The 144,179-nt window shown below is 47.9% G+C and overlaps 1 protein-coding gene across 1 annotated transcript; it reads left to right on the top strand.

The window, feature by feature from the left end:
• Positions 1-4,999: 4,999 nt before the first annotated feature.
• Positions 5,000-118,088, top strand: LOC144506091 (uncharacterized; the record flags this gene model as incomplete). The annotated part of the gene is made up of 61 exons (XM_078231907.1): positions 5,000-5,086; positions 5,948-6,049; positions 6,990-7,068; positions 7,656-7,768; positions 8,843-9,062; positions 13,249-15,684; positions 16,130-16,387; positions 16,977-17,147; positions 24,858-24,970; positions 26,324-26,543; positions 28,714-28,851; positions 32,804-33,061; positions 33,651-33,763; positions 35,117-35,336; positions 39,556-40,899; positions 41,345-41,602; positions 42,192-42,304; positions 48,034-48,253; positions 50,424-50,561; positions 52,293-52,903; positions 53,561-53,647; positions 53,891-53,986; positions 54,476-54,526; positions 54,821-54,920; positions 55,366-55,623; positions 56,213-56,325; positions 57,679-57,898; positions 60,069-60,206; positions 61,938-62,801; positions 63,247-63,504; positions 64,094-64,206; positions 65,560-65,779; positions 67,950-68,087; positions 69,819-71,366; positions 72,887-72,999; positions 74,353-74,572; positions 76,743-76,880; positions 78,612-78,886; positions 78,938-81,292; positions 81,444-81,456; positions 82,279-82,553; positions 83,355-83,820; positions 84,266-84,523; positions 85,113-85,225; positions 86,579-86,798; positions 88,960-89,097; positions 90,795-90,931; positions 92,118-92,373; positions 92,957-93,069; positions 94,144-94,363; positions 96,532-96,669; positions 98,417-99,304; positions 99,750-100,007; positions 100,597-100,709; positions 101,781-102,000; positions 104,190-104,327; positions 104,416-104,550; positions 107,512-107,624; positions 111,206-111,401; positions 113,692-113,865; positions 117,883-118,088. Coding segments are annotated over 61 exons (19,305 nt in total), but the record flags the coding sequence as incomplete, so codon positions are not given.
• Positions 118,089-144,179: the final 26,091 nt, after the last annotated feature.

Here is a 144,179-nt window from a genome sequence, read left to right on the forward strand (position 1 = left end):
TAGAGGGCATAGGTTTAAGGTGAGAGGGGAGAGATACAAAAGTGTCCAGAGGGGCAATTTTTTCACACAGAGGTCTGGAATATTTTATCTGTTAAAAAACATTTAGATAGTTACATGGGTACGATGGGTATAGAGGGATATGGGCCAAATGCGGGCAATTGGGATTAGCTTAGGGGTTTTAAAAAAAAGGGCGGCATGGACAAGTTGGGCCGAAGGGCCTGTTTCCATGCTGTAAACCTCTATGACTCTATGACTCCTGGGGAAACAACGCAAAGGTCTGCAAATTTGCTCAGTTTTTGCCACTCATGAGTGCCATAGGGGTCAGAGTTGAAGTGTCACTGGCAATGTCAGCACATACAGATTTTGAGGGGCAATATCTGATTACACAGATCAATATACATAATCAATGTACTTGACAGAGTTTGGAAGGATGATGAGGGGAATAGAAACATGGAAATATAGAACCTGGAAGCAGGAGGAGGCCATTCAGCCCTTCGAACCTGCTCCACCATTCATTTTGATCATGGCTGATCATCAAATTCAATATCCTGATCCCCCCCATCCTTGATCCCTTTAGCCCCAAGAGCTATACCTAACTTCTTTTTGAAATCAGATGTTATGGCCTCAACTACGTTCGCTGGTCGTGAATTCCACACATTCACCACCCTCTGGGTGAGGACATTTCTCCTCACCTCAGTTCTGAAAGGTTTACCCCTTATCCTCAAACTCTGACTCCTGGTTCTGGACTCCCCCCAGCATTGGGAACATTCTTTCTTAATCTACCCTGTCTAACCCTGTTAGAATTTTATAAGTTTCTATGAGATCGCCCCTCACTTTTCTAAACTCCAGTGAATATAATCTTAACCCACTTAGTTTCTCCTCATATAACAGTCCTGCCATCCCAGGAATCAGCCTGGTAAACCTTCGCTGTACTCCCTCTATAGCAAGGATATCCTTCCTCAGATAAGGAAACCAAAACTGCACACAATACTCCAGGTGTGGCCTCACCAATGCCCTGTACAATTGCAGTAAAATATCCCAAATCCTATACTCAAATACTCTTACTATGGGATGGTTACAATCATTTTTAGGTTTCATACTGCCCGGGTTTCACACTGGTTGTAATATAACCCAGTCCACCATTAGTCAGTGGTGGGATCTTCTGGTTCTGCCACTGTCAGTGGGTTTCCCGTTGCTCACACTCTCCAAGGAACCCACAGAGGGTTGGAGGGGGTTGCAGTTGGCGGGACCAGAAGATCCCGCTGGTGGAAGCGGCCGGAAAATCCTGCCAGTATAATTCTGATGTGTCTTCACATCCATTCTGAAGCAGCCCACCCACCGGAATTAGGGAGGGGGATTGGGCTGAGTTAACTCTTGAGAGCAGGCCAGGGCCATGAGTCTCCGATCTCTGGATGGCTGTAACCCAGAGATAACCTTGCCCTCTAACATACACGGGGGAGCCCTCAGTGGCCCCAGTGCTCTACCAATGCGGGAATTGCCTGGGAAGTTTGGACTTCCATAGGGCTCCTCCACTACCACTGGAACTTTCTGAAACTGATGGTTCTGACTCACTTATCAGAATAATTACCCAGGAAACATTAGAAACATGAAGGCTAACTCCTGGGTAACTATAGTACTGACTCCCTGCCACTCCACTTTGACTACCCCTTCCTAACGCCAAACTCTCCCCCTGATGCCCTTGATCATCTCCCCCAAAACCTGACCAACCCCCGACTATGTGATCATCCCTGCCCCGTGGCTCCGATCACCAACTATACCCTCGCCCCGACTGCACCACTCGACTAACCATGTCTATCCCCGGGCCTGACTACAGCACTCCCTTCCAATTCCCTCCCCCCACTCCACCCCCAGCGCCCCTCCGACCACCAGACTACCCCTGATGAGCTGACTAACGTCCCCCCAACCAAACAACCTCCTGACCTGATGATCGGCCACCCCCGTCCCAATGACCCATCTACCCCCTAACCCGAATGCTCCCCAACCAGACTACCCCCCCTCACCCGGCCCCCCGATCTCCAGATTAGCCCCTGTAATAATTTTGGCCCACCAGCTGGGTAAGAAACAGCAAACGTTTATTTACAACATACTATCTTCCAGAATCTTGCAGCTTCATGGCTGCCGATCAATGTCTGGAATCAATCCAAATCAAAGGCCTCCCCCGGCTTGCTAGGGTGAGCCCCCACTCTTGGTCCCCTGATTGGTTTTCTCAGGTCATGTGACACACTCGGCCGATTGCCCCTTTTGTAGAAATTTGGCTGCGCCAGTTGTCAGTTAACAGCAAACACTTATTAACAATAAGCAACACCGTTCATTGCAGTGTTAATATAAGCCTACTTGTGACACTCATAAACAAACTTTAAACTTTAAAAAGATGTTCACATTTCAGCTTCCAGGATCAATCCGAGGAAAGCCCTGCGCTAGACTAGGAGATGTCAAGCGCTTATTCTCCATTGGTTGAAAAGGTCGCATAACTCTCCAAAAGATCGCCCCTTAAAGGGGCCAGCTAGTACACCTCTTAAAGGGCCCAGACACCACACACCTCCCACCCGTCTACACCCCCTACCCGACTTCTCCCGACTTGAATCCCTTCTGACCCAACTCCCCCTGGCCCGAGTATAAGTCTTAGAGTTCAATGCTTTCTTTTGTGTTCAACTGAATAAACTAAATTAAGTAAACTGAGGAACAAAGCACAAAGATTAACCCCTTAAAGGGGAACCACTTGAAACAAAACAAAGCACAAATGAAATTGAAAACATCAAGCCAGAAGGTGATTAAGAGGGGCTCCGCTCCCAAAGGGCTATGTTGTGGGCACCAATCAGTCGCACACTGATGCATTACAGCACCGACTAAATTGGCCTACTTGACTCATGAAGGAAGTGTTAGGGATTTGATTATGCAACTGGGTTCCCCTTGTGGCAGTCAAAGCACATCTGATTCAGGTTATCGCTGCAAGTTGCTATCAGCTTCATACTTAGATGGCACCCTCATTCCCCCAGCCCTCAGAGGCTGCAGAGCCTCCCAAGTTGAATAGCCAGCCACCCATAATTTAATCCCTGCTAGCCTGGCCTCCCGAAGCTATGCTTCTGCAACTCCAGATAGCTTATGCTGCAAGATGCAACCTGAGGATCAGGGTTTATTTAGGCTGCATGTAACTAATGGGCATGCCTCATCAGAGGCACCACTCTGCCCATGCAGCCTGGCATGTCATGGAACCCCACCCAGGAACCTCAGCCTTGCATCCTGTGGCTATTACCAACTTCCAGATGTCATTCTAGACAGGCAATCCCTCAACAGAGTTGCCGCCACAGGCCTGACAATGTGGACCTGAGAAGCGCCACCTCGGCCCCCGACCCCTTGAGGCAATGAGATGCAGCTAAGGCCTGCATGTGAGTTCACTCCCACACACGCCGCGCACCCACCCCCACTCCACTCTCCAAAGTTCTGAGAATCTACCCATCCCCCCAGCCCCAGGTTTGGGTCACCCACGTCCTCTCCGGTGCTCCCTCTGCAATTGGCACCCTGGAGGGTGATGGCAACCTGAGCAGTGACATCCCCTCCGAGATGATTTTGACAGGATCTTAATTTAATACAGCGGCTATAAATCGTGCTAATGAATATTCAAGGGGGCGGTCCTGGCGGGAGGACTCGCTACTTATATTATATTGTTTTAAAATTGAATTTCCCAAACGTCCTGAGGTAGCGGTTAGTCTGATGTCTGGGGTGGAATCTGGGGGGCTGATTGTGGCTGAGTTTGGGATGGTTGCTAGGGTGATTGTGGGGTGATGGTTGCGATAATGGTTGGAGTCAGGTTCGGGGGCTGATTATTGTTGAGTTTGGAGTGGTTGTTGGGTGGTAATTGTTGGTGTGATCGTCACCCCGGCAAGAATCCAATTTCTGAACTCGTGTGGGATTTTACACCCGTGTCACCATTCTCCCTGAGGGCTAATATGGGCTCACAATTCCACCCACTTATTTCTGAAAACACCTACATTCCACTTGTGTGATATTAATCCACAAACATCCTTTGCACTCCTTGAGTGGCAAACTGGAATGTTGCTGCTATTTAATATCCAATATTTGTGTGGGCAGTATTTTTGATTGGGTTATGTTTAGAAATTGAACTAAAATATTCTTGCAAGTCACCAAAGCTACTGATTGTAATGTTTTGACTTTTATTTTTATTTCAGATTCCACCATTACCTCAGCGAGTACAACTCCGATTACCGATGAAAATCCAAACTCCACTCTCTCCACCAGCACTCCAACAACTAACATTCTGAACACAACACCTGCCACCATAATTCCCAACGCAACCAGTCCACTCACAACCACTGCTAACACCATCACTTCCACCACTAGCTCAAACTCCACTACAATCAGCCCCCCAAACTCACCCCCAAACTCAACACCATCCAATAGCACAATCAGCCCCTCAAACTCACCCCCAAACTCAACCCCAGCCAACAGCACAATCAGACCCCAGAATTCAACACAAACCAATCCATCCTCCATCACTCCATCTAACAGCACAATCAGCTCCCCAAACTCAACACCAACCATCACCCCAAGCATCACCTTCCCAACCTCCGCTCCGACCTCCACCCCGACTGCCATACCGGCAATGAGCCTGACCTCCACTCTCATCTCTACCCCGACCACCACTCTGACTTCCATTCCGACCTCCACACCCACCTCTACCCTGAACTCCACCATGACCTCCACCCCAACCTCCACCCCGACCTCCAATCCGACCTCCACTCCAACCTCCACTCCGACCTCCAGTCTGACCTCCACCCCGACCTCCACCCCGACCTCCACCCCGACCCCCACTCTGACTTCCACACCGACCTCCAATCCGACCTCCACCCCGACCTCCACTCCGACCTCCACCCTGACCTCCAACCCGACCTCCACCCCGACCTCCAGACCGACCTCCACCCCGACCTCCACCCCGACCTCCACTCCAACCTCCACACCGACCTCCACCCTGACCTCCACCCCGACCTCCAGACCGACCTCCACCCCGACCTCCACCCCGACCTCCACTCCGACCTCCACTCCGACCTCCACCCCGACCTCCACCCTGACCTCCACCCCGACCTCCACCCCGACCTCCACCCTGACCTCCACCCCGTCCTCCACCCCGACCTCCACTCCGACCTCCACCCCGACCTCCACCCCGAACTCCACTCCGACCTCCACTCCGACCTCCACCCCGACCTCCACCCCGTCCTCCACCCTGAACTCCACCCCGTCCTCCACCCCGACCTCCACTCCGACCGCCACCCCGACCTCCACCCCGTCCTCCGCCCTGACCTCCACTCCGACCTCCACTCCGACCTCCACCCCGACCTCCACCCTGACCTCCACTCCGACCTCCACTCCGACCTCCACCCCGACCTCCATCCTGCCCTCCACCCTGACCTCCACTCCGACCTCCACCCCGACCTCCACCCCGACCTCCACCCCGACCTCCACCCTGACCTCCACCCCGACCTCCACCCCGACATCCACTCCAATCTCCACTCCGAACTCCACTCCAACCTCTACCCCGACCTCCACTCTGACTTCCACACCGACCTCCAATCCGACCTCCACTCCGACCTCCACTCCGACCTCCACCCCGACCTCCACTCCGACCTCCACCTCGACCTCCACCCCGACCTCCACCCCGACCTCCACCCCGACCTCCACCCCGACTTCCACCCCGACCTCCACCCTGACCTCCACTCCAACCTCCACCCCGACCTCCACTCCGAACTCCACCCCGACCTCCACCCCGACCTCCACCCCGACCTTCACTCCGACCTCCACCACGACCTCCAATCCGACCTCCACCCCGACCTCCACCCCGACCTCCACCCCGACCTCCACCCCGACTTCCACTCCGACCTCCACTCCGACCTCCTCTCCAACCTCCATTCCGACCTCCACCCCGACCTTCACTGTGGCCTCCACCTCAACCTCCACTCCGACCTCCACCCCGACCTCAACCCCGACCTCCACCCCGACCTCCACCCCGACCACCACCTTGACCTCCACCCCGACCTCCTCCCCGACCTCCACCGTGACCACCACCGTGACATCCACTCCGACCTCCACCGTGACCTCCACTCCCACCTCCACGGTGACCTCCACTCCGACCGCCACCCCGACCTCCACCCCGACCACCACCGGGACCTCCACCTCAACCTCCACTCCGACCTCCACCCTGACCTCCACTGTGACCTCCACCGTGACATCCACTCCGACCTCCACAGCGACCTCCACGGTGACCTCCACCCCGACCTCCACACTTAACACCACCACCAGACCAATCTCCACATCATTCACGACAGTCTGTGGTAAGTTGAATATTTTAATCTTTAACCATTCCATTATATAATCATATCCCTCGTCACAGAGGAGACTTTCTATTCAAGAGGTTGGGTGGGATTTTCTGGCCCAATTTGCACAAGGCAAGAATCGTTGCTGACGAGGTTATAAAGGGGGCGGGCCCAGCCGATTGAGCGCCGGGCTCACTAAGCAGGTTTTAAACAACATTTAAATATATTTTAATACATTAACCTGCCTCTCGCCCATTTACCGCGAGGGGCTGTCCGCACCGGAAATCCGGCGCTCGTAAAATGGCGCCAGTCAAGAAAACTGGTGCCAATCGCGCTAAGCACTTTACGCCCCACTTTACCACTGTGTCGCCCCCAAAAATGGACGCAACTCAATGGTGAACTCACCCCCTAGGTGAATGTTTGTTTGTTTCCGATGTTTCACAATAAATAATATTTTTTTCAGAGCCACTGAGGTTCCTTCGTATGAATTTGATATCAGTGGAAAGTGAAGTCATCTCCATTACCTGGGAGACTAACAACGCATTCAAACAGTCTCGTTTCTCTCTCACAATCTCCACGGGGAATGGTGTGGGGAGGCAAATTCAAACGGAGCAAAAAGCAGCAGGATTTAACGGATTGCAGCCCGGCGTTGAATATCAGATAAAACTTTCTATCACAACATGCGGTCAGCAGCAGACTATTACAAGGAAGGTCAGGACAGGTATGTTTGAGAACCCAGATTTTGTTTCCCCTTCTCATAACACATCCCTCCTGAACATAAGCTGTGGAGATGGAGGCTCCCATGGGAGTCACGGTGCCTGTTTGCAGGGGATAGTGAGAAATGGAAAGTGTGAAGTTTCCCTGAGAGACCCGAAGAAGCGCTCTTGCTCATGGAGACCTCCAACATAATAAGAAACTCTTACATTGCTGGGCCTCTTCTTGCCTTATATCTGTTTACCATTGAGTAGCACTGGCATCAGATCCCTGTGTAATTCTGTGATCCTGAGTTCAAATCGCACAGGGGTCCTGACAGGGATCCGGATCCCCAACTTTAATCTAAAATAACCCCTGTGGCTGACTGTGGCAGGGCCTCTGATTGTTTTCAAATGCTGCCAGTTAAAATGGTGGTGAGCAGGTGACATGTTGAGAAGAGAGCGGTAAATACTTCACCGTTGTTTCAACTCCTCACTGGCTCTCATCTGATTGGGTCTGAGAGGTTAATGTCCCAAATTCGACAATTGTAAAATTAGCTCCAAGTTGAGTATTCAGGTTTTACTCATAAAGAATTTTTTTCTTCACTTCTTGTAGATGCCGCGGTCGTGGAGGTGTCAACAAGAATTACAAATGTGCCGTTCACAGCAGATTTGAAAAATAAAAACAGCCAGGAATACAAAGATTTTGTGAAGAATTTCACTGATGAAGTAAGTCATGCAAGTGTCGCAGTGTTGGGCGAGCCTGGTTCGGATCCGAGTCTGGATGGTGCTGGAAACAATTCCTGGGGCTCAGGAGGGGGAAAAATCATGTAAAGTTGACAGTTTATTTATTAGTGTCACAAGTAGGCTGACATTAACACTGTAATGAAGTAACTGTGAAAATCCCCCAGTCATCACACTCTGGTGCCTGTTCGGGTACACTGAGGTAGAATTTAGCACGGCCAATGCACCTAACCAGTACGTCTTTCAGACTGTGGGAAGAAACCGGAGCCCCCCGTGGAAACCAACGCAGACACGGGTTTTCTTTGCCTAAAGTTATAAAATATCTCCTTCAATCTCTGCAAATGCATCTCAACTCGTCTAACCTTCAATGAATTTCCCAGTTAACTTCACACAATGAATGATGATAACACTTGGTCCTAAGGCACCCGCATCAACTGACACCCTGTGCATAGCAGGATCTAATCGAGACAATGAGGAGATTAAGCACTTTTCATTTTTTTAAAATCAATACGTGGGACATGGGCGTCTCTGGCTGAGCAGCATTTATTGTCTATCCCTCGATGCCCGAGGGTAGTTGAGACTCAACCGCAGAGCTGTGACTCTGGAATCAGATGTAGGTCAGGCCAGGTGAGAACAGTCGATTTCCTTCACCAAAGTATATTAGTGAACCAGATGGGTGTTTCTGATAATGGTTTCATGATTGACAGTGAATTCATAGTTCCATGTATTGTTTATTGAATTCAAATTCCACCGTCTCAAATGGTGGGATTCGAACCGGGGTCCCAAGAGCATTACCTAAGTTTCTGGATTGATAGTCTAGCGATAATATCACTAGGCCATCGCCTCCCTTGCCTTTGCTTTCTGTGGGAAGTAGAACTTGTGCCAAGTGTTCCCCATTGACTATGAAGAGAACTTCCTTACTCATATGTATATACAATTGAGGGATGGATTGGGAAGCCTTGCCTTTTTGGAAAAGTACAAAAGAGCCTTTGATTCAGACTCATACTCTGTGACAAAAACAGTTATTTCTGAAATAGATTCTTGTTTGCTTCATTTCAGTTGAAGGAAGGCTTGAGTCCAGCGATCCAGGTTTTAGCCAGGAATGGAAAACTGACAATCACTGTCGTATCTATTGAAGAAGGCAGTGTGGTCGTTAACTTTGAGATGGCGTCATCAACAAACGTGACTGTCCCTGTCTCTGACATCAAACAATCAGTCGCTGATTCTTTAACCAACAGTTCAGTGTTTGCCGTAGACCTTCAAAACACATCCATTTCAGGTAAGGAATTCCTCAGCGAGCATTTCAATCACTTACTTCAGAGACCTTGGGAAAGTTCTGGAAGAATGAGGAAAGGCGGGAGGTGTGCCTCCTGGTGATGGCAGAAATGTAAAAGAACAGAAGGGAGAGAAATTTGAATCATAAAGTGGATGGATGATTCCAAACTTGGCTTTTCAAATCCAGAAATGTTCAGGAAGAAGGGTAAAATGAGGATTGGGGAGAGTTCCACAGTTTTGGGATTCCTGGCAAGGTGTGTATTATAGTGGGTGATGATCTGACAAAATTTGATACCTGCACTTGAATTCAGAACAAAGAGAAAGAGCATGTCAGTCCGGAATAATTTTCAGTTCGGTGGCAATGCTGATATTTCATTGGTATAACTGATATTGTGTCAGAGGTGGTTCCATTGCTGACATTCTCACCCTGTGCCATATGGATAAATGCAAAGTTATCCACTTTGATAACAAAAACAGGAAAACAGATTATTATCTGAATGGCTATAAATTACGAGAGGGGAATGTGCAACAAAACCTGGGTGTCCTCGTATACCAGTCACTGAAGATAAGCATGCAGTGCAGCAGGGGATAAAGAAGGCAAATGCTATGTTGGCCTTCACAGTGAGAGAATTTGAGTACTGGAGCAGGGATATCTTAATGCAATTATACACGGCCATGGTGAGACCACACCTGGAATATTGTGTGCAGTTTTGGTCTCCTGATCTGATGATGGGTGTTCTTGCTCTCGAGGGAGTGCAGTGAAGACATCTGAGGAGATGTTGAGCCGGGTAGGATTATATTCACTGGAGTTTAGAAGAATGAGGGGAGATCACATAGAATCCTCTAAAATTCTAACAGAACTAGGCAGGGTAGATGCAGGAAGGATGTTCCCGGTGGTGGGGGTACCCAGAACCAGGGGTCACAGTGCAAGGATATGAGGTAAACCTTCCAGAACTGAGATGAGGAGAAATGTTTTCATCTCGTGAGTGCAGAGTCTGTGGAATTCACTCCCTCAGAAAGCAGTTGAGGTCTGTTATGATGACCACAGAGTCCACAAGGGATCATCAAAAGATTTACCCATGGTCCTCGTGGAGTGGAAGCTGCCATGTTGAGTGAGTGGAGGCTCGCCCAATAAAAGCAGCGAGTTGGGGTTTGGAAGCCTGTAACTTTACCCTTACCAGAGTTGTGAGTTCTGAGGTGAAGACAACTGATTGTAAGCAGCGGCTTCGGCCTTTTATTTTGTTGAACAATAAAGGGTTTTGGTGACAGTAAACTGGTGTTTGGTTGAATTACTACCAGGCCAAAACATTGTATGGTTTCAAGAAGGAGTGAGATTTCGCTCCTGGGGTGAAGGGAATTAATGGAGATGGTGGGGGCGGTGGGGGAAGGCAGGATTGGGCTATTGAGTTGGATGACCAGCCATGATCATAATGAATGGTGGAGCAGGCTCGCAGGGCCAAATGGCCTCCTCCTGCTCCTTTTATCTCTGTTTCTTTGTAAGATCAAGATCAAGTGCCGCTCAATGGCTTGAACAGAAAATCAGTGCTGACACTCCAGTGCAGTACTGCAGCGCGACATTGTCAGAGGTACCGTGTTTCAGTTGAGATATTCACATTTGCTTCTATTGTGGATGATAGGATTCCATGGTACTAGCAAACAAAGGATATCTTCCTCCAATCAACCTTAACCCAGATTCAGACAGTGTGAACTTCTCCATTTCCTGCACCATCCATCCTTATGCCAACTCTCAATGTGATTCCCAATTCAATGCCTGTTTGTGTCACATTACCAGTAGTTTCGTGCTTTAGGTTTGTATCTTTTGGAAGCTGGGATTAAAGTCCTCACAGTTATTTCACTCAGGACTTCTGTCACCAAAAGAGAATGTCGACCTTCATTCTTTCTGACTGGTTTAAAACTGACAGCGTTATCCAGTTCATGTCACATTCTCCATCTCTCCGTGCTGTTTGAGGATGTTTCTGATGAATTGTTCCCCACCATTAGGAGATGACATTTCAAATCGAGTAAAGTGAGAAATGAGGAGTCACATGAAACTCCATAATTATCAATTCTTCAGATACTCCCAGCTGGTTAAATTCAGACTGAAGCAGTGTTCTAACACAGATCTTTCCTCTTCATTACAGACAAAGACAGCTGCCAGTCAGGGCAGAATGACTGTTCAGTTAATGCAACTTGTATCAGACTGCACGCAACGTACACTTGTCAGTGTAATGATGGGTTCAACGACACAAGCCCCAGTGTACCTGGAAGGACATGTGAAGGTAGGACATTGCCTGAGTTTAACTTGACTGCCAGTTGTTGGCTAAAGTACCCTGCGCTCAGAGTGACAGTTTTGGTCTAATCCTTGTTTCCGATATTGTTGAGTGTCAGAATGGTCTTTGAAAATGTGGTCTGGAAGTTGAAATTTTCACTCTGGGAGAGTGGGATGAAAGGCGATTCGGTCTCATCTCCCGGAATGAGAGTAGAGGCCGCTGGCTATGGAGATGGGTTGGCTGCAAGGCATGACCTCGTGTAAAAACAATGAAACAAAGGGCACCCCTTCAACCTCCAGCCCTCACCCCACACACATCATTCCCATGCTCCATCCATGCCAACATATGTGACCAGATTATCCCCGCATCCACCCTGTCAACCCATGCGCTTCAGGTCTACTCATGTTATCATCGAGCCTTCTACTAATGGCAGGCTACATTTTTTATATCACTCCGTGTGGTAATCAAAATAGTTTAAAGGGCCGGACTTGCGAAAACACAACGGAAGGGAGGCCATGGCCTCGTGCTGTTATCATTAGACTCTTAACCCAGCAAGTTAGTGAATGATCTCGGGACCTGGGTTTGAACCCTGCCACGGCAGATGGTGGAATTTGAATTCAATTAAAAATATCTGGAATTAAGAATGTCCTGATGACCATGAAATCATTGTCAATTGTCAGAAAAGCCCATCTGGTTCACTAATGTCCTTTAGGCAGGGAAATCTGCCGTCCTTACCCGGTCTGGCCTACGTGTAACTCCAGAGCCAAAGCAATGTGATCGACACTCAAGTGCCCTCCAAGGGGAACGAAGGCTGGGCCCCCAGCAACTCCTGAACAAAAGGTTTTCTTCATAGTAATTCATGAATGCTTGAGATGTTTATGGTACATTCATCTCGCTTTTTAATGCTCTTTCCACATTGTAAGGAAACAGATTCATGAGTTGTATCATGAGCTGTAATCAACCCGGGTTCTATTCAAACCTCGGGTGAATGTCTGTGTGGAGTTTGCACATTCTCCCCGCTTGTGCGTGGGTTTCCTCCGGGTGCTCCGGTTTCCTCCCACACTCCAAAGGTGTGCAGGTTCGGTGGATTGGCCATGATAAGTTGTCCATTAGCACAGGTTAGGGGCATTAATGGGGTAAATAAGCTGGATGGAGAGGGTGGCGCTGGTCGGATGTTCTGCTGGAGATTCAGTGCAGAGTCGGTGGGTCGAATGGCCTCCTTCTGCACTGTACGTAGTCTGTGATCCAATGACACCTGTTTTCATGGCCATACCAATGTGGTGAATGATTTACTTCAGACTCCGAGTTTGATGCAGACACCAGCCACTGTATTGGATGCTGTGCAGCACATTTTACTGAGGCTGAACGTCTAGACGGATATATTTTGCTTTTGCTGCTGTCAACTTTCCTGAACCAATTTCTAAGCGAGAGTAGCGATTGCTGCTTTTCTGGTGTTGATCCTGAGTGTTTGCAAGCAGCAAGAGATTCAATCGAGAATTATTCCCCTTGCTTTTCATTCTCTTTGTCATTCTGAGTTGATGTAGTTCTCCACATTTTGTGATTCTCTCTAAAAAAAATGAATCAATGATGACGTTGGTTAATTGTGACGATTTAATTGAATTGCCTGCTGCTGTCTGGAATGGTTCTGCTGCCCATTTTGTGCCCGTGAGAAGGAAAGCTTTCTGAGCAATGTCACCGAGTTCACTGTTTAACATTTCTTATCTTTGATTTATATTGCAGCTTTCCCAGTGACTCCCACCTCAATTTCCACAACCAGTGAAAATCCAAATCACGTCAGTTCCTCAACTCCAACAATTGAAACATCGAGCAGCACAACTTCCAGCACAACCAATCCAAACACTTCTCCTGTTACCACTGTCAACCCAACCTCCACCCCGACCCCCACTGCGACCTCCACAGTGACCTCCAACCCGACCTCGACGGCGACCTCCACCCTGACATCCACCCCAACTTACACCGTGACCTCCACCGTGACACCCACTCCGACCTCCACGGTGACCTCTACCCTGGCCTCCACCCCGACATCCACTGTGACCTCCACCTCAACCTCCACTCCGACCTCCAACCCGACCTCGACCCAGACCTCCACCCCGACCACCACCGTGACCTCCACCTCAACCTCCAACCCGACCTCCAACCTGACCTCCACCCCGACCTCCACCCCGACGACCACCGTGACCCCCACCTCAACCTCCACTCCGAACACGACCCCGACCTCCACCCCGACCTCGACCCAGACCTCCACCGCGACATCCACAGTGGCCTCCACCTCAACCTCCAACCCGACCTCCAACCTGACCTCCACCCCGACCTCCACCCCGACGACCACCGTGACCTCCACCTCAACCTCCACTCCGAACACGACCCCGACCTCCACCCCGACCACCACCGTGACCTCCACCTCAACCTCCACTCCGACCTTCAACCTGACCTCCACCCCGACCTCGAACCCGACCTCCACTGTGACCTCCACCGTGACCTCCACTCCGACCTCAACGGTGACCTCTACCCTGACCTCCACCCCGACCTCCACCCCGACCTCCACCACAACCTCCACCTCACCCTCCACTCCGACCTCCACCTTGACCTCCACCCCGACTTCCACTCCGACCTCCACCCCGACCTCCACCCCGACCTCCACCCCGACCTCCACCACAACCTCCATCTCAACCTCCACCCCGACCTCCACTGTGAACTCCACTGCAACCTCCACCTCAACCTCCACTCCGACCTCCACCTTGACCTCCACCCCGACTTCCACTCCGACCTCCACCCCGACCTCCACCCCGACCTCCACACCGACCTCCACCACAACCTCCATCTCAACCTCCACCCCGACCTCCACCCCGACCTCCACTGTGAACTCCACTGCAACCTCCACCTCAACCTCCACTCCGACCTCCACCTTGACCTCCACCCCGACTTCCACTCCGACCTCCACCCCGACCACCACCGCGACCTCCACCCCGACCTCCACCGTAACCTCCACTCCGACCTCCACCTTGACCTCCACCGTGACCTCCGCCTCAACCTCCACCCCGACCTCCACCCCGACCTCCACCCCGACCTCCACCACAACCTCCACCTCACCCTCCACTCCGACCTCCACCTTGACCTCCACCCCGACTTCCACTCCGACCTCCACCCCGACCTCCACCCCGACCTCCACTGTGACCTCCACCACAACCTCCATCTCAACCTCCACCCCGACCTCCACTGTGAACTCCACTGCAACCTCCACCTCAACCTCCACTCCGACCTCCAACTTGACCTCCACCCCGACTTCCACTCCGACCTCCACCCCGACCTCCACCCCGACCTCCACCCCGACCTCCACCACAACCTCCATCTCAACCTCCACCCCGACCTCCACCCCGACCGCCACTGTGAACTCCACTGCAACCTCCACCTCAACCTCCACTCCAACCTCCAACCCGACTTCCACCCCGACCTCCACCCCGACCTCCACCCCGACCACCACCGTGACCTCCACCTCAACCTCCACTCCGACCACCACCCCGACCACCACCCCGAACTCCACTCCGACCACCCCCCCGACCACCACCCCGAACTCCACTCCGACCACCTCCCCGACCTCCACCTCAACCTCCACCCCAATCTCCACTCCGACCACCACCCCGACCTCCACCTCAACCTCCATCTCAACCTCCACCCCGACCTCCACTGTGAACTCCACTGCAACCTCCACCACAACCTCCAACTCAACCTCAACTCCGACCTCCACCCCGACCTCCACCCCGAACTCCACCCCGACTTCCACTCCGACCTCCACCCCGACCTCCATCTCAACCTCCACCCCGACCCCCACCCCGACCTCCACTGTGAACTCCACTGCAACCTCCACCTCAACCTCCACTCCGACCTCCAACCCGACCTCCACCCCGACCTCCACCCCGACCTCCACCCCGACCACCACCGTGACCTCCACCTCAACCTCCACTCCGACCACCACCCCGACCACCACCGCGACCACCACCCCGAACTCCACTCCGACCACCACCCCGACCTCCACCTCAACCTCCACCCCAATCTCCACTCCGACCTCCACCCTGACCTCCACTGTGACCTCCACTGTGACCTCCACTCCGACCTCCACCCGAACCTCCACCCCAACCTCCACCCCGACCTCCACCCCGACCTCCACCCCGACCTCCACGGCGACCTCCACCCTGACCTCGAACCCGACCTCCACTGTGACCTCCACCGTGACATCCACTCCGACCTCCACGGCGACCTCCACGGTGACCTCCACCCCGACCTCCACACTTAACACCACCACCAGACCAATCTCCACATCATTCACGACAGTCTGTGGTAAGTTGAATATTTTAATCTTTAACCATTCCATTATATAATCATATCCCTCGTCACAGAGGAGACTTTCTATTCAAGAGGTTGGGTGGGATTTTCTGGCCCAATTTGCACAAGGCAAGAATCGTTGCTGACGAGGTTATAAAGGGGGCGGGCCCAGCCGATTGAGCGCCGGGCTCACTAAGCAGGTTTTAAACAACATTTAAATATATTTTAATACATTAACCTGCCTCTCGCCCATTCACCGCGAGGGGCTGTCCGCACCGGAAATCCGGCGCTCGTAAAATGGCGCCAGACGAGAAAACTGGTGCCAATCGCGCTAAGCACTTTACGCCCCACTTTACCACTGTGTCGCACCCAAAAACGGAAGCAACCCAATGGTGAAATCGCCCCCTGTGTGAATGTTTGTTTGTTTCCGATGTTTCACAATAAATAATATTTTTTTCAGAGCCACTGAGATTCCTTCGTATGAATTTGATATCAGTGGAAAGTGAAGTCATCTCCATTACCTGGGATACTAACAACGCATTCAAACAGCCTCGTTTCTCTCTCACAATCTCCACGGGGAATGGTGTGGGGAGGCAAATTCAAACGGAGCAAAAAGCAGCAGGATTTAACAGATTGCAGCCCGGCGTTGAATATCAGATAAAAATATCCATCACAACATGCGGTCAGCAGCAGACAATTACAAGGAAAGTCAGGACAGGTATGTTTTCTGAAGCAGATTTTGTTTCCCCTTCTCATAACACATCCCTCCTTAACATGAGGTGTGGAGATGGAGGCACCCATGGGAGTCACGGTGGCTGTTTGCAGGGGATGGTGAGAAATGGAAAGTGTGAAGTTTCCCTGAGAGACCCGAAGGAGTGCTCTTGCTCATGGAGACCTCCAACATAATAAGAAACTCTTACATTGCGGGGCCTCTTCTTGCCTTATATCTGTTTACCATTGAGTAGCACTGGCATCAGATCCCTGTGTAATTCTGTGATCCTGAGTTCAAATCGCACAGGGGTCCTGACAGGGATCCGGATCCCCAACTTTAATCTCGAATAACCACTGTGGCTGACTGTGGCAGGGCCTCTGACTGCTTTCAAATGCTGCCAGTTAAAATGGTGGTGAGCAGGTGACATGTTGAGAAGAGAGCGGTAAATACTTCACCGTTGTTTCAACTCCTCACTGGCTCTCATCTGATTGGGTGTGAGAGGTTAATGTCCCAAATTCGACAATTGTAAAATTAGCTCTAAGTTGAGTATTTAGGTTTTACTCATAAATAAATTTATTTTTTTCACTTTTTGTAGTTGCTGCGATCGTGGAGGTGTCAACAAGAATTACAAATGTGCCGTTCACAGCAGATTTGAAAAATAAAAGCAGCCAGGAGTACAAAGATTTTGTGAAGAATTTCACTGATGAAGTAAGTCATACAAGTGTCGCAGTCTTGGGCGAGCCTGGTTCGGATCCGAGTCTGGATGGTGCTGGAAACAATTCCTGGGGCTCAGGAGGGGGAAAAATCATGTAAAGTTGACAGTTTATTTATTAGAGTCACAAGTAGGCTGACATTAACACTGCAGCGAAGTGACTGTGAAAATCCCCTATTCGTCTCACTCTGTTGTCTGTTCGGAAGAATTTAACACGGCCAATGCACCGAACCAACACGTCTTTCAGACTGTGAGAGGAAACCGGAGCCCCCGGTGGAAACCCACGCAGACACGGGGTTTCTTTGCCTAAAGTTATAAAATATCTCCTTCAATCTCTGCAAATGCATCTCAACTCGTCTAACCTTCAATAAATTTCCCAGTTAACTTCACACAAAGAATCATGATAACACTTGGTCCTAAGGCACCCGCATCAACAGACACCCTGTGCATAGCAGGATCTAATTGAGACAATGAGGAGTTTAAGCACTTTTCATGTTTAAAAAATTAATACGTGGGACATGGGCATCTCTAGCTGGCCAGTATTTATTGTCTATCCCTCGATGCCCGAGGGCAGTTGAGAGTCAACCTCAGAGCTGTGACTCTGGAATCAGATGTAGGTCAGGCCAGGTAAGAACAGTAGATTTCCTTCACTAAAGTACATTAGTGAACCAGATGGGTGTTTCTGATAATGTTTTCATGGTTGACAGTGAATTCATAGTTCCGTGTATTGTTTATTGAATTCAAATTCCACCGTCTCCCATGGCGGGATTCGAACCGGGGTCCCCAGAGCATTAGCTAAGTTTCTGGATTGATAGTTGTGGTGAACCATCGTTGCTTCCCACTGTGGGATTGTTCTAATGTTGTTGTTGGGTTGTTCTAATGTTGTTGTTGGGCTAGGGTGGGATTGATACACCTGTGGTTGTTACTGTTGTGGCATATCCCAGTCGGGCTCCGCCTCCTGGGAGAGGTATAAGACCCCCTGCTCGGGCGGGACCTCTTCAGTCTGGGATAGTGTGTTAAAGTTCTGTTAGTTCCATTGTTAGTTAATAAAAGCCTTCTTTTACCGAAGCTTTGTGCCTCGTGTCCAATTGATGCGCATCAATAGTCCAGCGATAATATCACTAGGCCATCGCCTCCCTTGCCTTTGCTTTCTGTGGGAAGTAGAACTTTTGCCAAGTGTTCCCCGTTGACTATGAAGAGAACTTCCTTACTCATATGTACATACAATTGAGGGATGGATTGGGAAGCCTTGCCTTTTTGGAAAAGTATAAAAGAGCCTTTGATTCAGACTCATATTCTGTGGCAAAAACAGTTATTTCTGAAATAGATTCTTGTTTGCTTCATTTCAGTTGAAGGAAGGCCTGAGTCCAGCGATCCAGGTTTTAGCCAGGAATGGAAAACTGACAATCACTGTCGTATCTATTGAAGAAGGCAGTGTGGTCGTTAACTTTGAGATGGCATCATCAACAAACGTGACTGTCCCTGTCTCTGACATCAAACAATCAGTCGCTGATTCTTTACAAAACAGTTCAGCGTTCGCTGTAGACCTTCAAAACACAACCATTTCAGGTAAGGAATTCCCCAGCGAGCATTTCAATCACTTACTTCAGAGACCTTGGGAAAGTTCTGGAAGAATGAGGAAAGGCGGGAGGTGTGCCTCCTGGTGATGGCAGAAATGTAAAAGAACAGAAGGGAGAGAAATTTGAATCATAAAGTGGATGGATGATTCCAAACTTGGCTTTTCAAATCCTGAAATGTTCAGGAAGAAGGGAAAAATGAGGATTGGGTAGAGTTCCACAGTTTTGGGATTCCTGGCAAGGTGTGTATTATAGTGGGTGATGATCTGACAAAATTTGATACCAGCACTTGAATTCAGAACAAAGAGAAAGAGCATGTCAGTCCGGAATAATTTTCAGTTCGGTGGCAATGCTGATATTTCATTGGTATAACTGATATTGTGTCAGAGGTGGTTCCATTGCTGACATTCTCACCCTGTGCCATATGGATAAATGCAAAGTTATCCACTTTGATAACAAAAACAGGAAAGCAGATTATTATCTGAATGGCTATAAATTACAAGAGGGGAATGTGCAACAAAACCTGGGTGTCCTCGTATACCAGTCACTGAAGATAAGCATGCAGTGCAGCAGGGGATAAAGAAGGCAAATGCTATGTTGGCCTTCACAGTGAGAGAATTTGAGTACAGGAGCAGGGATATCTTAATGCAATTATACACGGCCATGGTGAGACCACACCTGGAATATTGTGTGCAGCTTTGGTCTCCTGATCTGATGAAGGGTGTTCTTGCTCTAGAGGGAGTGCAGTGAAGATTTATTAGACTATTTCCTGGGATGGTAGGACTGACATCTGAGGAGATGTTGAGCCGGGTAGGATTATATTCACTGGAGTTTAGAAGAATGAGGGGAGATCACATAGAATCCTCTAAAATTCTAACAGAACTAGGCAGGGTAGATGCAGGAAGGATGTTCCCGGTGGTGGGGGTACCCAGAACCAGGGGTCACAGTGCAAGGATATGAGGTAAACCTTCAAGAACTGAGATGAGGAGAAATGTCTTCATCTCGTGAGTGCAGAGCCTGTGGAATTCACTCCCTCAGAAAGCAGTTGAGGTCTGTTATGATGACCACAGAGTCCACAAGGGATCATCAAAAGATTTACCCATGGTCCTCGTGGAGTGGAAGCTGCCATGTTGAGTGAGTGGAGGCTCGCCCAATAAAAGCAGCGAGTTGGGGTTTGGAAGCCTGTAACTTTACCCTTACCAGAGTTGTGAGTTCTGAGGTGAAGACAACTGATTGTAAGCAGCGGCTTCGGCCTTTTATTTTGTTGAACAATAAAGGGTTTTGGTGACAGTAAACTGGTGTTTGGTTGAATTACTACCAGGCCAAAACATTGTATGGTTTCAAGAAGGAGTGAGATTTCGCTCCTGGGGTGAAGGGAATTAATGGAGATGGTGGGGGGGTGGGGGAAGGCAGGATTGGGCTATTGAGTTGGATGACCAGCCATGATCATAATGAATGGTGGAGCAGGCTCGCAGGGCCAAATGGCCTCCTCCTGCTCCTTTTACCTCTGTTTCTTTGTAAGATCAAGATCAAGTGCCGCTCAATGGCTTGAACAGAAAATCAGTGCTGACACTCCAGTGCAGTACTGCAGCGCGACATTGTCAGAGGTACCGTGTTTCAGTTGAGATATTCACATTTGCTTCTATTGTGGATGATAGGATTCCATGGTACTAGCAAACAAAGGATATCTTCCTCCAATCAACCTTAACCCAGATTCAGTCAGTGTGAACTTCTCCATTTCCTGCACCATCCATCCTTATGCCAACTCTCAATGTGATTCCCAATTCAATCCCTGTTTGTGTCACATTACCAGTAGTTTCGTGCTTTAGGTTTGTATCTTTTGGAAGCTGGGATTAAAGTCCTCACAGTTATTTCACTCAGGACTTCTGTCACCAAAAGAGAATGTCGACCTTCATTCTTTCTGACTGGTTTAAAACTGACAGCGTTATCCAGTTCATGTCACATTCTCCATCTCTCCGTGCTGTTTGGGGATGTTTCTGATGAATTGTTCCCCACCATTAGGAGATGACATTTCAAATCGAGTAAAGTGAGAAATGAGGAGTCACATGAAACTCCATAATTATCAATTCTTCGGATACTCCCAGCTGGTTAAATTCAGACTGAAGCAGTGTTCTAACACAGATCTTTCCCCTTCATTACAGACAAAGACAGCTGCCAGTCAGGGCAGAATGACTGTTCAGTTAATGCAACTTGTATCAGTTTGAACGCAACGTACACCTGTCAGTGTAATGATGGGTTCAACGACACAAGCCCCAGTGTACCTGGAAGGACATGTGAAGGTAGGACATTGCCTGAGTTTAACTTGACTGCCAGTTGTTGGCTAAAGTACCCCGCGCTCAGAGTGACAGTTTTGGTCTAATCCTTGTTTCCGATATTGTTGAGTGTCAGAATGGTCTTTGAAAATGTGGTCTGGAAGTTGAAATTTTCACTCTGGGAGAGTGGGATGAAAGGCGATTTGGTCTCATCTCCCGGAATGAGAGTAGAGGCCGCTGGCTATGGAGATGGGTTGGCTGCAAGGCATGACCTTGTGTAAAAACAATGAAACAAAGGGCACCCCTTCAACCTCCAGCCCTCACCCCACACACATCATTGCCATGCTCCATCAATGCCAATATATGTGACCAGATTATCCCCCCATCCACCCTGTCAACCCATGCGCTTCAGGTCTACTCATGTTATCATCTAGCCTTCTACTAATGGCAGGCTATATTTTTTATATCACTCTGTGTGGTTATCAAAATAGTTGAAAGGGCCGGACTTGCGAAAACACGACGGAAGGGAGGCCATGGTCTCGTGCTGTTATCATTAGACTCTTAACCCAGCAAGTTAGCGAATGTTCTGGGGACCTGGGTTTGAATCCTGCCACGGCAGATGGTGGAATTTGAATTCAATTAAAAATATCTGGAATTAAGAATGTCCTGATGACCATGAAATCATTGTCGATTGTCAGAAAAGCCCATCTGGTTCACTAATGTCCTTTAGGCAGGGAATTCTGCCGTCCTTCCCCGGTCTGGCCTACATGTAACTCCAGAGCCAAAGCAATGTGATTGACACTCAAGTGCCCTCCAAGGGGAACGAAGGCTGGGCCCCCAGCAACTCCTGAACAAAAGGTTTTCTTCATAGTAATTCATGAATGCTTGAGACGTTTATAGTACGTTCATCTCGCTTTTTAAAGCTCTTTCCACATTGTAAGGAAACAGATTCATGAGTTGTATCATGAGCTGTAATCAACCCGGGTTCTATTCAAACCTCGGGTGACTGTCTGTGTGGAGTTTGCACATTCTCCCCGCTTGTGCGTGGGTTTCCTCCGGGTGCTCCGGTTTCCTCCCACACTCCAAAGGTGTGCAGGTTCGGTGGATTGGCCATGATAAGTTGTCCATTAGCACAGGTTAGGGGGATTAATGGGGTAAATAAGCTGGATGGAGGGGGTGGCGCTGGTCGGATGTTCTGCTGGAGATTCAGTGCGGAGTCGGTGGGTCGAATGGCCTCCTTCTGCACTGTACGTAGTCTGTGATCCAATGACACCTGTTTTCATGGCCATACCAATGTGGTGAGTGATTTACTTCAGACTCCGAGTTTGATGCAGACACCAGCCACTGTATTGGATGCTGTGCAGCACATTTTACTGAGGCTGAACGTCTAGACGGATATATTTTGCTTTTGCTGCTGTCAACATTCCTGAACCAATTTCTAAACGAGAGTAGCGATTGCTGCTTTTCTGGTGTTGATCCTGAGTGTTTGCAAGCAGCAAGAGATTCAATCGAGAATTATTCCCCTTGCTTTTCATTCTCTTTGTCATTCTGAGTTGATGTATTTCTCCACATTTTGTGATTCTCTCTAAAAAAAATGAATCAATGATGATGATGGTTAATTGTGACGATTTAATTGAATTGCCTGCTGCTGTCTGGAATGGTTCTGCTGCCCATTTTGTGCCCGTGAGAAGGACAGCTTTCTGAGCAATGTCACCGAGTTCACTGTTTAACATTTCTTATCTTTGATTTATATTGCAGCTTTCCCAGTGACTCCCACCTCAATTTCAACAACCAGTGAAAATCCAAATCACGTCAGTTCCTCAACTCCAACAATTGAAACATCGAACAGCACAACTTCCAGCACAACCAATCCAAACACTTCTCCTGTTACCACTGTCAACCCAACCTCCACCCCGACCCCCACTGCGACCTCCACAGTGACCTCCAGCCCGACCTCGACGGCGACCTCCACCCTGACATCCACCCCAACTTCCACCGTGACCTCCACCGTGACACCCACTCCGACCTCCACGGTGACCTCTACCCTGGCCTCCACCCCGACCTCCACTGTGACCTCCACCTCAACCTCCACTCCGACCTCCACCCCAACCTCGACCCAGACCTCCACCCCGACCACCACCGTGACCTCCACCTCAACCTCCACTCCGACCTCCAACCCGACCTCCACCCCAACCTCCACCCCGACCACCACCCCGACCACCACCGTGACCTCCACCTCAACCTCCACTCCGACCACCACCCCGACCACCACCCCGAACTCCACTCCGACCACCACCCCGACCTCCACCTCAACCTCCACCCCAATCTCCACTCCGACCTCCACCCTGACCTCCACTGTGACCTCCACTGTGACCTCCACTCCGACCTCCACCCGAACCTCCACCCCAACCTCCACCCCGACCTCCACCCCGACCTCCACCCCGACCTCCACCCCGACCTCCACGGCGACCTCCACCCTGACCTCGAACCCGACCTCCACTGTGACCTCCACCGTGACATCCACTCCGACCTCCACGGCGACCTCCACGGTGACCTCCACCCCGACCTCCACACTTAACACCACCACCAGACCAATCTCCACATCATTCACGACAGTCTGTGGTAAGTTGAATATTTTAATCTTTAACCATTCCATTATATAATCATATCCCTCGTCACAGAGGAGACTTTCTATTCAAGAGGTTGGGTGGGATTTTCTGGCCCAATTTGCACAAGGCAAGAATCGTTGCTGACGAGGTTATAAAGGGGGCGGGCCCAGCCGATTGAGCGCCGGGCTCACTAAGCAGGTTTTAAACAACATTTAAATATATTTTAATACATTAACCTGCCTCTCGCCCATTTACCGCGAGGGGCTGTCCGCACCGGAAATCCGGCGCTCGTAAAATGGCGCCAGACGAGAAAACTGGTGCCAATCGCGCTAAGCACTTTACGCCCCACTTTACCACTGTGTCGCACCCAAAAACGGAAGCAACTCAATGGTGAAATCGCCCCCTGTGTGAATGTTTGTTTGTTTCCGATGTTTCACAATAAATAATATTTTTTTCAGAGCCACTGAGATTCCTTCGTATGAATTTGATATCAGTGGAAAGTGAAGTCATCTCCATTACCTGGGATACTAACAACGCATTCAAACAGCCTCGTTTCTCTCTCACAATCTCCACGGGGAATGGTGTGGGGAGGCAAATTCAAACGGAGCAAAAAGCAGCAGGATTTAACGGATTGCAGCCCGGCGTTGAATATCAGATAAAAATATCCATCACAACATGCGGTCAGCAGCAGACAATTACAAGGAAAGTCAGGACAGGTGTGTTTTCTGAAGCAGATTTTGTTTCCCCTTCTCATAACACATCCCTCCTGAACATGAGGTGTGGAGATGGAGGCACCCATGGGAGTCACGGTGGCTGTTTGCAGGGGATGGTGAGAAATGGAAAGTGTGAAGTTTCCCTGAGAGACCCGAAGGAGTGCTCTTGCTCATGGAGACCTCCAACATAATAAGAAACTCTTACATTGCGGGGCCTCTTCTTGCCTTATATCTGTTTACCATTGAGTAGCACTGGCATCAGATCCCTGTGTAATTCTGTGATCCTGAGTTCAAACCGCACAGGGGTCCTGACAGGGATCCGGATCCCCAACTTTAATCTCGAATAACCCCTGTGGCTGACTGTGGCAGGGCCTCTGACTGCTTTCAAATGCTGCCAGTTAAAATGGTGGTGAGCAGGTGACATGTTGAGAAGAGAGTGGTAAATACTTCACCGTTGTTTCAACTCCTCACTGGCTCTCATCTGATTGGGTGTGAGAGGTTAATGTCCCAAATTCGACAATTGTAAAATTAGCTCTAAGTTGAGTATTTAGGTTTTACTCATAAATAAATTTATTTTTTTCACTTTTTGTAGTTGCTGCGATCGTGGAGGTGTCAACAAGAATTACAAATGTGCCGTTCACAGCAGATTTGAAAAATAAAAGCAGCCAGGAGTACAAAGATTTTGTGAAGAATTTCACTGATGAAGTAAGTCATACAAGTGTCGCAGTCTTGGGCGAGCCTGGTTCGGATCCGAGTCTGGATGGTGCTGGAAACAATTCCTGGGGCTCAGGAGGGGGAAAAATCATGTAAAGTTGACAGTTTATTTATTAGAGTCACAAGTAGGCTGACATTAACACTGCAGCGAAGTGACTGTGAAAATCCCCTATTCGTCTCACTCTGTTGTCTGTTCGGAAGAATTTAACACGGCCAATGCACCGAACCAACACGTCTTTCAGACTGTGAGAGGAAACCGGAGCCCCCGGTGGAAACCCACGCAGACACGGGGTTTCTTTGCCTAAAGTTATAAAATATCTCCTTCAATCTCTGCAAATGCATCTCAACTCGTCTAACCTTCAATAAATTTCCCAGTTAACTTCACACAATGAATCATGATAACACTTGGTCCTAAGGCACCCGCATCAACAGACACCCTGTGCATAGCAGGATCTAATTGAGACAATGAGGAGTTTAAGCACTTTTCATGTTTAAAAAATTAATACGTGGGACATGGGCATCTCTAGCTGGCCAGTATTTATTGTCTATCCCTCGATGCCCGAGGGCAGTTGAGAGTCAACCTCAGAGCTGTGACTCTGGAATCAGATGTAGGTCAGGCCAGGTAAGAACAGTAGATTTCCTTCACTAAAGTACATTAGTGAACCAGATGGGTGTTTCTGATAATGTTTTCATGGTTGACAGTGAATTCATAGTTCCGTGTATTGTTTATTGAATTCAAATTCCACCGTCTCCCATGGCGGGATTCGAACCGGGGTCCCCAGAGCATTAGCTAAGTTTCTGGATTGATAGTTGTGGTGAACCATCGTTGCTTCCCACTGTGGGATTGTTCTAATGTTGTTGTTGGGTTGTTCTAATGTTGTTGTTGGGCTAGGGTGGGATTGATACACCTGTGGTTGTTACTGTTGTGGCATATCCCAGTCGGGCTCCACCTCCTGGGAGAGGTATAAGACCCCCTGCTCGGGTGGGACCTCTTCAGTCTGGGATAGTGTGTTAAAGTTCTGTTAGTTCCATTGTTAGTTAATAAAAGCCTTCTTTTACCGAAGCTTTGTGCCTCGTGTCCAATTGATGCGCATCAATAGTCCAGCGATAATATCACTAGGCCATCGCCTCCCTTGCCTTTGCTTTCTGTGGGAAGTAGAACTTTTGCCAAGTGTTCCCCGTTGACTATGAAGAGAACTTCCTTACTCATATGTACATACAATTGAGGGATGGATTGGGAAGCCTTGCCTTTTTGGAAAAGTATAAAAGAGCCTTTGATTCAGACTCATATTCTGTGGCAAAAACAGTTATTTCTGAAATAGATTCTTGTTTGCTTCATTTCAGTTGAAGGAAGGCCTGAGTCCAGCGATCCAGGTTTTAGCCAGGAATGGAAAACTGACAATCACTGTCGTATCTATTGAAGAAGGCAGTGTGGTCGTTAACTTTGAGATGGCATCATCAACAAACGTGACTGTCCCTGTCTCTGACATCAAACAATCAGTCGCTGATTCTTTACAAAACAGTTCAGCGTTCGCTGTAGACCTTCAAAACACAACCATTTCAGGTAAGGAATTCCACAGCGAGCATTTCAATCACTTACTTCAGAGACCTTGGGAAAGTTCTGGAAGAATGAGGAAAGGCGGGAGGTGTGCCTCCTGGTGGTGGCAGAAATGTAAAAGAACAGAAGGGAGAGAAATTTGAATCATAAAGTGGATGGATGATTCCAAACTTGGCTTTTCAAATCCTGAAATGTTCAGGAAGAAGGGAAAAATGAGGATTGGGTAGAGTTCCACAGTTTTGGGATTCCTGGCAAGGTGTGTATTATAGTGGGTGATGATCTGACAAAATTTGATACCAGCACTTGAATTCAGAACAAAGAGAAAGAGCATGTCAGTCCGGAATAATTTTCAGTTTGGTGGCAATGCTGATATTTCATTGGTATAACTGATATTGTGTCAGAGGTGGTTCCATTGCTGACATTCTCACCCTGTGCCATATGGATAAATGCAAAGTTATCCACTTTGATAACAAAAACAGGAAAGCAGATTATTATCTGAATGGCTATAAATTACAAGAGGGGAATGTGCAACAAAACCTGGGTGTCCTCGTATACCAGTCACTGAAGATAAGCATGCAGTGCAGCAGGGGATAAAGAAGGCAAATGCTATGTTGGCCTTCACAGTGAGAGAATTTGAGTACAGGAGCAGGGATATCTTAATGCAATTATACACGGCCATGGTGAGACCACACCTGGAATATTGTGTGCAGCTTTGGTCTCCTGATCTGATGAAGGGTGTTCTTGCTCTAGAGGGAGTGCAGTGAAGATTTATTAGACTATTTCCTGGGATGGTAGGACTGACATCTGAGGAGATGTTGAGCCGGGTAGGATTATATTCACTGGAGTTTAGAAGAATGAGGGGAGATCACATAGAATCCTCTAAAATTCTAACAGAACTAGGCAGGGTAGATGCAGGAAGGATGTTCCCGGTGGTGGGGGTACCCAGAACCAGGGGTCACAGTGCAAGGATATGAGGTAAACCTTCAAGAACTGAGATGAGGAGAAATGTCTTCATCTCGTGAGTGCAGAGCCTGTGGAATTCACTCCCTCAGAAAGCAGTTGAGGTCTGTTATGATGACCACAGAGTCCACAAGGGATCATCAAAAGATTTACCCATGGTCCTCGTGGAGTGGAAGCTGCCATGTTGAGTGAGTGGAGGCTCGCCCAATAAAAGCAGCGAGTTGGGGTTTGGAAGCCTGTAACTTTACCCTTACCAGAGTTGTGAGTTCTGAGGTGAAGACAACTGATTGTAAGCAGCGGCTTCGGCCTTTTATTTTGTTGAACAATAAAGGGTTTTGGTGACAGTAAACTGGTGTTTGGTTGAATTACTACCAGGCCAAAACATTGTATGGTTTCAAGAAGGAGTGAGATTTCGCTCCTGGGGTGAAGGGAATTAATGGAGATGGTGGGGGGGTGGGGTAAGGCAGGATTGGGCTATTGAGTTGGATGATCAGCCATGATCATAATGAATGGTGGATCAGGCTCGCAGGGCCAAATGGCCTCCTCCTGCTCCTTTTATCTCTGTTTCTTTGTAAGATCAAGATCAAGTGCCGCTCAATGGCTTGAACAGAAAATCAGTGCTGACACTCCAGTGCAGTACTGCAGCGCGACATTGTCAGAGGTACCGTGTTTCAGTTGAGATATTCACATTTGCTTCTATTGTGGATGATAGGATTCCATGGTACTAGCAAACAAAGGATATCTTCCTCCAATCAACCTTAACCCAGATTCAGACAGTGTGAACTTCTCCATTTCCTGCACCATCCATCCTTATGCCAACTCTCAATCTGATTCCCAATTCAATGCCTGTTTGTGTCACATTACCAGTAGTTTCGTGCTTTAGGTTTGTATCTTTTGGAAGCTGGGATTAAGGTCCTCACAGTTATTTCACTCAGGACTTCTGTCACCAAAAGAGAATGTCAACCTTCATTCTTTCTGACTGGTTTAAAACTGACAGCGTTATCCAGTTCATGTCACATTCTCCATCTCTCCGTGCTGTTTGGGGATGTTTCTGATGAATTGTTCCCCACCATTAGGAGATGACATTTCAAATCGAGTAAAGTGAGAAATGAGGAGTCACATGAAACTCCATAATTATCAATTCTTCGGATACTCCCAGCTGGTTAAATTCAGACTGAAGCAGTGTTCTAACACAGATCTTTCCCCTTCATTACAGACAAAGACAGCTGCCAGTCAGGGCAGAATGACTGTTCAGTTAATGCAACTTGTATCAGTTTGAACGCAACGTACACCTGTCAGTGTAATGATGGGTTCAACGACACAAGCCCCAGTGTACCTGGAAGGACATGTGAAGGTAGGACATTGCCTGAGTTTAACTTGACTGCCAGTTGTTGGCTAAAGTACCCTGCGCTCAGAGTGACAGTTTTGATCTAATTCTTGTTTCCGATATTGTTGAGTGTCAGAATGGTCTTTGAAAATGTGGTCTGGAAGTTGAAATTTTCACTCTGGGAGAGTGGGATGAAAGGCGATTTGGTCTCATCTCCCGGAATGAGAGTAGAGGCCGCTGGCTATGGAGATGGGTTGGCTGCAAGGCATGACCTTGTGTAAAAACAATGAAACAAAGGGCACCCCTTCAACCTCCAGCCCTCACCCCACACACATCATTGCCATGCTCCATCAATGCCAATATATGTGACCAGATTATCCCCCCATCCACCCTGTCAACCCATGCGCTTCAGGTCTACTCATGTTATCATCTAGCCTTCTACTAATGGCAGGCTACATTTTTTATATCACTCTGTGTGGTTATCAAAATAGTTAAAAGGGCCGGACTTGCGAAAACACGACGGAAGGGAGGCCATGGCCTCGTGCTGTTATCATTAGACTCTTAACCCAGCAAGTTAGCGAATGTTCTGGGGACCTGGGTTTGAATCCTGCCACGGCAGATGGTGGAATTTGAATTCAATTAAAAATATCTGGAATTAAGAATGTCCTGATGACCATGAAATCATTGTCGATTGTCAGAAAAGCCCATCTGGTTCACTAATGTCCTTTAGGCAGGGAAATCTGCCGTCCTTCCCCGGTCTGGCCTACATGTAACTCCAGAGCCAAAGCAATGTGATTGACACTCAAGTGCCCTCCAAGGGGAACGAAGGCTGGGCCCCCAGCAACTCCTGAACAAAAGGTTTTCTTCATAGTAATTCATGAATGCTTGAGACGTTTATAGTACATTCATCTCGCTTTTTAAAGCTCTTTCCACATTGTAAGGAAACAGATTCATGAGTTGTATCATGAGCTGTAATCAACCCGGGTTCTATTCAAACCTCGGGTGACTGTCTGTGTGGAGTTTGCACATTCTCCCCGCTTGTGCGTGGGTTTCCTCCGGGTGCTCCGGTTTCCTCCCACACTCCAAAGGTGTGCAGGTTCGGTGGATTGGCCATGATAAGTTGTCCATTAGCACAGGTTAGGGGCATTAATGGGGTAAATAAGCTGGATGGAGGGGGTGGCGCTGGTCGGATGTTCTGCTGGAGATTCAGTGCGGAGTCGGTGGGTCGAATGGCCTCCTTCTGCACTGTACGTAGTCTGTGATCCAATGACACCTGTTTTCATGGCCATACCAATGTGGTGAGTGATTTACTTCAGACTCCGAGTTTGATGCAGACACCAGCCACTGTATTGGATGCTGTGCAGCACATTTTACTGAGGCTGAACGTCTAGACGGATATATTTTGCTTTTGCTGCTGTCAACTTTCCTGAACCAATTTCTAAGCGAGAGTAGCGATTGGTGCTTTTCTGGTGTTGATCCTGAGTGTTTGCAAGCAGCAAGAGATTCAATCGAGAATTATTCCCCTTGCTTTTCATTCTCTTTGTCATTCTGAGTTGATGTATTTTTCCACATTTTGTGATTCTTTGTAAAAAAAATGAATCAATGATGATGATGGTCAATTGTGACGATTTAATTGAATTGCCTGCTGCTGTCTGGAATGGTTCTGCTGCCCATTTTGTGCCCGTGAGAAGGAAAGCTTTCTGAGCAATGTCACCGAGTTCACTGTTTAACATTTCTTATCTTTGATTTATATTGCAGCTTTCCCAGTGACTCCCACCTCAATTTCCACAACCAGTGAAAATCCAAATCACGTCAGTTCCTCAACTCCAACAATTGAAACATCGAGCAGCACAACTTCCAGCACAACCAATCCAAACACTTCTCCTGTTACCACCGTCAACCCAACCTCCACCCCGACCCCCACCCCGACCTCCACAGTGACCTCCAGCCCGACCTCGACGGCGACCTCCACCCTGACATCCACCCCAACTTCCACCGTGACCTCCACCGTGACACCCACTCCGACCTCCACGGTGACCTCTACCCTGGCCTCCACCCCGACCTCCACTGTGACCTCCACCTCAACCTCCACTCCGACCTCCACCCCGACCTCGACACAGACCTCCACCCCGACCACCACCGCGACCTCCACCTCAACCTTCACTCCGACCTCCACCCCGACCTCGACCCAGACCTCCACCCCGACCACCACCGTGACCTCCACCTCAACCTCCACTCCGACCTCCAACCCGACCTCGACCCAGACCTCCACCCCGACCACCACCGTGACCTCCACCTCAACCTCCAACCCGACCTCCAACCTGACCTCCACCCCGACCTCCACCCCGACGACCACCGTGACCCCCACCTCAACCTCCACTCCGAACACGACCCCGACCTCCACCCCGACCACCACCGTGACCTCCACCTCAACCTCCACTCCGACCTTCAACCTGACCTCCACACCGACCTCGAACCCGACCTCCACTGTGACCTCCACCGTGACCTCCACTCCGACCTCAACGGTGACCTCTACCCTGACCTCCACCCCGACCACCACCGTGCCCTCCACCTCAATCTCCACTCCGACCTCCACCCCGAACTCGACCCTGACCTCCACTCCGACCTCCACCCCGACCACCACCGCGACCTCCACCCCGTCCTCCACCGTAACCTCCACTCCGACCTCCACCCCGACCTCCACCTTGACCACCACCGTGACCTCCGCCTCAACCTCCACCCCGACCTCCACCCCGACCTCCACCACAACCTCCACCACAACATCCACCTCACCCTCCACTCCGACCTCCACCTTGACCTCCACCCCGACTTCCACTCCGACCTCCACCCCGACCTCCACCCCGACCTCCACCCCGACCTCCACCACAACCTCCATCTCAACCTCCACCCCGACCTCCACCCCGACCTCCACTGTGAACTCCACTGCAACCTCCACCTCAACCTCCACTCCGACCTCCAACCCGACCTCCACCCCGACCTCCACCCCGACCTCCACCCCAACGTCCACCCCGACCTCCACTCCGAACTCCAACCCGACCTCCAGCCCGACCTCCACCCCGACCTCCACCCAGACCACCACCGTGACCTCCACCTCAACCTCCACTCCGACCACCACCCCGACCACCACCCCGAACTCCACTCCGACCACCACCCCGACCTCCACCCCGAACTCCACTCCGACCACCACCCCGACCTCCACCTCAACCTCCACCCCAATCTCCACTCCGACCTCCACCCTGACCTCCACTGTGACCTCCACTGTGACCTCCACTCCGACCTCCACCCGAACCTCCACCCCAACCTCCACCCCGACCTCCACCCCGACCTCCACCCCGACCTCCACCCCGACCTCCACGGCGACCTCCACCCTGACCTCGAACCCGACCTCCACTGTGACCTCCACCGTGACATCCACTCCGACCTCCACGGCGACCTCCACGGTGACCTCCACCCCGACCTCCACACTTAACACCACCACCAGACCAATCTCCACATCATTCACGACAGTCTGTGGTAAGTTGAATATTTTAATCTTTAACCATTCCATTATATAATCATATCCCTCGTCACAGAGGAGACTTTCTATTCAAGAGGTTGGGTGGGATTTTCTGGCCCAATTTGCACAAGGCAAGAATCGTTGCTGACGAGGTTATAAAGGGGGCGGGCCCAGCCGATTGAGCGCCGGGCTCACTAAGCAGGTTTTAAACAACATTTAAATATATTTTAATACATTAACCTGCCTCTCGCCCATTTACCGCGAGGGGCTGTCCGCACCGGAAATCCGGCGCTCGTAAAATGGCGCCAGACGAGAAAACTGGTGCCAATCGCGCTAAGCACTTTACGCCCCACTTTACCACTGTGTCGCCCCCAAAAACGGAAGCAACTCAATGGTGAAATCGCCCCCTGTGTGAATGTTTGTTTGTTTCCGATGTTTCACAATAAATAATATTTTTTTCAGAGCCACTGAGATTCCTTCGTATGAATTTGATATCAGTGGAAAGTGAAGTCATCTCCATTACCTGGGATACTAACAACGCATTCAAACAGCCTCGTTTCTCTCTCACAATCTCCACGGGGAATGGTGTGGGGAGGCAAATTCAAACGGAGCAAAAAGCAGCAGGATTTAACGGATTGCAGCCCGGCGTTGAATATCAGATAAAAATATCCATCACAACATGCGGTCAGCAGCAGACAATTACAAGGAAAGTCAGGACAGGTATGTTTTCTGAAGCAGATTTTGTTTCCCCTTCTCATAACACATCCCTCCTGAACATGAGGTGTGGAGATGGAGGCACCCATGGGAGTCACGGTGGCTGTTTGCAGGGGATGGTGAGAAATGGAAAGTGTGAAGTTTCCCTGAGAGACCCGAAGGAGTGCTCTTGCTCATGGAGACCTCCAACATAATAAGAAACTCTTACATTGCGGGGCCTCTTCTTGCCTTATATCTGTTTACCATTGAGTAGCACTGGCATCAGATCCCTGTGTAATTCTGTGATCCTGAGTTCAAACCGCACAGGGGTCCTGACAGGGATCCGGATCCCCAACTTTAATCTCGAATAACCCCTGTGGCTGACTGTGGCAGGGCCTCTGACTGCTTTCAAATGCTGCCAGTTAAAATGGTGGTGAGCAGGTGACATGTTGAGAAGAGAGCGGTAAATACTTCACCGTTGTTTCAACTCCTCACTGGCTCTCATCTGATTGGGTGTGAGAGGTTAATGTCCCAAATTCGACAATTGTAAAATTAGCTCTAAGTTGAGTATTTAGGTTTTACTCATGAATAAATTTATTTTTTTCACTTTTTGTAGTTGCTGCGATCGTGGAGGTGTCAACAAGAATTACAAATGTGCCGTTCACAGCAGATTTGAAAAATAAAAGCAGCCAGGAGTACAAAGATTTTGTGAAGAATTTCACTGATGAAGTAAGTCATACAAGTGTCGCAGTCTTGGGCGAGCCTGGTTCGGATCCGAGTCTGGATGGTGCTGGAAACAATTCCTGGGGCTCAGGAGGGGGAAAAATCATGTAAAGTTGACAGTTTATTTATTAGAGTCACAAGTAGGCTGACATTAACACTGCAGCGAAGTGACTGTGAAAATCCCCTATTCGTCTCACTCTGTTGTCTGTTCGGAAGAATTTAACACGGCCAATGCACCGAACCAACACGTCTTTCAGACTGTGAGAGGAAACCGGAGCCCCCGGTGGAAACCCACGCAGACACGAGGTTTCTTTGCCTAAAGTTATAAAATATCTCCTTCAATCTCTGCAAATGCATCTCAACTCGTCTAACCTTCAATAAATTTCCCAGTTAACTTCACACAATGAATCATGATAACACTTGGTCCTAAGGCACCCGCATCAACAGACACCCTGTGCATAGCAGGATCTAATTGAGACAATGAGGAGTTTAAGCACTTTTCATGTTTAAAAAATTAATACTTGGGACATGGGCATCTCTAGCTGGCCAGTATTTATTGTCTATCCCTCGATGCCCGAGGGCAGTTGAGCGTCAACCTCAGAGCTGTGACTCTGGAATCAGATGTAGGTCAGGCCAGGTAAGAACAGTAGATTTCCTTCACTAAAGTACATTAGTGAACCAGATGGGTGTTTCTGATAATGTTTTCATGGTTGACAGTGAATTCATAGTTCCGTGTATTGTTTATTGAATTCAAATTCCACCGTCTCCCATGGCGGGATTCGAACCGGGGTCCCCAGAGCATTAGCTCAGTTTCTGGATTGATAGTTGTGGTGAACCATCGTTGGTTCCCACTGTGGGATTGTTCTAATGTTGTTGTTGGGTTGTTCTAATGTTGTTGTTGGGCTAGGGTGGGATTGATACACCTGTGGTTGTTACTGTTGTGGCATATCCCAGTCGGGCTCCGCCTCCTGGGAGAGGTATAAGACCCCCTGCTCGGGCGGGACCTCTTCAGTCTGGGATAGTGTGTTAAAGTTCTGTTAGTTTCATTGTTAGTTAATAAAAGCCTTCTTTTACCGAAGCTTTGTGCCTCGTGTCCAATTGATGCGCATCAATAGTCCAGCGATAATATCACTAGGCCATCGCCTCCCTTGCCTTTGCTTTCTGTGGGAAGTAGAACTTTTGCCAAGTGTTCCCCGTTGACTATGAAGAGAACTTCCTTACTCATATGTACATACAATTGAGGGATGGATTGGGAAGCCTTGCCTTTTTGGAAAAGTATAAAAGAGCCTTTGATTCAGACTCATATTCTGTGGCAAAAACAGTTATTTCTGAAATAGATTCTTGTTTGCTTCATTTCAGTTGAAGGAAGGCCTGAGTCCAGCGATCCAGGTTTTAGCCAGGAATGGAAAACTGACAATCACTGTCGTATCTATTGAAGAAGGCAGTGTGGTCGTTAACTTTGAGATGGCATCATCAACAAACGTGACTGTCCCTGTCTCTGACATCAAACAATCAGTCGCTGATTCTTTACAAAACAGTTCAGCGTTCGCTGTAGACCTTCAAAACACAACCATTTCAGGTAAGGAATTCCCCAGCGAGCATTTCAATCACTTACTTCAGAGACCTTGGGAAAGTTCTGGAAGAATGAGGAAAGGTGGGAGGTGTGCCTCCTGGTGATGGCAGAAATGTAAAAGAACAGAAGGGAGAGAAATTTGAATCATAAAGTGGATGGATGATTCCAAACTTGGCTTTTCAAATCCTGAAATGTTCAGGAAGAAGGGAAAAATGAGGATTGGGTAGAGTTCCACAGTTTTGGGATTCCTGGCAAGGTGTGTATTATAGTGGGTGATGATCTGACAAAATTTGATACCAGCACTTGAATTCAGAACAAAGAGAAAGAGCATGTCAGTCCGGAATAATTTTCAGTTCGGTGGCAATGCTGATATTTCATTGGTATAACTGATATTGTGTCAGAGGTGGTTCCATTGCTGACATTCTCACCCTGTGCCATATGGATAAATGCAAAGTTATCCACTTTGATAACAAAAACAGGAAAGCAGATTATTATCTGAATGGCTATAAATTACAAGAGGGGAATGTGCAACAAAACCTGGGTGTCCTCGTATACCAGTCACTGAAGATAAGCATGCAGTGCAGCAGGGGATAAAGAAGGCAAATGCTATGTTGGCCTTCACAGTGAGAGAATTCGAGTACAGGAGCAGGGATATCTTAATGCAATTATACACAGCCATGGTGAGACCACACCTGGAATATTGTGTGCAGCTTTGGTCTCCTGATCTGATGAAGGGTGTTCTTGCTCTAGAGGGAGTGCAGTGAAGATTTATTAGACTATTTCCTGGGATGGTAGGACTGACATCTGAGGAGATGTTGAGCCGGGTAGGATTATATTCACTGGAGTTTAGAAGAATGAGGGGAGATCACATAGAATCCTCTAAAATTCTAACAGAACTAGGCAGGGTAGATGCAGGAAGGATGTTCCCGGTGGTGGGGGTACCCAGAACCAGGGGTCACAGTGCAAGGATATGAGGTAAACCTTCAAGAACTGAGATGAGGAGAAATGTCTTCATCTCGTGAGTGCAGAGCCTGTGGAATTCACTCCCTCAGAAAGCAGTTGAGGTCTGTTATGATGACCACAGAGTCCACAAGGGATCATCAAAAGATTTACCCATGGTCCTCGTGGAGTGGAAGCTGCCATGTTGAGTGAGTGGAGGCTCGCCCAATAAAAGCAGCGAGTTGGGGTTTGGAAGCCTGTAACTTTACCCTTACCAGAGTTGTGAGTTCTGAGGTGAAGACAACTGATTGTAAGCAGCGGCTTCGGCCTTTTATTTTGTTGAACAATAAAGGGTTTTGGTGACAGTAAACTGGTGTTTGGTTGAATTACTACCAGGCCAAAACATTGTATGGTTTCAAGAAGGAGTGAGATTTCGCTCCTGGGGTGAAGGGAATTAATGGAGATGGTGGGGGGGTGGGGGAAGGCAGGATTGGGCTATTGAGTTGGATGACCAGCCATGATCATAATGAATGGTGGAGCAGGCTCGCAGGGCCAAATGGCCTCCTCCTGCTCCTTTTATCTCTGTTTCTTTGTAAGATCAAGATCAAGTGCCGCTCAATGGCTTGAACAGAAAATCAGTGCTGACACTCCAGTGCAGTACTGCAGCGCGACATTGTCAGAGGTACCGTGTTTCAGTTGAGATATTCACATTTGCTTCTATTGTGGATGATAGGATTCCATGGTACTAGCAAACAAAGGATATCTTCCTCCAATCAACCTTAACCCAGATTCAGACAGTGTGAACTTCTCCATTTCCTGCACCATCCATCCTTATGCCAACTCTCAATCTGATTCCCAATTCAATGCCTGTTTGTGTCACATTACCAGTAGTTTCGTGCTTTAGGTTTGTATCGTTTGGAAGCTGGGATTAAAGTCCTCACAGTTATTTCACTCAGGACTTCTGTCACCAGAAGAGAATGTCGACCTTCATTCTTTCTGACTGGTTTAAAACTGACAGCGTTATCCAGTTCATGTCACATTCTCCATCTCTCCGTGCTGTTTGGGGATGTTTCTGATGAATTGTTCCCCACCATTAGGAGATGACATTTCAAATCGAGTAAAGTGAGAAATGAGGAGTCACATGAAACTCCATAATTATCAATTCTTCGGATACTCCCAGCTGGTTAAATTCAGACTGAAGCAGTGTTCTAACACAGATCTTTCCTCTTCATTACAGACAAAGACAGCTGCCAGTCAGGGCAGAATGACTGTTCAGTGAATGCAACTTGTATCAGTTTGAACGCAACGTACACCTGTCAGTGTAATGATGGGTTCAACGACACAAGCCCCAGTGTACCTGGAAGGACATGTGAAGGTAGGACATTGCCTGAGTTTAACTTGACTGCCAGTTGTTGGCTAAAGTACCCTGCGCTCAGAGTGACAGTTTTGATCTAATTCTTGTTTCCGATATTGTTGAGTGTCAGAATGGTCTTTGAAAATGTGGTCTGGAAGTTGAAATTTTCACTCTGGGAGAGTGGGATGAAAGGCGATTTGGTCTCATCTCCCGGAATGAGAGTAGAGGCCGCTGGCTATGGAGATGCGTTGGCTGCAAGGCATGACCTTGTGTAAAAACAATGAAACAAAGGGCACCCCTTCAACCTCCAGCCCTCACCCCACACACATCATTGCCATGCTCCATCAATGCCAATATATGTGACCAGATTATCCCCCCATCCACCCTGTCAACCCATGCGCTTCAGGTCTACTCATGTTATCATCTAGCCTTCTACTAATGGCAGGCTACATTTTTTATATCACTCTGTGTGGTTATCAAAATAGTTAAAAGGGCCGGACTTGCGAAAACACGACGGAAGGGAGGCCATGGTCTCGTGCTGTTATCATTAGACTCTTAACCCAGCAAGTTAGCGAATGTTCTGGGGACCTGGGTTTGAATCCTGCCACGGCAGATGGTGGAATTTGAATTCAATTAAAAATATCTGGAATTAAGAATGTCCTGATGACCATGAAATCATTGTCGATTGTCAGAAAAGCCCATCTGGTTCACTAATGTCCTTTAGGCAGGGAAATCTGCCGTCCTTCCCCGGTCTGGCCTACATGTAACTCCAGAGCCAAAGCAATGTGATTGACACTCAAGTGCCCTCCAAGGGGAACGAAGGCTGGGCCCCCAGCAACTCCTGAACAAAAGGTTTTCTTCATAGTAATTCATGAATGCTTGAGACGTTTATAGTACGTTCATTTCGCTTTTCAAAGCTCTTTCCTCATTGTAAGGAAACAGATTCATGAGTTGTATCATGAGCTGTAATCAACCCGGGTTCTATTCAAACCTTGGGTGACTGTCTGTGTGGAGTTTGCACATTCTCCCCGCTTGTGCGTGGGTTTCCTCCGGGTGCTCCGGTTTCCTCCCACACTCCAAAGGTGTGCAGGTTCGGTGGATTGGCCATGATAAGTTGTCCATTAGCACAGGTGAGGGGCATTAATGGGGTAAATAAGCTGGATGGAGGGGGTGGCGCTGGTCGGATGTTCTGCTGGAGATTCAGTGCGGAGTCGGTGGGTCGAATGGCCTCCTTCTGCACTGTACGTAGTCTGTGATCCAATGACACCTGTTTTCATGGCCATACCAATGTGGTGAGTGATTTACTTCAGACTCCGAGTTTGATGCAGACACCAGCCACTGTATTGGATGCTGTGCAGCACATTTTACTGAGGCTGAACGTCTAGACGGATATATTTTGCTTTTGCTGCTGTCAACTTGCCTGAACCAATTTCTAAACGAGAGTAGCGATTGCTGCTTTTCTGGTGTTGATCCTGAGTGTTTGCAAGCAGCAAGAGATTCAATCGAGAATTATTCCCCTTGCTTTTCATTCTCTTTGTCATTCTGAGTTGATGTATTTCTCCACATTTTGTGATTCTTTGTAAAAAAAATGAATCAATGATGATGATGGTTAATTGTGACGATTTAATTGAATTGCCTGCTGCTGTCTGGAATGGTTCTGCTGCCCATTTTGTGCCCGTGAGAAGGAAAGCTTTCTGAGCAATGTCACCGAGTTCACTGTTTAACATTTCTTATCTTTGATTTATATTGCAGCTTTCCCAGTGACTCCCACCTCAATTTCCACAACCAGTGAAAATCCAAATCACGTCAGTTCCTCAACTCCAACAATTGAAACATCGAGCAGCACAACTTCCAGCACAACCAATCCAAACACTTCTCCTGTTACCACCGTCAACCCAACCTCCACCCCGACCCCCACCCCGACCTCCACAGTGACCTCCAGCCCGACCTCGACCCAGACCTCCACCCCGACCACCACCGTGACCTCCACCTCAACCTCCAACCCGACCTCCAACCTGACCTCCACCCCGACCTCCACCCCGACCACCACCGTGACCCCCACCTCAACCTCCACTCCGAACACGACCCCGACCTCCACCCCGACCACCACCGTGACCTCCACCTCAACCTCCACTCCGACCTTCAACCTGACCTCCACCCCGACCTCGAACCCGACCTCCACTGTGACCTCCACCGTGACCTCCACTCCGACCTCAACGGTGACCTCTACCCTGACCTCCACCCCGACCTCCACCGTGCCCTCCACCTCAATCTCCACTCCGACCTCCACCCCGAACTCGACCCTGACCTCCACCCCGACCTCCACTGTGGCCTCCACCTCAACCTCCACTCCGACCTCCATCCCGACCACCACCGCGACCTCCACCCCGACCTCCACCGTAACCTCCACTCCGACCTCCACCTTGACCACTACCGTGACCTCCGCCTCAACCTCCACCCCGACCTCCACCCCGACCTCCACCCCGACCTCCACCACAACCTCCACCTCACCCTCCACTCCGACCTCCACCTTGACCTCCACCCCGACTTCCACTCCGACCACCACCCCGACCTCCACCCCGACCTCCACCCCGACCTCCACCACAACCTCCATCTCAACCTCCACCCCGACCTCCACTGTGAACTCCACTGCAACCTCCACCACAACCTCCACCTTTACCTCCACTCCGACCTCCACCCCAACCTCCACCCCGACCTCCACCCCGACTTCCACTCCGACCTCCACCCCGACCTCCATCTCAACCTCCACCCCGACCCCCACCCCGACCTCCACTGTGAACTCCACTGCAACCTCCACCTCAACCTCCACTCCGACCTCCAACCCGACCTCCACCCCGACCTCCACCCCGACCACCACCGTGACCTCCACCTCAACCTCCACTCCGACCACCACCCCGACCACCACCTCGAACACCACCCCGAACTCCACTCCGACCACCACCCCGACCTCCACCTCAACCTCCACCCCAATCTCCACTCCGACCTCCACCCTGACCTCCACTGTGACCTCCACTCCGACCTCCACCCGAACCTCCACCCCAACCTCCACCCCGACCTCCACCCCGACCTCCACCCCGACCTCCACCCCGACCTCCACGGCGACCTCCACCCTGACCTCGAACCCGACCTCCACTGTGACCTCCACCGTGACATCCACTCCGACCTCCACGGCGACCTCCACGGTGACCTCCACCCCGACCTCCACACTTAACACCACCACCAGACCAATCTCCACATCATTCACGACAGTCTGTGGTAAGTTGAATATTTTAATCTTTAACCATTCCATTATATAATCATATCCCTCGTCACAGAGGAGACTTTCTATTCAAGAGGTTGGGTGGGATTTTCTGGCCCAATTTGCACAAGGCAAGAATCGTTGCTGATGAGGTTATAAAGGGGGCGGGCCCAGCCGATTGAGCGCCGGGCTCACTAAGCAGGTTTTAAACAACATTTAAATATATTTTAATACATTAACCTGCCTCTCGCCCATTCACCGCGAGGGGCTGTCCGCACCGGAAATCCGGCGCTCGTAAAATGGCGCCAGACGAGAAAACTGGTGCCAATCGCGCTAAGCACTTTACGCCCCACTTTACCACTGTGTCGCACCCAAAAACGGAAGCAACTCAATGGTGAAATCGCCCCCTGTGTGAATGTTTGTTTGTTTCCGATGTTTCACAATAAATAATATTTTTTTCAGAGCCACTGAGATTCCTTCGTATGAATTTGATATCAGTGGAAAGTGAAGTCATCTCCATTACCTGGGATACTAACAACGCATTCAAACAGCCTCGTTTCTCTCTCACAATCTCCACGGGGAATGGTGTGGGGAGGCAAATTCAAACGGAGCAAAAAGCAGCAGGATTTAACGGATTGCAGCCCGGCGTTGAATATCAGATAAAAATATCCATCACAACATGCGGTCAGCAGCAGACAATTACAAGGAAAGTCAGGACAGGTATGTTTTCTGAAGCAGATTTTGTTTCCCCTTCTCATAACACATCGCTCCTGAACATGAGGTGTGGAGATGGAGGCACCCATGGGACTCACGGTGGCTGTTTGCAGGGGATGGTGAGAAATGGAAAGTGTGAAGTTTCCCTGAGAGACCCGAAGGAGTGCTCTTGCTCATGGAGACCTCCAACATAATAAGAAACTCTTACATTGCGGGGCCTCTTCTTGCCTTATATCTGTTTACCATTGAGTAGCACTGGCATCAGATCCCTGTGTAATTCTGTGATCCTGAGTTCAAACCGCATCGGGGTCCTGACAGGGATCGGGATCCCCAACTTTAATCTCGAATAACCCCTGTGGCTGACTGTGGCAGGGCCTCTGACTGCTTTCAAATGCTGCCAGTTAAAATGGTGGTGAGCAGGTGACATGTTGAGAAGAGAGCGGTAAATACTTCACCGTTGTTTCAACTCCTCACTGGCTCTCATCTGATTGGGTGTGAGAGGTTAATGTCCCAAATTCGCCAATTGTAAAATTAGCTCTAAGTTGAGTATTTAGGTTTTACTCATAAATAAATTTATTTTTTTCACTTTTTGTAGTTGCTGCGATCGTGGAGGTGTCAACAAGAATTACAAATGTGCCGTTCACAGCAGATTTGAAAAATAAAAGCAGCCAGGAGTACAAAGATTTTGTGAAGAATTTCACTGATGAAGTAAGTCATACAAGTGTCGCAGTCTTGGGCGAGCCTGGTTCGGATCCGAGTCTGGATGGTGCTGGAAACAATTCCTGGGGCTCAGGAGGGGGAAAAATCATGTAAAGTTGACAGTTTATTTATTAGAGTCACAAGTAGGCTGACATTAACACTGCAGCGAAGTGACTGTGAAAATCCCTTATTCGTCTCACTCTGTTGTCTGTTCGGAAGAATTTAACACGGCCAATGCACCGAACCAACACGTCTTTCAGACTGTGAACATAGAACATAGAACATTACAGCGCAGAACAGGCCCTTCGGCCCACGATGTTGCACCGACCAGTTACAAACAAAAAAAAAAAAAGTGACCCTCCAACCTAAACCAATTTCTTATCGTCCATGAATCTATCTACGGCTCTCTTAAACGCCCCCAAACTAGGCGCATTTACAACTGATGCTGGTAGGGCATTCCAATCCCTCACCACTCTCTGGGTAAAGAACCTACCCCTGACATCGGTCCTGTAACTACCCCCCCTCAATTTAAAGCCATGCCCCCTCGTGCTGGATTTCTCCATCAGAGGAAAAAGGCTATCACTATCCACCCTATCTAATCCTCTAATCATCTTATATGTTTCAATAAGATCCCCTCTTAGCCGCCGCCTTTCCAGCGAAAACAATCCCAACTCACTCAGCCTCTCCTCATAGGATCTCCCCTCCATACCAGGCAACATCCTGGTAAACCTCCTCTGCACCTTCTCCAAAGCCTCCACATCCTTCCTGTAATGTGGGGACCAGAACTGCACACAGTACTCCAAGTGCGGCCGCACCAGAGTTGTGTACAGTAGCAACATAACGCTACGACTCCTAAATTCAATCCCCCTACCAATAAACGCCAAGACACCATATGCCTTCTTAACAACCTTATCTACTTGATTCCCAACTTTCAGGGATCTATGTACACATACACCTAGATCCCTCTGCTCCTCCACACTATTCAAAGTCCTCCCGTTAGCCCTATACTCAACACATCTGTTATTCCTACCAAAGTGAATTACCTCACACTTCTCCGCATTAAACTCCATCCGCCACCTCTCGGCCCAACATTGCAACCTGTCTAAGTCTTCCTGCAAACTACGACACCCTGCCTCACTGTCTACCACACCACCGACTTTGGTGTCATCAGCAAATTTGCTAATCCACCCAATTATACCCTCATCCAGGTCATTAATAAATATTACAAACAGCAGTGGCCCCAAAACAGATCCCTGAGGTACACCACTTGTAACCGCACTCCATGATGAATATTTACTATCAACCACCACCCTCTGTTTCCTATCCGCTAGCCAATTCCTGATCCAATTTCCTAGATCACCCCCAATCCCATACATCTGCATTTTCTGCAGAAGCCTACCATGGTGAACCTTATCAAACGCCTTACTAAAATCCATATATATCACGTCCACTGCCTTGCCCCCATCCACCTCCTTGGTCACTTTCTCAAAAAACTCAATAAGGTTAGTAAGGCACGACCTACCTGCCACAAAACCATGCTGACTATCACCTATCAATTCATTACTCTCCAAATAACTATAAATCCTATCCCTTATAATTTTTTCCAACATCTTGCCGACAACAGAAGTGAGACTCACCGGTCTATAATTCCCGGGGAAGTCTCTGTTCCCCTTCTTAAATAATGGGACAACATTCGCTAACCTCCAATCTTCTGGTACTATACCAGAGGCCAACGACGACCTGAAGATCAGAGCCAGAGGCTCTGCAATCACTTCTCTTGCCTCCCAGAGAATCCTTGGATAAATCCCATCCGGACCAGGGGATTTATCTATTTTCAGACCCTCCAGAATATCATGCACATCCTCCTTATCAACTGTAATACTGTTAATTCTACTCCCCTGCAACCCAGTGTCTTCCTCAGCTATATTCATGTCCCCTTGCGTGAACACCGAAGAGAAATATTGGTTCAATGCTTCACCAATCTCCTCCGGTTCCACACATAACTTCCCTCTGCCATCTATAACTGGCCCTAAACTTGCCCGAACCAGCCTTCTGTTCTTGACATACCTATAGAACGCCTTAGGATTCTCTTTAACCCTATCCGCCAAAGTCTTCTCATGTCCCCTTTTAGCCCTTCTAAGCTCGCTCTTCAACTCCCTCCTAGCCAATCTAAAGCTTTCTAGTGCACTACCCGAGTGCTCACGTCTCATCCAAACATAAGCCTCCTTTTTCTTTTTAACCAACAAAGAAACTTTTTTGGTGCACCACGGTTCCCTAGCCCTATCAATTCCTCCTTGCCTGACAGGGACATACCTATCACAGACTCGCAGTAGCTGCTCCTTGAAAAAACTCCACATGTCGGACGTTCCCAGTCCCTGTAATCTCCTAGTCCAACCTATGTTTCCTAATTCTCTCCTAATAGCCTCATAATTACCCTTACCCCAGCTAAAACCACTGGCCCGAGGTTCATGCCTATCCCTTTCCATCACTAAGGTGAACGTAACCGAATTGTGGTCACTATCACCAAAATGCACACCAACTTCCAAGTCTAGCACTTGGTCCGGCTCATTTCCCAGCACCAGATCCAATATAGCCTCACCTCTAGTTGGCCTGTCTACATACTGAGTCAAAAAACCTTCCTGCACGCTTTGAACAAAAACTGACCCCTCTAACGAGCTAGAGCTATAACAATTCCAGTCAATATTCGTAAAGTTAAAATCCCCCATAGCAATTGCCCTATTACTTTCACTCCTAAGCAGGATTGACTCAGCAATCCTTTCCTCAACCTCTCTAGAACTTTTAGGAGGTCTATAAAAGACTCCCAACAGGTTGACCTCTCCTCTCCTATTTCTAATCTCCGCCCATACTACCTCAACAGATAAGTCCTCATCAAACCTCCTCTCTGACACTGTGATACAATCTCTGACCAATAATGCTACCCCTCCCCCTCTTCTACCTCCTTCCCTACTTCGACTAAAACATTTGAACCCCGGGACCTGCAGCATCCATTCCTGCCCCTGCTCTATCCATGTCTCTGAAATAGCCACAACATCGAAGTCCCAGGTACTGATCCACGCTGCAAGTTCACCCACTTTATTGCGAATACTCCTGGCATTGAAGTATACACATTTCAAACCCTGCTCCACCTCACCTCTGCAATGCCGTGTATTGCAGTCCCCATCCATGCATCCCTCACTTTCAGCCCCACTACTCAGGATCCCTCCCCCCCCCCGAATCAGTTTAAACCTCCCTGCATGGCCTTAGCAAATTTACCCCCCAGGATATTGGTCCCCTTCCGATTCAGGTGTAGACCATCCTTCTCATAGAGGTCACACCTTCCCCAGTACGAGCTCCAATTGCTTAAGTACCTGAACCCCTCCCTCCTGCACCATCCCCTCAGCCATGAATTCAAACCCTCCCTCTCCCTATTCCTCTCTAAACTATCCCGTGGCACAGGCAAGAGACCAGAGATAACCACTCTGTCAGTCTTGGCCTTTAGTTTCCACCCCAACTCCATAAATCCCTGCCTGATATCCCCTTCCCCTATCCTCCCTATGTCATGTGTCCCCACATGTACAATAACTTGTGGTTTATCTCCCTCCCCCCTAAGAGTTCTGAATACCCTGTCAGACACATCCCGGACCCTAGCCCCTGGTAGGCAACACACCAACCCTGAGTCCCTACCTTTAGTTCCGACCCTCCTATCTGTCCCCTTAATTGTGGAGTCCCCAATCACAAGGCCCAGTCTTTTACAGCCCCTAACCACCTGAGCTTTCTCACTCGGCTCACCCCCAGAGATCTGCTCTCTATGCTCAGTTGATTCCTCATCAACTGTAGCCTCCAGCACCGAAAACCTATTATGGAGGGGAACCGCCCCAAGTGATTGTCCTCCCGATTGCTTCTTACTCCTCCTCCTGGCATTAACCCAAGCCTCATTTCTAGGAGTTACTATTTCTTTATAACTCCCATCAATTTCCACCTCTACCTCCCGAATTATGCGGAGTTCCTCTAACTCCCCCTCCAGCTCCTTTACACGCTCCTTCAGAAGCTGCAATCTAATGCACTTCTTACAACTAAAATCTCCTGAAACACTACTGAATTCCCTCACCACATACATCCCACAGGAGATGCAGCATACTGCCTGAACTGCCATCCCTGAAGCCAAAAAACTTCCCCACACTTATAATTAGGTTAGAGGAGGATGGAAGGGTGGGATCCTCTACCAGTGTAGAGGATCGGGTATCTCCTCTGCACCAATTTATAGGGCTAGGAGTCCCAGGACTCCCCACGGCCGACTTCCGGTTTCCTGCTTTTTTTAAAAAAAAAGCTCCAAAAAAGTAAGTGAAAATAAACTCAGCTTAACTTCCAGCTCTCCACTCCAAAATCGCTCCCCCCTCTGCCCGCTCTACCGGAAGAATGAGGTTGAACCTCGGAGGTTAGTGCCTTTTTTTAAAAAAAAAAACAAACTACAAACCGTCCCAGGACTCCCCACGGCCGACTTCCGGTTTCCTGCTTTTTTTAAAAAAAAAGCTCCAAAAAAGTAAGTGAAAATAAACTCAGCTTAACTTCCAGCTCTCCACTCCAAAATCGCTCCCCCCTCTGCCCGCTCTACCGGAAGAATGCCCGCTCTACCGGAAGAATGATGAATGAATGGAGCCCCCGGTGGAAACCCACGCAGACACGGGGTTTCTTTGCCTAAAGTTATGAAATATCTCCTTCAATCTCTGCAAATGCATCTCAACTCGTCTAACCTTCAATAAATTTCCCAGTTAACTTCACACAATGAATCATGATAACACTTGGTCCTAAGGCACCCGCATCAACAGACACCCTGTGCATAGCAGGATCTAATTGAGACAATGAGGAGTTTAAGCACTTTTCATGTTTAAAAAATTAATACGTGGGACATGGGCATCTCTAGCTGGCCAGTATTTATTGTCTATCCCTCGATGCCCGAGGGCAGTTGAGAGTCAACCTCAGAGCTGTGACTCTGGAATCAGATGTAGGTCAGGCCAGGTAAGAACAGTAGATTTCCTTCACTAAAGTACATTAGTGAACCAGATGTGTGTTTCTGATAATGTTTTCATGGTTGACAGTGAATTCATAGTTCCGTGTATTGTTTATTGAATTCAAATTCCACCGTCTCCCATGGCGGGATTCGAACCGGGGTCCCCAGAGCATTAGCTAAGTTTCTGGATTGATAGTTGTGGTGAACCATCGTTGGTTCCCACTGTGGGATTGTTCTAATGTTGTTGTTGGGTTGTTCTAATGTTGTTGTTGGGCTAGGGTGGGATTGATACACCTGTGGTTGTTACTGTTGTGGCATATCCCAGTCGGGCTCCGCCTCCTGGGAGAGGTATAAGACCCCCTGCTCGGGCGGGACCTCTTCAGTCTGGGATAGTGTGTTAAAGTTCTGTTAGTTCCATTGTTAGTTAATAAAAGCCTTCTTTTACCGAAGCTTTGTGCCTCGTGTCCAATTGATGCGCATCAATAGTCCAGCGATAATATCACTAGGCCATCGCCTCCCTTGCCTTTGCTTTCTGTGGGAAGTAGAACTTTTGCCAAGTGTTCCCCGTTGACTATGAAGAGAACTTCCTTACTCATATGTACATACAATTGAGGGATGGATTGGGAAGCCTTGCCTTTTTGGAAAAGTATAAAAGAGCCTTTGATTCAGACTCATATTCTGTGGCAAAAACAGTTATTTCTGAAATAGATTCTTGTTTGCTTCATTTCAGTTGAAGGAAGGCCTGAGTCCAGCGATCCAGGTTTTAGCCAGGAATGGAAAACTGACAATCACTGTCGTATCTATTGAAGAAGGCAGTGTGGTCGTTAACTTTGAGATGGCATCATCAACAAACGTGACTGTCCCTGTCTCTGACATCAAACAATCAGTCGCTGATTCTTTACAAAACAGTTCAGCGTTCGCTGTAGACCTTCAAAACACAACCATTTCAGGTAAGGAATTCCCCAGCGAGCATTTCAATCACTTACTTCAGAGACCTTGGGAAAGTTCTGGAAGAATGAGGAAAGGTGGGAGGTGTGCCTCCTGGTGATGGCAGAAATGTAAAAGAACAGAAGGGAGAGAAATTTGAATCATAAAGTGGATGGATGATTCCAAACTTGGCTTTTCAAATCCTGAAATGTTCAGGAAGAAGGGAAAAATGAGGATTGGGTAGAGTTCCACAGTTTTGGGATTCCTGGCAAGGTGTGTATTATAGTGGGTGATGATCTGACAAAATTTGATACCAGCACTTGAATTCAGAACAAAGAGAAAGAGCATGTCAGTCCGGAATAATTTTCAGTTCGGTGGCAATGCTGATATTTCATTGGTATAACTGATATTGTGTCAGAGGTGGTTCCATTGCTGACATTCTCACCCTGTGCCATATGGATAAATGCAAAGTTATCCACTTTGATAACAAAAACAGGAAAGCAGATTATTATCTGAATGGCTATAAATTACAAGAGGGGAATGTGCAACAAAACCTGGGTGTCCTCGTATACCAGTCACTGAAGATAAGCATGCAGTGCAGCAGGGGATAAAGAAGGCAAATGCTATGTTGGCCTTCACAGTGAGAGAATTCGAGTACAGGAGCAGGGATATCTTAATGCAATTATACACAGCCATGGTGAGACCACACCTGGAATATTGTGTGCAGCTTTGGTCTCCTGATCTGATGAAGGGTGTTCTTGCTCTAGAGGGAGTGCAGTGAAGATTTATTAGACTATTTCCTGGGATGGTAGGACTGACATCTGAGGAGATGTTGAGCCGGGTAGGATTATATTCACTGGAGTTTAGAAGAATGAGGGGAGATCACATAGAATCCTCTAAAATTCTAACAGAACTAGGCAGGGTAGATGCAGGAAGGATGTTCCCGGTGGTGGGGGTACCCAGAACCAGGGGTCACAGTGCAAGGATATGAGGTAAACCTTCAAGAACTGAGATGAGGAGAAATGTCTTCATCTCGTGAGTGCAGAGCCTGTGGAATTCACTCCCTCAGAAAGCAGTTGAGGTCTGTTATGATGACCACAGAGTCCACAAGGGATCATCAAAAGATTTACCCATGGTCCTCGTGGAGTGGAAGCTGCCATGTTGAGTGAGTGGAGGCTCGCCCAATAAAAGCAGCGAGTTGGGGTTTGGAAGCCTGTAACTTTACCCTTACCAGAGTTGTGAGTTCTGAGGTGAAGACAACTGATTGTAAGCAGCGGCTTCGGCCTTTTATTTTGTTGAACAATAAAGGGTTTTGGTGACAGTAAACTGGTGTTTGGTTGAATTACTACCAGGCCAAAACATTGTATGGTTTCAAGAAGGAGTGAGATTTCGCTCCTGGGGTGAAGGGAATTAATGGAGATGGTGGGGGGGTGGGGGAAGGCAGGATTGGGCTATTGAGTTGGATGACCAGCCATGATCATAATGAATGGTGGAGCAGGCTCACAGGGCCAAATGGCCTCCTCCTGCTCCTTTTATCTCTGTTTCTTTGTAAGATCAAGATCAAGTGCCGCTCAATGGCTTGAACAGAAAATCAGTGCTGACACTCCAGTGCAGTACTGCAGCGCGACATTGTCAGAGGTACCGTGTTTCAGTTGAGATATTCACATTTGCTTCTATTGTGGATGATAGGATTCCATGGTACTAGCAAACAAAGGATATCTTCCTCCAATCAACCTTAACCCAGATTCAGACAGTGTGAACTTCTCCATTTCCTGCACCATCCATCCTTATGCCAACTCTCAATGTGATTCCCAATTCAATGCCTGTTTGTGTCACATTACCAGTAGTTTCGTGCTTTAGGTTTGTATCTTTTGGAAGCTGGGATTAAAGTCCTCACAGTTATTTCACTCAGGACTTCTGTCACCAGAAGAGAATGTCGACCTTCATTCTTTCTGACTGGTTTAAAACTGACAGCGTTATCCAGTTCATGTCACATTCTCCATCTCTCCGTGCTGTTTGGGGATGTTTCTGATGAATTGTTCCCCACCATTAGGAGATGACATTTCAAATCGAGTAAAGTGAGAAATGAGGAGTCACATGAAACTCCATAATTATCAATTCTTCAGATACTCCCAGCTGGTTAAATTCAGACTGAAGCAGTGTTCTAACACAGATCTTTCCTCTTCATTACAGACAAAGACAGCTGCCAGTCAGGGCAGAATGACTGTTCAGTTAATGCAACTTGTATCAGACTGCACGCAACGTACACTTGTCAGTGTAATGATGGGTTCAACGACACAAGCCCCAGTGTACCTGGAAGGACATGTGAAGGTAGGACATTGCCTGAGTTTAACTTGACTGCCAGTTGTTGGCTAAAGTACCCTGCGCTCAGAGTGACAGTTTTGGTCTAATCCTTGTTTCCGATATTGTTGAGTGTCAGAATGGTCTTTGAAAATGTGGTCTGGAAGTTGAAATTTTCACTCTGGGAGAGTGGGATGAAAGGCGATTCGGTCTCATCTCCCGGAATGAGAGTAGAGGCCGCTGGCTATGGAGATGGGTTGGCTGCAAGGCATGACCTCGTGTAAAAACAATGAAACAAAGGGCACCCCTTCAACCTCCAGCCCTCACCCCACACACATCATTCCCATGCTCCATCCATGCCAACATATGTGACCAGATTATCCCCGCATCCACCCTGTCAACCCATGCGCTTCAGGTCTACTCATGTTATCATCGAGCCTTCTACTAATGGCAGGCTACATTTTTTATATCACTCCGTGTGGTAATCAAAATAGTTTAAAGGGCCGGACTTGCGAAAACACAACGGAAGGGAGGCCATGGCCTCGTGCTGTTATCATTAGACTCTTAACCCAGCAAGTTAGTGAATGATCTCGGGACCTGGGTTTGAACCCTGCCACGGCAGATGGTGGAATTTGAATTCAATTAAAAATATCTGGAATTAAGAATGTCCTGATGACCATGAAATCATTGTCAATTGTCAGAAAAGCCCATCTGGTTCACTAATGTCCTTTAGGCAGGGAAATCTGCCGTCCTTACCCGGTCTGGCCTACGTGTAACTCCAGAGCCAAAGCAATGTGATCGACACTCAAGTGCCCTCCAAGGGGAACGAAGGCTGGGCCCCCAGCAACTCCTGAACAAAAGGTTTTCTTCATAGTAATTCATGAATGCTTGAGATGTTTATGGTACATTCATCTCGCTTTTTAATGCTCTTTCCACATTGTAAGGAAACAGATTCATGAGTTGTATCATGAGCTGTAATCAACCCGGGTTCTATTCAAACCTCGGGTGAATGTCTGTGTGGAGTTTGCACATTCTCCCCGCTTGTGCGTGGGTTTCCTCCGGGTGCTCCGGTTTCCTCCCACACTCCAAAGGTGTGCAGGTTCGGTGGATTGGCCATGATAAGTTGTCCATTAGCACAGGTTAGGGGCATTAATGGGGTAAATAAGCTGGATGGAGAGGGTGGCGCTGGTCGGATGTTCTGCTGGAGATTCAGTGCAGAGTCGGTGGGTCGAATGGCCTCCTTCTGCACTGTACGTAGTCTGTGATCCAATGACACCTGTTTTCATGGCCATACCAATGTGGTGAATGATTTACTTCAGACTCCGAGTTTGATGCAGACACCAGCCACTGTATTGGATGCTGTGCAGCACATTTTACTGAGGCTGAACGTCTAGACGGATATATTTTGCTTTTGCTGCTGTCAACTTTCCTGAACCAATTTCTAAGCGAGAGTAGCGATTGCTGCTTTTCTGGTGTTGATCCTGAGTGTTTGCAAGCAGCAAGAGATTCAATCGAGAATTATTCCCCTTGCTTTTCATTCTCTTTGTCATTCTGAGTTGATGTAGTTCTCCACATTTTGTGATTCTCTCTAAAAAAAATGAATCAATGATGACGTTGGTTAATTGTGACGATTTAATTGAATTGCCTGCTGCTGTCTGGAATGGTTCTGCTGCCCATTTTGTGCCCGTGAGAAGGAAAGCTTTCTGAGCAATGTCACCGAGTTCACTGTTTAACATTTCTTATCTTTGATTTATATTGCAGCTTTCCCAGTGACTCCCACCTCAATTTCCACAACCAGTGAAAATCCAAATCACGTCAGTTCCTCAACTCCAACAATTGAAACATCGAGCAGCACAACTTCCAGCACAACCAATCCAAACACTTCTCCTGTTACCACTGTCAACCCAACCTCCACCCCGACCCCCACTGCGACCTCCACAGTGACCTCCAACCCGACCTCGACGGCGACCTCCACCCTGACATCCACCCCAACTTACACCGTGACCTCCACCGTGACACCCACTCCGACCTCCACGGTGACCTCTACCCTGGCCTCCACCCCGACATCCACTGTGACCTCCACCTCAACCTCCACTCCGACCTCCAACCCGACCTCGACCCAGACCTCCACCCCGACCACCACCGTGACCTCCACCTCAACCTCCAACCCGACCTCCAACCTGACCTCCACCCCGACCTCCACCCCGACGACCACCGTGACCCCCACCTCAACCTCCACTCCGAACACGACCCCGACCTCCACCCCGACCTCGACCCAGACCTCCACCGCGACATCCACAGTGGCCTCCACCTCAACCTCCAACCCGACCTCCAACCTGACCTCCACCCCGACCTCCACCCCGACGACCACCGTGACCTCCACCTCAACCTCCACTCCGAACACGACCCCGACCTCCACCCCGACCACCACCGTGACCTCCACCTCAACCTCCACTCCGACCTTCAACCTGACCTCCACCCCGACCTCGAACCCGACCTCCACTGTGACCTCCACCGTGACCTCCACTCCGACCTCAACGGTGACCTCTACCCTGACCTCCACCCCGACCTCCACCCCGACCTCCACCACAACCTCCACCTCACCCTCCACTCCGACCTCCACCTTGACCTCCACCCCGACTTCCACTCCGACCTCCACCCCGACCTCCACCCCGACCTCCACCCCGACCTCCACCACAACCTCCATCTCAACCTCCACCCCGACCTCCACTGTGAACTCCACTGCAACCTCCACCTCAACCTCCACTCCGACCTCCACCTTGACCTCCACCCCGACTTCCACTCCGACCTCCACCCCGACCTCCACCCCGACCTCCACACCGACCTCCACCACAACCTCCATCTCAACCTCCACCCCGACCTCCACCCCGACCTCCACTGTGAACTCCACTGCAACCTCCACCTCAACCTCCACTCCGACCTCCACCTTGACCTCCACCCCGACTTCCACTCCGACCTCCACCCCGACCACCACCGCGACCTCCACCCCGACCTCCACCGTAACCTCCACTCCGACCTCCACCTTGACCTCCACCGTGACCTCCGCCTCAACCTCCACCCCGACCTCCACCCCGACCTCCACCCCGACCTCCACCACAACCTCCACCTCACCCTCCACTCCGACCTCCACCTTGACCTCCACCCCGACTTCCACTCCGACCTCCACCCCGACCTCCACCCCGACCTCCACTGTGACCTCCACCACAACCTCCATCTCAACCTCCACCCCGACCTCCACTGTGAACTCCACTGCAACCTCCACCTCAACCTCCACTCCGACCTCCAACTTGACCTCCACCCCGACTTCCACTCCGACCTCCACCCCGACCTCCACCCCGACCTCCACCCCGACCTCCACCACAACCTCCATCTCAACCTCCACCCCGACCTCCACCCCGACCGCCACTGTGAACTCCACTGCAACCTCCACCTCAACCTCCACTCCAACCTCCAACCCGACTTCCACCCCGACCTCCACCCCGACCTCCACCCCGACCACCACCGTGACCTCCACCTCAACCTCCACTCCGACCACCACCCCGACCACCACCCCGAACTCCACTCCGACCACCCCCCCGACCACCACCCCGAACTCCACTCCGACCACCTCCCCGACCTCCACCTCAACCTCCACCCCAATCTCCACTCCGACCACCACCCCGACCTCCACCTCAACCTCCATCTCAACCTCCACCCCGACCTCCACTGTGAACTCCACTGCAACCTCCACCACAACCTCCAACTCAACCTCAACTCCGACCTCCACCCCGACCTCCACCCCGAACTCCACCCCGACTTCCACTCCGACCTCCACCCCGACCTCCATCTCAACCTCCACCCCGACCCCCACCCCGACCTCCACTGTGAACTCCACTGCAACCTCCACCTCAACCTCCACTCCGACCTCCAACCCGACCTCCACCCCGACCTCCACCCCGACCTCCACCCCGACCACCACCGTGACCTCCACCTCAACCTCCACTCCGACCACCACCCCGACCACCACCGCGACCACCACCCCGAACTCCACTCCGACCACCACCCCGACCTCCACCTCAACCTCCACCCCAATCTCCACTCCGACCTCCACCCTGACCTCCACTGTGACCTCCACTGTGACCTCCACTCCGACCTCCACCCGAACCTCCACCCCAACCTCCACCCCGACCTCCACCCCGACCTCCACCCCGACCTCCACCCCGACCTCCACGGCGACCTCCACCCTGACCTCGAACCCGACCTCCACTGTGACCTCCACCGTGACATCCACTCCGACCTCCACGGCGACCTCCACGGTGACCTCCACCCCGACCTCCACACTTAACACCACCACCAGACCAATCTCCACATCATTCACGACAGTCTGTGGTAAGTTGAATATTTTAATCTTTAACCATTCCATTATATAATCATATCCCTCGTCACAGAGGAGACTTTCTATTCAAGAGGTTGGGTGGGATTTTCTGGCCCAATTTGCACAAGGCAAGAATCGTTGCTGACGAGGTTATAAAGGGGGCGGGCCCAGCCGATTGAGCGCCGGGCTCACTAAGCAGGTTTTAAACAACATTTAAATATATTTTAATACATTAACCTGCCTCTCGCCCATTCACCGCGAGGGGCTGTCCGCACCGGAAATCCGGCGCTCGTAAAATGGCGCCAGACGAGAAAACTGGTGCCAATCGCGCTAAGCACTTTACGCCCCACTTTACCACTGTGTCGCACCCAAAAACGGAAGCAACTCAATGGTGAAATCGCCCCCTGTGTGAATGTTTGTTTGTTTCCGATGTTTCACAATAAATAATATTTTTTTCAGAGCCACTGAGATTCCTTCGTATGAATTTGATATCAGTGGAAAGTGAAGTCATCTCCATTACCTGGGATACTAACAACGCATTCAAACAGCCTCGTTTCTCTCTCACAATCTCCACGGGGAATGGTGTGGGGAGGCAAATTCAAACGGAGCAAAAAGCAGCAGGATTTAACAGATTGCAGCCCGGCGTTGAATATCAGATAAAAATATCCATCACAACATGCGGTCAGCAGCAGACAATTACAAGGAAAGTCAGGACAGGTATGTTTTCTGAAGCAGATTTTGTTTCCCCTTCTCATAACACATCCCTCCTTAACATGAGGTGTGGAGATGGAGGCACCCATGGGAGTCACGGTGGCTGTTTGCAGGGGATGGTGAGAAATGGAAAGTGTGAAGTTTCCCTGAGAGACCCGAAGGAGTGCTCTTGCTCATGGAGACCTCCAACATAATAAGAAACTCTTACATTGCGGGGCCTCTTCTTGCCTTATATCTGTTTACCATTGAGTAGCACTGGCATCAGATCCCTGTGTAATTCTGTGATCCTGAGTTCAAATCGCACAGGGGTCCTGACAGGGATCCGGATCCCCAACTTTAATCTCGAATAACCACTGTGGCTGACTGTGGCAGGGCCTCTGACTGCTTTCAAATGCTGCCAGTTAAAATGGTGGTGAGCAGGTGACATGTTGAGAAGAGAGCGGTAAATACTTCACCGTTGTTTCAACTCCTCACTGGCTCTCATCTGATTGGGTGTGAGAGGTTAATGTCCCAAATTCGACAATTGTAAAATTAGCTCTAAGTTGAGTATTTAGGTTTTACTCATAAATAAATTTATTTTTTTCACTTTTTGTAGTTGCTGCGATCGTGGAGGTGTCAACAAGAATTACAAATGTGCCGTTCACAGCAGATTTGAAAAATAAAAGCAGCCAGGAGTACAAAGATTTTGTGAAGAATTTCACTGATGAAGTAAGTCATACAAGTGTCGCAGTCTTGGGCGAGCCTGGTTCGGATCCGAGTCTGGATGGTGCTGGAAACAATTCCTGGGGCTCAGGAGGGGGAAAAATCATGTAAAGTTGACAGTTTATTTATTAGAGTCACAAGTAGGCTGACATTAACACTGCAGCGAAGTGACTGTGAAAATCCCCTATTCGTCTCACTCTGTTGTCTGTTCGGAAGAATTTAACACGGCCAATGCACCGAACCAACACGTCTTTCAGACTGTGAGAGGAAACCGGAGCCCCCGGTGGAAACCCACGCAGACACGGGGTTTCTTTGCCTAAAGTTATAAAATATCTCCTTCAATCTCTGCAAATGCATCTCAACTCGTCTAACCTTCAATAAATTTCCCAGTTAACTTCACACAAAGAATCATGATAACACTTGGTCCTAAGGCACCCGCATCAACAGACACCCTGTGCATAGCAGGATCTAATTGAGACAATGAGGAGTTTAAGCACTTTTCATGTTTAAAAAATTAATACGTGGGACATGGGCATCTCTAGCTGGCCAGTATTTATTGTCTATCCCTCGATGCCCGAGGGCAGTTGAGAGTCAACCTCAGAGCTGTGACTCTGGAATCAGATGTAGGTCAGGCCAGGTAAGAACAGTAGATTTCCTTCACTAAAGTACATTAGTGAACCAGATGGGTGTTTCTGATAATGTTTTCATGGTTGACAGTGAATTCATAGTTCCGTGTATTGTTTATTGAATTCAAATTCCACCGTCTCCCATGGCGGGATTCGAACCGGGGTCCCCAGAGCATTAGCTAAGTTTCTGGATTGATAGTTGTGGTGAACCATCGTTGCTTCCCACTGTGGGATTGTTCTAATGTTGTTGTTGGGTTGTTCTAATGTTGTTGTTGGGCTAGGGTGGGATTGATACACCTGTGGTTGTTACTGTTGTGGCATATCCCAGTCGGGCTCCGCCTCCTGGGAGAGGTATAAGACCCCCTGCTCGGGCGGGACCTCTTCAGTCTGGGATAGTGTGTTAAAGTTCTGTTAGTTCCATTGTTAGTTAATAAAAGCCTTCTTTTACCGAAGCTTTGTGCCTCGTGTCCAATTGATGCGCATCAATAGTCCAGCGATAATATCACTAGGCCATCGCCTCCCTTGCCTTTGCTTTCTGTGGGAAGTAGAACTTTTGCCAAGTGTTCCCCGTTGACTATGAAGAGAACTTCCTTACTCATATGTACATACAATTGAGGGATGGATTGGGAAGCCTTGCCTTTTTGGAAAAGTATAAAAGAGCCTTTGATTCAGACTCATATTCTGTGGCAAAAACAGTTATTTCTGAAATAGATTCTTGTTTGCTTCATTTCAGTTGAAGGAAGGCCTGAGTCCAGCGATCCAGGTTTTAGCCAGGAATGGAAAACTGACAATCACTGTCGTATCTATTGAAGAAGGCAGTGTGGTCGTTAACTTTGAGATGGCATCATCAACAAACGTGACTGTCCCTGTCTCTGACATCAAACAATCAGTCGCTGATTCTTTACAAAACAGTTCAGCGTTCGCTGTAGACCTTCAAAACACAACCATTTCAGGTAAGGAATTCCCCAGCGAGCATTTCAATCACTTACTTCAGAGACCTTGGGAAAGTTCTGGAAGAATGAGGAAAGGCGGGAGGTGTGCCTCCTGGTGATGGCAGAAATGTAAAAGAACAGAAGGGAGAGAAATTTGAATCATAAAGTGGATGGATGATTCCAAACTTGGCTTTTCAAATCCTGAAATGTTCAGGAAGAAGGGAAAAATGAGGATTGGGTAGAGTTCCACAGTTTTGGGATTCCTGGCAAGGTGTGTATTATAGTGGGTGATGATCTGACAAAATTTGATACCAGCACTTGAATTCAGAACAAAGAGAAAGAGCATGTCAGTCCGGAATAATTTTCAGTTCGGTGGCAATGCTGATATTTCATTGGTATAACTGATATTGTGTCAGAGGTGGTTCCATTGCTGACATTCTCACCCTGTGCCATATGGATAAATGCAAAGTTATCCACTTTGATAACAAAAACAGGAAAGCAGATTATTATCTGAATGGCTATAAATTACAAGAGGGGAATGTGCAACAAAACCTGGGTGTCCTCGTATACCAGTCACTGAAGATAAGCATGCAGTGCAGCAGGGGATAAAGAAGGCAAATGCTATGTTGGCCTTCACAGTGAGAGAATTTGAGTACAGGAGCAGGGATATCTTAATGCAATTATACACGGCCATGGTGAGACCACACCTGGAATATTGTGTGCAGCTTTGGTCTCCTGATCTGATGAAGGGTGTTCTTGCTCTAGAGGGAGTGCAGTGAAGATTTATTAGACTATTTCCTGGGATGGTAGGACTGACATCTGAGGAGATGTTGAGCCGGGTAGGATTATATTCACTGGAGTTTAGAAGAATGAGGGGAGATCACATAGAATCCTCTAAAATTCTAACAGAACTAGGCAGGGTAGATGCAGGAAGGATGTTCCCGGTGGTGGGGGTACCCAGAACCAGGGGTCACAGTGCAAGGATATGAGGTAAACCTTCAAGAACTGAGATGAGGAGAAATGTCTTCATCTCGTGAGTGCAGAGCCTGTGGAATTCACTCCCTCAGAAAGCAGTTGAGGTCTGTTATGATGACCACAGAGTCCACAAGGGATCATCAAAAGATTTACCCATGGTCCTCGTGGAGTGGAAGCTGCCATGTTGAGTGAGTGGAGGCTCGCCCAATAAAAGCAGCGAGTTGGGGTTTGGAAGCCTGTAACTTTACCCTTACCAGAGTTGTGAGTTCTGAGGTGAAGACAACTGATTGTAAGCAGCGGCTTCGGCCTTTTATTTTGTTGAACAATAAAGGGTTTTGGTGACAGTAAACTGGTGTTTGGTTGAATTACTACCAGGCCAAAACATTGTATGGTTTCAAGAAGGAGTGAGATTTCGCTCCTGGGGTGAAGGGAATTAATGGAGATGGTGGGGGGGTGGGGGAAGGCAGGATTGGGCTATTGAGTTGGATGACCAGCCATGATCATAATGAATGGTGGAGCAGGCTCGCAGGGCCAAATGGCCTCCTCCTGCTCCTTTTACCTCTGTTTCTTTGTAAGATCAAGATCAAGTGCCGCTCAATGGCTTGAACAGAAAATCAGTGCTGACACTCCAGTGCAGTACTGCAGCGCGACATTGTCAGAGGTACCGTGTTTCAGTTGAGATATTCACATTTGCTTCTATTGTGGATGATAGGATTCCATGGTACTAGCAAACAAAGGATATCTTCCTCCAATCAACCTTAACCCAGATTCAGTCAGTGTGAACTTCTCCATTTCCTGCACCATCCATCCTTATGCCAACTCTCAATGTGATTCCCAATTCAATCCCTGTTTGTGTCACATTACCAGTAGTTTCGTGCTTTAGGTTTGTATCTTTTGGAAGCTGGGATTAAAGTCCTCACAGTTATTTCACTCAGGACTTCTGTCACCAAAAGAGAATGTCGACCTTCATTCTTTCTGACTGGTTTAAAACTGACAGCGTTATCCAGTTCATGTCACATTCTCCATCTCTCCGTGCTGTTTGGGGATGTTTCTGATGAATTGTTCCCCACCATTAGGAGATGACATTTCAAATCGAGTAAAGTGAGAAATGAGGAGTCACATGAAACTCCATAATTATCAATTCTTCGGATACTCCCAGCTGGTTAAATTCAGACTGAAGCAGTGTTCTAACACAGATCTTTCCCCTTCATTACAGACAAAGACAGCTGCCAGTCAGGGCAGAATGACTGTTCAGTTAATGCAACTTGTATCAGTTTGAACGCAACGTACACCTGTCAGTGTAATGATGGGTTCAACGACACAAGCCCCAGTGTACCTGGAAGGACATGTGAAGGTAGGACATTGCCTGAGTTTAACTTGACTGCCAGTTGTTGGCTAAAGTACCCCGCGCTCAGAGTGACAGTTTTGGTCTAATCCTTGTTTCCGATATTGTTGAGTGTCAGAATGGTCTTTGAAAATGTGGTCTGGAAGTTGAAATTTTCACTCTGGGAGAGTGGGATGAAAGGCGATTTGGTCTCATCTCCCGGAATGAGAGTAGAGGCCGCTGGCTATGGAGATGGGTTGGCTGCAAGGCATGACCTTGTGTAAAAACAATGAAACAAAGGGCACCCCTTCAACCTCCAGCCCTCACCCCACACACATCATTGCCATGCTCCATCAATGCCAATATATGTGACCAGATTATCCCCCCATCCACCCTGTCAACCCATGCGCTTCAGGTCTACTCATGTTATCATCTAGCCTTCTACTAATGGCAGGCTATATTTTTTATATCACTCTGTGTGGTTATCAAAATAGTTGAAAGGGCCGGACTTGCGAAAACACGACGGAAGGGAGGCCATGGTCTCGTGCTGTTATCATTAGACTCTTAACCCAGCAAGTTAGCGAATGTTCTGGGGACCTGGGTTTGAATCCTGCCACGGCAGATGGTGGAATTTGAATTCAATTAAAAATATCTGGAATTAAGAATGTCCTGATGACCATGAAATCATTGTCGATTGTCAGAAAAGCCCATCTGGTTCACTAATGTCCTTTAGGCAGGGAATTCTGCCGTCCTTCCCCGGTCTGGCCTACATGTAACTCCAGAGCCAAAGCAATGTGATTGACACTCAAGTGCCCTCCAAGGGGAACGAAGGCTGGGCCCCCAGCAACTCCTGAACAAAAGGTTTTCTTCATAGTAATTCATGAATGCTTGAGACGTTTATAGTACGTTCATCTCGCTTTTTAAAGCTCTTTCCACATTGTAAGGAAACAGATTCATGAGTTGTATCATGAGCTGTAATCAACCCGGGTTCTATTCAAACCTCGGGTGACTGTCTGTGTGGAGTTTGCACATTCTCCCCGCTTGTGCGTGGGTTTCCTCCGGGTGCTCCGGTTTCCTCCCACACTCCAAAGGTGTGCAGGTTCGGTGGATTGGCCATGATAAGTTGTCCATTAGCACAGGTTAGGGGGATTAATGGGGTAAATAAGCTGGATGGAGGGGGTGGCGCTGGTCGGATGTTCTGCTGGAGATTCAGTGCGGAGTCGGTGGGTCGAATGGCCTCCTTCTGCACTGTACGTAGTCTGTGATCCAATGACACCTGTTTTCATGGCCATACCAATGTGGTGAGTGATTTACTTCAGACTCCGAGTTTGATGCAGACACCAGCCACTGTATTGGATGCTGTGCAGCACATTTTACTGAGGCTGAACGTCTAGACGGATATATTTTGCTTTTGCTGCTGTCAACATTCCTGAACCAATTTCTAAACGAGAGTAGCGATTGCTGCTTTTCTGGTGTTGATCCTGAGTGTTTGCAAGCAGCAAGAGATTCAATCGAGAATTATTCCCCTTGCTTTTCATTCTCTTTGTCATTCTGAGTTGATGTATTTCTCCACATTTTGTGATTCTCTCTAAAAAAAATGAATCAATGATGATGATGGTTAATTGTGACGATTTAATTGAATTGCCTGCTGCTGTCTGGAATGGTTCTGCTGCCCATTTTGTGCCCGTGAGAAGGACAGCTTTCTGAGCAATGTCACCGAGTTCACTGTTTAACATTTCTTATCTTTGATTTATATTGCAGCTTTCCCAGTGACTCCCACCTCAATTTCCACAACCAGTGAAAATCCAAATCACGTCAGTTCCTCAACTCCAACAATTGAAACATCGAACAGCACAACTTCCAGCACAACCAATCCAAACACTTCTCCTGTTACCACTGTCAACCCAACCTCCACCCCGACCCCCACTGCGACCTCCACAGTGACCTCCAGCCCGACCTCGACGGCGACCTCCACCCTGACATCCACCCCAACTTCCACCGTGACCTCCACCGTGACACCCACTCCGACCTCCACGGTGACCTCTACCCTGGCCTCCACCCCGACCTCCACTGTGACCTCCACCTCAACCTCCACTCCGACCTCCACCCCAACCTCGACCCAGACCTCCACCCCGACCACCACCGTGACCTCCACCTCAACCTCCACTCCGACCTCCAACCCGACCTCCACCCCAACCTCCACCCCGACCACCACCCCGACCACCACCGTGACCTCCACCTCAACCTCCACTCCGACCACCACCCCGACCACCACCCCGAACTCCACTCCGACCACCACCCCGACCTCCACCTCAACCTCCACCCCAATCTCCACTCCGACCTCCACCCTGACCTCCACTGTGACCTCCACTGTGACCTCCACTCCGACCTCCACCCGAACCTCCACCCCAACCTCCACCCCGACCTCCACCCCGACCTCCACCCCGACCTCCACCCCGACCTCCACGGCGACCTCCACCCTGACCTCGAACCCGACCTCCACTGTGACCTCCACCGTGACATCCACTCCGACCTCCACGGCGACCTCCACGGTGACCTCCACCCCGACCTCCACACTTAACACCACCACCAGACCAATCTCCACATCATTCACGACAGTCTGTGGTAAGTTGAATATTTTAATCTTTAACCATTCCATTATATAATCATATCCCTCGTCACAGAGGAGACTTTCTATTCAAGAGGTTGGGTGGGATTTTCTGGCCCAATTTGCACAAGGCAAGAATCGTTGCTGACGAGGTTATAAAGGGGGCGGGCCCAGCCGATTGAGCGCCGGGCTCACTAAGCAGGTTTTAAACAACATTTAAATATATTTTAATACATTAACCTGCCTCTCGCCCATTTACCGCGAGGGGCTGTCCGCACCGGAAATCCGGCGCTCGTAAAATGGCGCCAGACGAGAAAACTGGTGCCAATCGCGCTAAGCACTTTACGCCCCACTTTACCACTGTGTCGCACCCAAAAACGGAAGCAACTCAATGGTGAAATCGCCCCCTGTGTGAATGTTTGTTTGTTTCCGATGTTTCACAATAAATAATATTTTTTTCAGAGCCACTGAGATTCCTTCGTATGAATTTGATATCAGTGGAAAGTGAAGTCATCTCCATTACCTGGGATACTAACAACGCATTCAAACAGCCTCGTTTCTCTCTCACAATCTCCACGGGGAATGGTGTGGGGAGGCAAATTCAAACGGAGCAAAAAGCAGCAGGATTTAACGGATTGCAGCCCGGCGTTGAATATCAGATAAAAATATCCATCACAACATGCGGTCAGCAGCAGACAATTACAAGGAAAGTCAGGACAGGTGTGTTTTCTGAAGCAGATTTTGTTTCCCCTTCTCATAACACATCCCTCCTGAACATGAGGTGTGGAGATGGAGGCACCCATGGGAGTCACGGTGGCTGTTTGCAGGGGATGGTGAGAAATGGAAAGTGTGAAGTTTCCCTGAGAGACCCGAAGGAGTGCTCTTGCTCATGGAGACCTCCAACATAATAAGAAACTCTTACATTGCGGGGCCTCTTCTTGCCTTATATCTGTTTACCATTGAGTAGCACTGGCATCAGATCCCTGTGTAATTCTGTGATCCTGAGTTCAAACCGCACAGGGGTCCTGACAGGGATCCGGATCCCCAACTTTAATCTCGAATAACCCCTGTGGCTGACTGTGGCAGGGCCTCTGACTGCTTTCAAATGCTGCCAGTTAAAATGGTGGTGAGCAGGTGACATGTTGAGAAGAGAGTGGTAAATACTTCACCGTTGTTTCAACTCCTCACTGGCTCTCATCTGATTGGGTGTGAGAGGTTAATGTCCCAAATTCGACAATTGTAAAATTAGCTCTAAGTTGAGTATTTAGGTTTTACTCATAAATAAATTTATTTTTTTCACTTTTTGTAGTTGCTGCGATCGTGGAGGTGTCAACAAGAATTACAAATGTGCCGTTCACAGCAGATTTGAAAAATAAAAGCAGCCAGGAGTACAAAGATTTTGTGAAGAATTTCACTGATGAAGTAAGTCATACAAGTGTCGCAGTCTTGGGCGAGCCTGGTTCGGATCCGAGTCTGGATGGTGCTGGAAACAATTCCTGGGGCTCAGGAGGGGGAAAAATCATGTAAAGTTGACAGTTTATTTATTAGAGTCACAAGTAGGCTGACATTAACACTGCAGCGAAGTGACTGTGAAAATCCCCTATTCGTCTCACTCTGTTGTCTGTTCGGAAGAATTTAACACGGCCAATGCACCGAACCAACACGTCTTTCAGACTGTGAGAGGAAACCGGAGCCCCCGGTGGAAACCCACGCAGACACGGGGTTTCTTTGCCTAAAGTTATAAAATATCTCCTTCAATCTCTGCAAATGCATCTCAACTCGTCTAACCTTCAATAAATTTCCCAGTTAACTTCACACAATGAATCATGATAACACTTGGTCCTAAGGCACCCGCATCAACAGACACCCTGTGCATAGCAGGATCTAATTGAGACAATGAGGAGTTTAAGCACTTTTCATGTTTAAAAAATTAATACGTGGGACATGGGCATCTCTAGCTGGCCAGTATTTATTGTCTATCCCTCGATGCCCGAGGGCAGTTGAGAGTCAACCTCAGAGCTGTGACTCTGGAATCAGATGTAGGTCAGGCCAGGTAAGAACAGTAGATTTCCTTCACTAAAGTACATTAGTGAACCAGATGGGTGTTTCTGATAATGTTTTCATGGTTGACAGTGAATTCATAGTTCCGTGTATTGTTTATTGAATTCAAATTCCACCGTCTCCCATGGCGGGATTCGAACCGGGGTCCCCAGAGCATTAGCTAAGTTTCTGGATTGATAGTTGTGGTGAACCATCGTTGGTTCCCACTGTGGGATTGTTCTAATGTTGTTGTTGGGTTGTTCTAATGTTGTTGTTGGGCTAGGGTGGGATTGATACACCTGTGGTTGTTACTGTTGTGGCATATCCCAGTCGGGCTCCACCTCCTGGGAGAGGTATAAGACCCCCTGCTCGGGTGGGACCTCTTCAGTCTGGGATAGTGTGTTAAAGTTCTGTTAGTTCCATTGTTAGTTAATAAAAGCCTTCTTTTACCGAAGCTTTGTGCCTCGTGTCCAATTGATGCGCATCAATAGTCCAGCGATAATATCACTAGGCCATCGCCTCCCTTGCCTTTGCTTTCTGTGGGAAGTAGAACTTTTGCCAAGTGTTCCCCGTTGACTATGAAGAGAACTTCCTTACTCATATGTACATACAATTGAGGGATGGATTGGGAAGCCTTGCCTTTTTGGAAAAGTATAAAAGAGCCTTTGATTCAGACTCATATTCTGTGGCAAAAACAGTTATTTCTGAAATAGATTCTTGTTTGCTTCATTTCAGTTGAAGGAAGGCCTGAGTCCAGCGATCCAGGTTTTAGCCAGGAATGGAAAACTGACAATCACTGTCGTATCTATTGAAGAAGGCAGTGTGGTCGTTAACTTTGAGATGGCATCATCAACAAACGTGACTGTCCCTGTCTCTGACATCAAACAATCAGTCGCTGATTCTTTACAAAACAGTTCAGCGTTCGCTGTAGACCTTCAAAACACAACCATTTCAGGTAAGGAATTCCACAGCGAGCATTTCAATCACTTACTTCAGAGACCTTGGGAAAGTTCTGGAAGAATGAGGAAAGGCGGGAGGTGTGCCTCCTGGTGGTGGCAGAAATGTAAAAGAACAGAAGGGAGAGAAATTTGAATCATAAAGTGGATGGATGATTCCAAACTTGGCTTTTCAAATCCTGAAATGTTCAGGAAGAAGGGAAAAATGAGGATTGGGTAGAGTTCCACAGTTTTGGGATTCCTGGCAAGGTGTGTATTATAGTGGGTGATGATCTGACAAAATTTGATACCAGCACTTGAATTCAGAACAAAGAGAAAGAGCATGTCAGTCCGGAATAATTTTCAGTTTGGTGGCAATGCTGATATTTCATTGGTATAACTGATATTGTGTCAGAGGTGGTTCCATTGCTGACATTCTCACCCTGTGCCATATGGATAAATGCAAAGTTATCCACTTTGATAACAAAAACAGGAAAGCAGATTATTATCTGAATGGCTATAAATTACAAGAGGGGAATGTGCAACAAAACCTGGGTGTCCTCGTATACCAGTCACTGAAGATAAGCATGCAGTGCAGCAGGGGATAAAGAAGGCAAATGCTACGTTGGCCTTCACAGTGAGAGAATTTGAGTACAGGAGCAGGGATATCTTAATGCAATTATACACGGCCATGGTGAGACCACACCTGGAATATTGTGTGCAGCTTTGGTCTCCTGATCTGATGAAGGGTGTTCTTGCTCTAGAGGGAGTGCAGTGAAGATTTATTAGACTATTTCCTGGGATGGTAGGACTGACATCTGAGGAGATGTTGAGCCGGGTAGGATTATATTCACTGGAGTTTAGAAGAATGAGGGGAGATCACATAGAATCCTCTAAAATTCTAACAGAACTAGGCAGGGTAGATGCAGGAAGGATGTTCCCGGTGGTGGGGGTACCCAGAACCAGGGGTCACAGTGCAAGGATATGAGGTAAACCTTCAAGAACTGAGATGAGGAGAAATGTCTTCATCTCGTGAGTGCAGAGCCTGTGGAATTCACTCCCTCAGAAAGCAGTTGAGGTCTGTTATGATGACCACAGAGTCCACAAGGGATCATCAAAAGATTTACCCATGGTCCTCGTGGAGTGGAAGCTGCCATGTTGAGTGAGTGGAGGCTCGCCCAATAAAAGCAGCGAGTTGGGGTTTGGAAGCCTGTAACTTTACCCTTACCAGAGTTGTGAGTTCTGAGGTGAAGACAACTGATTGTAAGCAGCGGCTTCGGCCTTTTATTTTGTTGAACAATAAAGGGTTTTGGTGACAGTAAACTGGTGTTTGGTTGAATTACTACCAGGCCAAAACATTGTATGGTTTCAAGAAGGAGTGAGATTTCGCTCCTGGGGTGAAGGGAATTAATGGAGATGGTGGGGGGGTGGGGTAAGGCAGGATTGGGCTATTGAGTTGGATGATCAGCCATGATCATAATGAATGGTGGATCAGGCTCGCAGGGCCAAATGGCCTCCTCCTGCTCCTTTTATCTCTGTTTCTTTGTAAGATCAAGATCAAGTGCCGCTCAATGGCTTGAACAGAAAATCAGTGCTGACACTCCAGTGCAGTACTGCAGCGCGACATTGTCAGAGGTACCGTGTTTCAGTTGAGATATTCACATTTGCTTCTATTGTGGATGATAGGATTCCATGGTACTAGCAAACAAAGGATATCTTCCTCCAATCAACCTTAACCCAGATTCAGACAGTGTGAACTTCTCCATTTCCTGCACCATCCATCCTTATGCCAACTCTCAATCTGATTCCCAATTCAATGCCTGTTTGTGTCACATTACCAGTAGTTTCGTGCTTTAGGTTTGTATCTTTTGGAAGCTGGGATTAAGGTCCTCACAGTTATTTCACTCAGGACTTCTGTCACCAAAAGAGAATGTCGACCTTCATTCTTTCTGACTGGTTTAAAACTGACAGCGTTATCCAGTTCATGTCACATTCTCCATCTCTCCGTGCTGTTTGGGGATGTTTCTGATGAATTGTTCCCCACCATTAGGAGATGACATTTCAAATCGAGTAAAGTGAGAAATGAGGAGTCACATGAAACTCCATAATTATCAATTCTTCGGATACTCCCAGCTGGTTAAATTCAGACTGAAGCAGTGTTCTAACACAGATCTTTCCCCTTCATTACAGACAAAGACAGCTGCCAGTCAGGGCAGAATGACTGTTCAGTTAATGCAACTTGTATCAGTTTGAACGCAACGTACACCTGTCAGTGTAATGATGGGTTCAACGACACAAGCCCCAGTGTACCTGGAAGGACATGTGAAGGTAGGACATTGCCTGAGTTTAACTTGACTGCCAGTTGTTGGCTAAAGTACCCTGCGCTCAGAGTGACAGTTTTGATCTAATTCTTGTTTCCGATATTGTTGAGTGTCAGAATGGTCTTTGAAAATGTGGTCTGGAAGTTGAAATTTTCACTCTGGGAGAGTGGGATGAAAGGCGATTTGGTCTCATCTCCCGGAATGAGAGTAGAGGCCGCTGGCTATGGAGATGGGTTGGCTGCAAGGCATGACCTTGTGTAAAAACAATGAAACAAAGGGCACCCCTTCAACCTCCAGCCCTCACCCCACACACATCATTGCCATGCTCCATCAATGCCAATATATGTGACCAGATTATCCCCCCATCCACCCTGTCAACCCATGCGCTTCAGGTCTACTCATGTTATCATCTAGCCTTCTACTAATGGCAGGCTACATTTTTTATATCACTCTGTGTGGTTATCAAAATAGTTAAAAGGGCCGGACTTGCGAAAACACGACGGAAGGGAGGCCATGGCCTCGTGCTGTTATCATTAGACTCTTAACCCAGCAAGTTAGCGAATGTTCTGGGGACCTGGGTTTGAATCCTGCCACGGCAGATGGTGGAATTTGAATTCAATTAAAAATATCTGGAATTAAGAATGTCCTGATGACCATGAAATCATTGTCGATTGTCAGAAAAGCCCATCTGGTTCACTAATGTCCTTTAGGCAGGGAAATCTGCCGTCCTTCCCCGGTCTGGCCTACATGTAACTCCAGAGCCAAAGCAATGTGATTGACACTCAAGTGCCCTCCAAGGGGAACGAAGGCTGGGCCCCCAGCAACTCCTGAACAAAAGGTTTTCTTCATAGTAATTCATGAATGCTTGAGACGTTTATAGTACATTCATCTCGCTTTTTAAAGCTCTTTCCACATTGTAAGGAAACAGATTCATGAGTTGTATCATGAGCTGTAATCAACCCGGGTTCTATTCAAACCTCGGGTGACTGTCTGTGTGGAGTTTGCACATTCTCCCCGCTTGTGCGTGGGTTTCCTCCGGGTGCTCCGGTTTCCTCCCACACTCCAAAGGTGTGCAGGTTCGGTGGATTGGCCATGATAAGTTGTCCATTAGCACAGGTTAGGGGCATTAATGGGGTAAATAAGCTGGATGGAGGGGGTGGCGCTGGTCGGATGTTCTGCTGGAGATTCAGTGCGGAGTCGGTGGGTCGAATGGCCTCCTTCTGCACTGTACGTAGTCTGTGATCCAATGACACCTGTTTTCATGGCCATACCAATGTGGTGAGTGATTTACTTCAGACTCCGAGTTTGATGCAGACACCAGCCACTGTATTGGATGCTGTGCAGCACATTTTACTGAGGCTGAACGTCTAGACGGATATATTTTGCTTTTGCTGCTGTCAACTTTCCTGAACCAATTTCTAAGCGAGAGTAGCGATTGGTGCTTTTCTGGTGTTGATCCTGAGTGTTTGCAAGCAGCAAGAGATTCAATCGAGAATTATTCCCCTTGCTTTTCATTCTCTTTGTCATTCTGAGTTGATGTATTTTTCCACATTTTGTGATTCTTTGTAAAAAAAATGAATCAATGATGATGATGGTTAATTGTGACGATTTAATTGAATTGCCTGCTGCTGTCTGGAATGGTTCTGCTGCCCATTTTGTGCCCGTGAGAAGGAAAGCTTTCTGAGCAATGTCACCGAGTTCACTGTTTAACATTTCTTATCTTTGATTTATATTGCAGCTTTCCCAGTGACTCCCACCTCAATTTCCACAACCAGTGAAAATCCAAATCACGTCAGTTCCTCAACTCCAACAATTGAAACATCGAGCAGCACAACTTCCAGCACAACCAATCCAAACACTTCTCCTGTTACCACCGTCAACCCAACCTCCACCCCGACCCCCACCCCGACCTCCACAGTGACCTGCAGCCCGACCTCGACGGCGACCTCCACCCTGACATCCACCCCAACTTCCACCGTGACCTCCACCGTGACACCCACTCCGACCTCCACGGTGACCTCTACCCTGGCCTCCACCCCGACCTCCACTGTGACCTCCACCTCAACCTCCACTCCGACCTCCACCCCGACCTCGACACAGACCTCCACCCCGACCACCACCGCGACCTCCACCTCAACCTTCACTCCGACCTCCACCCCGACCTCGACCCAGACCTCCACCCCGACCACCACCGTGACCTCCACCTCAACCTCCACTCCGACCTCCACCCCGACCTCGACCCAGACCTCCACCCCGACCACCACCGTGACCTCCACCTCAACCTCCAACCCGACCTCCAACCTGACCTCCACCCCGACCTCCACCCCGACGACCACCGTGACCCCCACCTCAACCTCCACTCCGAACACGACCCCGACCTCCACCCCGACCACCACCGTGACCTCCACCTCAACCTCCACTCCGACCTTCAACCTGACCTCCACACCGACCTCGAACCCGACCTCCACTGTGACCTCCACCGTGACCTCCACTCCGACCTCAACGGTGACCTCTACCCTGACCTCCACCCCGACCACCACCGTGCCCTCCACCTCAATCTCCACTCCGACCTCCACCCCGAACTCGACCCTGACCTCCACTCCGACCTCCACCCCGACCACCACCGCGACCTCCACCCCGACCTCCACCGTAACCTCCACTCCGACCTCCACCCCGACCTCCACCTTGACCACCACCGTGACCTCCGCCTCAACCTCCACCCCGACCTCCACCCCGACCTCCACCACAACCTCCACCACAACATCCACCTCACCCTCCACTCCGACCTCCACCTTGACCTCCACCCCGACTTCCACTCCGACCTCCACCCCGACCTCCACCCCGACCTCCACCCCGACCTCCACCACAACCTCCATCTCAACCTCCACCCCGACCTCCACCCCGACCTCCACTGTGAACTCCACTGCAACCTCCACCTCAACCTCCACTCCGACCTCCAACCCGACCTCCACCCCGACCTCCACCCCGACCTCCACCCCAACGTCCACCCCGACCTCCACTCCGAACTCCAACCCGACCTCCAGCCCGACCTCCACCCCGACCTCCACCCAGACCACCACCGTGACCTCCACCTCAACCTCCACTCCGACCACCACCCCGACCACCACCCCGAACTCCACTCCGACCACCACCCCGACCTCCACCCCGAACTCCACTCCGACCACCACCCCGACCTCCACCTCAACCTCCACCCCAATCTCCACTCCGACCTCCACCCTGACCTCCACTGTGACCTCCACTGTGACCTCCACTCCGACCTCCACCCGAACCTCCACCCCAACCTCCACCCCGACCTCCACCCCGACCTCCACCCCGACCTCCACCCCGACCTCCACGGCGACCTCCACCCTGACCTCGAACCCGACCTCCACTGTGACCTCCACCGTGACATCCACTCCGACCTCCACGGCGACCTCCACGGTGACCTCCACCCCGACCTCCACACTTAACACCACCACCAGACCAATCTCCACATCATTCACGACAGTCTGTGGTAAGTTGAATATTTTAATCTTTAACCATTCCATTATATAATCATATCCCTCGTCACAGAGGAGACTTTCTATTCAAGAGGTTGGGTGGGATTTTCTGGCCCAATTTGCACAAGGCAAGAATCGTTGCTGACGAGGTTATAAAGGGGGCGGGCCCAGCCGATTGAGCGCCGGGCTCACTAAGCAGGTTTTAAACAACATTTAAATATATTTTAATACATTAACCTGCCTCTCGCCCATTTACCGCGAGGGGCTGTCCGCACCGGAAATCCGGCGCTCGTAAAATGGCGCCAGACGAGAAAACTGGTGCCAATCGCGCTAAGCACTTTACGCCCCACTTTACCACTGTGTCGCCCCCAAAAACGGAAGCAACTCAATGGTGAAATCGCCCCCTGTGTGAATGTTTGTTTGTTTCCGATGTTTCACAATAAATAATATTTTTTTCAGAGCCACTGAGATTCCTTCGTATGAATTTGATATCAGTGGAAAGTGAAGTCATCTCCATTACCTGGGATACTAACAACGCATTCAAACAGCCTCGTTTCTCTCTCACAATCTCCACGGGGAATGGTGTGGGGAGGCAAATTCAAACGGAGCAAAAAGCAGCAGGATTTAACGGATTGCAGCCCGGCGTTGAATATCAGATAAAAATATCCATCACAACATGCGGTCAGCAGCAGACAATTACAAGGAAAGTCAGGACAGGTGTGTTTTCTGAAGCAGATTTTGTTTCCCCTTCTCATAACACATCCCTCCTGAACATGAGGTGTGGAGATGGAGGCACCCATGGGAGTCACGGTGGCTGTTTGCAGGGGATGGTGAGAAATGGAAAGTGTGAAGTTTCCCTGAGAGACCCGAAGGAGTGCTCTTGCTCATGGAGACCTCCAACATAATAAGAAACTCTTACATTGCGGGGCCTCTTCTTGCCTTATATCTGTTTACCATTGAGTAGCACTGGCATCAGATCCCTGTGTAATTCTGTGATCCTGAGTTCAAACCGCACAGGGGTCCTGACAGGGATCCGGATCCCCAACTTTAATCTCGAATAACCCCTGTGGCTGACTGTGGCAGGGCCTCTGACTGCTTTCAAATGCTGCCAGTTAAAATGGTGGTGAGCAGGTGACATGTTGAGAAGAGAGTGGTAAATACTTCACCGTTGTTTCAACTCCTCACTGGCTCTCATCTGATTGGGTGTGAGAGGTTAATGTCCCAAATTCGACAATTGTAAAATTAGCTCTAAGTTGAGTATTTAGGTTTTACTCATAAATAAATTTATTTTTTTCACTTTTTGTAGTTGCTGCGATCGTGGAGGTGTCAACAAGAATTACAAATGTGCCGTTCACAGCAGATTTGAAAAATAAAAGCAGCCAGGAGTACAAAGATTTTGTGAAGAATTTCACTGATGAAGTAAGTCATACAAGTGTCGCAGTCTTGGGCGAGCCTGGTTCGGATCCGAGTCTGGATGGTGCTGGAAACAATTCCTGGGGCTCAGGAGGGGGAAAAATCATGTAAAGTTGACAGTTTATTTATTAGAGTCACAAGTAGGCTGACATTAACACTGCAGCGAAGTGACTGTGAAAATCCCCTATTCGTCTCACTCTGTTGTCTGTTCGGAAGAATTTAACACGGCCAATGCACCGAACCAACACGTCTTTCAGACTGTGAGAGGAAACCGGAGCCCCCGGTGGAAACCCACGCAGACACGGGGTTTCTTTGCCTAAAGTTATAAAATATCTCCTTCAATCTCTGCAAATGCATCTCAACTCGTCTAACCTTCAATAAATTTCCCAGTTAACTTCACACAATGAATCATGATAACACTTGGTCCTAAGGCACCCGCATCAACAGACACCCTGTGCATAGCAGGATCTAATTGAGACAATGAGGAGTTTAAGCACTTTTCATGTTTAAAAAATTAATACGTGGGACATGGGCATCTCTAGCTGGCCAGTATTTATTGTCTATCCCTCGATGCCCGAGGGCAGTTGAGAGTCAACCTCAGAGCTGTGACTCTGGAATCAGATGTAGGTCAGGCCAGGTAAGAACAGTAGATTTCCTTCACTAAAGTACATTAGTGAACCAGATGGGTGTTTCTGATAATGTTTTCATGGTTGACAGTGAATTCATAGTTCCGTGTATTGTTTATTGAATTCAAATTCCACCGTCTCCCATGGCGGGATTCGAACCGGGGTCCCCAGAGCATTAGCTAAGTTTCTGGATTGATAGTTGTGGTGAACCATCGTTGGTTCCCACTGTGGGATTGTTCTAATGTTGTTGTTGGGTTGTTCTAATGTTGTTGTTGGGCTAGGGTGGGATTGATACACCTGTGGTTGTTACTGTTGTGGCATATCCCAGTCGGGCTCCACCTCCTGGGAGAGGTATAAGACCCCCTGCTCGGGTGGGACCTCTTCAGTCTGGGATAGTGTGTTAAAGTTCTGTTAGTTCCATTGTTAGTTAATAAAAGCCTTCTTTTACCGAAGCTTTGTGCCTCGTGTCCAATTGATGCGCATCAATAGTCCAGCGATAATATCACTAGGCCATCGCCTCCCTTGCCTTTGCTTTCTGTGGGAAGTAGAACTTTTGCCAAGTGTTCCCCGTTGACTATGAAGAGAACTTCCTTACTCATATGTACATACAATTGAGGGATGGATTGGGAAGCCTTGCCTTTTTGGAAAAGTATAAAAGAGCCTTTGATTCAGACTCATATTCTGTGGCAAAAACAGTTATTTCTGAAATAGATTCTTGTTTGCTTCATTTCAGTTGAAGGAAGGCCTGAGTCCAGCGATCCAGGTTTTAGCCAGGAATGGAAAACTGACAATCACTGTCGTATCTATTGAAGAAGGCAGTGTGGTCGTTAACTTTGAGATGGCATCATCAACAAACGTGACTGTCCCTGTCTCTGACATCAAACAATCAGTCGCTGATTCTTTACAAAACAGTTCAGCGTTCGCTGTAGACCTTCAAAACACAACCATTTCAGGTAAGGAATTCCACAGCGAGCATTTCAATCACTTACTTCAGAGACCTTGGGAAAGTTCTGGAAGAATGAGGAAAGGCGGGAGGTGTGCCTCCTGGTGGTGGCAGAAATGTAAAAGAACAGAAGGGAGAGAAATTTGAATCATAAAGTGGATGGATGATTCCAAACTTGGCTTTTCAAATCCTGAAATGTTCAGGAAGAAGGGAAAAATGAGGATTGGGTAGAGTTCCACAGTTTTGGGATTCCTGGCAAGGTGTGTATTATAGTGGGTGATGATCTGACAAAATTTGATACCAGCACTTGAATTCAGAACAAAGAGAAAGAGCATGTCAGTCCGGAATAATTTTCAGTTTGGTGGCAATGCTGATATTTCATTGGTATAACTGATATTGTGTCAGAGGTGGTTCCATTGCTGACATTCTCACCCTGTGCCATATGGATAAATGCAAAGTTATCCACTTTGATAACAAAAACAGGAAAGCAGATTATTATCTGAATGGCTATAAATTACAAGAGGGGAATGTGCAACAAAACCTGGGTGTCCTCGTATACCAGTCACTGAAGATAAGCATGCAGTGCAGCAGGGGATAAAGAAGGCAAATGCTATGTTGGCCTTCACAGTGAGAGAATTTGAGTACAGGAGCAGGGATATCTTAATGCAATTATACACGGCCATGGTGAGACCACACCTGGAATATTGTGTGCAGCTTTGGTCTCCTGATCTGATGAAGGGTGTTCTTGCTCTAGAGGGAGTGCAGTGAAGATTTATTAGACTATTTCCTGGGATGGTAGGACTGACATCTGAGGAGATGTTGAGCCGGGTAGGATTATATTCACTGGAGTTTAGAAGAATGAGGGGAGATCACATAGAATCCTCTAAAATTCTAACAGAACTAGGCAGGGTAGATGCAGGAAGGATGTTCCCGGTGGTGGGGGTACCCAGAACCAGGGGTCACAGTGCAAGGATATGAGGTAAACCTTCAAGAACTGAGATGAGGAGAAATGTCTTCATCTCGTGAGTGCAGAGCCTGTGGAATTCACTCCCTCAGAAAGCAGTTGAGGTCTGTTATGATGACCACAGAGTCCACAAGGGATCATCAAAAGATTTACCCATGGTCCTCGTGGAGTGGAAGCTGCCATGTTGAGTGAGTGGAGGCTCGCCCAATAAAAGCAGCGAGTTGGGGTTTGGAAGCCTGTAACTTTACCCTTACCAGAGTTGTGAGTTCTGAGGTGAAGACAACTGATTGTAAGCAGCGGCTTCGGCCTTTTATTTTGTTGAACAATAAAGGGTTTTGGTGACAGTAAACTGGTGTTTGGTTGAATTACTACCAGGCCAAAACATTGTATGGTTTCAAGAAGGAGTGAGATTTCGCTCCTGGGGTGAAGGGAATTAATGGAGATGGTGGGGGGGTGGGGGAAGGCAGGATTGGGCTATTGAGTTGGATGACCAGCCATGATCATAATGAATGGTGGAGCAGGCTCGCAGGGCCAAATGGCCTCCTCCTGCTCCTTTTATCTCTGTTTCTTTGTAAGATCAAGATCAAGTGCCGCTCAATGGCTTGAACAGAAAATCAGTGCTGACACTCCAGTGCAGTACTGCAGCGCGACATTGTCAGAGGTACCGTGTTTCAGTTGAGATATTCACATTTGCTTCTATTGTGGATGATAGGATTCCATGGTACTAGCAACCAAAGGATATCTTCCTCCAATCAACCTTAACCCAGATTCAGACAGTGTGAACTTCTCCATTTCCTGCACCATCCATCCTTATGCCAACTCTCAATCTGATTCCCAATTCAATGCCTGTTTGTGTCACATTACCAGTAGTTTCGTGCTTTAGGTTTGTATCTTTTGGAAGCTGGGATTAAAGTCCTCACAGTTATTTCACTCAGGACGTCTGTCACCAAAAGAGAATGTCGACCTTCATTCTTTCTGACTGGTTTAAAACTGACAGCGTTATCCAGTTCATGTCACATTCTCCATCTCTCCGTGCTGTTTGGGGATGTTTCTGATGAATTGTTCCCCACCATTAGGAGATGACATTTCAAATCGAGTAAAGTGAGAAATGAGGAGTCACATGAAACTCCATAATTATCAATTCTTCGGATACTCCCAGCTGGTTAAATTCAGACTGAAGCAGTGTTCTAACACAGATCTTTCCCCTTCATTACAGACAAAGACAGCTGCCTGTCAGGGCAGAATGACTGTTCAGTTAATGCAACTTGTATCAGTTTGAACGCAACGTACACCTGTCAGTGTAATGATGGGTTCAACGACAGAAGCCCCAGTGTACCTGGAAGGACATGTGAAGGTAGGACATTGCCTGAGTTTAACTTGACTGCCAGTTGTTGGCTAAAGTACCCTGCGCTCAGAGTGACAGTTTTGATCTAATTCTTGTTTCCGATATTGTTGAGTGTCAGAATGGTCTTTGAAAATGTGGTCTGGAAGTTGAAATTTTCACTCTGGGAGAGTGGGATGAAAGGCGATTTGGTCTCATCTCCCGGAATGAGAGTAGAGGCCGCTGGCTATGGAGATGGGTTGGCTGCAAGGCATGACCTTGTGTAAAAACAATGAAACAAAGGGCACCCCTTCAACCTCCAGCCCTCACCCCACACACATCATTGCCATGCTCCATCAATGCCAATATATGTGACCAGATTATCCCCCCATCCACCCTGTCAACCCATGCGCTTCAGGTCTACTCATGTTATCATCTAGCCTTCTACTAATGGCAGGCTACATTTTTTATATCACTCTGTGTGGTTATCAAAATAGTTAAAAGGGCCGGACTTGCGAAAACACGACGGAAGGGAGGCCATGGCCTCGTGCTGTTATCATTAGACTCTTAACCCAGCAAGTTAGCGAATGTTCTGGGGACCTGGGTTTGAATCCTGCCACGGCAGATGGTGGAATTTGAATTCAATTAAAAATATCTGGAATTAAGAATGTCCTGATGACCATGAAATCATTGTCGATTGTCAGAAAAGCCCATCTGGTTCACTAATGTCCTTTAGGCAGGGAAATCTGCCGTCCTTCCCCGGTCTGGCCTACATGTAACTCCAGAGCCAAAGCAATGTGATTGACACTCAAGTGCCCTCCAAGGGGAACGAAGGCTGGGCCCCCAGCAACTCCTGAACAAAAGGTTTTCTTCATAGTAATTCATGAATGCTTGAGACGTTTATAGTACATTCATCTCGCTTTTTAAAGCTCTTTCCACATTGTAAGGAAACAGATTCATGAGTTGTATCATGAGCTGTAATCAACCCGGGTTCTATTCAAACCTCGGGTGACTGTCTGTGTGGAGTTTGCACATTCTCCCCGCTTGTGCGTGGGTTTCCTCCGGGTGCTCCGGTTTCCTCCCACACTCCAAAGGTGTGCAGGTTCGGTGGATTGGCCATGATAAGTTGTCCATTAGCACAGGTTAGGGGCATTAATGGGGTAAATAAGCTGGATGGAGGGGGTGGCGCTGGTCGGATGTTCTGCTGGAGATTCAGTGCGGAGTCGGTGGGTCGAATGGCCTCCTTCTGCACTGTACGTAGTCTGTGATCCAATGACACCTGTTTTCATGGCCATACCAATGTGGTGAGTGATTTACTTCAGACTCCGAGTTTGATGCAGACACCAGCCACTGTATTGGATGCTGTGCAGCACATTTTACTGAGGCTGAACGTCTAGACGGATATATTTTGCTTTTGCTGCTGTCAACTTTCCTGAACCAATTTCTAAACGAGAGTAGCGATTGCTGCTTTTCTGGTGTTGATCCTGAGTGTTTGCAAGCAGCAAGAGATTCAATCGAGAATTATTCCCCTTGCTTTTCATTCTCTTTGTCATTCTGAGTTGATGTATTTCTCCACATTTTGTGATTCTTTGTAAAAAAAATGAATCAATGATGATGATGGTTAATTGTGACGATTTAATTGAATTGCCTGCTGCTGTCTGGAATGGTTCTGCTGCCCATTTTGTGCCCGTGAGAAGGAAAGCTTTCTGAGCAATGTCACCGAGTTCACTGTTTAACATTTCTTATCTTTGATTTATATTGCAGCTTTCCCAGTGACTCCCACCTCAATTTCCACAACCAGTGAAAATCCAAATCACGTCAGTTCCTCAACTCCAACAATTGAAATATCGAGCAGCACAACTTCCAGCACAACCAATCCAAACACTTCTCCTATTACCACTGTCAACCCAACCTCCACCCCGACCCCCACTGCGACCTCCACAGTGACCTCCAGCCCGACCTCGACGGCGACCTCCACCCTGACATCCACCCCAACTTCCACCGTGACCTCCACCGTGACACCCACTCCGACCTCCACGGTGACCTCTACCCTGGCCTCCACCCCGACCTCCACTGTGACCTCCACCTCAACCTCCACTCCGACCTCCACCCCGACCTCGACCCAGACCTCCACCCCGACATCCACAGTGGCCTCCACCTCAACCTCCAACCCGACCTCCAACCTGACCTCCACCCCGACCTCCACCCCGACCACCACCGTGACCCCCACCTCAACCTCCACTCCGAACACGACCCCGACCTCCACCCCGACCACCACCGTGACCTCCACCTCAACCTCCACTCCGACCTCCAACCTGACCTCCACCCCGACCTCCACCCCGACCACCACCGTGACCTCCACCTCAACCTCCACTCCGACCTTCAACCTGACCTCCACCCCGACCTCGAACCCGACCTCCACTGTGACCTCCACCGTGACCTCCACTCCGACCTCAACGGTGACCTCTACCCTGACCTCCACCCCGACCTCCACCGTGCCCTCCACCTCAATCTCCACTCCGACCTCCACCCCGAACACGACCCTGACCTCCACCCCGACCTCCACTGTGGCCTCCACCTCAACCTCCAACCCGACCTCCAACCTGACCTCCACCCCGACCTCCACCCCGACCACCACCGTGACCTCCACCTCAACCTCCACTCCGACCTTCAACCTGACCTCCACCCCGACCTCGAACCCGACCTCCACCGTGACCTTCACTCCGACCTCAACGGTGACCTCTACCCTGACCTCCACCCCGACCTCCACCGTGCCCTCCACCTCAATCTCCACTCCGACCTCCACCCCGAACTCGACCCTGACCTCCACCCCGACCTCCACTGTGGCCTCCACCTCAACCTCCACTCCGACCTCCACCCCGACCACCACCGCGACCTCCACCCCGACCTCCACCGTAACCTCCACTCCGACCTCCACCTTGACCACCACCGTGACCTCCGCCTCAACCTCCACCCCGACCTCCACCCCGACCTCCACCCCGACCTCCACCACAACCTCCACCTCACCCTCCACTCCGACCTCCACCTTGACCTCCACCCCGACTTCCACTCCGACCTCCACCCCGACCTCCACCCCGACCTCCACTGTGACCTCCACCACAACCTCCATCTCAACCTCCACCCCGACCTCCACTGTGAACTCCACTGCAACCTCCACCTCAACCTCCACTCCGACCTCCACCTTGACCTCCACCCCGACTTCCACTCCGACCTCCACCCCGACCTCCACCCCGACCTCCACCCCGACCTCCACTGTGAACTCCACTGCAACCTCCACCTCAACCTCCACTCCGACCTCCAACCCGACCTCCACCCCGACCACCACCGTGACCTCCACCTCAACCTCCAACCCGACCTCCAACCTGACCTCCACCCCGACCTCCACCCCGACGACCACCGTGACCCCCACCTCAACCTCCACTCCGAACACGACCCCGACCTCCACCCCGACCACCACCGTGACCTCCACCTCAACCTCCACTCCGACCTTCAACCTGACCTCCACCCCGACCTCGAACCCGACCTCCACTGTGACCTCCACCGTGACCTCCACTCCGACCTCAACGGTGACCTCTACCCTGACCTCCACCCCGACCTCCACTGTGCCCTCCACCTCAATCTCCACTCCGACCTCCACCCCAAACTCGACCCTGACCTCCACCCCGACCTCCACTGTGGCCTCCACCTCAACCTCCACTCCGACCTCCACCCCGACCACCACCGCGACCTCCACCCCGACCTCCACCGTAACCTCCACTCCGACCTCCACCTTGACCTCCACCCCGACCTCCACCGTAACCTCCACTCCGACCTCCACCTTGACCACCACCGTGACCTCCGCCTCAACGTCCACCCCGACCTCCACCCCAACCTCCACCCCGACCTCCACCACAACCTCCACCTCACCCTCCACTCCGACCTCCACCTTGACCTCCACCCCGACTTCCACTCCGACCTCCAACCCGACCTCCACCCCGACCTCCACTGTGACCTCCACCACAACCTCCATCTCAACCTCCACCCCGACCTCCACTGTGAACTCCACTGCAACCTCCACCTCAACCTCCACTCCGACCTCCACCTTGACCTCCACCCCGACCTCCACCGTGCCCTCCACCTCAATCTCCACTCCGACCTCCACCCCGACCTCCACTGTGAACTCCACTGCAACCTCCACCTCAACCTCCACTCCGACCTCCACCTTGACCTCCACCCCGACCTCCACCCCGACCTCCACCTTGACCTCCACCCCGACTTCCACCCCGACCTCCACCCCGACCTCCACCACAACCTCCACTGTGACCTCCACCACAACCTCCATCTCAACCTCCACCCCGACCTCCACTGTGAACTCCACTGCAACCTCCACCACAACCTCCACCTCAACCTCCACTCCGACCTCCACCTTGACCTCCACCCCGACTTCCACTCCGACCTCCACCCCGACCTCCATCTCAAGTGCCCTCCAAGGGGAACGAAGGCTGGGCCCCCAGCAACTCCTGAACAAAAGGTTTTCTACATAGTAATTCATGAATGCTTGAGACGTTTATAGTACATTCATCTCGCTTTTTAAAGCTCTTTCCACATTGTAAGGAAACAGATTCATGAGTTGTATCATGAGCTGTAATCAACCCGGGTTCTATTCAAACCTCGGGTGACTGTCTGTGTGGAGTTTGCACATTCTCCCCGCTTGTGCGTGGGTTTCCTCCGGGTGCTCCGGTTTCCTCCCACACTCCAAAGGTGTGCAGGTTCGGTGGATTGGCCATGATAAGTTGTCCATTAGCACAGGTTAGGGGCATTAATGGGGTAAATAAGCTGGATGGAGGGGGTGGCGCTGGTCGGATGTTCTGCTGGAGATTCAGTGCGGAGTCGGTGGGTCGAATGGCTTCCTTCTGCACTGTACGTAGTCTGTGATCCAATGACACCTGTTTTCATGGCCATACCAATGTGGTGAGTGATTTACTTCAGACTCCGAGTTTGATGCAGACACCAGCCACTGTATTGGATGCTGTGCAGCACATTTTACTGAGGCTGAACGTCTAGACGGATATATTTTGCTTTTCCTGCTGTCAACTTTCCTGAACCAATTTCTAAGCGAGAGTAGCGATTGCTGCTTTTCTGGTGTTGATCCTGAGTGTTTGCAAGCAGCAAGAGATTCAATCGAGAATTATTCCCCTTGCTTTTCATTCTCTTTGTCATTCTGAGTTGATGTACTTCTCCACATTTTGTGATTCTTTGTAAAAAAAATGAATCAATGATGATGATGGTTAATTGTGACGATTTAATTGAATTGCCTGCTGCTGTCTGGAATGGTTCTGCTGCCCATTTTGTGCCCGTGAGAAGGAAAGCTTTCTGAGCAATGTCACCGAGTTCACTGTTTAACATTTCTTATCTTTGATTTATATTGCAGCTTTCCCAGTGACTCCCACCTCAATTTCCACAACCAGTGAAAATCCAAATCACGTCAGTTCCTCAACTCCAACAATTGAAACATCGAGCAGCACAACTTCCAGCACAACCAATCCAAACACTTCTCCTGTTACCACTGTCAACCCAACCTCCACCCCGACCCCCACTGCGACCTCCACAGTGACCTCCAGCCCGACCTCGACGGCGACCTCCACCCTGACATCCACCCCAACTTCCACCGTGACCTCCACCGTGACACCCACTCCGACCTCCACGGTGACCTCTACCCTGGCCTCCACCCCGACCTCCACTGTGACCTCCACCTCAACCTCCACTCCGACCTCCACCCCAACCTCGACCCAGACCTCCACCCCGACATCCACAGTGGCCTCAACCTCCAACCCGACCTCCAACCTGACCTCCACCCCGACCTCCACCCCGACGACCACCGTGACCCCCACCTCAGCCTCCACTCCGAACACGACCCCGACCTCCACCCCGACCACCACCGTGACCTCCACCTCAACCTCCACTCCGACCTTCAACCTGACCTCCACCCCGACCTCGAACCCGACCTCCACTATGACCTCCACCGTGACCTCCACTCCGACCTCAACGGTGACCTCTACCCTGACCTCCACCCCGACCTCCACCGTGCCCTCCACCTCAATCTCCACTCCGACCTCCACCCCGAACTCGACCCTGACCTCCACCCCGACCTCCACTGTGGCCTCCACCTCAACCTCCACTCCGACCTCCACCCCGACCACCACCGCGACCTCCACCCCGACTTCCACCGTAACCTCCACTCCGACCTCCACCTTGACCACCACCGTGACCTCCGCCTCAACCTCCACCCCGACCTCCACCCCGACCTCCACCCCGACCTCCACCACAACCTCCACCTCACCCTCCACTCCGACCTCCACCTTGACCTCCACCCCGACTTCCACTCCGACCTCCACCCCGACCTCCAACCCGACCTCCACCCCGACCTCCACCACAACCTCCATCTCAACCTCCACCCCGACCTCCACTGTGAACTCCACTGCAACCTCCACCTCAACCTCCACCCCGACCTCCACGCCGACCTCCACTGTGAACTCCACTGCAACCTCCACCTCAACCTCCACCCCGACCTCCACCCCGACCTCCACTCCGACCACCACCCCGACCACCACCGCGACCACCACCCCGAACTCCACTCCGACCACCACCCCGACCTCCACCTCAACCTCCACCCCAATCTCCACTCCGACCTCCACCCTGACCTCCACTGTGACCTCCACTGTGACCTCCACTCCGACCTCCACCCGAACCTCCACCCCAACCTCCACCCCGACCTCCACCCCGACCTCCACCCCGACCTCCACCCCGACCTCCACGGCGACCTCCACCCTGACCTCGAACCCGACCTCCACTGTGACCTCCACCGTGACATCCACTCCGACCTCCACGGCGACCTCCATGGTGACCTCCACCCCGACCTCCACACTTAACACCACCACCAGACCAATCTCCACATCATTCACGACAGTCTGTGGTAAGTTGAATATTTTAATCTTTAACCATTCCATTATATAATCATATCCCTCGTCACAGAGGAGACTTTCTATTCAAGAGGTTGGGTGGGATTTTCTGGCCCAATTTGCACAAGGCAAGAATCGTTGCTGACGAGGTTATAAAGGGGGCGGGCCCAGCCGATTGAGCGCCGGGCTCACTAAGCAGGTTTTAAACAACATTTAAATATATTTTAATACATTAACCTGCCTCTCGCCCATTCACCGCGAGGGGCTGTCCGCACCGGAAATCCGGCGCTCGTAAAATGGCGCCAGACGAGAAAACTGGTGCCAATCGCGCTAAGCACTTTACGCCCCACTTTACCACTGTGTCGCACCCAAAAACGGAAGCAACTCAATGGTGAAATCGCCCCCTGTGTGAATGTTTGTTTGTTTCCGATGTTTCACAATAAATAATATTTTTTTCAGAGCCACTGAGATTCCTTCGTATGAATTTGATATCAGTGGAAAGTGAAGTCATCTCCATTACCTGGGATACTAACAACGCATTCAAACAGCCTCGTTTCTCTCTCACAATCTCCACGGGGAATGGTGTGGGGAGGCAAATTCAAACGGAGCAAAAAGCAGCAGGATTTAACGGATTGCAGCCCGGCGTTGAATATCAGATAAAAATATCCATCACAACATGCGGTCAGCAGCAGACAATTACAAGGAAAGTCAGGACAGGTATGTTTTCTGAAGCAGATTTTGTTTCCCCTTCTCATAACACATCCCTCCTGAACATGAGGTGTGGAGATGGAGGCACCCATGGGAGTCACGGTGGCTGTTTGCAGGGGATGGTGAGAAATGGAAAGTGTGAAGTTTCCCTGAGAGACCCGAAGGAGTGCTCTTGCTCATGGAGACCTCCAACATAATAAGAAACTCTTACATTGCGGGGCCTCTTCTTGCCTTATATCTGTTTACCATTGAGTAGCACTGGCATCAGATCCCTGTGTAATTCTGTGATCCTGAGTTCAAACCGCACAGGGGTCCTGACAGGGATCCGGATCCCCAACTTTAATCTCGAATAACCCCTGTGGCTGACTGTGGCAGGGCCTCTGACTGCTTTCAAATGCTGCCAGTTAAAATGGTGGTGAGCAGGTGACATGTTGAGAAGAGAGCGGTAAATACTTCACCGTTGTTTCAACTCCTCACTGGCTCTCATCTGATTGGGTGTGAGAGGTTAATGTCCCAAATTCGACAATTGTAAAATTAGCTCTAAGTTGAGTATTTAGGTTTTACTCATAAATAAATTTATTTTTTTCACTTTTTGTAGTTGCTGCGATCGTGGAGGTGTCAACAAGAATTACAAATGTGCCGTTCACAGCAGATTTGAAAAATAAAAGCAGCCAGGAGTACAAAGATTTTGTGAAGAATTTCACTGATGAAGTAAGTCATACAAGTGTCGCAGTCTTGGGCGAGCCTGGTTCGGATCCGAGTCTGGATGGTGCTGGAAACAATTCCTGGGGCTCAGGAGGGGGAAAAATCATATAAAGTTGACAGTTTATTTATTAGAGTCACAAGTAAGCTGACATTAACACTGCAGCGAAGTGACTGTGAAAATCCCCTATTCGTCTCACTCTGTTGTCTGTTCGGAAGAATTTAACACGGCCAATGCACCGAACCAACACGTCTTTCAGACTGTGAGAGGAAACCGGAGCCCCCGGTGGAAACCCACGCAGACACGGGGTTTCTTTGCCTAAAGTTATAAAATATCTCCTTCAATCTCTGCAAATGCATCTCAACTCGTCTAACCTTCAATAAATTTCCCAGTTAACTTCACACAATGAATCATGATAACACTTGGTCCTAAGGCACCCGCATCAACAGACACCCTGTGCATAGCAGGATCTAATTGAGACAATGAGCAGTTTAAGCACTTTTCATGTTTATAAAATTAATACGTGGGACATGGGCATCTCTAGCTGGCCAGTATTTATTGTCTATCCCTCGATGCCCGAGGGCAGTTGAGAGTCAACCTCAGAGCTGTGACTCTGGAATCAGATGTAGGTCAGGCCAGGTAAGAACAGTAGATTTCCTTCACTAAAGTACATTAGTGAACCAGATGGGTGTTTCTGATAATGTTTTCATGGTTGACAGTGAATTCATAGTTCCGTGTATTGTTTATTGAATTCAAATTCCACCGTCTCCCATGGCGGGATTCGAACCGGGGTCCCCAGAGCATTAGCTCAGTTTCTGGATTGATAGTTGTGGTGAACCATCGTTGGTTCCCACTGTGGGATTGTTCTAATGTTGTTGTTGGGTTGTTCTAATGTTGTTGTTGGGCTAGGGTGGGATTGATACACCTGTGGTTGTTACTGTTGTGGCATATCCCAGTCGGGCTCCACCTCCTGGGAGAGGTATAAGACCCCCTGCTCGGGTGGGACCTCTTCAGTCTGGGATAGTGTGTTAAAGTTCTGTTAGTTCCATTGTTAGTTAATAAAAGCCTTCTTTTACCGAAGCTTTGTGCCTCGTGTCCAATTGATGCGCATCAATAGTCCAGCGATAATATCACTAGGCCATCCCCTCCCTTGCCTTTGCTTTCTGTGGGAAGTAGAACTTTTGCCAAGTGTTCCCCGTTGACTATGAAGAGAACTTCCTTACTCATATGTACATACAATTGAGGGATGGATTGGGAAGCCTTGCCTTTTTGGAAAAGTATAAAAGAGCCTTTGATTCAGACTCATATTCTGTGGCAAAAACAGTTATTTCTGAAATAGATTCTTGTTTGCTTCATTTCAGTTGAAGGAAGGCCTGAGTCCAGCGATCCAGGTTTTAGCCAGGAATGGAAAACTGACAATCACTGTCGTATCTATTGAAGAAGGCAGTGTGGTCGTTAACTTTGAGATGGCATCATCAACAAACGTGACTGTCCCTGTCTCTGACATCAAACAATCAGTCGCTGATTCTTTACAAAACAGTTCAGCGTTCGCTGTAGACCTTCAAAACACAACCATTTCAGGTAAGGAATTCCCCAGCGAGCATTTCAATCACTTACTTCAGAGACCTTGGGAAAGTTCTGGAAGAATGAGGAAAGGCGGGAGGTGTGCCTCCTGGTGATGGCAGAAATGTAAAAGAACAGAAGGGAGAGAAATTTGAATCATAAAGTGGATGGATGATTCCAAACTTGGCTTTTCAAATCCAGAAATGTTCAGGAAGAAGGGAAAAATGAGGATTGGGTAGAGTTCCACAGTTTTGGGATTCCTGGCAAGGTGTGTATTATAGTGGGTGATGATCTGACAAAATTTGATACCAGCACTTGAATTCAGAACAAAGAGAAAGAGCATGTCAGTCCGGAATAATTTTCAGTTCGGTGGCAATGCTGATATTTCATTGGTATAACTGATATTGTGTCAGAGGTGGTTCCATTGCTGACATTCTCACCCTGTGCCATATGGATAAATGCAAAGTTATCCACTTTGATAACAAAAACAGGAAAGCAGATTATTATCTGAATGGCTATAAATTACAAGAGGGGAATGTGCAACAAAACCTGGGTGTCCTCGTACACCAGTCACTGAAGATAAGCATGCAGTGCAGCAGGGGATAAAGAAGGCAAATGCTATGTTGGCCTTCACAGTGAGAGAATTTGAGTACAGGAGCAGGGATATCTTAATGCAATTATACACGGCCATGGTGAGACCACACCTGGAATATTGTGTGCAGCTTTGGTCTCCTGATCTGATGAAGGGTGTTCTTGCTCTAGAGGGAGTGCAGTGAAGATTTATTAGACTATTTCCTGGGATGGTAGGACTGACATCTGAGGAGATGTTGAGCCGGGTAGGATTATATTCACTGGAGTTTAGAAGAATGAGGGGAGATCACATAGAATCCTCTAAAATTCTAACAGAACTAGGCAGGGTAGATGCAGGAAGGATGTTCCCGGTGGTGGGGGTACCCAGAACCAGGGGTCACAGTGCAAGGATATGAGGTAAACCTTCAAGAACTGAGATGAGGAGAAATGTCTTCATCTCGTGAGTGCAGAGCCTGTGGAATTCACTCCCTCAGAAAGCAGTTGAGGTCTGTTATGATGACCACAGAGTCCACAAGGGATCATCAAAAGATTTACCCATGGTCCTCGTGGAGTGGAAGCTGCCATGTTGAGTGAGTGGAGGCTCGCCCAATAAAAGCAGCGAGTTGGGGTTTGGAAGCCTGTAACTTTACCCTTACCAGAGTTGTGAGTTCTGAGGTGAAGACAACTGATTGTAAGCAGCGGCTTCGGCCTTTTATTTTGTTGAACAATAAAGGGTTTTGGTGACAGTAAACTGGTGTTTGGTTGAATTACTACCAGGCCAAAACATTGTATGGTTTCAAGAAGGAGTGAGATTTCGCTCCTTCTTGAAGGGAATTAGTGGAGATCGGGGGAAGGCAGGATTGGGCTATTAAGTTGGATGATCAGCCATGGTCATAATGAATGGTGGAGCAGGCTCACAGGGCCAAATGGCCTCCTCCTGCTCCTTTTTTCTCTGTTTCTTTGTAAGATCAAGTGTTTAAGTCCCACTCAAGACCTTGAGCAGAAAATCAGTGCTGACACTCCAGTGCAGTACTGCAGCGCGACATTGTCAGAGGTACCGTGTTTCAGTTGAGATATTCACATTTGCTTCTATTGTGGATGATAGGATTCCATGGTACTAGCAAACAAAGGATATCTTCCTCCAATCAACCTTAACCCAGATTCAGACAGTGTGAACTTCTCCATTTCCCGCACCATCCATCCTTATGCCAATTCTCAATGTGATTCCCAATTCAATGCCAGTTTGTGTCACATTACCAGTAGTTTTGTGCTTTAGGTTTGTATCTTTTGGAAGCTGGGATTAAAGTCCTCACAGTTATTTCACTCAGGACGTCTGTCACCAGAAGAGAATGTCGACCTTCATTCTTTCTGACTGGTTTAAAACTGACAGCGTTATCCAGTTCATGTCACATTCTCCATCTCTCCGTGCTGTTTGGGGGTGTTTCTGATGAATTGTTGCCCGCCATTAGGAGATGACATTTCGAACGGAGTAAAGTGAGGAGTGAGGAGTCACATGAAACTCCATAATTATCAATTCTTCAGATACTCCCAGCTGGTTAAATTCAGACTGAAGCAGTGTTCTAACACAGATCTTTCCTCTTCATTACAGACAAAGACAGCTGCCAGTCAGGGCAGAATGACTGTTCAGTTAATGCAACTTGTATCAGATTGAATGCAACGTACACCTGTCAGTGTAATGATGGGTTCAACGACACAAGCCCCAATGTTCCTGGAAGGACATGTGAAGGTAGGACATTGTCTGAGTTTAACTTGACTGCCAGTTGTTTGCTAAAGTACCCTGCAATCAGTGACAGTTTTGATCGAATCCTTGTTTCCGATATTGTTGAGTGTCAGAATGGTCTTTGAAAATGTGGTCTGGAAGTTGAAATTTTCACTCTGGGAGAGTGGGATGAAAGGCGATTTGGTCTCATCTCCCGGAATGTGAGTAGAGGCCGCTGGCTATGGAGATGGGTTGGCTGCAAGGCATGACCTTGTGTAAAAACAATGAAACAAAGGGCACCCCTTCAACCTCCAGCCCTCACCCCACACACATCATTGCCATGCTCCATCAATGCCAATATATGTGACCAGATTATCCCCCCATCCACCCTGTCAACCCATATGCTTCAGGTCTACTCATGTTATCATCTAGCCTTCTACTAATGGCAGGCTACATTTTTTATATCACTCTGTGTGGTTATCAAAATAGTTAAAAGGGCCGGACTTGCGAAAACACGACGGAAGGGAGGCCATGGTCTCGTGCTGTTATCATTCGACTCTTAACCCAGCAAGTTAGCGAATGTTCTGGGGACCTGGGTTTGAATCCTGCCACGGCAGATGGTGGAATTTGAATTCAATTAAAAATATCTGGAATTAAGAATGTCCTGATGACCATGAAATCATTGTCGATCGTCAGAAAAGCCCATCTGGTTCACTAATGTCCTTTAGGCAGGGAAATCTGCCGTCCTTCCCCGGTCTGGCCTACGTGTAACTCCAGAGCCAAAGCAATGTGATTGACACTCAAGTGCCCTCCAAGGGGAACGAAGGCTGGGCCCACAGCAACTCCTGAACAAAAGGTTTTCTTCATAGTAATTCATGAATGCTTGAGATGTTTATGGTACATTCATCTCGCTTTTTAATGCTCTTTCCACATTGTAAGGAAACAGATTCATGAGTTGTATCATGAGCTGTAATCAACCCGGGTTCTATTCAAACCTCGGGTGACTGTCTGTGTGGAGTTTGCACATTCTCCCCGCTTGTGCGTGGGTTTCCTACGGGTGCTCTGGTTTCCTCCCACACTCCAAAGGTGTGCAGGTTCGGTGGATTGGCCATGATAAGTTGTCCATTAGCACAGGTTAGGGGGATTAATGGGGTAAATAAACTGGATGGAGAGGGTGGCGCTGGTCGGATGTTCTGCTGGAGATTCAGTGCAGAGTCGGTGGGTCGAATGGCCTCCTTCTGCACTGTACGTAGTCTGTGATCCAATGACACCTGTTTTCATGGCCATACCAATGTGGTGAATGATTTACTTCAGACTCCGAGTTTGATGCAGACATTTTACTGAGGCTGAACGTCTAGACGGATATATTTTGCTTTTGCTGCTGTCAATGTTCCTTAACCAATTTCTAAACGAGAGTAGCGATTACAGCTTTTCTGGTGTTGATCCTGAGTGTTTGCAAGCAGCAAGAGATTCAATCGAGAATTATTCCCCTTGCTTTTCATTCTCTTTGTCATTCTGAGTTGATGTATTTCTCCACATTTTGTGATTCTCGATTAAAAAATGAATCAATGATGATGATGGTTAATTGTGACGATTTAATTGAATTGCCTGCTGCTGTCTGGAATGGTTCTGCTGCCCATTTTGTGCCCGTGAGAAGGAAAGCTTTCTGAGCAATGTCACCGAGTTCACTGTTTAACATTTCTTATCTTTGATTTATATTGCAGCTTTCCCAGTGACTCCCACCTCAATTTCCACAACCAGTGAAAATCCAAATCACGTCAGTTCCTCAACTCCAACAATTGAAACATCGAGCAGCACAACTTCCAGCACAACCAATCCAAACACTTCTCCTGTTACCACCGTCAACCCAACCTCCACCCCGACCCCCACCCCGACCTCCACCCCGACCCCCACCCCGACATCCACCCCGACCCCCACCCCGACATCCACCCCGACCCCCACCCCGACCTCCACCCCGACCTCGACGACGACCTCCACCTTGACCTCCACCGTGACACCCACTCCGACCTCCACGGTGACCTCTACCCTGGCCTCCACCCCGACCTCCACCGTGACCTCCACCACAACCTCCACCTCAACCTCCACTCCGACCTCCACCACGACCTCGACCCCGACCTCGACCCTGGCATCCACCCCGACCACCACCGTGACCTCCACCTCAACCACCACTCCGACCTCCACCCCGACCTCCACCCAGACCTCCACTGTGGCCTCCACCTCAACCTCCAACACGACCTCCAGCCCGACCTCCACCTCAATCACCAACGTGACCTCCAGCTCAACCTCCACTTCAACCACCACCCCGACCTCCACCCCGACCACCACCGGTACCTCCACCTCAACCTCCACTCTGAACACGACCCCGATCTCCACCCCGACCTCCAGCTCAACCTCCACTTCAACCACCACCCCGACCTCCAACTCGACCACCACCGTGACCACCACCTCAACCTCCACTCCGACCTCCACTCCGACCTCCACCCCGACCTCCACCTCAACCTCCACCCCGACCTCCACCCCGACCTCCACACTTAACACCACCACCAGACCAATCTCCACATCATTCACGACAGTCTGTGGTAAGTTGAATATTTTAATCTTTAACCATTCCATTATATAATCATATCCCTCGTCACAGAGGAGACTTTCTATTCAAGAGGTTGGGTGGGATTTTCTGGCCCAATTTGCACAAGGCAAGAATCGTTGCTGACGAGGTTATAAAGGGGGCGGGCCCAGCCGATTGAGCGCCGGGCTCACTAAGCAGGTTTTAAACAACATTTAAATATATTTTAATACATTAACCTGCCTCTCGCCCATTCACCGCGAGGGGCTGTCCGCACCGGAAATGCGGCGCTCATAAAATGGCGCCAGTCGAGAAAACTGGTGCCAATCGCGCTAAGCACTTTACGCCCCACTTTACCACCGTGTCGCACCCAAAAACGGACGCATCTCAATGGTGAAATCACCCCCAGGGTGAATGTTTGTTTGTTTCCGATGTTTCACAATAAATAATATTTTTTTCAGAGCCACTGAGATTCCTTCGTATGAATTTGATATCAGTGGAAAGTGAAGTCATCTCCATTACCTGGGATACTAACAACGCATTCAAACAGCCTCGTTTCTCTCTCACAATCTCCACGGGGAATGTTGTGGGGAGGCAAATTCAAACAGAGCAAAAAGCAGCAGGATTTAACGGTTTGCAGCCCGGCGTTGAATATCAGATAAAAATATCCATCACAACATGCGGTCAGCAGCAGACAATTACAAGGAAGCTCAGGACAGGTATGTTTGCTGAAGCAGATTTTGTTTCCCCTTCTCATAACACATCCCTCCTGAACATGAGGTGTGGAGATGGAGGCACCCATGGGAGTCACGGTGGCTGTTTGCAGGGGATGGTGAGAAATGGAAAGTGTGAAGTTTCGCTGAGAGACCCGAAGGAGCGCTCTTGCTCATGGAGACCTCCAACATAATAAGAAACTCTTACATTGCCTCTTCTTGCCTTATATCTGTTTACCATTGAGTAGCACTGGCATCAGATCCCTGTGTAATTCTGTGATCCTGAGATCAAATCGCACAGGGGTCCTGACAGGGATCCGGATCCCCAACTTTAATCTAAAATAACCCCTGTGGCTGACTGTGGCAGGCCCTCTGACTGCTTTCAAATGCTGCCATTTAAAATGGTGGTGAGCAGGTGACATGTTGAGAAGAGAGCGGTAAATACTTCACCGTTGTTTCAACTCCTCACTGGCTCTCATCTGATTGGGTGTGAGAGGTTAATGTCCCAAATTAGTCAATTGTAAAATTAGCTCTAAGTTGAGTATTTAGGTTTACTCATAAATAAATTTATTTTTTTCACTTTTTGTAGTTGCTGCGATCGTGGAGGTGTCAACAAGAATTACAAATGTGCCGTTCACAGCAGATTTGAAAAATAAAAGCAGCCAGGAGTACAAAGATTTTGTGAAGAATTTCACTGATGAAGTAAGTCATACAAATGTCGCAGTCTTGGGCGAGCCTGGTTCGGATCCGAGTCTGGATGGTGCTGGAAACAATTCCTGGGGCTCAGGAGGGGGAAAAATCATGTAAAGTTGAAAGTTTATTTATTAGTGTCACAAGTAGGCTGGCATTAACACTGCAATGAAGTAACTGTGAAAATCCCCCAGTCATCACACTCTGGTGCCTGTCCGGGTACACTGAGGGAGAATTTAGCACGGCCAATGCACCTAACCAACACGTCTTTCAGACTGTGGGAGGAAACCGGAGCCCCCGGTGGAAACCCACGCAGACACGGTTTTTCTTTGCCTAAAGTTATAAAATATCTCCTTCAATTTCTGCAAATGCATCTCAACTCTTCTAACTTTCAATGAATTTCCCAGTTAACTTCACACAATGAATCATGATAACACTTGGTCCTAAGGCACCCGCATCAACAGACACCCTGTGCATAGCAGGATCTATTCGAGACAATGAGGAGATTAAGCACTTTCCATTTTTTAAAAATTAATACGTGGGACATGGGCGTCTCTGGCTGAGCAGCATTTATTGTCTATCCCTCGATGCCCGAGGGCAGTTGAGACTCAACCGCAGAGCTGTGACTCTGGAATCAGATGTAGGTCAGGCCAGGTGAGAACAGTAGATTTCCTTCACCAAAGTATATTAGTGAACCAGATGGGTGTTTCTGATAACAGTTTCATGGTTGACAGTGAATTCATAGTTCCATGTATTGTTTATTGAATTCAAATTCCACCGTCTCCCATGGCGGGATTCGAACCGGGGTCCCCAGAGCATTAGCTAAGTTTCTGGATTGATAGTCCAGTGATAATATAACTAGGCCATCGCCTCCCTTGCCTATGCTTTCTGTGGGAAGTAGAACTTGTGCCAAGTGTTCCCCGTTGACAATGAAGAGAACTTCCTTACTCATATGTACATACAATTGAAGGATGGATTGGGAAGCCTTGCCTTTTTGGAAAAGTACAAAAGAGCCTTTGATTCAGACTCATACTCTGTGGCAAAAACAGTTATTTCTGAAATAGATTCTTGTTTGCTTCATTTCAGTTGAAGGAAGGCCTGAGTCCAGCGATCCAGGCTTTAATCAGGAATGGAAAACTGACAATCACTGTCGTATCTATTGAAGAAGGCAGTGTGGTCGTTAACTTTGAGATGGCATCATCAACAAACGTGACTGTCCCTGTCTCTGACATCAAACAATCAATCGCTGATTCTTTACAAAACAGTTCAGCGTTCGCTGTAGACCTTCAAAACACAACCATTTCAGGTAAGGAATTCCCTAACGAGCATTTCAATCACTTACTTCAGAGACCTTGGGAAAGTTCTGGAAGAATGAGGAAAGGCGGGAGGTGTGCCTCCTGGTGATGGCAGAAATGTAAAAGAACAGAAGGGAGAGAACTTTGTATCATAAAGTGGATGGATGATTCCAAACTTGGCTTTTCAAATCCTGAAATGTTCAGGAAGAAGGGAAAAATGAGGATTGGGGAGAGTTCCACAGATGTGGGATTCCTGGCAAGGTGCGTGTTCTCGTGGGTGATGATTTGATAAAATTTGATACCTGCACTTGAATTCAGAACAAAGAGAAAGAGCATGTCAGTCCGGAATAATTTTCAGTTCGGTGGCAATGCTGATATTTCATTGGTATAACTGATATTGGGTCAGAGGTGGTTCCATTGCTGACATTCTCACCCTGTGCCATATGGATAAATGCAAAGTTATCCACTTTGATAACAAAAACAGGAAAACAGATGATTATCTGAATGGCTATAAATTACGAGAGGGGAATGTGCAACAAAACCTGGGTGTCCTCGTACACCAGTCACTGAAGATAAGCATGCAGTGCAGCAGGGGATAAAGAAGGCAAATGCTATGTTGGCCTTCACAGTGAGAGAATTTGAGTACAGGAGCAGGGATATCTTAATGCAATTATACACGGCCATGGTGAGATCACACCTGGAATATTGTGTGCAGTTTTGGTCTCCTGATTTGACGATGGGTGTTCTTGCTCTAGAGGGAGTGCAGTGAAGATTTATTAGACTGATTCCTGGGATGGTAGGACTGACATCTGAGGAGAGGTTGATTCGGATAGGATTATATTCATTGGAGTTTAGAAGAATGAGGAGAGGTCACATAGAATCCTATAAAATTCTCACAGGACTCGGCAGGGTAGATGCAGGAAGGATGTTCCCGGTGGTGGGGGTATCCAGAACCAGGGGTCACAGTGCACGGATATGAAGTAAACCTTTTAGAACTGAGATGAGGAGAAATGTCTTCATCTCGTGAGTGCTGAGCCTGTGGAATTCACTCCCTCAGAAAGCAGTTGAGGTCTGTTATGATGACCACAGAGTCCACAGGGATCATCAAAATATTTACCCATGGTCCTCGTGGAATGGAAGCTGCCATGTTGAGTGAGTGGAGGCTCGCCCAATAAAAGCAGCGAGTTGGGGTTTGGAAGCCTGTAACTTTACCCTTACCAGAGTTGTGAGTTCTGAGGTGAAGACAACTGATTGTAAGCAGCGGCTTCGGCCTTTTATTTTGTTGTACAATAAAGGGTTTTGGTGACGGTAAACTGGTGTTTGGTTGAATTGCTAACAGGCCAAAACATTGTATGGTTTCAAGAAGGAGTTAGATTTCGCTCGTGGGGTGATGGGAATTAGTGAAGATGGTGGGGTGGGGGAAGGCAGGATTGGGCTATTGAGTTGGATGATCAGCCATGGTCATAATGAATTGTGGGGCAGGCTCACAGTGCCAAATGGCCTCCTCCTGCTCCTTTTATCTCTGTTGCTTTGTAAGATCAAGTGTTTAAGTCCCACTCAAGACCTTGAACAGAAAATCAGTGCTGACACTCCAGTGCAGTACTGCAGCGCGACATTGTCAGAGGGACCGTGTTTCAGTTGAGATATTCACATTTGCTTCTATTGTGGATGATAGGATTCCATGGTACTAGCAAACAAAGGATATCTTCCTCCAATCAACCTTAACCCAGATTCAGACAGTGTGAACTTCTCCATTTCCTGCACCATCCATCCTTATGCCAACTCTCAATCTGATTCCCAATTCAATGCCAGTTTGTGTCACATTACCAGTAGTTTCGTGCTTTAGGTTTGTATCTTTTGGAAGCTGGGATTAAAGTCCTCACAGTTATTTCACTCAGGACTTCTGTCACCAGAAGAGAATGTCGACCTTCATTCTTTCTGACTGGTTTAAAACTGACAGCGTTATCCAGTTCATGTCACATTCTCCATCTCTCCGTGCTGTTTGGGGATGTTTCTGATGAATTGTTCCCCATCATTCGGAGATGACATTTCGAACGGAGTAAAGTGAGGAATGAGGAGTCACATGAAACTCCATAATTATCAATTCTTCAGATACTCCCAGCTGGTTAAATTCAGACTGAAGCAGTGTTCTAACACAGATCTTTCCCCTTCATTACAGACAAAGACAGCTGCCTGTCAGGGCAGAATGACTGTTCAGTTAATGCAACTTGTATCACATTGAATGCAACGTACACCTGTCAGTGTAATGATGGGTTCAACGACACAAGCCCCAATGTACCTGGAAGGACATGTGAAGGTAGGACATTGCCTGAGTTTAACTTGACTGCCAGTTGTTGGCTAAAGTACCCTGCACTCAGAGTGACAGTTTTGATCTAATCCTTGTTTCCGATATTGTTGAGTGTCAGAATGGTCTTTGAAAATGTGGTCTGGAAGTTGAAATTTTCACTCTGGGAGAGTGGGATGAAAGGCGATTTGGTCTCACCCCCCGGAATGAGAGTAGAGGCCGCTCGCTATGGAGATGGGTTGGCTGCAAGGCACGACATTCTGGACCGGCACTTTGTCAAAAAACAATGGAACAAAGGGCACCCCTTCAACCTCCAGCCCTCACCCCACACACATCATTCCTATGCTCCATCCATGCCAACATATGTGACCAGATTATCCCCCCATCCACCCTGTCAACCCATACGCTTCAGGTCTACTCATGTTATCATCTAGCCTTCTACTAATGGCAGGCTATATTTTTTATATCACTCTGTGTGGTTATCAAAATAGTTTAAAGGGCAGGACATTTGAAAACACGACGGAAGGCAGGCCATGGTCTCGTGCTGTTATCATTCAACTCTTAACCCAGCAAGTTAGCGAATGTTCTGGGGACCTGGGTTTGAATCCTGCCACGGCAGATGGTGGAATATGAATTCAATTTAAATTATCTGGAATTAAGAATGTCCTGATGACCATGAAATCATTGTCGATTGTCAGAAAAGCCCATCTGGTTCACTAATGTCCTTTAGGCAGGGAAATCTGCCGTCCTTCCCCGGTCTGGCCTACGTGTAACTCCAGAGCCGAAGCAATGTGATTGGCACTCAAGTGCCCTCCAAGGGGAACGAGGGCTGGGCCCCCAGCAACTCCTGAACAAAAGGTTTTCTTCATAGTAATTCATGAATGCTTGTGATGTTTATGGTACATTCATCTCAGTTATTAAATTCTCTTTCCACATTGTAAGGAAAGAGATTCATGAGTTGTTTCATGAGCTGTAATCGACCGGGGTTCGATTCCAGCCTTGGGTGTCTGTCTGTGTGGAGTTTGCACATTCTACCCGTGTGTGCGTGTGATTCCTCCGGGTGCTCTGGTTTCCTCCCACACTCCAACGATGTGCAGGTTAGGTGGATTGGCCATGATAAATTGTCCTTTAGTGTTGGTTAGGGGCATTAATGGGGTAGATAAGCTGGATGGAGGGGCTGGCACTGGTCGGATGTTCTGCTGGGGATTCAGTGCAGAGTCGGTGGGTCGAATGGCCTCCTTCTGCACTGTACGTAGTCTGTGATCCAATGACACCTGTTTTCATGGCCATACCAATGTGGTGAGTGATTTACTTCAGACTCCGAGTTTGATGCAGACACCAGCCACTGTATTGGATGCTGTGCAGCACATTTTACTGAGGCTGAACGTCTAGACGGATATATTTTGCTTCTGCTGCTGTCAACTTTCCTGAACCAATTTCTAAACGAAAGTAGCGATTGCTGCTTTTCTGGTGTTGATTCTGAGTGTTTGCAAGCAGCAAGAGATTCAATCGAGAATTATTCCCCTTGCTTTTCATTCTCTTTGTCATTCTGAGTTGATGTATTTCTCCACATTTTGTGATTCTCTCGAAAAAATATGAACCAATGATGACGTTGGTTAATTGTGACGATTTAATTGAATTGCCTGCTGCTGTCTGGAATGGTTCTGCTGCCCATTTTGTGCCCGTGAGAAGGAAAGCTTTCTGAGCAATGTCACCGAGTTCACTGTTTAACATTTCTTATCTTTGATTTATATTGCAGCTTTCCCAGTGACTCCCACCTCAATTTCCACAACCAGTGAAAATCCAAATCACGTCAGTTCCTCAACTCCAACAATTGAAACATCGAGCAGCACAACTTCCAGCACAACCAATCCAAACACTTCTCCTGTTACCACTGTCAACCCAACCTCCACCCCGACCCCCACCCCGACCTCCACCCCGACCCCCACCCCGACATCCACCCCGACCCCCACCCCGACATCCACCCCGACCCCCACCCCGACCTCCACCCCGACCTCGACGACGACCTCCACCTTGACCTCCACCGTGACACCCACTCCGACCTCCACGGTGACCTCTACCCTGGCCTCCACCCCGACCTCCACCGTGACCTCCACCGTGACCTCCACCACAACCTCCACCTCAACCTCCACTCCGACCTCCACCACGACCTCGACCCCGACCTCGACCCTGACATCCACCCCGACCACCACCGTGACCTCCACCTCAACCACCACTCCGACCTCCACCCCGACCTCCACTGTGGCCTCCACCTCAACCTCCAACACGACCTCCAGCCCGACCTCCACCTCAATCACCAACGTGACCTCCAGCTCAACCTCCACTTCAACCACCACCCCGACCACCACCCCGACTTCCACCTCAACCACCACCGGTACCTCCACCTCAACCTCCACTCTGAACACGACCCCGATCTCCACCCCGACCTCCAACTCGACCACCACCGTGACCACCACCTCAACCTCCACTCCGACCTCCACTCCGACCTCCACCCCGACCTCCACCCTGACCTCCACCCCGACCACCACCGTGACCTCCACCTCAACCTCCACCCCGACCTCCACCCCGACCTCCACACTTAACACCACCACCAGACCAATCTCCACATCATTCACGACAGTCTGTGGTAAGTTGAATATTTTAATCTTTAACCATTCCATTATATAATCATATCACTCGTCACAGAGGAGACTTTCTATTCAAGAGGTTGGGTGGGATTTTCTGGCCCAATTTGCACAAGGCAAGAATCGTTGCTGACGAGGTTATAAAGGGGGCGGGCCCAGCCGATTGAGCGCCGGGCTCACTAAGCAGGTTTTAAACAACATTTAAATATATTTTAATACATTAACCTGCCTCTCGCCCATTCACCGCGAGGGGCTGTCCGCACCGGAAATCCGGCGCTCGTAAAATGGCGCCAGACGAGAAAACTGGTGCCAATCGCGCTAAGCACTTTACGCCCCACTTTACCACCGTGTCGCCCCCAAAAACGGAAGCAACTCAATGGTGAAATCGCCCCCTGTGTGAATGTTTGTTTGTTTCCGATGTTTCACAATAAATAATATTTTTTTCAGAGCCACTGAGATTCCTTCGTATGAATTTGATATCAGTGGAAAGTGAAGTCATCTCCATTACCTGGGATACTAACAACGCATTCAAACAGCCTCGTTTCTCTCTCACAATCTCCACGGGGAATGGTGTGGGGAGGCAAATTCAAACGGAGCAAAAAGCAGCAAGATTTAACGGATTGCAGCCCGGCGTTGAATATCAGATAAAAATATCCATCACAACATGCGGTCAGCAGCAGACAATTACAAGGAAAGTCAGGACAGGTATGTTTTCTGAAGCAGATTTTGTTTCCCCTTCTCATAACACATCCCTCCTGAACATGAGGTGTGGAGATGGAGGCACCCATGGGAGTCACGGTGGCTGTTTGCAGGGGATGGTGAGAAATGGAAAGTGTGAAGTTTCCCTGAGAGACCCGAAGGAGTGCTCTTGCTCATGGAGACCTCCAACATAATAAGAAACTCTTACATTGCGGGGCCTCTTCTTGCCTTATATCTGTTTACCATTGAGTAGCACTGGCATCAGATCCCTGTGTAATTCTGTGATCCTGAGTTCAAACCGCACAGGGGTCCTGACAGGGATCCGGATCCCCAACTTTAATCTCGAATAACCCCTGTGGCTGACTGTGGCAGGGCCTCTGACTGCATTCAAATGCTGCCAGTTAAAATGGTGGTGAGCAGGTGACATGTTGAGAAGAGAGCGGTAAATACTTCACTGTTGTTTCAACTCCTCACTGGCTCTCATCTGATTGGGTGTGAGAGGTTAATGTCCCAAATTCGACAATTGTAAAATTAGCTCTAAGTTGAGTATTTAGGTTTTACTCATAAATAAATTTATTTGTTTCACTTTTTGTAGTTGCTGCGATCGTGGAGGTGTCAACAAGAATTACAAATGTGCCGTTCACAGCAGATTTGAAAAATAAAAGCAGCCAGGAGTACAAAGATTTTGTGAAGAATTTCACTGATGAAGTAAGTCATACAAGTGTCGCAGTCTTGGGCGAGCCTGGTTCGGATCCGAGTCTGGATGGTGCTGGAAACAATTCCTGGGGCTCAGGAGGGGGAAAAATCATGTAAAGTTGACAGTTTATTTATTAGTGTCACAAGTAGGCTGACATTAACACTGCAGTGAAGTAACTGTGAAAATCCCCTATTCCTCTCCCTCCGTTGCCTGTCTGGGTAAACGGAGGGTGAATTTAGCACGGCCAATGCATCTTACCAGCACGTCTTTCGGACTGTAGGGGGAAACCGGAGCACCCGGTGGAAACCCACACAGACATGGGTTTTCTTTGCCTAAAGTTATAAAATATCTCCTTCAATCTCTGCAAATGCATCTCAACTCGTCTAACCTTCAACGAATTTCCCAGTTAACTTCACACAATGAATCATAATAACTCTTGTTCCTGAGGCACCCGCATCAACTGGCACCCTGTGCATAGCAGGATCCAATCGAGACAATCAGGAGATTAATCTCTTTTCATTAAAAAAAAAATACGTGGGACATGGGGATCTCTGGCTGAGCAGCATTTATTGTCTATCCCTCGATGCCCGAGGGCAGTTGAGAGTCAACCTCAGAGCTGTGACTCTGGAATCAGATGTAGGTCAGGCCAGGTGAGAACAGTAGATTTCCTTCACGAAAGTACATTAGTGAACCAGATGGGTGTTTCTGATAATGGTTTCATGGTTGACAGTAAATTCATCGTTCCATATATTGTTTTTTGAATTCAAATTCCACCGTCTCAAATGGTGGGATTCGAACCGGGGTCCCAAGAGCATTAGCTAAGTTTCTGGATTGATAGTCCAGTGATAATATCACTAGGCCATCGCCTCCCTTGCCTTTGCTTTCTGTGGGAAGTAGAACTTGTGCCAAGTGTTCCCCGTTGACTATGAAGAGAACTTCCTTACTCATATGTATATACAATTGAGGGATGGATTGGGAAGCCTTGCCTTTTTGGAAAAGTATAAAAGAGCCTTTGATTCAGACTCCTATTCTGTGGCAAAAACAGTTATTTCTGAAATAGATTATTGTTTGCTTCATTTCAGTTGATGAAAGGCCTGAGTCCAGCGATCCAGGCTTTAGCCAGGAATGGAAAACTGACAATCACTGTCGTATCTATTGAAGAAGGCAGTGTGATCGTTAACTTTGAGATGGCATCATCAACAAACGTGACTGTCCCTGTCTCTGACATCAAACAATCAGTCGCTGATTCTTTAAAAAACAGCTCAGCGTTCGCTGTAGACCTTCAAAACACATCCATTTCAGGTAAGGAATTCCACAGCGAGCATTTCAATCACTTACTTCAGAGACCTTGGGAAAGTTCTGGAAGAATGAGGAAAGGCGGGAGGTGTGCCTCCTGGTGATGGCAGAAATGTAAAAGAACAGAAGGGAGAGAACTTTGTATCATAAAGTGGATGGATGATTCCAAACTTGGCTTTTCAAATCCTGAAATGTTCAGGAAGAAGGGAAAAATGAGGATTGGGGAGAGTTCCACAGATGTGGGATTCCTGGCAAGGTGCGTGTTCTCGTGGGTGATGATTTGATAAAATTTGATACCTGCACTTGAATTCAGAACAAAGAGAAAGAGCATGTCAGTCCGGAATAATTTTCAGTTCGGTGGCAATGCTGATATTTCATTGGTATAACTGATATTGGGTCAGAGGTGGTTCCATTGCTGACATTCTCACCCTGTGCCATATGGATAAATGCAAAGTTATCCACTTTGATAACAAAAACAGGAAAACAGATGATTATCTGAATGGCTATAAATTACGAGAGGGGAATGTGCAACAAAACCTGGGTGTCCTCGTACACCAGTCACTGAAGATAAGCATGCAGTGCAGCAGGGGATAAAGAAGGCAAATGCTATGTTGGCCTTCACAGTGAGAGAATTTGAGTACAGGAGCAGGGATATCTTAATGCAATTATACACGGCCATGGTGAGACCACACCTGGAATATTGTGTGCAGCTTTGGTCTCCTGATCTGATGAAGGGTGTTCTTGCTCTAGAGGGAGTGCAGTGAAGATTTATTAGACTGATTCCTGGGATGGTAGGACTGACATCTGAGGAGAGGTTGATTCGGATAGGATTATATTCATTGGAGTTTAGAAGAATGAGGAGAGGTCACATAGAATCCTATAAAATTCTCACAGGACTCGGCAGGGTAGATGCAGGAAGGATGTTCCCGGTGGTGGGGGTATCCAGAACCAGGGGTCACAGTGCACGGATATGAAGTAAACCTTTTAGAACTGAGATGAGGAGAAATGTCTTCATCTCGTGAGTGCAGAGCCTGTGGAATTCACTCCCTCAGAAAGCAGTTGTGGTCTGTTATGATGACCACAGAGTCCACAGGGGATCATCAAAATATTTACCCATGGTCCTCGTGGAATGGAAGCTGCCATGTTGAGTGAGTGGAGGCTCGCCCAATAAAAGCAGCGAGTTGGGGTTTGGAAGCCTGTAACTTTACCCTTACCAGAGTTGTGAGTTCTGAAGTGAAGACAACCTGACTGTAAGCAGCGGATCGGCTATTTATTTTGTTGAACAATAAAGGGTTTTGGTGACAGTAAACTGGTGTTTGGTTGAATTACTACCAGGCCAAAACATTGTATGGTTTCAAGAAGGAGTTAGATTTCACTCCTGGGATGAAGGAAATTAATGGAGATGGTGGCGGGGGGGGGGGGGGTGGGGGGGGGGGGGGGAGGCAGGATTGGGCTATTGAGTTGGATGATCAGCCATGGTCATAATGAATGGTGGAGCAGGCTCGCAGCGCCAGAGGGCCTCCTCCTGCTCCTTTTATCTCTGTTTCTTTGTAAGATCAAGATCAAGTGCCGCTCAATGGCTTGAACAAAAAATCAGTGCTGACACTCCAGTGCAGTACTGCAGCGCGACATTGTCAGAGGTACCATGTTTCAGTTGAGATATTCACATTTGCTTCTATTGTGGATGATAGGATTCCATGCTACTGGCAACCAAAGGATATCTTCCTCCAATCAACCTTAACCCAGATTCAGACAGTGTGAATTTCTCCATTTCCTGCACCATCCATCCTTATGCCAACTCTCAATCTGATTCCCAATTCAATGCCAGTTTGTGTCACATTGCGAGTAGTTTCGTGCTTTATGTTTGTATCTTTTGGAAGCTGGGATTAAAGTCCTCCCAGTTATTTCACTCAGGACTTCTGTCACCAGAAGAGAATGTCGACCTTCATTCTTTCTGACTGGTTTAAAACTGACAGCGTTATCCAGTTCATGTCACATTCTCCATCTCTCCGTGCTGTTTGGGGGTGTTTCTGATGAATTGTTCCCCACCATTAGGAGATGACATTTCGAACGGAATAAAGTGAGGAATGAGGAGTCACATGAAACTCCATAATTATCAATTCTTCAGATACACCCAGCTGGTTAAATTCAGACTGAAGCAGTGTTCTAACACAGATCTTTCCCCTTCATTACAGACAAAGACAGCTGCCAGCCAGGGCAGAATGACTGTTCAGGTAATGGAACTTGTATCAGATTGAACGCAACGTACACCTGTAAGTGTAACACTGGGTTCAACGACACAAGCCCCAGTGTACCTGGAAGGACATGTGAAGGTAGGACATTGTTTGAGTTCAATATTACTTTAAATCATTGGTTAAAGTTACATTTACCCTGATAGCTGTGATTTAATTCTTGTTTCAGACATTGACGAGTGTCAGACTAGGAACACGTGCTCTGATTTATCCGTCTGCATGAACACTCCAGGGAATTTCTCGTGCAGCTGTTTCCAGGGGATTGTAGATAGCAATCCAGTAAACCCAGGAACACAGTGCCGAGGTAAAGATCTGAACTGTTTAAACCAGGAGTCGTGAGATAATAAGGAATGTGAAAGTGCTTCAACATGAATCATGGTGATATTAATGTGTGAATGCTTCACATGTTCATCATAGAGTCATAGAGAAATACAGGGGTGGTACATTGTCATTTCCTTTCTCACTCAAGGGACCAATGGGCAAATTCTGAAAAGATAATGGGTGGGATTTTTCAGCCCTTCCAGTTGGCAGGATCTTCTTGTCCCACCATAGGTGATCTCCCCACCCCTCCTCCTCCCACTTTCCCGTGCTGGGTTCCCTGGCAGTGGAACTGGCAAACCATGCAAAACGGCATCAGCATGTGTGGGACCGGGAGAACCCAGTGGCAGTCAATGGACATCTGTCATTGGAAAGCATGCTGCGTTGGGGCTGGAAAATCCCACTCAATGATTGGCCAAACTTTTAACTGAATTTTAAAAAAAGGTTGCGGTATTAAAGAACAATTGCTGAGCAAAAGTAAAGCAATGTCATCGCAATAAATTGATACGTTTAAAAAATCAATGGAAATGACCAGTGGACCTGATATCTCCATCATGCCTGTTGCTCTCAAGGCTTCTTGCTGGGATTGGAGCCTCTCCACACCACACAAATGCCAGTAGACCATTCCAGAGGAATTGCCTTTTCTTATTTGATTATAGATAGTCTATGGTCAATAGTTTATTGATTGTAAATAGTCCACCCAGCTCCTGTTTCACACATCTCCTGAATAGAACCGTGGGTCACATTCCTCTCTCTCCCATTTGGGACCAGATAACTCAACACAGACTGAGGATAGAGGAGTGCAGTCAGCAGGTTGATATTCTTAATCATGCATTAAGCAGGGTTTTTATCCATCAGAAGAATTCAAAGGTCTTTTTGAATGATGTGTTGATATTTCATTGACCCATCAAAAGTATTCATGACGAAAATGTTCAATTTGTAACCTACAGATCCTAATACCTGTTTCGTAAATCAGATGAATATCTGTGATTTGTCTAAATGCTCAACGATGGTGGTCAGTGAATGCAGCAGTAAGTATCTTTATCTTCACAGGTCTTTGTCTGTGATGCTGTCCAGATCTGTTCCTACATCCAGTCCAGTTCTCTTTGCAAAGTTTGCTTTAAGTACTTTAATTGTATTTGTAAATTAGCAAATCATTGTCACAGTAATGCTGGTGAGTTATTATGAATGTAACTTATTTCCCCTTCATGAACACAAGCATTTTATAAACCACAACCTGTCCATGGCTTGAACTCTGTTCTCTGGAGAAGTTTCTCCAACAACTTCTCAGATTGCAAAGTAAGTTTCAGGTGAAAACTTTTCCTTCTCAAGGCAGTCCATCACCCATCAATAGTCTTTCTCTCCGTCACAGCCTTTTCCATTCTCTGCATCATTGTTTTTCCTGAATTTCCCACTGTGGTTCCCAATCTAATATCCGATTCTACTTTCTTCAGCCAGTTTCCTGGTTACTTCTATCGATTTCAAAAATATCATTGAAATGTATCGCATAGAAGGGGGACAAGTGGATATCCAGCCTTATCCCCTTTTCCAGCTCTGGCTCCAGAACCTTGGAGTTCATATCCAAGCTCCTTTTCAATATAACGAGAGTTCTGCCTCTGCTACGCTTTCAGGCAATGAATTCCAAATCCCTCTCACCCTCTGGGTGAAAATATTTCTCGTTGTATTCACACTAAACCTCTTTCCTGCGTCTGTGCTATCTGGTTCGGAGCTCTCAACCAAAGAAATAGGGGCTTCTTATCCACTCTATCCAAACCATTCATGATGTTACATACTTAAATTTTGGCCCGATTTTTGAGTCCTGCGACGGTGTTATGGTTCAGGTGACAAACTCCAAAATGGTTTTTTGGAAGCTGCCTGGATCGACGCAATAGCCCCGCACTGCCAGCCTCCCGATCGCTGGCCAGCCCCGCGACCCTGCAACGCTGGCCGTGCGACCCCGCCCCCTCCCCCCCCCCCCCCCCCGCAACCCCCCGATCTCTGGCCTCCCGGACATGTCCGGGCCAAACTGGACACGCCCTCTCCCACCCCTCCACCTTGGCCCACCTTAATCTCCTCCCTGCAGTCCCGAGCCCCTGATACACGCCCACCGGCAGCCCCGACACCTTCCCTACCCCCCCACCGCCCCCCGCCCCCCCCCACCGCCCCCAACACTGATAGCCAGCCCCGATCACTGGCCTCCCTCCCTCTGTCACCACCAAGTGCAGAGCTGTGAGGACCACCCTCCCCCCCATCCCCACGAACCTCCCGCCCAGAGGCCCCGCCCCCTTGGCGCTGCCCGATGTCCGGTAGGGAGTGCCAAGGTCCCTCCCTGGGCAGTGCCAGGTGCCTCCACGGTTCCCTTTCACTCCAGCGGGGTCCCCGCAAATGGGAAGCTATTATAAACCCCACTGGAGTGAAACACTCCTGGTGGGAGAGGGGGAGGACCCTAGCGGGCCCGGGGACTACAGTCCGTTAATGATATTTAGATTATCATTTAAATAATTTATGCAGTTCCGCACCAATTCCTGGCACTGAGCTGACGGTGCCGAAAATCCGGCGGTCGGAGACTCGCGGAGGGCGTGGCACCCAGCGGAAAGCTCGTTACACGGCCCAGCCCGCCGTGCTGAATTAAATACAATAACAAAGAGAACATCGAGAATTATTTATTGAATTATGTCGGCACGGCCATGGCTAATTACCCCACCAGCCTCAGTTTGACATCGGGACGACACTTAGGCTGGGATTTTCCCATCCCACCATGGCGGGACCCGCTGGAGGGAATGCGGTGAGACAGGGAAAAGTCCACTGACGTTAAGACGGACCGGATAATCCCAGTGGCAGGCAAGGCTGGAAAATCCCGCGCTTAAGCGTGACAACCCGGATGCAATTCCCGCTGAAGACTGACTTGTAACAGTGAGTAACGATTGGCTGGCTCTTGTGTCCACAGATCGAAAAGCATTCAGAATGAAGGCGATATTGAGGTCCCGAAAATTCAACAACGAGCTAAAGAATCCCAGCAGTGCGGCCTACAGGAAATTATCGGCTGAAATTACAAGCGCGGTAAGTGAAAAACAACAATCTGCCTTCACAGTTGAGGCCTGAGGGCAGACCCCAGCTGGTGTGCATGGCAACAGTTCAGCTGATTTTTTAAACTGATTTAATGTTCACTTTTCTGAAACTGCCTCAGACACGAGGCTCCCTCGTGTTCTCTTTGTTGTCCAGCCAGCATTGGCCTCTCTTGGTGGCATTGTCGAAGTTCCAGAGCTGCCTCTAATCGGGTGGGTAGTGGTGAAAAGTCAGGCCATTCACATCCTTAACTGGCCTTCACCCACTGCCTGCCCGCTCTTAATGACCCCCTCCTGCCAACATCAGAGGTAAGTCCCACTTCCTGCCTGGGTGTTCCAGCTACCGGAAATCCATCCCAGTGACGGGACCTCCACCTCTCCAGTAAAATTTCACCTAAAACACAGATTTTGACCCCTTGAAAGAATGCATCTTGGACAATATCCGATCAGTTATATGGAGTACAGGAATCCAGCCTCAGAGTTGGTTGCTTACTGGTGTTTATTGACCAGTATGCATTAGATAAGACCATAAGATATCGGAACAGAATTAGGCCATTCGGCCCATTGATGCTGCTCTGCTGTTTCTCAACCCCATTCTCCCGCCATTTCCAATATCCTTTGATCCCCTTACCAATCAAGAACCTATCGATCTCTGTCTTAAATACACTCAATGATCCGTCCTCCACAGCCTTCTGTGGCAATGAATTTCATAGGTTCACCATCCTCTGGCTGAAGAAATTCCGACTCATCTTGATTCTAAAGGGTTGTCCCTTTATTCTGAAGCTGTGCCCTCAGGTCTTAGTGTTTCCCACTAATGGAAACATCTTCCCCACATTCACTATTTCCAGGCCTTTCAGTATTCTATAAGTTTCAATGAGATCCCCCCCTCATCCTTCCAACCTCCATTGAGTACAGACCCAGTGTCCTCAAATGCTCCTCATACGTCAAAGCCTTTTATTCCCAGGATCATTGCTGTGAAGATAATCTGGACCAAGGCTAGCACACCCTTCCTTAGATGTGGGGCTCAAAATTGCTCGCAATACTCCAAATGTGGCCTGACCAGAGCCTTATAACGCCTCAGCAGTTCATCACTGGAGGGTAAATGTTTCTTTTCAAGCCTCAGCAGTTCATCACTGGAGGGTAAATGTTCCCTTGCCTTTCCCCATCAGTTGTATCCATTTCCCTCCATTTGAAAAACTGAATTATTGGTGATAATGTTAGATAATTTCAAATAAAATTCCATTGGACAGCACAGGGGTTAGCACTGCTGCCTCACAGCGCCAGGGACCTGGGTTCAATCCCAGCTTCGGGTCACTGTCTGTGTGGAGTTTGCACATTCTCCCTGTGTCTGCTTGGGTTTCCTCCGGGTGCTCCGCTTTCCTCCCACAGTCTAAAGATGTGTGGGTTAGGTTGATTGGCCATGCCAAATTGCCCCTTAATGTCAGGGGATTAGTACGGTTAATATGTGGGGTTACGGGAATAGGGCCTGGATGGGATTGTGGTCAGTGCAGACCCCATGGGCTGAATGGCCTCCTTCTGCACTGTATGGAATCTATAGACATTTAATAGACGCTGCAATACTCTGAATCATAAGGAGGAAAGGACTTGCCATTGGCTGTGAAAAATAGAAAATGCTACAAATTCACAGCAGATCCATTAACAACATAAAGATGACTCTCAGGAATGGGGAGTGAGCTGCATCGTAACATTGATACAAATAAAGGGGGAAGGGGACAACAAGAGGTTGTTTTTAAATATTACCCATCTACATAAAGTGTGATAAAAGCAAATTACTGCGGATGCTGGAATCTGAAACACAAACAGAAAATACTGAAAATTTTCAGAAGGTTTGGCAGCATCCGTGCAGAGAGAATAGAGCCAACGTTTCAAGTCTGGATGACTCTTCGTCAGAGCTGAAGACAAGTGGAAATAGGATGAGTTTATACTGTTGTGGTGAGGGAGGATGGGGGGAGGTTGGGGGCTGTGGGGGCTGGATAGAGGGTCAGCGATAGGCGGAGGCAAGGGAGAGACTGACAAAGATGTCATGGATAAAAATGCAAAGGGAATGTCCACAGTGGCGGTCATTGAACAAAGAACAAAGAACAAAGGAAATTACAGCACAGGAACAGGCCCTTCGGCCCTCCAAGCCTGCACCAACCATGCAGCCCGAGTGAACTAAAACCCCCTACCCTTCCGGGGACCATATCCCTCTATTCCCATCCTATTCATGTATTTGTCAAGACGCCCCTTAAAAGTCTCTATCGTATCCGCTTCCACTACCTCCCCCGGCAGTGAGTTCCAGGCACCCACCACCCTCTGTGTAAAAAACTGGCCTCGTCCATCTTTGGGCGGCACGGTAGCACAGTGGTTAGCACTGCTGCTTCACAGCTCCAGGGTCCCGGGTTCGATTCCCGGCTCGGGTCACTGTCTGTGTGGAGTTTGCACATTCTCCTCGTGTCTGCGTGGGTTTCCTCCGGGTGCTCCGGTTTCCTCCCACAGTCCAAAGATGTGCGGGTTAGGTTGATTGGCCAGGTTAAAAATTGCCCATTAGAGTCCTGGGATGTGTCGGTTAGAGGGATTAGCGGGTAAATATGTGGGGGTAGGGCCTGGGTGGGATTGTGGTCGGTGCAGACTCGATGGGCCGAATGGCCTCCTTCTGCACTGTAGGGTTTCTATGATCTCCTTTAAACATTGCCCCTCACGCCTTAAACCTGTGCCCCCTAGTAATTGACTCTTCCACCCTGGGAAAAAGCTTCTGACTATCCACTCTGTCCATGCCCCTCATAATCTTGTAGACTTCTATCAACTCGTCCCTCAACCTCTGTCGTTCCAGTGAGAACAAACCAAGTTTTTCCAAGCTCTCCTCATAGCTAATGCCCTCCATACCAGACAACATCTTGTAAAGAAGGGTGCTGATGGCGGTCCTTTAAGAGGTCAGAGTGTGATAATCGCAGAACAAAAGGAAACAGTGTGTCAAAGGACAAGCTAAAATAGATAACAGTTGGCCTTGGTGAGGTGGGTCATTGTGGCAGCACAGCGGCACAGTGGTTAGCACTGCTGTCCACAGTGCCAGGGACCTGGATTCAATTCCAGCCTTGGGTAGATGCCTCTGTGGAGTTTGGTTCTAATTCTCTCATTGATATTAAAACAAATGGCATCATTTGGAACTTACTGCTTCTGTATATTATTTTAAATTAAAACAAGTGATTTTCCACCAAACCCTCTAGCTGAGTAACAGGGTTTATTTATGGATTCTGTTCTCCAGTAACTAACTTATGTGATTCAGTGTTAATTGTTAAACCTGGGCTCCAACTGCCAATCTAAACTCGATAGGAAACGGTGATGAAGATTTCAGTCCTTGAGATATCTGTGCCTATGGAAACTGTGGTCTCATTGTGAAGATGAGAATGGTGCTAGAATTGTAACATGGGGCTAGCATTGCCAGCTCAAACATAATCTCCATCACTAAAGAGGTGGGTGAATGGATGAATGGAACTGGGAGATATTCTTAACAATGGTTGTTGATGTTCTCCTTATTATTGTAGCAATCTTAATATTCGTGTTTATTCTTTTCAGGTTGTACAAACAGTACAAAGTCAACTAAAGGATGACAATTTTAATATCACCATCATTGGCTTTGAAAGTGGAAGTGTGATAGTGAATCTCCTGGCTTTTCTGAGCCCCAACTCAAATGTCACCACAGAAAAGCTGCAAAGTGCTTTTGCCGATGCTCTCAAAGCCGTGGATAACCAAAGCTCCGTCACTGTAACAGGTAGGCATTCTGATAATAACAGAAAGTCAGAACTCGCATTTATATAGCATCCTTCACATCTTCAGAATCACCCAAGGTGCATGATATGCAAATACTAACTCCCTATCAAGTGCTCCATTAATAATTCCCAACTTTCTCTCTTGGTGAATACCCCCAGCTGGTGTCCTGGGATGAATGCGATCTGCTGGCAAGTGCGAAAAGCCCAGTGATGCTCCCCCATTTTTATACACTTAATGCAGGCCCATCCAGCCCAAGTATGTTTTTAAAGTTTATTTATTAGTGTCACCAGTAGGCTTATATTAATACTGCAATGAAGTTACTGTGACAATCCCCTAGCTGCCACACTCCGACGCCTGTTCGGGTACACTGAGGGAGAATTTAGCATGGCCAATGCACCCAATGCAACTAATAACGTTGAACCAAACATCTACAATTTTGACCCAATGGAAGGAGTCCTCCTGGATTCTGCACAACAGTCTTACCTTAACTCCAGTTTGACTCCAGACCCATCTTCAGAGCATTTTTCTAGCCCGTCAGTATTGAAGTCTTGGCTTCTGTTTCCTGCTACTGCTAGACTCACTGGAGCCCAAATGTGCAAAATATATTCTAGCTGTAACTCCATATGTTCTTTCTTAAAGCTACTTTGCTGTGTTTTGGCACTTAAAGACTTCTTACCAACACTCCAATAATGCATACAAATTAAGACATTTCATCATAAAGTCTATTTACAGTACATATTTGATAACTTAAGTCTTACTAATTGCACAAATACGCCAAGAAAGTGAAGTCTAACAGTTGTTGGCTGTGCTTTCATGTAGAAATTTGCAAATAAACATAACTTTACAGGGCCCATCCTGCCCTAGATCTAGCTCCTTTACAAGACTTTATAAGTCTCTAGTCAGACCACATTTGGAATATTGTGTGCAATTTTGGGCCCCGTATTTAAGGAAGGATGCGCTGGCCTTGGAGAGGGTCCAGAGGAGGCTCACGAGGATGATCCTGGGAAAAAAAGGCTTCAGTAAGAAGTCTCACAACACCAGTCCAACAGGTTTTTTTTGGCAGCACTAGCTTTCGGAGCCCCAAGCCCCTTCTTCAGGTGAGTGAGGACTCGTGTTCACAAACAGGGCATATAAAGACACAAACTCAATTTACAAGATAATGGTTGGAATGCGAGTCTTTACAGGTAATCAAGTCTTAAAGGCACAGACAATGTGAGTGGAGAGAGGGTTAAGCACAGGTTAAAGAGATGTGTGTTGTCTCATTATGTAACACTATCTGTAACCCCCACGACTTGCCTGGGCTTGCAAAATCTCACTAACTGTCCTGGCTGGAGACAATACACATCTCTTTAACCTGTGCTTAACCCTCTCTCCACTCACATTGTCTGTACCTTTAAGACTTGATGACCTGTAAAGACTCGCATTCCAACCATTATCTTGTAAATTGAGATGGGTCTTTATATGCCCTGTTTGTGAACAGAACTCCCCTGATGAAGGGGCAGCGCTCCGAAAGCTAGTGGCTTGTGCTACCAAATAAACCTGTTGGACTTTAACCAGGTGTTGTGAGACTTCTTACTGTGCTTACCCCAGTCCAACGCCGGCATCTCCACATCAGAAAAAGGCTTGACATATGAGGAGCGTTTGAGGACTTTGGGTCTGTACTCAATGAAGTTTGGAAGGATGAAGGGGCGATCTTGTTGAATCTTACAGAATTCTGAATGGCCTGAGTAAAGTGGATGTGGAGAAGATGTTTCCATTAGTCAGAGAGACTAAGATCTGAGGGCACAGCCTCAGAGTAAAGGGATGACCCTTTAGAACTGAGATGAAGAGGAATTTCTTCAGGTAGAGGGTGGTGAATCTATGGAATTCATTGCCACAGAAGACCGTGGAGGCCAAATCATTGAGTGTAGTTAAGACAGAGATAAATAGGCTCTTGATTGGTAAGGGGATTTAAGGTAATAGTGAAAAGGCGGGAGAATGAGGTTGAGAAACATATCAGCCATGATCGAATGGCAGAGCAAACTCGATGGACCAAATGGCCTAATTCTGTTCCTATATTTTATGGTCTTTTGGTCCTGGAAAATTTCGCTGGGTGAAGAAGCCAAGGTTGCTTTCCTGCTCAAGTATCAGGTTAAAATGCAGATCAAGTCATTGCATATACTTAAAGAGAACCCTGTTGGCTTGTGATGGGACATACAATCGAACAACTCCCTTCAAGACGAATACTTTCATGAGTGTTGCCGAATCGCTACAGGTCTTTACAGAACATTTCCTATTTCATCTTGTTCCAGGTACTGCACAAGCGCCAACTGTGGCCCCAAACTCATCACAGACTTCCGGATTCCGAGTGGCCGCAATCGTACTGGGAGTTCTTCTAGGCTTGGGGCTGCTGGTTATCCTGGCAATAATAGCGGCAAAGATCTGGATGTTAAAAAGGTCTGGGTCATATTCCTTGGATTCCATTGGTACATTCTCTCATTTACAACGTTCTGACGTATAGTCTGCCATGGAAATCTTCAAAACGGACACATTTATTTGCTCAGGGTTTGTGTGGGGTTTAAAATCAATCTTCAGATATCATAAAAATTCAGGTATTGAAATAATGCTGTCAAGAAGTACAAAGGCTCAAATCTTCTGCCCCCCGACAATCTGGAGACCAGACTTGTGGCTGAAGATGTGCATCAGACCTTGTGGAGGACCTGACTCGCTGATCTCCGGAACAATTGACTTGGAAGTTTCAACTTCAAAAGGATAATTCCCCCACTCCTGGAACCCTCCATGAATGTTAGAGTCAGACTCAGAGATTACAGGCAGTTCTGTGTACTTGAATAGTTATCCAGCAAATGTTAGATATAAAAATCCCACTCCAACTCCTGGGTAGCTCCACAACTGAATCCCTCCGCCTGCATCATTCACACTGATGCCACACTTCCCCCCACCACAAACCACTGATTACCTCCAACCATCTCACCCAACCAACTAACCAGCTCAGTCGACCCCCCAGCTAAGGTTTGACCTCCCAACCACCACACAACCCTATCCGACTATCCCTCCTAACCTGACTTGACTGGTCCCTGATCCATGTATCCACTTCACCCACCTGCCACCTCACCCACCTGCCACGTTGCCCATTTGCCTCTCTATGCACCTACCACTGCACCCACCTGCCACCCTACCGTCCTGCCACCGAACCCACCTTCCACCTCACCGACCTGCCACCTCACCCCTCCTGTCCAGTAGGTGGCAACTTACCTCACCCACTTACCCATTTTACTACCCTACTCATTCAGTCATTCATCTACTAATGCATTCATCCTCTCACTAATATCCACAATGGACATTTAAATTTGCCATTGACTGCTAGTGCTGTGAAAAGGGAGTGGGTCTCATCTCCCCCTTGACTCTGCTGCCCTGTGACAGAGTTCTCCGAGGGACACTGCAGTCCATGTTTATGGTATAGCCAAGCTCAGAAGACTTGGCAAGAAATACGAAGCAGCATCAAGGTGGGGGAAAGTCTGAGTGGAGCAGCCAACTGACAATGATTTCCACTCCTCAGAAGATCTGGGCCCATATATAATGTACAATATAGAAAGCAAGAAATGGAAGCAGGAGTAGACCATCAGACCCACTTAATATGCTCATGATTGATCTTCTGCCTCAGTGCCACATCCCTCCGCCCTTATCTTATGTCCCTCAGTGTCCAAAAATCCACTGACCTCAGCCTTGAATACATTTAACAATTGAATATTCAAAGCCCGCTGGGGTAGGGAATTCTAAAGATCCACAACCCTTTGAGTAATGCACGCCTCATCTCAGTCCTAGATAGTTCATTTTAAGATTAGTGATGTCTCTTATTCAGTCTTTTTTATTTTTCAATAATAGCTTGCTCTGTGAGTGGGAGACTAATCAGCAATATATTGTCTGATTAATAAGTAATAGGGGCAATTCAGTGAATGGTTATTCTCTCCCCCACCACCTTACTCAAGAACAGTAAGAACTCTCATCAAATGGGACTTGAGGAACAAAGTTATATTTTTGTGAGGAGAGTTGAAGATAAAGCATAGGCCAATGTAACAACAACTTTAAGAAGGTTTGAGATTCTTCCACAGATTTGATTTTTTAAGATATCTCAGCATGTTTGAAGAAATATTTTAAACTTGATATAAATGAAGGAACGGATTAAAGGAATTACATTTTAAAGCGAGGACATCAATTACTTTGGACCTGATCTGTTTATTGTTGAAACCATGCAAGTTAATCCATTACAACTGTGAGAGATTGGATCATTTAGTGTATGAGGAGATGCAATAGTGTGTGTTGAATGTTTACTATGGAAAGCACATTATAAGTCTCACTTTTATGATTTACTTGAATGTTTGTAGCTGTCAATCATATAAATAATCCCAGTTCAAAGAATTTCCAGTACTTGACTATGGACACTGTGTTACAACAATATTTGCTGATTTTGCCATTATACTTCCAAATGTTTAACTTTCCAGGTATAAAACATGCAGATTTATAAGTGACCAAACCATAGTGAATAGTTTATTGGGGGGATTTTCCGGCTGCGCTCGCCCCAAAGCCGGAAAATCCTGCCCGAGATCAACGGACCTTTGTTTGGCCCATGTCCCGCCCGCTACGATTTCCATGGCAGGTGGGATGGGAAAGTTACACCCTAAATGTAAATTCTTATTTAAGTTCTCCTGGTTCCCTCTATTTACCTCTATATCAAACCACACGCCTTCACACACTTCTTATTGATGTTTGACCTTTTGCAGACATTCTGGGGGGAATTTTCCCGTCCAACCCACCATGGGAATCATAGCGGGCGGGAGGGGGCATACTGTGCAAAGGTCCATTGACCTTGGGTGGGATTTTCTGGTTTTGGGGTGAGGGCAGCAGGAAAATCCCACTCTATATGTTTTCTAATGCATGATGCCAGAAAATAGATTTTCAGATGAGGACCATTGCAATTTGATAAGCTATCAGTATCAATCGTTCCAAATGTTTTGAGTGTTACTGCTAGCCTTCCTGACTTAGTGAAGATAGAAGTTGATTTTGAACTGTTTCTGGGGTTAAGAAGGTTTCTCAAACATCAGTAAGGATGTGCGCTAACTGCAAGAGTCGGAAACCAACAACCTTCCAACTGTGAAAGATGATGGACATGCAACAACAATATTCCATTTCAACTGGGATGTTCTCATATGGAGTAGCATTGCTGAAGGTGCCAATCACTAAGAGACTGGTTCTGCCACAAGTGCCACCCATGAAGCTACCAAGTCTTATTGTGTGTTGCTTTCAGTGTTGGCATCTGTTTCCAAGCTGCTGGAGCCAATGGTCGCCAATGGTGGCGCATAGCAGGCCACAGGAGGTGCCCTTTGTTATCAGCTAGTGACTCCCAGGTACGACAATCAATGTCTGGGACCTTCACATCATCTTTGTAATCATCCTTGAAGCAGAGCTTTGGACATACTACTGATCATCTGGGCACGGCTAACCATACTGAATGTTCTTGGCAATGTGAGTGTCTTCCATCCTGCAGACATGCCTGAACCAACTAAACCACCTCTGCTTGATGAGTGCCAATAAACTTGGGAGCTCTACCTTTGAGAAGATGTTGCTGCTATTATGATTTGCTGCTGCCAGGATATACTCAAAGTGCACTGCAGACAGCAGAGATGGAAATTGTTGAAATTCTTGACAGCTGTTGGTCATCCATTTTCCTCAGTCACACAGCAAAATGTGGAGAACACAAGCCTTAGAAACCATCAGCTTGGTCCAAATGGTCAGCTTGAGGTTATTCCAGGTGTGTTTCATGAGTCAGCCACAGGTGGTAGCTGCTTTAGGTACGGGTGTATCAAGGGACAGTTTGTCATTCACTATGGACTCGTAACAGAATTTGCTAACCACTCCGAGTGGGGTATTATTTAGTGTGATCGAGGGGAAGATGCCACACTCTGTCCCATCCCCATCGCTTTCCTGGTGCTAATCCTCAGGAAAAACAAGTTCCAAGCAGGCAAAAATGGGCTGAGAACTGATCTCACACAAGTCCTTCTTCTGCAAGATCTGCAACTGCAACAGAGACAGATTAATCTGAGACATCACTCTTGCTGAAGGAAATTTGGATGGCAGCTCTTTGGAAATGAATCCCACTGGAGAAAACAATCGCAAGTCACTTGTTAAAGAGTCCATGTAATGTAGCAAATTTCCACATCTACAAAAATACAAGTATGATTTTATGTACAAAGCAGGCAGAGGGGTTTCTGGCTCTCTTGTACAGCCGAGCATATCCACCTATCACAGCTGGAACAAAAACAGAAAGTGCTGGAAAATGTCAGCAGGCCTGTCAGCATCTGTGGAGAGTTTCAAATGTTAGCTCTTTTCTCTCTCCACAGAAGCTATCAGTCCGGCTGACACTTTCCAGCATTTTCCACTTTTGCTTCAGATTCCAGCGTCCGCGATATTTTGCCTTTATCTTCCAGCTGGAAAATTTGACCAAGATGTGCCTCTAAGCAAAGAAATATCAGACTCATCTCTGGATAATTTATTTGTCAAGGGAGAGCCGGGGACACATATATCTCGCTTCTCCCCCCAGCGCCCGTCTGAAGATGAAAGAAACAAGATTCAGAAATCTACCTCAACGGAAGAAGATCTGAAATCGTGGAGAAAGGCAATCAGTAAAGGGTGAGGCGACACAAGTGCCGGCAAACTCCAACCTCATTCGCGGCCGGGATTCTCCGGTCCTGCTGCAGTGAATGGAGTTTTGGGTGAGTGCCAAGTTCTCCGTTTTCACAGGCAACGGGGCGGGACGAATGTGATCGGAGAATCCCGCCCAAGGACTTGCTCTGTTCCAACATTCAAGACCCACTCAGCACACAGGATCGATTGATATTCAAGGAAGAATGAGTGAGAGACTGTATGAAGCATTGGATTCATTCAAGCCACACTTATATTCAAATGTTGTCTCCATAACTGTAGAAACGTTTACCGGCTGCCATTAAATAAAGATTCAGATAATGGTAACAGAGCTCCAGACTGAAGAAGTTGATTTTCTCTCGGACACAGGACAAGAATTCAACCTGAGGAAATCCCAACCTTTGGTGCAAAGTATAATTGCTGTTATGTCACCCGTTGATCATAATAACAACTGTCAACTGGCAAGGTGGAGAAGGAAAACTGCCAAAACAGTCCGAGAAGAAATCCACAAGTTCAGTACAGATTCTTACACCAATCTTGACAATGACAGCAAGGGAAATGCTGAATTGTACACCAGCTTAACAGCTGTTGGGCAGGTGAATCGATATGTTCCTTCTTGCGAGCAACTCAGCTCATAAAACCAAGGTGAGCAAATGGGTTGAAAGAGCAACTCAACCTCAGTGAAGCCAAACAAGTCCGGTTCCAAACTGAATGTATCCACAGATTGTTAAGGCTGAGAAAAAAGCAAGTCTCTCTGCATTCAATCAACCGAAAAAAGGGATGCAAAATGGCAATAATTATTTTCTAAATTACATACTTGTGGAAAAGATAACTTCTGTGGAGATTCATGAAAAGGAACACATTCAGCTGGACCGGCTGGCCTGTGCATGTGGAACAAAGTAAGAAGTTTAACAACACCAGGTTAAAGTCTTTTTAACCTGGTGTTGTTAAACTTCTTACTGTGTTTACCCCAGTCCAACGCCGGCATCTCCACATGTGGAACAAAGACAGTCACAGTAAGAGTGAGCAACACAAGACTTTGGCAAGTGAGAGAACTCGATTCAGCAACTCATGTTCCTCCCATCAGCATGACAAATAATATACTTTAAAACAGCAAGCAGTGGTGTAATATTGCCAAAGCCCTGTACAATAAATGACGGGCACGATTTTCTGGCCTTCCTGTAACATCTTGCTTGCAATGGGAGGCAGCACGCCATTGCCCGATGGCGGGTCTTCAGGTGCCACCGCTGTCAATAGGATTTCCCATTAATACCACCCCATGCCGCAGGGAAACCCACGCAAGGGGTGTGCCATCGGTCGGACCCCAAAACGATCCTGTCAGCGTGAACAGCCAGCCAATTCTAGCCGACTTAATCTGTCAGTTAATTTGGACAAGTTGTTAATGGCAAGATATTGGGGGGTGCAGGATGGGGTGGGTGGATGGGGGTAAACTCCCAAGTGACTTTTCTTAAGCACGGCACGGTGGCACAGTGGTTAGCACTGCTGCTTCACAGCACCAGGGACCCGGGTTCAATTCCAGCCTCGGGTCACTGTCTGTGTGGAGTTTGCATATTCTCCCTGTGTCTGTGTGGCTTTCCTCTGGGTGCTCCGGTTTTCTCCCATAGTCCAAAGATGTGCAGGTTGGCTTGATTGGCCATGCTAAATTAACCCTAGTGTCAGGGGAATTAGCGGGGTGAATGCATGGGGTTACAGGGATGGGGCCTGGGGGGCGGGGGGGAATTGTTGTTGGTGCAGGCTTGATGGGCCGAATGGCCTCTTCTCACTGAAGGGATTCTATGATACTCCTACTGTCCTCCACCACTCAGGCACACAGAACTTAATGCTGAGCAATTGTTTTTCCATCAAAGTTTATTTGCTTTGAGCAGGGAAACATACTGTTGTAACCATAAGCCATGGGCAAGTACAGGACGTACTTGTTCTGTTTTTTCTGACCTGGGAGTATTTGTATGATGAACAGTTGCATAATGTTAATAAAATGAGCATGTTGTTACGTTCCGAGTCGATGGGCGGAATTTTACAGGACAACACAGGTGGGGTATGCAGTCTTAGATCAGCCCAATTTGCAGATGGGGTGTAAGGGTCTGTAAAATTCCCTGGGAGGCCTTTCTGCCACCCTTCAACTCGCCCCCAACCTGCCTGAAATTTTAGGAAGTCTTGGGCAGCCTTTCTATCCTCTCTCCAATCTAGGCCCCGAAATGGCTGTCAAAGCTGCTTCATGTCTGCTCTCAATTTTGGGGCCAGCAGAAGGATAACTGAATCCTTTCCTGATCGTCCCCCCCTACTCCCCCTCCTGTTGAGGGTGGGTTGTGAAGCCTGCAAAATTCTGGGCACTATAACCCTGGGCACAAAAACACGACAGCTCAATGATTGTGGTTCTTTTACATTGGTGCAAAGTAACAGGTATGAAGGTCTGAAGCGATTCTGAAATGAAATAGTGGTTAGCAGTGCTGCCTCACAGCACCAGGGACCCAGATTCAATTCCGGCCTCGGTCGCTGTCTGTGTGGAGTCTGCACATTCCCCCCGTGTCTGCGTGGGTTTCCTCCCACAGTCCAAAGACGTGCAGGTTAGGTTAATTGGTCATGATAAATTGCCCCTTAGTGTCAGGGAGATTAGTAGGATAAAAATGTGGGGTTATGGGGATAGGGCCTGGGTGGGCTTGTTGTCAGTGCAGACTTGATGGGCCAAATGGCCTCCTTCTGCACTGTAGAGATTCTATGGTTCTACCTCTTGAATCCTAACGGGATTGTTCTAACCTGACTGTCATAATAAAACTGTATTAATAATCTTCAATTTAAAATCATCTTTGTCACTGTCCACAAGCTGGTAATCACAAGTTGTAAATATAAATCAGTGACACTGAGATTGCTGTGATTGATCTGTACTGTACTGATATCCTTTACATTGTTGTTGTATCTCAGAGAAGGGCATTTACTGTTTCTCTGGGAATGCTTAATGTAATTTTAATCTTTCATTCGAGAAATAAAAACATACTTCTTGTAAAACTTTGTGAAATTTGTATTGCAGACTCCGAACGGAAGGATGGTTATTACTGTTCATCTCCTGGTGTTGTTCACAGTGAGACACCTTGCATTTATATAGCACCTTTAACATGGTTAAACATCCCAAGGGGCTTCACAGGAGCATCATCGGGTAAAATCTGATAGTGAGTCACAGAGGGATAGAATCATAGACTGGACTCTCTACAGTGCAGAAGGAGGCCATTCAGCCCATCAAGTCTGCACCGAACTCGCAAAGAGCATCCCACCCAGGCCCTATTCCCCCCACAACCCAGCAGATCCACCATCGCTAATGCACCTTATCTACACACAAGGGGCAATTTACCATGGTCAACCCACCTAACCTGCACATCTTTAGACCGTGGGAGGAAACTGGAGCACCTGGAGAAAACCCATGCAGACACTGAGGGAATGTGCGGACTCTGCACAGACAGTGACCCAAGGCTGGAATTGAACCCGGGTCCCTGGTGATGTGAAGCAATAGTGCTAACCACTGTGCCACCGTGCCGATACCAGAAGAAAAAGCTGAGTAAAGGATGTATGTTTTAAAAAGTGCCTTAAAGAGAGTTAGAGAGAGAGATTCGGGAGTGAATTCCAGAGCTTAGGGCCAAGGCAGCTGAAGGCTGAAGGTTAATGGCGGCGTAATGAAAATGCTCAAGAGGCCAGGACTGGAGCAATGGAGAGATTTCTGAGGATTGCAGGACTGGAGGAGATTACAGTGAGGTCTGGTGCTGGGACGGGGTGTGGGCAATGTGGGGGCGGGGGGGGAATGGACATGTGTTAGAATCATAGAATCCCTACAGTGCAGAAGGAGGTCATTCGGCCCATCGAGTCTGCACCGACCACAATCCCACCCAGGCCCTATTCCCATAACCCCACATATTTACCCTGCTAGTTCCCTGACACTAAGGGGCAATTTAGCATGGCCAATCAACCTAACCCGCACACCTTTGGAGTGTGGGAGGAAACTGGAGCACCCAGAGGAAACCCACGCAGACACAGGGAGGACGTGCAAACTCCACACAGACAGTGACCCGAGGCCGGAATTGAACCCAGGTCCCTGACACTGTGAGGCAGCAGTGCCAACCACTGTGCCACCGTGCCACCCGTGTTGCCAGCCCTTCTACATTGCTCTGGAGTCTACAACAATAACAGATGGATCTCCAGGGAATTGCTGACAGTGTTTAAGGAAAAAAATCAATGAGACTCTAAAGAAGTTTTTCACTAGTGACATTTGTTAGTTATAAAAATATCGGAGATGTGATTGTGGGTTGGGAAGTGACAGGGAGGAGGTATAGGTGGGGGGGGGGATGCTGCTCTTCTGGGCAGGTGGAGTTGGAAGGCCATGTGATGAAACCTCCAGGAGTACGTCCAAACGGAGTTGGCAACTCTAGGTTTCAAGCCAATTGGGGGATTTGGACACAAGGGTGGAAATTTTAAATTCAAGGGGGTGCTGGATTGGGAACCAATGCAAATCATCAAGCAAAGGATCGATTGATGCAACTTTGGATAAGTTTTGGGCAAATTCAGGTCTGAGGAAAGTAAAAGATGGGAGCCGGCCAGGATGAAATCACAAAATTACCATCGGAGTAATTTTTCCCTTCACTGCCTCAGTGATAAAGGGACCAATCAGATCACCCACTTGTTGTAGAGCCCACCTTCTTATTTCAATGTGCCCTGTTCCTTTAGGGCCACAACGGCTCACACTTGTGACCTTAAAGTGGGAGTTTCAACTTCAGAGGGTGAGTGTCCCAGAGCAATACCGGCGCCAGGTTATATCTTCAACATTTACCTTTCCTCATTAATTACACAACAGTCCGCGGCCTTTTGGCTAAGATCATATGTAGTTTTGGCATCCTGTACTTGGTTGAAGTCATGAGGTTACACTGAGGCTTCATTTGAAGCAATTTTTTGAAGCGGCATCTAGGCCTTTTGGCTAAGATACAAATGAGATCAAGCCTTGAAGAAGGTGCAATGCCTGCTCCAATCAGTTGGATCATGTAGATCAAACCCAAGACAGAAAGTGGGATGTCTGTCTTGTCAGCTTGGATCTGGAATGTCTCACTTGCTGAGACTTTGAATTGGACTTTGATTGGATTGGATTGAATTGGATAGAAACAGAAAAAAATTGGACCACAATCCCAGTCAGGGATCCCACTCTGTGACAGCAGAAAGTTGGCAGCCTGCGGATGTTCCAGCGCTTGTTACATTTGTTCCTGCCTTGTCACAAGGGTGGAACCCTCTTGGAGTGTTTTGATGGGTCACCAGATCAGTTCAAGGGTCGGGGACAGAAATAGGCCCCAGTTATGTTAAGGAACCAAGAAGAGCAGAGAAACTGTCTCCAAATTAAAGAAACAACTGCAGCAAACAGACTTTAAATTAAGTGGGCTTGAGATGAACCTTGGTAGTCGAGGAAGACTTAAGAGAAGCCTTTGAAGATCTTGCAAAGGCAGCTGAAGGTTGATGACTCCATGCTGCTGGCCTTCGGGGCAAAGGTGCCCCCTTGGACCAGTGGTGTTCTGCTTGGCATGGATGAAGAGCTGAAATTGTGTTTGCAAGTTAATGTTTGAGTGTACTTGAGAAAACAAGGGAACAGAATCTTCAAAGGTTTGAAACCCTACAATGTGGTCTATCAGTGAAGCTGTCTGGGTGGGAGCGATGTTTGGAGAGAATTCTAGGGTGGGATCTATGAATCTGGAGATTGGAAATATTCATTAAAAAGATGAGATTAGTTGGCTCACAATGTGACAAATATCTAAGTGGGTTATTGAGAAATCCATGGAATTGGATTTGGTTGCATTTGCCATTTATTGGATGTATTGCATGGTGTGTTCAATCACACTTTGCCTGTGAACTCACTTGTACTTCATTCTTATCCTGAATGTTAGAGAAGAAGATGGAAATTGAAAATTGTTTTATCTTTCTGAATTTGTATAGTAAAGTTTCTTCTTGATGAGTTACAAGCACAAACAGCAGTGTAGGAATATAACCGTAATAACGGAAACTTGGCTTAAAAATGATAAGGACTGGGAACTAGATACATAAGAAGGTAAAATCCAAGGGGGCACCTTTGCCCCGAAGGCCAACAGCATGGCGTCACCAACCTTCAGCTGCCTTTGCAGATCTTCAAAGGCTCCTCTTGAGCCTTCCTCTACGGCCAGGGCTCACCTCAAGATAGAGAAGAGAGAAAGGGAAGTGGGGTAGCAGTATTGATTGGGAAGAGAGTGCTTCCTGAGGAGGCAAGAATAGAGTACATTTGATTCGATTGTGAAGCAAAGAAAGGTACAATCAGGTTACTTGGGGTATTTTACAGGTTTCCATTACTCACAGAGGGAGCTGAAAGAATAAATCTGTTGGGACATCATAGAGATGTGTAAAAACTATAGAGTGGTGATACTGGGAGACTATTGGTGAGATTTTATAGCCTCACTCAACCCGAGATCGGAAAATCCTGCCCGAGGTCAATGGACCTCCCCGTTGCCTGCCCCTCGCCCGCTCCGATTCCCATGGCGGGCGGGGTGGTAGAATTCTGGCGTTTATCCCAATCGACATTTGGATAATTAATATCAGAGGAGGAGTTCTTGGATCTGGTGCTGGGAATTGAGTGGACTGATGACGAGATTTTATGGCCTCGCTCGTCCCAAAACCGTAAAATCCCGCCCAAGGTCAATGGACCTTCCCCTTCTCCGCCCCTCGCCTGCTTCGATTCCTGTGGTGGGTGGGGTGGTAAAATTCCAGCCCAAGTGACCGTGGGAGAACACCTGGATAGGAGTGATCATCATATCATAAGGTTTAGATTAGTAATGGAGAAGCGCAAGGAACAATCTAACACAGAACTTCTAAAAACACTTGGAATACTGTGAACAGTTTTGGTCCTCTTACTAAGGAAAGATATACTGATATTGGAGGCAGTCCAGAGAAAATTCATTTAGTTGATCCTGGGTATGAAGATATTTTCTTATGAGGAGAGGTAGAATAAGTTGGACGAGTGCTCATTGAGGTTTAGAAGAATGAGAGGCGACCTTATTGAGACATGTAGGAATCTCAGGGGGCTTGACTGGGTAGATGCTGAGAGGTTGTTTCCCCTTGTGGGAGAGTCTAGGACCAGAGAGCATAATCTCAGAGTAAGGGGTCATCTATTGAAGACAGAGATGAAGAGGAATTTCTTCTCTCAGAGGGTGGTGCATCTGTGGAATTATTTACCACAGAGGGCTATAGAGACTGGGTCGTTAAGCATGTTCAAGGCTGAGATAGACAGAGTTTTAATCAGTAGGCGAATCAAGGGTTATGGACAGTAGTGGGTGCAGAAAGCATTGTCAAGTGGATCTTCCAGATCCGGTGTCATGGAGAGTGTTACTGGAGACGCAGCTTCTTTTTCAGGAGGTCAATGGTGGGTCAGTGATGTTGGGCGCCATTTCAATAAAGCACCCAAATATGATGGTGGGAAGCACCATCATGCCTGCCCAGCCATGGAATACGGCACTAAACCCACGGGTGCGTCGTGAATGAGATCGAGGCAGGCAGACATGTCGTGACTTCCCGTAGGCCTCTGCCTTGGGAAGTACTCCCCGTTTACACCCCTGCCGCAGGACTTAGTTCCAGATGGAAGAATTCTGTCCAACCTTTGGAATCCAATGTGACTCTTCTTCAGGGGGAGAAAAAGGACTCAAAACGTTAACCTTTTCTCTCTCCACAGATGCTGCCAAGCCTGCTGAGTTTTTTTCGGCCTTCTCTGTTTTTATTTCAGAATTTCAGCATCTGCGGCATTTTGCTTTGAAACTGATCTACGAATTTAGTTGTGTTGATTGAAAGAGTAAGATTTACCTTAACTTGTCATTTTTATATTCAAGCCAAATTAAACAATAACTAACAAAAGCTGACAGACAGGTTCAGGAAAGGTGCTGGTTCCAATAAACATGTCGACTCTTGCAAGGTCCTCACCAGCAATCACTTCAATTTATTAGTCACTTAAGGGACGTCACAACCTGATCTTTGAAGGCACAACATTAATAGTGTCCTTTTAATAAAGACTTTTTAGGACATACCCATGGGGAAAGCAGGAGATATTTTTGCACTAAAGATTAAAGGTTTCTAATTAAGCACTTAAATGTTCCGACCTTCAGTAAATAGAGGTGGCAAGCCTGGTAATTGGTGCATGAGATAGGCAAGGAGGGAGGGATGAGATTGTACTGGGGCCAGGCCCGATTGCTTCATGTTAGTAAGCATTGGCACAATGACAGAATCACAAAACACTGACTGTCATGTGAGAATACTGACTGCTGGCCGGTGTACTCGGCAGAGCAGCCAGCATAATTAAGGACCCCACACACCCCGGATACTCTCTCTTCCACCTTCTTCCTTCGGGAAAAAGATATAAAAGTCTGAGGTCATGCACCAACCGACTCAAGGACAGCTTCTTCCCTGCTGCTGTCAGACTTTTGAATGGACCTACCTTGCATTAAGTTGATCTTTCTCTACACCCTAGTTATGACTGTAACACTACATTCTGCACTCTCTCGTTTCCTTCTCTATGAACGTATGTTTTGTCTGTATAATGCGCAAGAAACAATACTTTTCACTGTATGTTAATGCATGTGACAATAATAAATCAAATCAAATCAAATCAAAGTATATGTATTAGCATTTCAAGTCCTTTGGTATAGAGTTTTGTGTGTTGCCTCAGTAAAGTGATGGGCCATGACTTAAGGCCAGGATTGTCACTGCATGGGATCAGGTGGGGCGAGACAGCATGGGGTGGAAATGGAATGCTAGGCTTGGGATGGGGGGGGGGAATGGTGGTGAGGGGGCTGGGTATAATTGGCCTGTATATCTTTAATGAGATGTCTTGGATTTAGTCACTGTTCCTGTGGTGCCTTAAACTCCTACACACTGCACCCATCAAAACTGGCCCCTCCCCAAACCAACCCCCCTCATACACACACACACACACATACACAGAGGCATGCACATACACACACATACACCCACACCCACACACACATCCACCAATGTCTGCCTGTAGCAGGGCTAGATGAGGGATCTTGTATTTGACTTGGTAAAGATCTTCAGAGTTTTGACTTCCCCTAGCATTGAGCATCGCGATGGGGACCCATTGCAAGCAGCAGGGTTGTTTAATCCATATATTTGAGGTAGAGAGGTACGTTGGACTTCATGGGCAGGTGGCACCAATGGCTTGTGCTATCCATTCCCATCAGTCATCTTTCGGAATACTTTACTGAATGCCCTGTATCGCCGACTTGATTATCTGGTAACGGTCACTGACCTGAGACGGCCACGTTATTTCTCTCTCTATACCTGCTGAATATTTCGAGCATTTTCTGTTTTTCGTAATGTAACAAACATTGCCAGTTGAAAATTTTAACTTGGCCATTAGTGAGATTGCTACTGCACCTCAAAATGAATAATTAAAGATCTTCATGTCAGATTATCATTGATCATTGATTCAATAATGATGATACGCAACATTTAGCTTGGAATTTGACTCTATAACAGATTGTGGGGTTTTTTCCCCATTTACAGTAAATGACGTAAGGAACCAGGAAGTAAGGAGTGACCTTGCTACTTTATTAGGGCAGTCGCTTATAAAAAAATAAACAAACCCCAGCAACTGGCTTTGGCTCAGTTAGTGCAGATTTTGTAAGAGGAAGAATGTTTTGTGGCATGCACCAGCAGTTAGATTTCATTCCCCATCTTTCAGCTTGCAAACACTTTATGACTGCAAGCAGATGATGTGGAGAGACCAATAACATATCTGGTGTCTTGATGAATTGCAGGACCAATAGTGTACCACCTGAACCAATGAGATTAAAAGCATTGGAGTGAAACACAGAAAAGGCAGAGAATCAAATGAGGCACAGAATATGAAACAAACATAGGAACATGGGAACAGGAGTAGGCCATTCAGTCCATTGAGCCTGTTCTGACATTCAATGAGATCATGGCTGATCTGTGGCCTAGCTCCATATACCTGCCTTTGGTCCAGATCCCTTAATACCTTTGCTTAACAAAAAATTATCTATCTCAGATTTAAACATAGCAACTGATCTGGTATCAACTGCCATTGTGGAAGAGATTACCACTGTGTGTGTAGAAATTCTTCCCAACATCTCTCCTGAATGGTCTGGCCCGAACCTTTAGACTATGCCCCCTAGTTCTAGAATCTCCAACCTATGGAAATAGTTTATCTTTATCGACCCTGTCTTTTCCTGTTAACATCTTGAAGACTTCGGTCAGATCACCCCGCAACCTTCTAAATTCTAGAGAAAGCAGGCCTAATTTGTATAATCTCTTCTCACAATTAAACCCCTGAGATCCAGGTTTCATTGTAAACCTACGTTGCACTCCCTCCAAGGCCAATATATACTTCCTCAGGTGTGGTGGCCAGATCTGCTCCAAGTGGTGTCTAACCAGAGTTTTGTATAGCTGTCACATCACATCTGTGTCCTTATACTCCCATCTTCTAGATATAAAAGCCAACATTCCAATAGCTTTCTTGACTTTCTGCTGCATCTGTTTGTGGCATCTTAAAGATCTATGCACCTGAACCCATAAGTCTCTTTGGACATATAGAAACCATAGAAACCATAGAAACCCTACAGTGCAGAAAGAGACCGTTCGGCCCATCAAGACAACAATCCCACCCAGGCCCTATCCCTGTATCCCTACATATTTACCTGCTAACCCCTCTAACCCTCATATTTACCCACTAATCCCTACACATCCCGGGACACTAAGGGGCAATTTAGCTTGGCCAATCAACCTAACGCGCACATCTTTGGACTGTATATATATACTGTATTTAAGTTCATACTATCTAGAAAGTACTTCGATCTATCTTTTTTGTTCCAAAGTGAATAACCTCACACATTTTTCAATTGAAATCCATCTGCCACAGTTTTGCCTACATCTATCAACATTCCTTTGTAATTTTATTGTGTCCTCTATATTATCCACAATGTGGCCTAACTTTGCGTCATCAGCAAATTTAGATATATGACTTTCTATGCCATTATCCAAGTCATTAATAAATAGTGTGAACAATTGAGGCCCCAACATAGATCCTTGTGGGATACCACTACCTACATTCTGCCAATTTAAGTATCTTAAATTATAGATGTTTCAGTAAGTGTAGGGAAGCTGGTAAAAGAGGTGGAGGAGTGGCATTGTTAATCAAGGATAGTTTAACGGCTGCGGAAAGGCACTTCGAGGAGGATCTGCACACTGAGGTAATATGGGCTGAGGTTAGAAACAGGAAAGGAGCGGTCACGTTGTTAGGAGTTTACTATAGGCCCCCAAATAGTAATAGAGATGTGGAGGAAGAAATTGCTAAGCAGATTATGGATATGTGTGGGGGTCACAGGGTAGTTGTCATGGGGGACTTTAACTTTCCAAATATTGATTGGAACCTTTGTAGGTCAAATAGTTCGGATGGGGCAGTTTTTGTGCAGTGCGTGCAGGAGGGTTTCCTGACACAATATGTGGATAGGCCGACAAGAGGTGAGGCCACATTGGATTTGGTACTGGGAAATGAACCGGGCCAAGTGTTAGATTTGGTTGTGGGAGAGCACTTTGGAGATAGTGACCGACGCTACGACAATGGGTGAATGAACACCGCTCGACAATCACCAGGCAAGACTGTTCTCTTCCTGTTGGGGAACACTTCAGCAGTCACGGGCATTCAGCCTCTGATCTTCAGGTAAGCGTTCTCCAAGGCGGCCTTCACGACACACGACAACGCAGAGTCGCTGAGCAGAAACTGATAGCCAAGTTCCACACACATGAGGACGGCCTAAACCGGGATGTTGGATTTATGTCACATTATCAGTAACCCCCACAGCTTGCCTCCTGGACTTGCAGGCTGTCCTGTCTGGAGACAATACACATTTCTTTAACCTGTGCTTAATGCTCCCTCCACCCACATTGTCTGTATCTTTAAGATCTGGCTGGCTGTAGGGATTCGCATTCTAATCAGTATTCTGTAACTTGATTTTTGTATCTCTGTGCCCTGTTTGAGAGCACATTTCCACTCCATCTGACGAAGGAGCAGCGCTCCGAAAGCTAATGGTGTTTGCTACCAAATAAACCTGTTGGACTTTAACCTGGTGTTGTTCAAACTCTTACTGTGTTCACCCCAGTCCAACGCCGGCATCTCCACATCCAAATGGTTACCAGGGGAAAAGGTTATGAAAGAACAAAAAACAGTACAGCATAAGAACAGGCCCTTCAGGCCACCAAGCCTGCACCGACACATGATACCTTTCTAGCCCTTTTGCCTTTATGTGGTCCATATCCCTCTAGTCTCTGCCTATTCATGTATCTGTCAAGATGCCTCTTAAACTTTGCTATTGTATCTGCTTCTACCACCTCCCCCGGCAGCGCATTCCAGGCACTCACCACCCTCTGTGCAAAAAACTTGTCTCTCACATCTCCTTTAAACTTTCCCCCTTTGACCTAAACCTATGCCCCCCAGTGAATGACATTTTAAATTTTATTTATTTATTTATTAATTAGTGTCACAAGTAGGCTTACATTGACACCACAAGTTACTGTGAAAATCCTCCATTCGCCGCACTCCTGTTTGGGTACACTGAGGGAGGATTTTGCATGGTCGATACACCTAACTAGCACGTCTTTTGGAGTGTGAGAGGAAACTGGAGCACCCGGAGGAAACCCACGCAGACACTTGGGAGAATGTGCAGACTCTGCACAGACAGTGACCCAAACCGGGAATCAAACCCAAGACCCTGACGATGTGAGGCATCAGTGCTAACCACTGTGCCACCGTGCCGCCTCTACCCTGGGTTGGGTTTAATGGAGAGTATTGACATCTCCACTCCGTGTATAAAACATATTGGGGTGATTTTCAGTTATGGGTATCTATTTCTCAAGTTGAAAACAGGCCAGTGGCAGCAGCAGGAAAATGGGAGGTGCCATGGCCAGCCCACCAATGCCCGAAGCCAATTGCTGTAATTATCAGACATGTCTGCAAATGGATAAGTGCCACACCCGCTTCTTTACTCAATGACTGAGCATCCACAGCTCTCTGGTAGATAACTCCAAGGATTTACTTTCCTTTGTATGAGGAAGTTTCTCCTTATTTCAGTCCTAAATGGCCAACTCCTTATTCTGAGACCGTGACTCACTGTTCTGGATTCCTGAGCCATTTTCTCAGCAACTGCAAGTACCCTAAGAGTTCATTAGTTTTAATTAAATCATAACGTAGTTTTATAAATCCATGAAATATAATTCACTCAATCTCTCCTGATTGGACAATCACAGGAAACAGTTTAGGGATCATTTGTTGCGCTCCTTCTAGGGAGGGTGCAGCGTTCCGTACACAGTGGGGGAGATAGGTGAGACCTCCGTGGCCTGACCTCCAAGACCAGCGTGGGACTGGAATCCAGGCCATACCCACAGAGGAGCATTCCCTGCAGAGCACTAGGTCCCCACCAGCAGAGGTCATGGGCTCAGGACACTGGGCAGGGGATTCGGCCCAGTGGGCCACCCCCCTCACGATGGGAAGCGGTACCCTCAGATGGCTAGGGATGGTCCCTGAACACCCAGAATGCTGGCTGAAGAGGGAGGGGAGGAGCCTGAAGTGTGGAGCATGGACAGGCAAAATGGAGGATGGTGGGGTGGGAAGGAGGCGGAATGGGGAGGTGGTGATAGTGGTGGGCAGCGAGGACAACAGGGAGGATCAGGGGCAGAATTCCAAGATTGGTAAGTTATCATAGAATCATAGAACCTCAGAATCCCTAGAGTGCAGAAGGAGGCCATTTAGCCCATCTAACTTGCACCAACAACAATCCCATCCAGGCCCTATCCCCGTAACCCCATGTATTTACCCTGCTAGTCCCTCGATACTAAGCAGCAATTCATCATGGCCAATCCATCCAACCTGCACATCTTTGGACTATGGGAGGAAACCGAAGCACCTGGAGGAAACCACACAGACACAAGGAGAACGTGCAAACTCACATAGACTGTCACCTGAGGCCTGAATTGAACCCGGGTCCCTGGCGCTGTGAGGCAGGAGTGCTAACCACTGTGCCACCATGTCGCTCATAGTTTCAGCATTGAGGATTGGAGACCAGAGCTAGGGCAACTTGATGTCTCTGACAGTGCTTAGAGTACTGGGAAGCGGCAACAGATCAAGTCAACAGCTGCTGGAAACCAAGGTGGGCTACCTGGAGTGTGAGAAGCCACCAGGAGAGGAAGATCTCCTATGTGTCTGGGAAACAGGGTAATCTGGGTCATGTCATCACGAGAAGATAGCAATAGGCGCTCCACTAACTGAACGCTGCTACCCGACTGGTTGGAGACTATGTTCAGCACTTGATGGTATCCCAGTGGATCAAGAAAGTCCACTGGGGAGGGGAGGTGATAGCCTAGTAGTATTATTGCTAGACTTTTAATCCAGAAACTCAACGAAAGTTCTGGGCACCCGGGTTTGAATCCTGCCACGGCAGATGGTGGAATTTGAATTCAATATAAAAAAGATCTGAAATTAAGAATCTAATGATGACAATGAAACCATTGTCAATTGTTGGAAAAGACCATTTGGTTCACTAATGTCCTTTCGAGAAGGAAATCTGCTGTCCTTACCTGGTATGTCTTATACGTGACTCCAGAGCCACAGCAATGTGGTTGACTCCCAACTGCAATTCGGGTAACTAGGGATGGGCAATAAATGCTGACCAGCCAGTGACGCCCATGTCCCATGAATGAATAAAACTATATATTTAGTTTGTATCTCAGAGCTAAGTTCTTCCATTGATGTTTATAATGATTTGATGCCATTGGAATAAAGGACCCAAGCTTATAATCTTGCTGATTCATGGTACTTGAATCTCCATGTTACATTTAGTTGGGGAGAACACAACTCCACATAATACTCCGAGTGTGGCCTCACTAATGTTCAATACGGTTGCATTTTGGAAAGTCAACTCATGGTAGGACTTTCACGGTGAATGGTAGGATCTTGGGGAGTATCGTGGAACAGAGGGATCTTGGAGTTCAGATGCACAGTTCTCTAAAGGTGGAGTCACAGGTAGATAGGGCAGTGAAGAAGGCTTTTGGCATGCTGGCCTTCATCAGTCAGGGCGTTGAGTATAGAAGTTGGGAAATTATGGTGCAGTTGTACAGGACGTTGGTGAGGCCGCACCTGGGGTATTGTGTTCAGTTTTGGTCGCCTTGCTATAGGAAATATGTTATTAAACTGGAGAGAGTGCAGAAGAGAAATACAAGGACTCAAGGGACTGAATTATAGGGAGAGGTTGGACAGGCTAGGACTGAGGGGTGATCTTGTAGAGGCGTATAAGATCATGAGAGGCATGGATAGGGTGAATGCACTCAGTCTTTTTCCCAGGGTTGGATAATCGAGAACCAGCGGGCATAGGTTTAAGTTAAGAGGGGAAAGAATTAATGGGAACCTGAGGAGCAACGTTTTTACACAGAGGGTGGTACATATGTGGAATGAGATGCTGGAGGAAGTGGTTGAGGCAGGGACATCGACAGCTTTTAAAAAACATTTGGACAGATACATGGACAGGAAAGGTTTAGAGGGATATGGGCCAAATGCAGGCAAATGGGGTTAGCTTAGATGGGCATTTTGGTTGGCATGGACCAGTTTGGGCCGAAGGGCTTGTCTCCGTGCCATAGATTCTATGATTCAATGCCCTGCGTAATTCTGGCTCCTCTTGGGAGGAAGTCAGATAATTGACCCCTACTATTTCTAACCTGGAAGTGCTCAATAGTAATTCTGGGTAATGATGGATGTCTATCTAATTCAGGGAAACTGAATGATACATTGGATGAGTGTCTGGGACTGAGTGCAAATGGTGGATGCATCTGTGTTAAGCCCATTTAGTTATTGAAATTAAACATTGACTACACTAAAGAACTTACATTCAAATAGAGTCAGCCTTTCGGGGCGGCACGGTAGCACAGTGGTTAGCACTGCTGCTTCACAGCTCCAGGGACCTGGGTTCGATTCCCGGCTTGGGTCACTGTCGATGTGGAGTTTGCACATTCTCCCCGTGTCTGCGTGGGTTTCCTCCGGGTGCTCCGGTTTCCTCCCACAGTCCAAAGATGTGCGGGTTAGGTTGATTGGCCATGCTAAAAAAAATTGCCCTTAGTGTTCTGAGATGCGTAGGTTAGAGGGGTTAGTGGGTAAATATGTAGGGATATGGGGGTAGGGCCTGGGTGGGTTTGTGGTCGGTGCAGACTCGATGGGCCGAATGGCCTCTTTCTGTACTGTAGGGTTTCTATGATTTCTTTCATGATATCGGAGCACCTTACAACCAATAATGCACTTTTGAAGTGTAGCTACGGCTACAATGTAGGAAAAACACCAGCCAATTTGTACACAGCAACCTCCCTCCCACAAACAGTAATATAACAATGACCAGCGAATCTGATGGTTTTGGGGAACACGTGTTAAATGTGAGGCAGGGCACTGGGGAGAACTCCGCTGCTCTCCTTTGAACTAATCTCATGGGATTATTCATGTCCATCCGAGAGGGCAGAAGGGATGTCCGTTTAACATCTCAATCCAACAAGATGGAGTCTTCAGCAGTGCAGCACTCCCTCAGTGCCACACTGAAATGTCACCCAGTTGCTGGGTGGAATTTGAATCCACAAACATCAGACCTTGAGGCAAAAGTGCTACTACAGCTGACACTGTGTCAAAATGGCCGGCTGATTGCACCCCGCCGCTGCTGCAAGTGAGGATGGTGAATTTGGCACTCAACCAAATCCCCCTTCACTGCGCCGGGGGCCAGAGAATCCTGCCGGTGTGAACAGCCAGAACATTCCTCCCCTGAACTTCCCACAATTAGCACACATGGGCTGTATCAGCAGTGGCACAGTTAGTAACGCTTGATTTTGATTTGATTTGATTTATTATTGTCACATGTATTAACATACAATGAAAAGTATTGTTTCTTGCGCGCTATACAGACAAAGCATACCGTTCATAGAGAAGAAAACAAGAGAGTGCAGAATGTAGTGTTACAGTCACAGCTAGGGTGTAGAGCAAGATCAACTTAATGCAAGGTAGGTCCATTCAAAAGTCTGACAGCAGCAGGGAAGAAGCTGTTCTTGAGTCGGTTGGTACGTGACCTCAGACTTTTGTATCCTTTTCCCAATGGAAGAAGGTGGAAGAGAGAATGTCCGGGTGCAAGGTGTCCTTAATTATGCTGGCTGCTTTGCCGAGGCAGCGGGAAGTGTAGACAGAGTCAATGGATGGGAGGCTGGTTTGCGTGATGGATTGAGCTACATTCACAACCTTTTGTAGTTCCTTGCGGTCTTGGGCAGAGCAGAAGCCATACCAAGCTGTGATACAACCAGAAAGGATGTTTTCTATGGTGCATCCGTAAAGGTTGGTAAGAATCTTGCATCTTAATCAGAAGATTGTGGGTTTAAATTCCACACCAGGACATTTGAACACAGCAATCGAGGCTGCAGTGCAGCAGTGCGGGGGTGCTGCACTGTCAGAGGGTGTTGCCTTTTCAGCAACTCGTTAAACATAGGCTCTATCTGATGTCTCCATAGCAATCAGAGTGGGGAACTGGGGCACTCCTTCTCCTTTGCCTGCCTTCTCACTGGCATTGTGCTGCCTCCTCTCCTGCAAGGCCCTGTGGCACAGTGGTTAGCACTGCTGCCTCACAGCTCCAGGGTCCCAGGTTCAATTCTCGGCTTGTGTGACTGTCTGTGTGGAGTTTGCACATTCTCCCCGTGTCTGCACGGGTTTCCTCCGGGTGCTCCGATTTCCTCCCACAGTCCGGAAGACATGCTGATTAGGTGTACTGGCCATGGTAAATTCTCCCGAACAGGCGCCAGAGGGTGGCGACTGGGGGGATTTTCACAGTAACTTTATTGCAGTGTTAATGTAAGTCTATTTGTGACACTAATGAATAAAACTAAAAAAGAGAGAGATAAGAAAATGCAGGCCTCACTCAGTGATGCTGGTGAATTAGTTTAATAAGAAGCAGTCTACATCAGTGCTGCCTGGTCCACAACAGTGCTGGAGCCTCGGGAGTTGCTGCCAGGGCAGGAATTAACTTGGCGCACAACTCTCCCATGTTTAGGAGCGCTCTGTGCCCTCAGGGTGCTCAGCTGGCGTGACTGCTGGTGGTTGCATACCTGGTAATCTGTCAATCTGGATGCCATGCCAGAGGAAGGTCATTAAACATTCTGCAGGACTGCAACCAAGTCCCCCGGGTAACACCACGATTACTGACATTTTCTCTCCCCTCTAACCAAACCTGTTTCCTTTGTCTGGGCGACCTTCTCCTGCCACTCTCTGGAAAGAAGACTCCTTGCTCCTGGCATACTATCTCCAACATTGCCTCAAAGGCAGCACTGGTAAATGGTGGAGCAGCCCTGCCCCAGGTGCCAGGCCTCGACTCTCCTCCTGCTGACCTTAGGCTACCTTCGCTGTGCAAGGTGGCTGCCAAAACAATGGCTGCCACCACACCTTAGAATCCTCTCTGTCTGGGGGAGGCAGTGGTGTCGTGGTATTGTCACTGGGCCAGTAATCCAGAGACCCAGGGTAATGCTGAAAAAGATCCTCAATGGAATGAAACTGGAGGGATGACCTAGGCATCAGAAGAAATGGCAGCAAACCCAACCCTGTCGACCCTGCAATGTCCTCCTTACTAACACCTGGGGTCTTGTGCCAAGATTGGGAGAGTGGTCTCATAGACTGATCAAGTAACAGCCTGACATAGTCATACTCAAAGAATCATGTCTTACAGGTAATGTGCCAGACGCCACCATCACCATCCCTGGGTATGCCTTGGCCCACTGGTAGGACAGACCCAGTAGAGGTGGCGGCACAGTGATATACAGTCAGGAGGGAGTTAACTTGCGAGTCCTCAGTATTGACTCTGGATGCCATGGAGACTGATGGCAGCAGGTCCAACATGGGGCAAGAGAAACCCCTACAGTTGACCACTTAAGCACCCCACTCCCCTCAGTTGATGAATCAGCACACCTCCATGTTGAAAACCACTTGGAGGAAGTACTGAGGGTGCCAGGGGTAGAGAGTGGGAGCAGCTGACTCACGTAGGTCGAACAATTGCATTACTGCAGAATAGCTTACAATAAAATGTCAATGAACCATCATAGCACAGCCAAAAGGTAGAATGTCTCATGCCCTGGGCTAAACTTGCCTGTCCTTGCGCACAACCTTGTCAGTGCAACCATGCAATTGCTTTCTGATTTTCCACTGCGTCCAACTCTCTCCCTGCCATTATAGCCTGAGGTGTGGGAGAACCCCATCCTGGAATTTTTAGCATCGTGGTAACAATATAAAGTTGTTAGCCATGAGAGCCACCCTCATTAACTATCACATTTCATATTAAACAGATTAGTCTCACTGGCTTTCATAGCTGAAACTGCCAAAGATGTTTTAACTTCTCAGCAACAGTGCATCAATTTTTCAGCTGCGCTTACAAATATTATTTTAATTTTCAGCAAATTACTGCCAATGGTTAGCCACTCAACAATTCTTCTTCTGAGGCAGTCCCTCGGGTTCGAGGACATCTTGTTTCCACGCCAGGTCAACGGGTTCTGAGACGGCTGTAAAAGTCCAGTGCACGATCTGCAGACTCTGCCGCATGCAGGACATGGGGGCTGGAATTTTACCGGCACGCCCGTCCCGGAATCGGGGCAGGCAAAGCATTCTCCATTGGCCTCGGTCGGAACACTATAAGCCTGGGGGCCGGAGAGGCGGTAAAATTCCGGTAGTGGGGTTTGTAGATGAAGCCACAATGTGCCCACAATGCCCAGTCGAACAGGCAATAGTTAGGCCGCATTTGGAGTATTGCGAGCAGTTCTGGTCACCACGCTACCAGAAACTTTGCAGAGGGTGCAAAGAAGATTGACCAGGATGTTGCCTGATCTTGAGAGTTTTAGGTATGAGGAGAGGTTGGATAAATCAATTGTTTTCACTGGAAAGATGGAGGCTGCGAGATTACCTGATAGAAGTCTACAAAATTGTGAGAGGAATAGATGGGGTGAATAGTCAGAGGTTTTTTTCCCAGGGTGGAAGGATCAACTAGAAGAGAGTACAGCTTTATGGTGAGAGAGGGTAAGTTTAAGGGGAGACGTGCGGGGATATTTTATCACACAGAGGGTGGTGGGTGCCTGGAACACCCTGCCAGTGAAGGTGGTGGAAGCAGATACGTTAGCAACGTTCAAGTTGTATCCTGATAGACGCATGATGGGAGGCAAACAGAGGGATGGAAACTGCGTATCGACGCAGGCTTGGTGGGCTTCCACCATAAGAAGCTTCCAGGAAGAAATCCTTGGCCTCTTTACCAGGAGACATTGTGACTGCTTTGACAAAATCAACCAAGAAGCAGAGGACATAATCGAAGGTAAACACACAGCTATTGCCGGCTGAAAACTTCACCACACCTTCGTAGAAAAGCAACAGTCCGACAGGCATTTGAAGGCAATGATACAACCCATGGCATGAAGAACAGGTACTGGCCAGAAAGAGCCTGGGGATAGAAAACATGGAAAATAGGTGCAGAAGTAGGCCATTCGGCCCTTCGAGCCTGCGTCACCATTCAATGTGATCATGGCTGGTCATCCAGCTTTCTCTCCACACCCTTTGATCGCTTTAGCCACAAGGGCCACGTCCAGCTCCCTCTTGAACATATCTAATGAATTGGGCCCAACAGCTTTCTGTGGTAGAGAATTCCACAGGCTCACAACTCTCCGAGTGAAGAAGTTCTTCCTCATCTCAGTCCTGAATGGCTTACCCTTATTCTTAGACTGACACGAGCAGACATCAGTGACACATGTTGTTTCTTGATCGCTGTCTAGACAAGCTAACGCTTAATTAGCACTGGAAAATGCTCTGATGCCAACAGGAAGCTGAATTACATGAGGTGAGGTGAGATATTGGCTGCTGCCTCTGCAAGGTAAGTCAGTGCCACACTAACCAACACTCCACAAGCCCGCCTTGTAACAGCAACACATTGCCTTATGCAGGTGAGGTTTAGACTTCCACCCTCAGTGGATGGATTGGGTGACATCTCCAGTGATCCTGGCAAGTGCCAGAACTCAGTAGTGGCCACTGCTGAGACTGAAAACAGGCCCATGATGAAGAGTGATGGCAGCTGGAGTGAGATAAGTGCTGGGCTTTTAGAACAGGAAGAGATATGTCCATATATGTATGATTGTGTGTGCCTAGAATTAATAAGTGAACCCACAACATGTTTACACAATCCATTATGAGTGATTGGTGCCTTAACATTGTCATAACACGCATGTGCAGCAGTGGCCCCTTCTCAGTGACATAGTGCTGAGCCTGGCAGTAAGATTAAATAGTTCCAGTTTATTTATTAGTGTCACAAGTAGGCTTACATTAACATTGTAATGAAGTTACTGTGAAAGTCCCCTGGTCGCCACACTCTGGCTCCTGTTTGGGTACACTGAGGGAGAATTTAGCATGGCCAATGCAGCTAACCAGCACGTCTTTCAGACTGTGGGAGGAAACCGGAGCACCCGGAGGAAACCCACGCAGACACGGGGAGAACGTGCAGAATCCGCACAGACAGTGACTCAAGCCGGGAACCGAACCCGGGTCCCTGACGCTGTAAGGCAGCAGTGCTAACCACTGTGCCACCGTGCCGCCAGGTACGATATGCCGAACAGTCTTAGATCATGCTTCATGGCACAAGAGGAGCCTTAGTGTTGTGGTGAGATGGCAATGAAGCCACAGTGTCGGACAACGTTGAAACTGCAGTGTGCTGACTACCACAGGAAAGCCTTGAGGACACAATGCTGGGACAGTGCCCCAGTAAAGAGCTGGTAAATTGACTCAACATAGCCAGTTAGTTGGAGAGATCGTGCATCCAGAGGGCCAGCAATCGATTAAATCTGTCAGGAAAGGCCAGTAACCAGGCTGTGGGCCGGATTAATAGTAAACGAGGGAGGGTGAACCAATCATAAAAAGGCCCTAAAACTGAGCCAGAGATGGTTGCATTTATAGTGGGTGAAGCTTCAGAAAAGTGCATGAAAGCAGCTGCAGCAACACTCATCCTGGAAACGGTAGAACAAGGAAGGTCATAGCGATATTGTCAAAATGTCCATTACATTCCCCAGGTTAAGTTGCTGATTTGCTATCTGAATTTAAAATGTTTAAACAGTGGACAGAGCTGTGGCTTCCTGATCCACGTGTGTCTGAACTGTAAAAGCAAGCTATAAAAATTCAGGCAGTTGGGAATGAAGAGTTACGGATACTGAACACATTTGGATTAACAGCAATCGAGCTAAAGTATCCCCGAAGGATGTGGATTGCATTGGAATCTGGTTAAGCTTCTGTATTCATTGACTAGAGTTCATGGGGGCGATTCTCCCAGCCCGCTGTGCTGCTAGCAATGGGCCGGGAGACATCAGCAGAGGCCATTTAGTGGGCTTCCCACTGGGAGCCACAGCCTCCGCGCATCTCCGGCTCCAAGTTTTTTGGAGTAATCAGATCCGCGCTGGAATTCAGCGTGGACCTCATTTAAATATTGAAACTTGAATCATTATCATTAGCGGGTCCGGGATTGAACTCTCCAAGCCCTCGTGTGTGTGTGTCCGCCCCCCCACCCCCAACCGGCCAAGGAGTGGTTCACTCCAATGGGGTTTACAACAGCTCACCACTAACGGGGAGCTAGCAGCCCAACCCCGCTTGAGGGAACAGAGGCCATGGAAGCACCCCCGCAGGAGGTCGGAGGTAAATGGGGGAAGCCTGGTCCCCTGGCACTGCCCAAGGGTCAAACCAGCAATTCCAAAGAGGCACCTTGGCACTGCCCACCAGACATCGGGCAGTGCCAAAGGTGATAGGGCCAGGAGGGGTGGGGCCTATTGAGGCAGGACCCAGAGGGGGCCAATCGATGGGGGTGGGGGGGTTGTCCTGCTGCCAATCTGCACAGGGATCGGTGGCAGAGGGAGGGAAGAGGTGATCAGGGCTGACCATTCAGGTGGGGGGGTTCGGGGCTGCCGGTGGGGGAGAGGGGGGGGGGCAGCGGTGGGGGGGAGGTTCAATTTGTTTTAAATCAATCAGGAAGGCATCCAACTCTGTAGCTAGCTATGGGAGCCCACGGCAACATAGAAACATCGGAATTCGGAGCCCAAGTAGGCAAATTCAGCCCTTCCAGCCTTCTCTGCCATTCAATCAGATAAGAACATAAGAACTAGGAGCAGGAGTGGGCCATCTGGCCCCTTGAGCCTGCTCCGCCATTCAATAAGATCATGCCTGATCTTTCCGTGGACTCAGTGCCCCTTACTTGCCCGCTCAGCTTAATTCCTTTACTGTTCAAAAATCTATCCATCCTTGCCTTAAAAACATTCAATGAGATAGCCTCAACTGCTTCACCGGGCAGGGAATTCCACAGATTCACAACCCTTTGTATGAAGAAGTTCCTCCTCAACTCAGTCCTAAATCTGCTCCCCTTATTTTGAGGCCATGCCCCCGAGTTCTAGTTTCACCCGCCAGTGGAAACAATTTCCCTGCTTCTATCTTATCTATTCCCTTCATAATCTTATATGTTTCTATAAGATCTCCCATCATTCTTCTGAATTCCAATGAGTATAGCCCCAGTCTACTCAATCTCTCCTCATAAGCCAACCCTCTCAACTCCGGAATCAACCTAGTGAATCTCCTCTGCACCCCCTCCAGTGCCAGTATATCCTTTCTCAAGTAAGGAGACCAAAACTGTACACAGTACTCAGGTGTGGCCTCACCAGCACCCTATACAGCTGCAACATAACCTCGCTGTTTTTAAACTCCATCTCTCTCGCAATGAAGGACACAATTCCACTTGCCTTCTTAATTACCTGCTGCACCTGCAAACCAACTCCTTGAGATTCTTGCACAAGGACACCCAGGTCCCTCTGCACAGCAGCATGCTGCAATTTTTTACCATTTAAATAATAGTCCATTTTGCTCTTATGCCATGGCTAATTTTGCCATGGCTGATCTCTCCCTGGTCTCAAATCCACCTCCCCACCTGTTCCCCATGTCCCTCCTTCCCTTTCTTTATTAGAAATATATTTAAACCATCCAATGATTTAGACTCCACCGCGCGATGGGGCAGTGAGTTCCACAAATTCATCACCTTCTGCGAGAAGTAGTTCCTCCTCATCTCAGTTTTAAATTTATTGCGCCTCAACCAATACCTGTGACCTCTTGTGCGAGATTGCCCCATAAAAGGAAATATTTGGTCTCCATTTACTTTATCAATCCTTTTTATTTGATTTGATTTGATTTATTATTGTCACATATATTAACATACAGTGAAAAGTATTGTTTCTTGCACGCTATACAGACAGAGCAAAACGTTCATCGAGAAGGAAAGGAGAGAGTGCAGAATGTAATGTTACAGTCATAGCTAGGGGTGTAGAAAAAGTTCAACTTAATGCAAGATCGGTCCATTCAAAAGTCTGACAGCAGCAGGGTAGAAGTTATTTTTGAGTCGGTTGGTATGTGACCTCAGACTTTTGTATCTTTTTCCCGAAGGAAGAAGGTGGAAGAGAGAATTTCTGGAGACCACAGAGGGATAGTGATCGATAATGCCAGTGCATTGCCTGGAATAGACTGCTGCTTAAAACAGAAGCAGCAGTAACTTTGTAATCGATACCTCTGATAATGACAAATAAGCAGCGCTCTTTGTTTGATATCGGGCCCTGGGATAGATAGGGAAGGGATAAAGCAGAATCCTGATTAGCTTAGGGAGTCAGTTTTACAGTTGAACTGTCTGTTTTGTCTCATGCCTATGCATTCACCTGTAAGCGGGAGAGGGGCTTTGGAAAAAAATTTAACTGCATAGCTGAAAGCGAGGGAAACAAGTGTTCATGTGGAGGGTAGGTATCGAAGCTCGAGCAGTGTGGAAAGTGGCCAGCTAATTCCCACCCCTTGGCTGCGGGAAATGAAACAGGTTCTGCTGCTTACCAACATCATCTACACATCCAGGACACCGTGCCTCATCATCATCTGTCAAAACGTTTATCTTGGCATGCATCGAATCATTTACATAAAACATCGCTGGAAGCTTTTAAAAAGCACTTTGTCTGCCAGGCACTCACTAAGTGCGAGAGGTCAGTGATTAGAGGTGTTTCATTATCAATATGGAGTCAAGAAGGATTTTCTACTTAATTTTAATAACTGCAAGTTTAGGTAAGTCTGCAAATACATTTTTCAGTTCTTCATTGTACATTGTGCTTCCAAGTAGTATTCTATTCTTCTTAATATTTATTCTTGTGGGTGAGATACCAAACAGGAGAGTAGGAAAGCAGAAGATAAATAAACACCTCAGTGGGCTGAACACATGTGAAAAACTGGTGGGGGTGTCTAGAATTAAGGGTCATAGTTTGAGGATAAGGGGTGAACCTTTTAGGACTGAGGTGAGGAGAAATTTCTTCGCCCAGAGGGTGGTGAATGTATAGAATTCACTGCCACAGTTGAGGCCAAAACGTCGTGTGATTTTAAGAAGAATTAGATATAGCGCTTGGAGCTAAAAGGATCAAGGGACATGGGGGGAAAGGGAGGATCAGGATATTGGATTTGATGATCAGCCATGATCATAATCAATGGTGGAGCAGGCTCAAAGGGCCGAATGGTCTACTCCTACTTCTAGTTTCTATATTTCTACGTAACAAAGGAGTTGAGAGCTAATTGTTACGGAGAGGCCTTTAATTTGGTGAATAGTTTAATCTTGCAAATTTGTAAGGATGTCTAAAAGTACTGAAAAAACCTCCAAATATTAATATAAAGTGAAAAGAAGAGATGAAAACAGTAGAGAGGGATTTAGAGAAACATAGCGTCCTAAAACGTTACATCAGAAAAGACAATAAGAAAACTAATTGATCAATAATAATGGCAAATAGCACCATTTGCTTTATATATGGACTATGTGCTAATTATTCAAAGCTGAACATATGTTTGGCCGCAAGCGAGAATGCCACTTAGCATCATAGGAACATAGGACTTCGGAGCAGGAATGGGCCATTGTGCCCTTCG

This window comes from Mustelus asterias, chromosome 17 (genome assembly GCF_964213995.1).
Source record: "Mustelus asterias chromosome 17, sMusAst1.hap1.1, whole genome shotgun sequence".
Lineage (NCBI taxonomy): Eukaryota > Metazoa > Chordata > Chondrichthyes > Carcharhiniformes > Triakidae > Mustelus > Mustelus asterias.